This window comes from Trachypithecus francoisi, unplaced genomic scaffold (genome assembly GCF_009764315.1).
Source record: "Trachypithecus francoisi isolate TF-2019V2 unplaced genomic scaffold, Tfra_2.0 Lachesis_group19, whole genome shotgun sequence".
NCBI classification, from domain to species: domain Eukaryota; kingdom Metazoa; phylum Chordata; class Mammalia; order Primates; family Cercopithecidae; genus Trachypithecus; species Trachypithecus francoisi.
In genome coordinates, this window is record NW_022681464.1 from 9569876 (window position 1) to 9687726 (window position 117851).

Consider the following 117851-nt stretch of genomic DNA (forward strand, 5'->3'; position numbering starts at 1 on the left):
CAAAGATGAATAAGAGACAAAGGACTCCATCAGCAACTTACCTAACCTAGGAGTAAGGAGGAGGAGGGAGAACGAAAGACCATTTCATCGTGACTTGTAAATACTGTATAATTGCTACATAGAAATGCAAATAAGATGGAGTAACCACTACAAAGTGCCATTTGGATTAAAAGATCTATGTTTAATGATAGAACTAGGAAGGGATTTATGGAGGAGTTGACTTTTGGCAAGAGTTAAAAGGCTGCCGGACTTTTGACTGACTTTATGAAAATACTCAGACCTAAAGAAAAATTGAAAGAATAGTACAATTAATATCCATTTACCCTTCATCAATATACACCACTTGTTAATATTTTGGTGCATTTTCTTTTATTATTTTTCTTGTGAATCATTTGAGAGTAAGTTACAGACATCTTGACACTTCATCTCAAAAATTTCAGTCTTGGCTGGGTGTAGTGGCTCATGCCTGTAATCTTAGCACTTTGGGAGATCGAGGCATATGGATCACATCAGGTCAGGAATTTGAGACCAGCCTGACCTACATGGCAAAACCCCATCTCTACTAAAAATACAAAAATTAGCCGGGTGTGATGGCGGGTGCCTATAATCCCAGCTACTTGGGAGGCTGAGGCAGGAGAATTGCTTGAACCCAGCGAGGAGGTTGCAGTGAGCATACCACTGCCTGAGGGAAAGAGCGAAACTCTGTCTTAAAAAAAAAAAAAAAAAATTCATTCTCTTGTACTCTAGCCTGGGTGACAAAATGAGACCCCCTCCCCAACCTTTTTTTTTTCTTTATCTTTTTATCTTCTTTTTTTTTGAGACTATAGTCTCGCTCTGTCTTTTTTTTTGAGACGGAGTCTCGCTCTGTCACCCAGGCTGGAGTGCAGTGGCATGATCTCTGCTCACTGCAAGTTCTGCCTCAGCCTCCCGAGTAGCTGGGACTGCAGGCACCCGCCACCTCGCCCGGCTAATTTTTTTGTATTTTTATTTTTATTTTTATTTTTATTTTTTATTTATTTATTTTTTTTGAGACGGAGTCTCGCTCTGTCGCCCAGACTGGAGTGCAGTGACCGGATCTCAGCTCACTGCAAGCTCCGCCTCCCGGGTTTACGCCATTCTCCTGCCTCAGCCTCCAAGTAGCTGGGACTACAGGCGCCCGCCACCTCGCCCGGCTAGTTTTTTTATATTTTTAGTAGAGACGGGGTTTCACCGTGTTAGCCAGGATGGTCTCGAACTCCTGACCTCGTGATCCGCCCGTCTCGGCCTCCCAAAGTGCTGGGATTACAGGCTTGAGCCACCGCGCCCGGCCTTGTATTTTTATTAGAGATAGGGTTTCACTGTGTTAGCCAGGATGGTCTCGATTTCCTGACCTCGTGAGATCTGCCTGCCTCGGCCTCCCGAGGGGCTGGAATTACAAGCGTGAGCCACTGTGCCCGGCCAAGACCCCCCATCTTAAAAAAAAAATTCAGTCTTTGTTTACCAAGAGTAAAAACATTCTTCTAAATAACCACAATACCATTATTATACCTAAGCAAATTAATTCAGCAATATGCACTTCATATTAACATTTCCCTAATTGTATCCCAAGCTTTTTTTTTTTTTATTTTTTATTTTTTATTTTTGGAGATCGTGTCTTGCTAAGTCTCAAACTCCTGGATAAAGCAATTCATCTACCTCCCTCTGAGTAGTTGGGACTACAGGCATGTGCTACTGCCCCTGGCACCACTGCACCCGGCTTCCTAGAATCTTATAATGGTTGTCTTTTTAAAACCAGAGTTGGCCGGGCGCAGTGGCTCAAGCCTGTAATCCCAGCACTTTGGGAGGCCGAGACGGGCGGATCACGAGGTCAGGAGATCGAGACCATCCTGGCTAACACAGTGAAACCCCGTCTCTACTAAAAATACAAAAACTAGCCGGCGAGGTGGCGGGCGCCTGTAGTCCCAGCTACTCGGGAGGCTGAGGCAGGAGAATGGAGAATGGCGTAAACCCGGGAGGCGGAGCTTGCAGTGAGCTGAGATCCGGCCACTGCACTCCAGTCCGGGCGACAGAGCGAGACTCCGCCTCAAAAAAAAAAAAAAAAAAAAAAAAAAAAAAAAACCAGAGTTAAAGCCACATTTACCTGTGACATTTACTTTCTGTGTTTTAGTCTCTTTAAGTACAGATCTTTGAATACCCCATTCGTCGTCGTCTGTTTTCCGTGACTGAATTTTTTGTAGAGTCGACTAGTTGTCCTACACAATATCACATTTTGAATTTGATTAGAGATTCAGATTCAAGATAAAACATTTTTGGTAGGGACACGTGACAAGATGCATTTTTTTCTTTTGTAATAAGTATTCTTCGGGGTAATACTTTGGGATTTGTGAATATCTTGTTCCCCAAACACATTTCACTGAATGGTATAGGATATATTCGATCTTTCCTGAAGTAGTTTTAACATTGGGAGTTATAAAATGGTGATTTTATACTTAATTTCTCCATTTAATGGCTGCATTCTTCTCTCAAAGGAAAGCTTTCTTGTATCAGTGTAGACTCACAGGTTTTTTTTTTTTTTGAGACAGAGTCTCGCTCTGTCACCCAGGCTGGAGTGCAGTGGTGCCATCTCAGCTCACTGCAAGCTCCGCCTCCCGGGTTCACGCCATTCTCTTGCCTCAGCCTCCCGAATAGCTGGGACTACAGACACCCGCCACCTCGCCCGGCTAGTTTTTTGTATTTTTTTAGTAGAGACGGGGTTTCACCGGGTTAGCCAGGATGGTCTCGATCTCCTGACCTCGTGATCCGCCCATCTCGGCCTCCCAAAGTGCTGGAATTACAGGCTTGAGCCACCGCGCCCGGCCAGGTTTTTTTTTTTTTAATTTTTAATTTTTTTTTTTTTTGAGATGGAGTCTTGCTGTGTCGCCCAGACTGGAGTGCAGTGGCGCCATCTCGGCTCACTACAAGCTCCGCCTCCCGGGTTCACGCCATTCTCCTGCCTCAGCCTCCCCAGTAGCTGGGACTACAGGCGCCCGCCACCACGCCCGGCTAATTTTTTGTATTTTTTTTTTCAGTAGAGACGGGGTTTCACTATGTTAGCCAGGATGGTCTCAATCTCCTGACCTCCTGATCCGCCCGCCTCGGCCTCCCAAAGTGCTGGGATTACAGGCGTGAGCCACCGCGCCCGGCCAGACTCACAGGTTTTTAAAAAATTCAGTGTATTGCTGGGCGCGGTGGCTTACGCCTATAATCCGAGCACATTGGGAGGCCAAGGCGGATGGATCACCTGAGGTCAGGAGTTTGAGACCAGCCTGCGCAACTGGTGAAACCCCGTCTCTACTAAAAATACAAAAATTAGCTGGGCATGGTGGCAGGTGCCTGTAATCCCAACTATTCAGGAGGCTGAGGCAGGAGAATCACTTGAACCCAGGAGACAGAGGTTGCAGTGAGCCGAGATCGCACCACCGCACTCCAGTCTGGATGACAGAGACTCCATCTCAAAAAAAAAAAAAAAATTCAATGTATTATAACATCAGTTAGATTTTGACAGCAGAGAATGAAGGTCAAGAGCATTCTTGACCTAGGTAGACCTAGCTGCATACACAAAGGAATGAAAGTAGGAACACAGTTTATTTTGGGAACAGTGACTTAACCTGCTTGCAGTATATGGATTATATGTGTTAAAAGAAAAACTTTTTAGACAAACTTAACAGAGTTTAATCGAGCAAAGAACAATTCTTGAAGTGGGCAGTCCCACCAGGTCCAGAATAGGTTCAGAGCAACTCCAGTGCTGCTGAATGGTCAGAGACAATTTATGGGCAGAAAAAGGAAAAGGATGTAACAAAATGGAAGTGAGGTACAGAAACAGCTAGATTGGTTGCAGCTGACATTTGCCTATTTGAAACGATTTGAACAGTTGGCTGCCTGTAACTGCTTGATGCATGGCTGCTGTGATTGAAACTCACGTACTTGTTGCAAGAGTAGGTTATAGTCTGTTTACACATCCAGTTAGGTTACAACTCATTATGTATGGAGAAACTTAGGTCAAACTTAAGTATGGAGGCAGCGTTAGCCTAAACAATTTCCAATTACCCTGTTGTGGTCAACCTCTTAAAACTGACATTTCTCAAAATTGAGATGTTGACCAAAACTTTAGGCATTGGTGTCACTCTGTCAGCATTGTAAATGTATTTATTTGGTCTCAAATCCCACTGGGAAATAGCAAAAACAGTGGGCTTTATAAGGTGGATACAAGGATTACTGTTCCCACCTTACAAAGTGGTTTACTGTTTTGTAAAGGTTAGAGAGCAGATGAGACTTCTTATGTTGGAATCTCCTGTTTTCAGGAGCCAAAACAACAACAACAAAACCCCCTGATCTGTTGTGGGATATATCTGCCTCCTTTAAAGTTTCAGTTGTATTATGTCGCATTTAGCATGAGTTACTTCATTTTGGTTTGGTCTGGTTTCTTAGGACATAGTGCACGAGCTCAGTCCAAAACAATGGCCTCCTATAATTTTGTTTACAATTCCCCCCTTTTGGTCAGGTTCTCACTTAGGTGACAGTGTGACTAAAACATAGGGCGTTTAGTGCCACTCCCAGTTACGTTTTGGGTTTCCAATCTCAGCATATCATTTATAGGTTACAGTGTTCTGATGGTCACATTTATTTTTTTGAATATTTTCTCATTCCAGTCAAAGGCCATTTGACATTCTATGAATGGCTACATGCAAACATTGAAAACTTTTGAGAGAATACAGCACAGCAGAGAGACTACTATTATGACTATCAGGAGAATAATACCAATAATTTGGGGTAAGCTCCTTAACCAGGGGCCCCATGAACCAAACCAAGTAAAATCAAATAGATCAAAGAATGAGCCAAATGAAGAGTCCACTCATTTTAACCAAGCAACCTGTTTGTTAATCCTCTGCAACTGAGCCTCTATAATGCCCGATGTATTCATCCATGTGCAACAAGAAGTGTTATCAACTGCACAGATTCTTCCCTGTTCAGCCAGTAGGTAGTCTAGAGCAATTGTGTCATCTAGTACAACTTAGTTTTTTTCCTAACCACTAGACTACTAGAGATCTAGTACAACTTACTTTATTTTTGAGACAGGATCTTGCTCTGTAGCCCAAGCTGGAGGGTAGTGGCACAGTCATAAGTTTATTGCAGCCTCAATCTCCTGGGCTCAAGACATCCTCCTGCCTCAGCCTACCAAAGTGTTGGGAATACAGGCATGTGCCCCCATGTCAGGCTAAGTTGTTTTTTTTTAAATTATTTTTAGTAGAGATGAGGTCTTGCTATGTTGTCTGGGCTGGTCTGGTACTCCTGGGTTCAAGGGATCTTCCCACCTCAGCCTCCCAAAGTGTTTGGATTACAGGCGTGAGCCACTGCTTCTGGCCTAGTACAACTTTAGAGAGATAACTTAAAGAAGTCTTTTGTGTAAACATAGCCTTTTCAGTAGCATTTGCTATAGAGCCTATTATAAATGATACATTTTAAATCATGGCCTCATTTACATTTACTCCAAGCCATGGAAAAAGGGACCTAGTGAATAATGCCCATACAGAATGGTGAAGGCCTCCTGACAATGTCCTCTTTAACCTATGATGTAAGTTAAGAGAGTGGACCAATGTTGTATTTCTGATGATGATGGGACAACAAATATACCATTAACATTCCTAGTTCACATTGGCTCTTTGTCTTCTATCCTTCAAGGCATAAAGTTGCCCATGTATAAAGTTGGCTGCAAATTCTTCCACAAAAGTATACCTCATGGGGTGCACAAGACCCTTTTTCCATCATAGAGGCATAAGCAAGAAAAAAGTTAATAGCTAAGAGTCATGATGACAGAGAAGTCTTGATCTGTGATCTTGGGAAGGCTATCCACATCTAGGATGCCATCTGTCTCTGGGGAGAAATTTACCTAGTTAGCTTTACCTTAAGATTTTCATTGGGTGTACAGTTGTAAGAGTCTGAAGTCCCTTCTACGTTGTGAGATTACAGATCTAAGGTTTGAGGTCCTGAAGTTTGGCTGCAGTGTGTTTGGAAAGGGAAGTCTTTCTCTGATGGTTTCCAGAAGACCCAGTGTCCAGGTTCTAGCTCATAAAGGGTTTGATTGTCCTCAGTTGACGGATCATGAAAAGGTTCCTTTACATGAAAAGCTTCCTTTACATAGTAAAAATACATTTTGGCAAAATGCATTAAAGCCTCACAGCATCTAGTTTTATCAGAGTTTAGGAGCTGAAGATACACAAGTTTCTATTATTAGGAGCATAGGCCTTCCAGTGATTATTTCATAAAGGGTCAACTTCTGTTTTCCACTGGAAATGGATCTGACTGTAATCAATCTGCAATATCTTTGACCAGTTGATTCAGTCAGCTTTGTATACTGCTTTTATTTTATTCATTTATTTATTTATTTTTGGAGATAGAATCTCTCTGTCACTCTGGTTGGAGTGTGGTGGTACAATCTTGGCTCACTGCAACCGCCACCTCCCAGGTTCAAGCAATTCTCCTGCCTTGGCCTCCCAAGTAGCTGGGATTACAGTTGTACACCACCATGCCCAGCTAATTTTTGTATTTTAGTAGAGAGGGAGTTTCACTATGTTGGCCAGGCTGGTCTCAAACACCTGACCTCAAGTGATCCGCCCGTGTCGGCCTCCCAAAGTGCTGGGATTTACAGGCGTGAGCCACCATGCCTGGCCTGTATCGTGCTTTGATATCTGTAATACTTCATCTAGCTGTTTTGCAGCTTGTCCAGTGAAACAAGTACCTTTGTCACTGGTGATTTCTCTGGACATGCCCCATGAGGGAGAGCTATTTCCTAATAACCCTTTAGCTACTGTTATAGCATCAGCCTTCTTGCATGGGAAGCAGAAAAGAACCAGAAAACGTGCGAAAATGGCAATTCAATGAAATCCCTCTGTAAATGTTTAGCCCCTCAGGTAGCAGAAATGTACCTGAAGTTTTGATTGTCTTCCCAGGATTATGGGATGGATGTAACAAACCAAATATTGGTCATAAACCATTTTAGCGATTTAGGACAGTCACCACACACACACACACACACGCATACTTGTTATCTGGATTATTTTCGCCCTTCCATAATGATCTGTAGATTGCAGAGCTTTTAATAATGGAAGCTTTAAGGACTCAGGGAAGACCAGGTGGCCATCTAGGCTCTCCATGAGTCCATGCTTAACACTGAATTTATATCCTCTTTTTAAAAATTTAAAAATGTTTTGTGTAGCTGAGGTCTCACTATGTTGCTCTGCCTGGCCTTCAGTGATCCTCCCACCTTGACCTCCCAAAGCAGTAGGATTACAGGCATGAGCCATCATACCTGGCCTGTATCCTCCTAAATACCAATTTTGTTTCTCTAATTCAGGTGCATAGCACTATTTATTAAATGGGCTATCATAGGTAATATGATTTGGACTGTAAGTGTTCATTCAAATTGCATATATAAACAATTTCAGTTCTGGCTAATTTGGCATGAAAATATGCCAAGTTATTTTCTTGGTATTCAATTAGTTTTTATCCTGCTTGTATTACCAGTTTCATAAACCAGGCAGTCTCTTCATTAGAGTTCTGAGACTTCTTATCCAGTCCAAATAATATGATCCTAAGTTACCGGAAACCTGTATTCAAGAGTGCTTGTCAAGGTCAATTCCATCCTTTCCATGAATTCTTTGAAGACACACTTTAGGATTTTACTTGCTTGCAAAGAGCTTTTAGAAAATGCATTGGATCTAAGCACTTAACTGTGGAAATGACTTGAAATGGTCACAGTTAAACACACAGTTCACAAATAAATTTGGTTATTTCTGTGCCTATAATAATTTAAAACAATTACCATAATTACATGATAACATACCAAGGCATATGAGAATTTTAGGGATCTAAAATAATTTTGGAATATGTATAACAACATATCCATAAAAACGTAACTCAAGGAGACCAGCCTGACCAACATGGTGAAACCTGTCTCTACTAAAAATACAAAAATTAGCTGGGTGTAGTGGCGTGCACCTGTAGTCCCAGGCTGAGGCAGGAGAATTGCTTGAATCCGGGACGTGGAGATTACAGTGAGCCGAGATCACTGCCACTGCACTCCATGGCACTCCACTGCATTCCTGCCATGGAATTTCTAAGTGGCATGGCTAGTTCACTGTACCAGGGCATTCTGACAAGAGTATGGGTTCCTCCCCAAAGCAAAACCTGGACTTCAGCTAGCAGTGTTAATGCTGTGCGTGGGTGACCACTGATGGGCAGAGAGGAGACACAGCAGTGCCTCACAGATCTGAGTTGCATGGGAATCTCCATTCAGACCCAGGGTTGGGGTCTGGGTTAGGTAGGAACTCCTGCCACTTGTTGGTGACGTGGCCTGAAATAGGGCTCCGAGATTAGTTTATAAAAATAACATGGCCTCTGCCTGAGCTTCTTTCTCTCTCAGATCCCTTGCTCTGGGGAAGGCAGGTTGCCATGTTGTGAGCAGCTTTATGACAAAGCCCATGCCACTATAACGTTTACCTCAGGCAAACAGCCAGCAAGCAGCTGCAGACAACCACAGGAATTAGCTCGAAGCGGATTCTCCAGTTCCTGGTGGGGCTCGGGCCTACTGCAGCCCCACTGACAGCCTGCCTACCACTTCATGAGTTACACTGAGCCAGACTCACACAGTTCTAAAATCCCTAGCCCTGAGAAACTGTGGGCGATAATAAATGTTTCTTGTTGTAAGCTGCAATTTTTGAAGTAATGTATTTTGCAGCGGTAGGTAATGAGTACAGGTTGGGTGGGATGATTTCTTACTTTTTGAAGTCATCAAGTCCTTGTAACTAACGAGATAGGTTGGACTGCTCCGAGGTTCTTCCAAGTCACATCTGTGTTGCACTGATCCTCGATGGGGAAGGGATTTTAAGCAAAAGAAGCAATGGAAAAAATGACAGAGGACGTCAATACATAGGGTTGTATAAACATGAAAACTGGGCCCTGCAAAATCTAATTAAATACAAATTAATTTAATTCAGTTAAATCAATGTTTATTGAGCACCTATGATGTGCCAGATAGCGTGCTAGGCCGTGAAATACAGAGCAAGACATGTTTGCAACAAAAATGGCAAATTGGTTAAAAAAAAAAAAGCAACAAGACTTTTGACTGGTCCGATGGTAGTGGATTATCAGAACTTATTAACATTATTATCGCTAAAGTTGATGTACAGTTCCTCACTACTAAATTTGATTGGCTTTAAAAAAGAAAAAAAAAACTAACAAAACTTCTAGAGATAAATGGACAAAGGACAAGGACAATTCCTAAAAGATGGCATAGCCTGAAAAAACATGCGTATAAAAAACCTGATCAAGTAGTGATAACAACCATGCAAATTTAAAGCACTGGAGCATTTCCATGATCATATAACAAGGATTATGAATGATGTTATCCAATGTTTCTGAAAAGGCAGGGGCACAATTGTACACTACTGAGAGTACAGACTGAAACAACTTTTGTGGAAAACGATTTGGTAATATATTTCAAGAACCTTAAAAATATTTATATTCTTTAACCTGTAATTCCACTATGAGTAATTTCTTTTTTTTTTTTTTTTGAGATGTAGTCTCACTCTGTCACCCAGGCTGCAGTGCAGTGGCATGATCTCAGCTCGCTGCAACCTCTGCCTCCCAGGTTCAAGCGATTCTCCTGCCTCAGACTCCCAAGTAGCTGGGATTACAGGCGCCCACCACCACACCTAGCTAATTTTTGTATTTTTAGGAGAGGCAGAGTTTCACCTTGTTGGCCAGGCTGGTCTCGAACTCCTGACCTCAAATGATCCACCCACCTCAGCCTCCCAAAATGCTGGGATTATAGGCATGAGCCACTGCACCTGGCCTCCACTGTGAGTAATTTTAACAATGATTTATATAAAAGATATTTATCACAGTAATTTTTTCCAAAAGCATTAGGGAAATGCTAAGTACATATTGGTATATCCGCTTGATGGGAAGTTATGCAAAAATTAAAAATGATATTGATGAGTTTTCTTTGGGTTTATAATAAACTCACAGAGTATAAATTCTAAGGTCCAGAAGGGCACGGGATGAAAAGTAGGGCTCTCTTCTGCTCTCTTTCTCCTATCTCTCAGGCCCCAGACCCCCACTTCAGAGGGGACCATTGAAAGTGTGTGTGTGTTCTTTTTTCTTCTCACTCTAGTGATAGCTTGTTTTGCCTTTTGTTTTTTACTTATTAATATATCTGATGATTGTTCCACATCAATACGCAAAGAGCTTCCTCATTTTTTATGCTTGAATATGACTTCGTTGGATCGATATATGACAATATATTGAGCTAGTAATCCATGGATGGACATTAATTATTTCAAGTATATGTTTCCAAAAAAACCACACTGCTATGAATAACTGTATCATATTTTACTTTGCATATGTAAGAATATACTTGAAGGGTATGTTTTTTGACATGGACTTATTGGGTCAAAAGGTAGGGGCAGTTTACATTTTGATCATATGGCCAAATTTCTCTTCACCAAGATTTTTATTTTATTTTATTTTGAGATGGAGTCTCACTCTGTCACCCGGGCTGGAGTGCAGTGGTGCAAACTTGGCTCACTGCAACCTCTACCTCCCAGGCTCCAGCGATTCTCCTGGCTCAGCCTCCCGAGTAGGGGGGATTACAGGCGCTGTGCCACCTCTGCCCGGCTAAGTTTTGTATTTTTTGTAGAGATGGGGTTTCACCATGTTGGCCAGGCTGGTCTTGAACTCCTGACCTCAAGTGATCTGCCCGCCTCGGCCTCCCAAAGTGCTGGGATTACATGTGTGAGCCACCCCACCCAGCTCTTCACAGAGATTTTCAATTTTTACATGCAAGATTGTCTGCTTATAAAGTGGCCAGCCCTATGTTCTATCAAACTTTTTGTTAGAAAAAATATATTTAGTGATTTTAGAAAATACTTATGAAATATTAAGTTAAAAAAGCAAGACTCAACATTTTATATACAATAAGAACTTACTCATGCAAATATATATTGTTGAAAGAGATTATGCCAAAATATTCACAGTGACTATCTTAAATGTATGATTTGTCTTTTTTTTTTTTTTTTTTTTTTTTTTTTGAGACGGGGTCTCGCTCTGTGGCCCAGGCTGGAGTGCAGTGGCCGGATCTCAGCTCACTGCAAGCTCCGCCTCCCGGGTTCACGCCATTCTCCTGCCTCAGCCTCCCGAGCAGCTGGGACTACAGGCGCCGCCACCTCGCCCGGCTAGTTTTTTGTATTTTTTAGTAGAGACAGGGTTTCACTGTGTTAGCCAGGATGGTCTCGATCTCCTGACCTCGTGATCCGCCCGTCTCGGCCTCCCAAAGTGCTGGGATTACAGGCTTGAGCCACCGCGCCCGGCCGATTTGTCTTAAATGTATTAAATAATTTCATTATTTCATAATTGCTATAATAATATTATTTAACTTTGTTAATGTCCTAGTATGTTTTCTATTGCTTATAACAGAGTATCTGACATTGGGTAGTTTATAAAGGAAAATAATTTGTTTCTTACAGTTATGAAGGCTGAAAAGTCCAAGGTTGAGGAGCTGCATTTGTGTGGGCCTTCTTGCTGGTGGGGACTCTGTGGCACAGGGCATAACATGGCAAGGGGGTTGATCATGCTAGCTCAGGCCTCTCTTCCTCTTCTTTTTCTTCTTCTTCTTCTTTTTTTTTTTTTTTTTTTGAGATGGTATCTCACTCTGTCTTGCCCAGGCTGGAGTGCAGTAGCATGGTTTTGGCTCACTGCAGCCTACACCTCCTGGGTTCAAGTGATTCTACTGTCTCAGCCTCCCAAGTAGCTGGGACTACAGGCCTGTGCCACCACACCCAGCTAATTTTGTATTTTTAATAGAGATGGGGTTACATCATGTTGGCCTGCCTGGTCTTGAACTCCTGACCTCAGGCAATCCACCTGCCTCAGCCTCCCAAAGTGCGGGGATTACTTTGGGAGGCATGAGCCACTGCACCCAACCATCTATTCCTCTTCTTGTAAAGTATAAAGCCACTGGTTTCATCCCCTGATAATCCATTAATCTACTAACCCATTAATCCATGAATGGTACTAGTGGTCCTTGTGACCCAATCGCCTCTTAAAGACCCTACCTCTTTCAAAATTGTCTCATTTCAGATTAAGTTTCAACAAGAATTCTTGGAGTGGGCAACATTCAAACCATAGAAGTTAGTAAAATATCCTAAATATACCCCTTGGATATAGCACACACTTTGTCTTTTTACTCACAATACCTGCCCCAGAGATGAACTTAAATGTTTGAGGAATGAAGAATATTTTCCAGCAGCGAGGATGACCATTTACAATTACAAACTTTGTCACCAGATGGCGGAAGCGAGTTAAAATTCAGGGAGCTTAGGGTCTGAGTCGCGAAAATCAAGCACAATGTACTGTGAGCGCTTGTGAAACGTTCTAATAACTTAACAATTATACATGTATTAAACATGAAAATGTGACAATTAGAATTGCATCTAAACTATTTTCCAGAATATTTAAAACTTCTAGGAAAAACCTTAGTGGTGTCTCCAACTCTCCCGCTTCTGTGTCTCCAGTTAGTGCCATTTCTTACCCCTGCAGTTAAGCCAAGATTCCTGCTGCCTACCATGTCCTCTGCTGCCCCTTGATGGTTCTGCCAGGCTTCTCTGCCTTCCTTCTAACCTCACTGCTTTCAAAGGATATGAGCAAGTAGGTAAATGAATGCATCCCTTGGAGATGCTTGGTGGCTGGAAGCCACCTCTCCGTTTTTGCAGTTGTGGATGACTTTATTGGGAGTTCATCTGAGTGGCGCTGGCGGCAGTATTATGTAGCAGAACTTTTTCGAGGTGCTTCACATCACTCTAGCAATTGCCCTTTCACTGTATCTGGTTGTAACTAGAACCTGCTCCAGGAGTGAATGCTTGCTTCTCCAGGCTGGGCTGGTGCCAGTCTTGGCAACCTTGACCTTTATCCTCCCCTCCTTGAGCACGTATTCCTCTGTCCAGGATGGATCTGCCCCAGGAAGGATGTCTGTCTTTGCCTCTGTTTAGAAGGGCAGAGCTCTAACCTTGAGCTCTTCATCCCTTAAATAAACTGTGATCTTGGGCAAGTCATTCAACCCCTCTGGGCCTCAGGTTGGGCTTGGGGCCTGTCATACCAGGGAGTACTTTGTCATAAGGCCTGCATTACTATTAAAAGTAATGGCAAAAACCACAATTACTTTTGTACCAATCTAATACAATGCAGAGAGGGGTTTTATTTGTGAGGGTGGAAGAGTGGAGGGAGAAGAAGGAATCTTGGGCCCCTCTTGCTGGAGTGGAATGGGCAGGGAAGGGTCTTGCCTCCTGAGAATGGAAAGGGAGTCAGGGAGAGGCTAAGCTCCTGGAGGTCCTGTTAGGACACCACAAAGTGACTAAAGTCAAGGGGAAACAGCAGCGATGACCTCTCCGTGACAGTTTAGACTAAAACGTGACCCCATTCATTAAAAACAACTGCAACATCAAAAAGTAAAATAAAAAATGAAACGTGCCCCAGGGCCAGATCTGTAGCAGGTGCCGGCGGGGCCCACTGTGACCCGCCGTGACGCCAAGGCGTCTACACCTTTAGCAACTGCGGGCTTGTGGGCTCCCAGGCCTTCTAGAGCTTACACCGGGTCCTCGCGACCACCATCTGATCAGATCCCTTCTATCACCCCGCAGAGCCTGGATTTCATTTGGTCCAGGGGGTCTTGTGGGCAGGAGCCCAAGCCAGGACCAGTTATTTCCAGTCCTCAAAGGCTTCCAGGAGGAGGCAGCTAGCTTCGGGCTGATATATCGATCGTGGCTGACGCTGTGGGGCTTTAAATGGGCCTGGGTCCCGGCGCTGGCTGCAGCCCCTCGCCGGATGAGCGCCACGGGTCCCGCCCAGGTCCCGCGCGGGGAGCGCAGAGCGCAGACGGCGGCTATCGCAATCGGGAGTGGTTTAGGACCCGGGGGCGGCTTCCCTGCGCGAGTGTGGAACGCCAAAGTTGAGCCTGCGGGGCCACGGGCAGTGGCAGTCAGGCCTCCCCACGCGGTGCCACCTGCGGCCCGGCTGTCCTCTGCGCCCCCACTGTCGCCGCGATGACGCGCTCACTGTTCAAGGGAAACTTTTGGGTAAGTTGCGGGGCCGACAGCGGATCGCGGGGCTCGCGACCCGGCCCGGGCGGGAGGCCAGCGCGCGTGCCCGCGAGTCTCGGGGGCTCGGACTCCAGGGCCCACCCTCTGCCGCCCGCGCCCCCAGCAGCACGTGCTCCTGAGAACGCAGAGAGCCGCCGAGACACCTTAGAGTCAGGACATTAACCTCTCCTCTCACAAGCGAAGCAGAGACCCTTAGGGAGGCGAGACCGGTCCAGGGAAGAGTCTCTGCCGGCCCCTGGAGCTGAGCCATGAGAGGATTTGGGGATCTGGTGTGGGGGCTTGTGAGCTTTGCCGGGTTGACAGCAGCAGCTGCACCCCGGGATCTTCTTTTTCAGGAAACATACAGCGTAGAGGGCTTCCCTTTGCTGGAGCTTGCCCTGTCCGACAGCCCTGTTTCCTGAGTCCCCTCCCCAAGCCATTGCCCCAGCCCATCCGTTCCAGGTCCCACAGTGGTCTGATGGTGTGGGAGACCCTATGAGCTGGAGGGGGTACCCCAGCCCGGTAGGGTCAGCCCAGCCTGGAAGAAGCAGGTCTGCCTGTCCCCCTCCTCTGTCCAGTCCTCTTCCCTCTGTCCTCTCACTCCCCAGGTGCCCCTCAAGGTCCATGTCCCCTCATTCAGAGGAGCTGTCCTCATCCCTTTAAGACAAGATCAGGAGGCCGCACAACTCAAAATTGCCCGCAGCTGCCAAGGGGCCCTGACTCCTTACCTAGGCTCCTGCTTGCCTCCCACCCAGGTAGCTTCATAGCTGCCTAGATGGTCCCTCTACCCTACGTGGGCTGCAGGGTAGAGAAACCTGCCTGGGGACCTCAGGGACACAGTTTAGACTCTGCCTGTGAGTCCGTTCACTGGAGTTTGTGAGGTCCTCCTGGGGCACTGCTCACCCCTAGGGTGCAGGGTGGTGGCAGCCTCACAGAGCAACCAAGGGCACCACAGCTGGCTCTCACAGGAGGCTTGCGAGTTTTTCAGGTAGAATGGAGGACGGTGGAGTCCCAGGGCAGGCACTGTGGGAAAAAGGCTCTGTATAATGCAATCTGGAGAATGAGATGTGGGCCCCAGAAATAAGGAAGTCAGCAGAGGAACTGGTTTGTGGAGACAGAAGGAGAAGGAGGCAGACGTGATACTAATAGTATGTAGTTCAGGCACAGTGGCTCATGCCTGTAATCCCAGCACTTTGGGAGGCCGAGGTAGGAGGATTGCTTGAGGCCAGGAGTTTGAGACCACCCTGGACAACATAACCAGACTCCATCTCTACAGAAAAATCTTAAAAATTAGCTGTGCATGGTGGTGCGTGCCTGTAGATACAGCTATTTGGGAGGCTGAGGCAAGAGGATTGCTTGAGGCCAGGAGTTTGAGGTTGCAGTGAGCTATGATCACATCACTGCACTCCAGCCTGGATGACAGAGTGAAACCTTGTCTCAAAAACAAACAAACAAACAAACCCAACCTAACAACACAATCCTCAGTATTTAGCCATAGTTGTAGCACTGGCAAGACCAAGGCCAGGAGGGTGCTAAGCCCCTTCCCACCAGCCTCCACCTCTCAGCCCCATGCCAGGGATGCTGGATATGGGAAGGTCTTAGTGGAGAGGGTGACAGGGTGAAGACAGGGTTCCAGGCTGCAGAGTTTGTAGTATTTTAATATCTTCACAGCCAGTACAAACATGTCAGTGAGGACTCTCTAATGTCTGGTGGGTGACATGCTGGGTTTGAGGGGCCGGTGGAGATGGCCCCGCACCTTGGGAAGGATGTCCAGTTTTGAGAGCTCACCTAACAGCATGAAGCCTCTGAGGTGGGCTGCCCGGGTTTGAATCCAGTTCTGCCCCTTACTAGCTAGGTGACCCTGGGCAGCCTGCTTCCACCCACAAACCTCAGTTTTTCCGTACACAAAAATGGGGATAATAACAGTGTCTACTCCATAGGACTGTTGGGAGGATTAAACTTGAGAGTTTAGTACCATACTTTACACACAGAGAGCACCTATAGTTGCCAGCTGTTATTATCAGCAGCAGAGGTGACAAGTGAAAGAAGTGAGTGATGGTTATTCAAGGAGAAAGAATGAAGAGATCGGAAGTCCACAAAGAAGCTCTCTTAGTGAATGCCTCTATTGATGAAGGAGGAAAAAGGGGACAGAGAAATAGAAAAAGGATGAACGGATACAAACAGGAAAGAGCTATCACAGCCCCAAGAGAGGGACATTCCAAGGAAGGTGAGAGGACCGTGTTCAAACATGTTTGTACATGTTCCTGAAAAGGTATGAGTCAACACACACTTCATAAATGAACGTATTTAAATGCTTCATGAAAATGTTTATTTAAGGAAACCTTCGATGAATCTGCTTCGAAAGAGAATAATCAGTGTTTAAAACTGGGATTGGAGCTGGCATGCACCTGTAGTCCCAGCTACTAAGGAGACAGGGTCTCTAAAAATCATTTTAAAATCAATGAATGAAACTAGGATTGGCCCCAGGTGAATTCGCCTGCTATTGGTGCACACCTGTGTGTTGTTTCTCTCCCACCCTTCCCTGTGTATACCTTCTTTGTGGCACTTTGGTTAAGCAGTGCTGTATAATTTCTCTTGGTTAACTTTGATTGTACCTTGTCAGAATAAGACAGTGACCATGATTTCCAAAGATCCAGGGAAACAGCTAGGCCACAATGAGAGAAATTCCAGTTTTGGGATGATCAGACACCAGTGTCCTTCAGATATGGGTGTGCACGGGTGACAGTAGGACCTGTTCCGGAAGGGGTAGATGAAAGCAGTGTTCTCTCACCCCTGGGGATTTCCAGCCTCCTCACTTGGGTGTGAGGTCCAAATCGTCCCTGAACCTCCTGTAGATACTTATTTTTCCTGGACCTTCCTGATTCCCAAGGTTCTTGGTGTAGACCAGCTTCCTAACTGCTGTTTCAGCAACCGTGTTCCTGTAGTGGGCAGGGCTTCTCTCTGCCTGGGATTGACTAGGGCGAATCTTGGGGCTGTCTGAACTGGCTCATTGCCCTGCTGTCAGCACGGGGCTGTCTCTCTCATCCAAACCTTTGACCAGATTGGAATCTTGTCATTCTGGAGCCTTAGCAGAGTTTGAAGTGATGTTGCATCCGGCTTTGCTCAATGGCTTTTCTCTATACAGTCATCTCTTGGTATCTGCAGGGGATTGGTTCTAGGACTCCCTTGCAGGTACCAAAATTCATGGACATTCAAATCCTTTCTTTTCTTTTTTCTTTTTCAAAATAGAGATTGGGTCTTGCTACATTGGCCAGGCTGGTTTCACACTCCTGGCCTCAAGCTGTCCTCTTGCCTTGGCCTCCCAAAGTGCTGGAATAAGAGGTGTAAGCTGGCCGGGTGCGGTGGCTCACGCCTGTAATCCCAACACTTTGGGAGGCCGAGGCAGGCAGATCACGAGGTCAGGAGATCGAGACCATCCTGGCTAACACGGTGAAACCCTGTCTCTACTAAAAATACAAAAAAATTAGCCAGGCGTGGTGGCGGTCGCCTGTAGTCCCAGCTACTCAGGAGACTGAGGCAGGAGAATGGTATGAACTTGGGAGGCAGAGCTTGCAGTGAGCTGAGATCATGCCACTGCACTCCAGCCTGGGTGACACAGTGAGACTCTATCTCAAAAAAAAAGAGGTGTAAGCCACTATGCCTGGCCTACACACATATAACCTACACACATCTTCCTGTATACTTTAAATATTCTCCAAATTGCTTATAATACCTAATACAATGTTAATGATATGTAAATAGTTGTTTACACTGTATTTTTTTATTCGTATTTTTTAATTGTTATATTTTTATTTTTTAATTTTGGGATTATTTTTCATCTGTGGTTGATTGAATCCATGGATGCAGATATGGAGAGCTGACTGTACAGTGCTCTAGATAAATATAGGAGGCTGCTTTAAAAAATAAATAAATAAAGAATACAGGTTAACACCACAGGCTCTCCATGCTGACCCCATAGTGTATTTTGTACAATGTTTAGGTTGTTGCTGTTATTTTAAATACTCTCTTGGATTTTATGAAAAGAAAAACTTCACACTAGTTAAATTTAGCAGAGTTTATCTGAGCAAAGAAAGTATTCATGAGTCAGGCAGCACCCTGAACCAGTAAAGGTTCTGAGACCTCCACAAGGCAAAAGTGGGCAGGCAATACTTACAGACAGAAAAAGGAGGTGATACAGAAATAGTCTGATTGGTTACAGCTGGGTGGTTGCCTTATTTGGACTTGACTGGGCAGTCTCCAGCCTGGGATTGGCTGAAAGCTCCCCTGTTATGATTGGCAGAGACCCAGCTACTTGTTACAAGAATATACTCTTAGTTAGGTTACGGTTTGTTTACACACTAAGTTAGGCTGTGGCTTGCTATTTATGGAGGTGGCTTTAGGCCAAATTTAATTTGACAATCTGGTCCCTAGAAACATACCAGGAGGGCTATTTATTATTGTCTTTCCTAGTGGCAAAAGGCAAGATAGAAAGATAGAGTAATGAACAATTACCTACTCTCCCATACATTCTTCATAGAGCAGCAGGAGGGAGCTAGCTTTAAAATAATTGTCAAAAAACCTTTTTTTTTTTTTTTTGAGATAGAGTCTCACTCTGTCGCCCAGGCTGGAGTGCAATGGCACAATCTCGGCTCATTGCAACCTCCGCCTCCCGGGTTCAAGCGACTCTCCTACCTCAGCCTCCCAAGTAGCTGGGATTACAGGCATGTGCCACCACACCTGGCTAGTTTTTGTATTTTTAGTAGAGACGGGGTTTCACTATGTTGGCTAAGCTGGTCTCAAACTCCTGACCTCAAGTGATCCACCCACCTCAGCCTCCTAAAGTGCTGGAATTACAGGCGTGAGCCACTGCGCCCGGCCGTCAAAAACCTTTTATCTTGTTTATCTTAAACATTTAATAAGAGAGGCATAGGACCTATTTTTTAAAGAAAATAAAAAAATTCTTATTGTAATACATTAACATGTGACATGAATCCATTGGTCAGATTTTAAAAAAGAAATACATACAAGATGCATGAAACGGCTTGACGCGGTGGCTCACGCCTGTAATCCCAGCACTTTGGGAAGCCGAGGTGAGCGGATCACCTGAGCTCAGGACTTTGAGACCAGCCTGGCCAACATAGTGAAACCCTGTCTCTACTAAAAATACAAAATTAGCTGGGCATGGTGGTGGGTGCCTGTAATCCCAGCTGCTCTGGAGGCTGAGGCAGGAGAATCACTTGAACCTGGGAGGCAGAGGTTGCAGTGAGCTGAGATGGTGCCCCTGCACCCCAACATGGGAGACAGAGTGAGACTTCATTTCAAAAAAAAAAAAAAAAAAAAAGCATAAAAAAATACCTAAAACAAAATCTGGACATAGAGCCTTTTTGGATGAGAAAAGTTAACGTAAAGGTTTGTTTTTGTTTTTGTTTTAAAATCAAAGTAACTAAAGCACATACTTTAAAAATCCAAATATTGGCTGGGCATGGTGGTACCTGTAATCCCAGAACTTTGGGAGGCTGAGGTGGGCAGATTGCTTGAGCCCAGGAGTTCGAGACCAGCCTGGGTAACATGGCGAAACCCTGTCTCTACCAAAAACACAAAAATTAGCCAGGCATGGGTGGGACGCACCTGTAGTCCCAGCTACTCGGGAGCTGAGATGGGAGGATGGTTTGAGCCCAGGTGGTGGATGTTGCAGTGAGCTCAGATTGTGCCATTGCATTTCAGCCTGGGCGATAGAGTGAGACTGTCTCAAAAAAAAAAAAGAAAAAGAAAAAAATCCCAATATTTCTAAAAGCCTTGTGGTGAAAAACAGTATTTTTTCTTCACCTACCCCATTTGCCTCCAGCTTTTCTCAACATCTTTATGTAGAAACTCTTAGCTCTTTCTTCTAGTGGTTACCACCACTTCATAAAATGATATAAAATAATGTGATTATACTTCTCTTTCTTGATAGAGCAATTTTGAACATTATGCACTGATTTACTACTACAATGGAGGATTTAGCTCTTTTATATCACCACTTCTGCTTCCCTATATAATTATATTACTAGTTTTAGTTTTTTATTTAGAATTTAAAAGTTACAGAAATCTCAAGGGTATAAAGAATTCACATACAACCTTCACTTGGATTCCCCAGTGTTAAACACCATTTGTTGTAAGTCTCTCAATAGATAAGTAGATGTGTGTATTTTCCCTGAATAATTAAAAATAAATAGCACTGTTTTGAACCAAATAATCACTGTTTACATTGTCACAGCATATAGATTGTTTTATTCAAAGCTAAGTACATCATAATCACATCTCTATTCTTGCTTTTCCTGAACTTTCTATTTGCCTTTTTTTTTTCTTGGTGGCATTTACTACCTTTATTGTAGGCTATCTTGATTGTAGCCCTCTTCTTTATCTCTCTCATTTTTTTCATGCACCAGCATATCAAGTATTTATAAAAATCATTTCTACCTGCATCCTCCTATGGAGATCCCCTTCCTGGAGCCCTCCATCCTCTGTTCCAATCTGGACTGGTTATTTTCTGGGTCTGCTGCACAGCTGTCATCCTGAGCTTCCCTTTAGTGCTCTCTTAAGTTGGAGCCACTGTTTTCCAGATCTCATGTCCCCTAAAGCCTGCCTTCCTTCCCTTCCTTCCTTCTGTCTCTCTTCTTTCCTTCCTTCCTTTTTTTTTTTTTTTTTTTTTTTAGATAGACTCTTGCTCCGTTGCCCAGGCTGGAGTGCGATGGCACGATCTTGGCTCACTGCAACATCTGCCTCCTGGGTTCAAGTGATTTTCCTGCCTCAGCCTCCCGAACAGCTGGGGTTACAGGCGGCCACCACCACACCCAGCTAAATTTTGTATTTTTAGTAGAGACGAAGTTTCACCATGTTGGCCAGGCTGGTCTTGGACTCCTGACCTCAAGTGATCTATCTGCCTCAGCCTCCCAAAGTGGTGCTAGGATTCTAGGCGTGAGCCACCATGTCCGGCCACTAAAGCGATCTTAAAAACAAATCAGGTCATGTCATTCCTCTGCTTAAATTCCTCCAGTGACTTCCCATTGCATTCGGAGTCCAAAAGTCTGACCATGGCCTACAACCTGCCTGATGCAACCTCACCTGCTATCTCCCCATCACTTACTCTACCACAGCAGCTATGGGTCAATTACCAAATAATGAACTCTCATTCCAACTAACCAATTAACTTGTTGCTGCTGCCTGTTCTCGAGGCATCCTGTGCCCCCAGCATAAGGCACATTCGTGATATTATCATCACCTCTCTCATCTGCTTCCCATCAGACTGTAAGCTCCACGAGGTGTGCTTGACTTGTTCAGCACTGTAATCCCAGCACCCAGCCAGGTATCTGGGCAAAGTCACAGACTCAACAGGTATCAGAAGGAATGAGTGAATAAATGAAGCAACAGTGAGAAAGACATGTGGCAGCAAATGGGGTAAAATCTCTGTCTTTACACTCCCTTTTGTGGGAAGTGTCATTCCACCACCCCCTCCTTTTTTTTTTTGAGATGGAGTTTCACTGTTGTTGCCCACGCTGGAGTGCAGTTGCGAGATCTTGGCTCACTGCAACCTCCACCTCCCAGGTTCAAGTGATTCTCCTGCCTCAGCATCCCAAGTGGCTGGGATTACAGGCACGCGCCACCATGCCCGACTAATTTTTTGTGTTTTTAGTAGAGATGAGGGTTTTGCCATGTTGGGCAGGCTGGTCTGGAACTCCTGACCTCAGGTGATCTGCCCGTCTTGGCCTCCCAAAGTGCTGGGATTACAGGTGTGAGCCACCGCGCCTGGCCTGTTCCACCCTTTCAAAGAACCTGTTCTGCTATGACTGGCTGGTAGTCTTGCATGAGGAGAATAATATCGTCAAGGATGGGCTCTGGCTTCTTCAGAAGCCCTATACTCAAGAAGGGGTGTAGCACAAAGCCCGTACACGTGGGGCTCACCTTCTGGTGAGAGACTTTGTGACCAACAGAGAAAACACAGCAACTTGTTGAAGACAGGAACTTCTTCTCCATTCCCCACATAATCTCAGGCAGTTCAACTCAGCAAATGTCTATGTGAAGTCTGAGTGCCAGCTTTGTGGTAGCTGCTGTGGGCTCACAGAGAGACAGACACACGACATCTCACCTCTAAGAGATTATTAGCTACTCAAGATGAATCTCAACATGAAATTTTAAAACAATAGTTTTTATTTAATTTAAATATTTATTTTTGACACAGAGTCTTGCTCTCTCACTCAGGCTAGAGTGCAGTGGTGTGATCACAGCTCACTGCAGCCTTAAATTCCTGGGCTCAAGCAGTCTTCCCAAGTAGCTGCGATCCCAGGCACATGCCACCACGCCTGGTTACTTTTTGTATTTTTTGTAGAAACGCTATTTCACCATGTTGCCCAGGCTGGTCTCAAACTCCTGAGCTCAAGCAATCTGCCTGCCTTGGCCTCCCAAAGTGTTGGGATTACAGGCATGAGCTACTGTGCTTGGCCAATAGTTTTAAATATTAACATAAAATTAAGGTTATTAAAATATATATTATTAGTGATTTGGTGCTTTCCCAACCTTTTTCCTCCATGCATAATTATAATCCTATAGTATCTGTACTATCTTGTATTCTACTGCTTTAATTAAAATATCGTAACTTTGGCTGGGCACGGTGGCTCACGCCTGTAATCCCAGCACTTTGGGAGGCTGAGTCGGGTGGGTCACTTGAGGTCAGGAGTTTGAGACCAGCCTGGCCAACATGGTGAAATCTCGTCTCTACTAAAAAAAATACAAAAATTGGCCAAGCGCAGTGGCTCACGCCTGTAATCCCAGCATTTTGGTAGGCTGAGGCAGGCGGATCACAAGGTCCGGAGTGCAAGACCAGCCTGGCCAATATGGTGAAACCCTGTCTCTACTGAAAATACAAAAATTAGCTGGGCATGGTGGCGGGCGCCTGTAGTCCCAGCTACTCGAGAGGCTGAGGCAGGAGAATCACTTGAACCTGGGAGGCGGAGGTTGCAGTGAGCCAAGATTCCAGCACTGTACTCTAGCCTGGGCGACAGAGTGAGACTCTGTCTCAAAACAAACAAACACACACACACACACACAAATTAGCCGGGCATGGTGGTAGGCACCTGTACCCAGCTACTTGGGAGGCTGAGACCGGAGAATCGTTTGAACCAAGGAGGCGAAGGTTGCAGTGAGCCAGGATCGCATCATTGCACTCCAGCCTGAGCGACAGAACCAGACTATATCTCAAAAAAAAAAAATTGTAACTTTATTTTATATATTGCTATCTACTTTTCCTAACAATTATTTAGAAAAGTTTTGTAAGTGATACAACTATTCTGTCACTGTTTGGCATTTATGTAATTTCCAGAGTTTTCTTTTCTTTTCTTTTTTTTGAGACAGAGTTTTGCTCTTGTTTCCCAGGCTGGAGTGCAATAGCACGATCTCGGCTCACTGCAGCCTCCGCCTCCTGGGTTCAAGCGATTCTCCTGCCTCAGCTTCGCAAGTCCCTGGGATTACAGGCATGTGCCACCATGCCTGGCTAATTTTGGATTTGTAGTAGAGATGGGGTTTCTCCATGTTGGTTAGGCTGGTCTCGAACTCCCAACCTCAGGTGATCTGCCCGCCTTGGCCTCCCAAAGTGCTGGAATTACAGGCGTGAGCCATCTCATCTGGCCCAGTGTTTTATATAATGAAGAATGTGGTGCATGTCATTCATGTAAAGTATTTAAAATTTGGATTCTTTAAGTATTTATTTCTGGAAACTCAAGACAGAACTCATAATTGCCCAGCCATTTTACTATGTTTCTCTAATAAGATCACTCTTTCCCTTTCTGTAGTGATAATTTCATGCCTTTTCCACTCAAACCTCCACATCCCTCCCACATTCTCACTGTGTTTTGGTAATCTTGCCTCTACTCCATTAAGAAACTAGACAGCAGGGCTGGGTGGGGTGGCTCACACCTGTAATCCCAGCACTTTGGGAGGCCAAGGCGGGCAAATCGCCTGAGGTCAGGAGTTGGAGACCAGCCTGGCCAACATGGTGAAACCCTGTCTTTACTAAAAAAAAAAAAAAAAAAAATACAAAAATTAGCCGGTGTTGTGGTGGGTGCCTGCAGTCCCAGCTACTCAGGAGGCTGAGGCAGGAGAATCGCTTGAACTTGGGAGGGGGCGGTTGCAGTGAGCCGAGGTCGCTCCACTGCACTCCAGCCTGGTCAACAGCGTGAGACTCTGTCTCAAAAAAGAAAAAAAAAAAAAAAGAAAAAAGAAACCAGAGCAGCCGGTGAAAGCTCACTTGCCTTCTATATAAATAGGATGCAGTTTGGCTGCAAGTAATAGAAAACCCCAAAACAACAGTGGCCTAGACAAGGAAGAGGTTTATTACTCTATCGTCTACAAGCCCCTAATTGGTCATTCCAGGGCTGGCATGGCTGCACTTGGAGTGAGGACCCACACTCCTGTCTGCTTACTCCAGTGGTACCTGGTTCAATGCCTGGCACATGACAGATTCTCAGTAATACCTGCTGAATGACTGAAAAAACCATTAACTAACAGGAGGACATTGAAAAACTTTTGATGTGTAAAACCAGGATGATTTCCTAAAGAGTGGGCATATTCTCAGTGTTCCCAATAATATCTGAGGATTCTAGTTTCACTCTGTCAATCATAGCTGTTGTCTTTTTTTCTGCTCATTTAATAAGCAAAACTTGGTGCCTTATTCAACTTTCATTTGCGTTTTTATCACCAGGGAGAGTGCACATTTGGTTATTATCTTGTAATTCCTCTTTTACAAATGGTTTTGTTTTCTTCCTCATGCTTTGCTTGTAAATTTATATGCGTACTTTAAATATATATATTCTTGTATATATACGCGTGCCTGTGTGTGTGTGTGTGTGTAATTCACATGTTCTAACATTCAGTATAGGCATGACACAGTGAGAGGCAGTCCTCAGCCCTCAAGCTTTTGCATTGGACATTCCTGGGTTTGATTCCCAGTTTGGCTCCTTTCAAGCAGAAAAATGTGTGTGCCCCTGTTCAAATCATTCAGCTTTCCTCAGCTTTGCATCCTCATCTGTAAAATGATATATGTATATGGATTTTGAAAACACTTTATACAGTCAAGTTTATTGATCTAATGTTTTGTGATTTCTTCTATTACACATCAAGGTTTTCTATGGTCCAAGTTTTACTCAGTATGTGTCTTTTAATTGGGTGCCGTGACTCATGCCTATAATCCCAACACTTTGGGAGGCCAAGATGGGAGAATTGCTTAAGTCCAGGAGTTCAAGACCAGCCTGGGCAACATAGTGAGACCTGTCCCTACAAAACACTTTTTAAAATTAGCCAGGCGTGGTGGCCAGTACTTGCAGTCCTAGATACTCAGGAGGCTGAGGCAGAAGGATCACTTGAGTCCATGCGGTTGAAGCTGCAGTGAGCCGTTATTGCATCACTGCACTGCAACCTTGATGACAGAGCACGACTCTGTCTCACTAAAAATATTGTCTTTTGAGTATGAGGGCTTATGTATTCTGACATTTGCATAAGTCAGAGACGTGTGTGGACCTGCAAAATGAGGAGAAGGTGGATTCCTGCCCTCGGGGTCCTATATTCTTCTTAAGGAAGCAAACAAAGATGTAGCACACTAATGGGAAACAGACTGACCTACTCTCCTTCAAGCTAAAAAGAGTGGTTTACCCGCCTGGTACAGTGGCTCCTGCCTATAATCCCAGCACTTTGGGAGTCTGAGGCGGGTGGATCACAAGGTCAGGAAATTGAGACCATCCTGGCTAACACGGTGAAACCCCATCTCTACTAAAAGTACAAAAAATTAGCCGGGCGTGTTGGCATGTGCCTGTAGTCCCAGCTACTCGGGAGGAGAACTGCTTGAATCTGGGAGGCAGAGGTTGCAGTGAGCCAAGACTGCGCCACTGCACTCCAGCCTGGGTGACAGAGCGAGAATCCGTCAAAAAAAAAAAAAGAAGAGTGGTTTACCAGGGCAAGAAGATTCTTTTTATTTGTTTCTTCTTCTTCTTATTTTTTATTTTTAGTAGAGATGGGGTTTCACCATGTTGGCCAGGCTGGTCTTGAACCCCTGACCTCACATGATTGGCCCACCTTGGCCTTCCAAAGGGCTGGGATTACAGGCGTGAGCCACTGTGCCCGGCATACCATGGCAAGATTCTGGGACAAGTCTGGCTGGATGGGTGCGATAGGGTACCAGTCATTGAAGAGTGCTAAAGTGGCACCGGGCATGCAACAAGCTGGGGAAATCTTGGTTTTCAGAATACCTCTCAGGGAGGGGATGGTGTGGCACAGGGCTGGAAGGCTGGAAGGAAGACTTGAATAAGCTGCTCAGGGTAGGGAGACTGAGATCCCATCCCTACCTGAAGCGCATGCCCTCTAAGGGGCAGGAGCCTAACTAACTTCTGAGCTTCGTTTTGCTGAGTGAGGCATGCAAGCTGAACTGCCAGAGAAAGCAGTCTCCATGGTGTGTCCTCTTTACACTTGCCCTGTAGTGCTTGGTGTCTGCTTCTATTTGAACGTTACTATTGAAAGAATAGCTGTTGGAAGTGATAATTTCATAAGTGGCCACAAATATTGGAAAATCCTAGAAATATGGGCATCTAAGGCCCTTTACTGCTCCAAACTTTGGTGGCCCCACCTCTTGGAATCTGCTCTGAGCTCTTATCATCAAATACAGAGATTGTTTTCTCTGTCCCAGGAGATCCAGATCCTGCCCTACAAGGTCTGAACTAGGGTTTCAAAAAGACCTAAGCTCTCAGGAATAAAAAGTATTGACTCAGGCCTTTGTCAGTGCTTCCGCTGATGGCCAGATCTGGGCACTGTTGATTTGTCCTGTGGACTGTCTGTCCCAAGCTCAGGTTTCCTCATCTACCTGTCCTGTGTTAGGGCCTAACTATTTAATCAGTGTTCTTGTCTAATTCCTGCCCATAAGAGTGGTTGATCTTGACTGTGACCAGCCACAGCCCAGGGCCACTGTCTTGGCTGGCAGGCGTCTCCCTGGCTGACGCAGACTGCTATTGCCTTTTCCTGGGCAGCAAGGGCAGGAAGTTTGTGGATAAGGGACCTTGATGCTCCTGCCAGGTCCTCTGAATCTCCATCTCATCTGCTTCCTTTGTCTTAGAGCTATTGTTTCTCGGTGCAAAGCAGCCTAATTTTGCTCATGAACTTCATATATGGTTTTTTTTTGTTTGTTTTTTGTTTTTTTGGTGAAATGAGTCTTGCTCCGTTGACCAGGCTGGAGTGCAGTGGTGCGATCTTGGCTCAGTGTAACTTCCACCTCCCAGGTTCAAACAATTCTTCTACCTCAGCCTCCCGAGTAGCTGGGATTACAGGTACACACCACCATGCCTGTCTAATTTTTGTATTTTTTTTTTTTTGAGACGGAGTCTCACTCTGTCACCCAGGTTAGAGTACAGTGGTGTGATCTCAGCTCACTGCAAGCTCCGCCTCCCAGGTTCACGCCGTTCTCCTGCCTCAGCCTCCTGAGTACCTGGGACTACAGGCACCCGCCACCACGCCCGGCTGATTTTTTTGTATTTTTAGTAGAGACAGGGTTTCACCGTGTTAGCCAGGATGGTCTCGACCTCCTGACCTCGTGATCCGCCCGCCCCGGCTTTCCAAAGTGCTGGGATTACAGGCGTAAGCCACCGCGCCCGGCCATTTTTGTATTTTTAATAGAGATGGGATTTCACCATATTGACCAGTTTGGTCTCGAACTCCTGACCTCAAGCGATCTGCCCACCTCGGCCTCCCAAAGTGCCAGGATTATAGGTGTGAACTACCATGCCCAGCCTCATGTGTGATTTTTATTAATGTGCATCTATTGGTGCATTCCCTCTTATCTGCCAACCACTGACCATTTTATCTCTGCTGTTTTATACATGTCATTGTCAATTAGTAACGTAATATTGATATCGAGGATAGAGTACTATAGACTACAAGGCACCTGCCTGTGAGCACATGGCCCTTCCCTGCAGAAACTAAGCAGAAAGGCCCAAGGTCAAAGGGCTCAGCAAGTTATTATAGAAGCCTGTCTGCTCTCAGAGGGCAAAGAAACTAGTCCTCTGGGCGGAGCCTTACATGGGGAAGCTGGAAGCCTGGAAAGACCAGCACCCTCCCCCGCCACGTAAAGTCTGAGTGTACAAAGACTGCAGCCATTTAGAGGGAACTGTGATCGAATCTGAGAGAACAGTCAACCACATCCAGCTAATTTTTGTATTTGTAGTAGAGATGGGGTTTCACCATGTTGGTCAGGCTGGTCTCAAACTCCTGACCTCAGGTGATCCACCCGCCTTGGCCTCCCAAAGTGCTGATATTGCAGGTGTGAGCCACCATGCCCAGCCTAGACCTCATTTTTATTAAAAAAAAAAAATGGAGACAGTCATATGTCACTAGGAAAATATATGAGGATTACATAGCAAATATTAACTATTGTTTTCTGTGGAATTTTAGGCAATTTGAAAATTATTATTTTCTTTTTGCTTATCTATACTTAAATTTTTTCAACAACAAAATAAGCATAACTTTTAAAATAAAGAAGCGGTGGTTCATGCCTGTAATCCCAGCACTTTGGGAAGCTGAGGCAGCTGGCTCACTTGAGGTCGGGAGTTCCAGGCCAGCCTGGCCAACAAGGCGAAACCATGTGTTTACTAAAAATACAAAAATTAGTTGGGCATGGTGGTGGGCACCTGTAATCCCAGCTACTTGGTAGGCTGAGGCAGGAGAATTGCTTGACCCTGGAAGGCAGAGGTTGCAGTGAGCCGAGATTGTGCCACTCCATCCAGCCTGGGTGACAAACTGAGACTCTGTCTTAAATTTTAAAAAAAGACCAGCCTGGCCATCATGTTGAAACCCTGTCTCCATTAAAAATACAAAAATTAGCTGGGCATAGTGGTGTGTGCCTGTAATCCCAGCTACTCAGGAGGCTGAGGCAGGAGAATCACTTGAACCCGGGAGGTGGAGGTTGCAGTGGGCCGAGATCGCCCGACTGTACTCCAGCCTGGGCGACAGAGGAAGACCCTATCTCAAAAAAAAAAAAAAAAAAAAAAAGAATTAAGAGGATTTCCCCCTAATGTATTAAAAGAAGAGCAACTATACTTGTTCAGACCATAGAATAGAATAAAAATACCAAACCTGCAACTAGTACCCAAACCCAGATGGAAGTGGACCAGCCTCCTAGGCAGTGTCCAGGGTCCTGGGTCCTGGGTCCTGGCCACCTGCCTGTGGCAAGGCCACAACCATTCCCTTGAGGACACAGAGGGTCCCACCCCGCTGGTGACAGGACCTGCCTAATGACAATTATCTTGCAGCGAGACCTCTCCTCAGCACCCCTGCCTTTAAGCAGAGAGAATCGCCTATGGATTCCATGAGCCATTTATTTTTCATTTTTATTGGTACCTTAAAAAACTAGGAATGTAGGGCCAGGGCGCGGTGGCTCATGCATGTAATCCCAGTATTTTGGGAGGCCAAGGCGGGTGGATCACGAGGTCAGGAGTTCGAGACCAGCCTGGCCAACATGGTGAGACCCCCGTCTCTACTACAAATACAAAAAAAATTAGCTGAGTGTGGTGGAGCACATCTGTAGTCCCAGCTACTTGGGAGGCTGAGGCAGGAGAGTTGCTTGAACCCGGGAGGTGGAGGTTGCACTGAGCCGAGATCATGCCACTATACTCCAGCCTGGGCAACAGAGTAATACTCCATCTCAAAAAAACAAAAAACAAAACAAAACAAAAGCTAGGAATGTAACACATGCTTATTGTAAAATATCAAAACAATACAGGTGTATATAGAGTAAAAAAACATGAAAATCCCTCCCTTAGCCTTCAAATCCCAACCTCCAGGGGTAAATTACTCATAGAGGATCTTTTCAGAGCCTTTTCCAGGGGTCCCCCATCCTATACAGGTAGGCTAGTGTAATTGTCTACATGAGATGTTGAAGAAGTGTGCTTATTATCATGCTAAGGAATGACAGGATAGCAAGCCATCCTTTCCTCCGACCCAGAGTTTTATATTTTTTTAAAAGCATAAAAATAGAAATTTTACCTGGTTTTAAAAATTATGGGTGACTTTTGATTTTTCTTTTTTGCTAATGTGTTCATTGTAGAACACTGAGATATTCTGTAAATTAAGAAAAAATAGTTTTGGCTGGGCACAGTGGGTCATGCCTGTAATCCCAGTGCTTTGGGAGATGGAGGCGGGTGGATCACCTGAGGTCAGGAGTTTGAGACCAGCCTGGCCAACGTGGGGAAATTCCATGTCTACTAAAAATACAAAACAATTAGACAGGCGTGGTGGTGCTCGCCTGTAATCCTAGCTACTCGGGAGGCTGAGGCAGGAGAATCGCTTGAACCTGGGAGGTGGAGGCTGCAGTGAGCTGAGACTGCACCATTGTACTCCAGCCTGGGTGACAAGAGTGAAACTCTGTCTCAAAAAAAAAAAAAAAAAAAGAAAAAGAAAAAGAAAAAGAAAAACAAAAAATATTTTAAATGTCTCCCAAGAAAGGGGGTGGTGAATTCACGTGCACCTTCATGTGACCGAGCAATCTTTGCTCTGAGGGAGTCCCCTGTGGAGGCAGGGAGGGGTCTCTGCTGAGTGGGAGGGAGGCAGAGCCAGGGCTAGGCTGAGGCACTTACTTTGCATGTAAAATTTAAGGGGGTACCAAAAAAACCATCAGTAGTCAAGATACATTATTCTTTTTTTCCTTTGAGATGGAGTCTTGTTCTGTTGCCCAGGCTAGAGTGCAGTGCCCTGATCTCAGCTCACTGCAACCTCCACCTCCTGGGTTCAAGCAGTTCTCCTGCCTCAGTCGCCCAAGTAGCTAGGATTACAGGTACCGACCACCGCACCCAGCTAATTTTTTTTTGTATTTTTTTTTTTTTTTTTGAGACGGAGTCTTGCTCAGTCACCCAGGCTGGAGTGTAGTGACCGGATCTCAGCTCACTGCAAGCTCCGCCTCCCGGGTTTACGCCATTCTCCTGCCTCAGCCTCCCGGGTAGCTGGGACTACAGGCGCCCACTACCTCGCCTGGCTAATTTTTTGTATTTTTTAGTAGAGACGGGGTTTCACCGTGTTAGCCAGGATGGTCTCGATCTCCTGACCTCATGATCCGCCCGTCTCGGCCTCCCAAAGTGCTGGGATTACAGGCTTGAGCCACCGCGCCCGGCCCTTTTTGTATTTTTAGTAGAGACGGGGTTTCACCATGTTGGCCAGGCTGGTCTAGAACTCCTAACCTCAAGTAATCTACCTACCTCGGCCTCCCAAAGTGCTGCGATTACAGGCGTGAGCCACCACATCTGGCCAAGATAAATTATTCTTTAATGTAATATTAAAAAAATCAAAGTTAATGAGCAAAACCCTGCAAGGAACAAAATATCAAAATTTTATTTCTTTAGAGACAGAGTCTCACTCTTTTGCCCAGGCTGGAGTGCAGTGGTGCAACCATACCTCACTGCAGCTTTGAACTCTTTGGCTCAAGTGAGTCTCCTGCCTCAGCCCCCAGAGTAGCTGGGACCCAGGTGTGCACCACCTTGCTCTGCTATTTTAAAAAATATCTTGTAGAGACAGAGTCTTGCTATGTTGCCCAGACTAGGCTCAAACTCCTGGTCTCAAACACCTGGCCACAAGCGATCCTCCCACCTTGGCCTCCCAAAGCGCTGGGATTACAGGCATGAGCCACCACGCCTGGCCCCTCAAAATTGTAAAGAAAGACAGACTTGAACCCTGCGTTTGCACGACCGTGCCTCACCCTAGTAGGGGCCCTGGAGGAGGGTGACGTTTTGGACCAATGAGCACTTTAAGGAAGCACAGGGCACAACAGAGGGAAGCATGGATTTGGGGGTGGGCAGGGAGACCCTGGAGAGGGGAGTTGGGAGAACATAAGTGATGATCCATTTTGCGAAGGGAATTCCTACAGACCCCCAGAACGGCTAAGGGATCTACGTTGCCGAGGGAGCACCTAAAGATAAGAAGTGGACCCAGCATGAATTCCCCATCATCCTAGCCCCTCCAGGGCTGTGGGAGCTGTGGGGAGCCCACCTCTGCTGTAGAGAGAGAAGGGAAAGGGCAAGTTTGTGCTTGAGGCTCCTATAGAAGCTGTGGTAGTGAGAAAATGCACCTGCAGTTCAGTTAGGCACTTACTAAACAAGAAAGATACAGTCTAAAAATACTCGGTTTTCCCATGGAGTAGAAGCTTGTTTGTCTGCTTTCTTTACCTTTATTTTCCTTATCCTTTTTTAAAAGTGATTTTTCCAGTACACAAATGAGAGTCTAAAAGTAAATTGTAAAAATATGGGGAACTTTTAGACTTTACTACTAATAACAAAATCCACATTATACAGTTTTGCTTATTAAATTTAGCAAGTTTTAAAAAGTATATTAAGGCCGGGCGCGGTGGCTCAAGCCTGTAATCCCAGCACTTTGGGAGGCCGAGACGGGCGGATCACGAGGTCAGGAGATCGAGACCATCCTGGCTAACACGGTGAAACCCCGTCTCTACTAAAAACTACAAAAATCTAGCCGGGCGAGGTGGCAGCACCTGTAGTCCCAGCTACCCGGGAGGCTGAGGCAGGAGAATGGTGTAAACCCGGGAGGCGGAGCTTGCAGTGAGCCGAGATCCGGCCACATCACTCCAGCCTGGGTGACAGAGCGAGACTCCGTCTCAAAAAAAAAAAAAAAAAAAGTATATCAAGTGTCAGTATCTTTCACTGGGGGAAGGTGCAGGAAATGAGCATTTAGTCATTACGAGTGGCAGGGTAAACTGCTAGAGTTATTTTGGAGAGGATTTGTCTGTGTGCATTATTAGCCTTAACAATCACAAATGTTGGCACTGGCTGGGCACAGTGGCTCATGCCTGTAATCCTAGCACTTTGGGAGGCCGAGGCAGGCAGATCGCTTGAGCCTAGGAGTTTGAGACCAACCTGGGCAACATCATGAAACCTCGACCAAAAAAGTACAAAATATTAGCTGGGCATGGTGGCATGTACCTGCAGTCCCAGCTACTTGGGTGGCTGAGGTGGGAGGATCACTTGAGCCCAAGAAGGTCAGGGTTGCAGTGAGCTGTGATGACATCACTGCCCTCCAGCCTGGGTTGCAGAGTGAGGCCATACAAAGTAACAAATTAACTCTTAATAATTCCAGGGATTAGGATTTGGACATCTTTGGGGGAGGGTGTCATTATTTGCCTACCACATTAGGTGATTGGAGGGGGAGGCACTGGATGTGTATGAGGGACAGAGGGACCATAGAGGACTTCACTATGGAGATGACGTTTGAATTGAGGTGTGGTAAGGTCAAGCCAGCCTTGTGGATGACTGGGGAAAGGGGAGAGAGAACGGTACAGCTGGAAAGGATCAGTTGGAGGAACAGAAGACCAGTGTGACTTCAGTAGGAAGCAGGAACGGGCCAAATTGCTGAAAATCAGTTGACAAGAGCCAGTTTCCTGAAACGATCAAGTCAGTAAAAACTTGTTTCTGTTAATTACCGACAAAGCTAAAATATGCTGTTGCCCCATTTTCAACAATTTTGAAAAATTAGTAGGTTTTTGGGAAGTTGAGGCAGGCAGATCATGAGGTCAGGAGTTTGAGACCAGCTTGACCAACAAGTTGAAGCCCCGTCTCTACTAAAAATACAAAAATTAGCCGGGTGTGGTGACACATGCCTGTAATCCCAGCTGCTCAGGAGGCTGAGGCAGGAGAAGCCTTTGAACCCAGGAGGTGGAGGTTGCAGTGAGCCAAGATAGAGCAAGACTCTGTCTCAAAAAAAAAAAAAAATTAGTAGGTTTTATTATTTAGAGCGGTTTTAGGTTTACAGAAAACTTGAACTCAAGCCCAGATTTCCCATCTATTCTCCCTATTTTTCCTACTATTAACATCTTGCATTAATGAGGTATGTTTGTTACAATTATGCACCAATATGGATACATTATTATTCACTGAAGTTCATGGTTTTTTTAGGGGTAGCTCCTTGTGTCCCTTAGGTTTTGACAAATGAATGATGTCATATATCCACCATTATCGTATCATACAGAGTAGTTTCACTGCCCTAAAAATCCCCTGTGCTCCACTTATTCATCCATCACTCTCTTCTCTTAAACCCCTGGCAACCAATGATCTTTTTACAGTCTCTATAGTTTTGCCTTTTCTAGAATGCCATATGTAGACATGGGCCACATAATGACGTTTTGGTCAACAAGAGACTGCATATATGATGGTGGTCCCATAAAATAATAATGCAGCTGCTTTATACAGATGTACCATTTTAAAAAATCCTCTATACAAGTATTTTTACTGTAACATTTCTGTTTAGATATGTTTACATATCTAACACTCACCATTGTTGTTGTGGTATACATAACACTTACCATTGTTGTTATGATATACATAACACTCACCATTGTTGTTATGGTATACATAACACTCACCATTGTGTTACAATTGCCTACAGTATTCAACACAGTGACATGCTGTACAGGTTTATAGCCTAGGAGCAATAGGCCATCCCGTATAGCCTCACTGTGTAGTAGGCTACACCATCTAGGTTTGTGTAACTACACTCTGTGATGTTCAAAAAATGACAAAATCACCTAATGACACATTTCTTACAACATATTCCCATTGTTAAGTGACATATGACTGTAGTTGGAGTCATGCAGTGTGTAGCCTTTTCAGACTGGCTTCTTTTACTTAGCGCTATGAATTTAAGATTCCCTCATGTCTTTTTGTGGCTTGATGGCTCATTTCTTCTTATCATTGATTAATGTTCCATTGTATGGATGTAGCAGTTTATCTCCTCACCTATTGAAGGCTCTTTGTCGCTTCCAATTTTTGGTAATTAGGAATAGAGCTTCTGCAAACATTTGTGTGCAAGTTTGTGTAGGCATAAGTTTTCAACTCAATTTGGTTGAGGTTTAGTTTCAATGAATCAGACTTAATGGTCTGGCTGAGTTGAATGTCATTTTTACATGTGTTTCACATCAAGATGTCTGCATACTCTGCTGTGCTCAAAACTCATGCAAGATGTTCATTAGATCAAGCTGAGTAAAAAATCAGCAAGTTAGAGAAGTAGAAAAGGCATTGGACTTCGATGAACATGTACTGAAAGAAACACTTCCTGTAAGTCGCTTCTAAAATCCTGACATTTAAGACTTGCTTAATTCTGAAATTTGAATATATAAAACACTCTTATTCCCATGAATTATGGACCTGAAGTAAACTGAACTTGGGCTGGCCTCAGTGAAATGGCAGTAGTGAGGTTAAAAATAAGCTTAATCTAAAACTTAATTTAAGTGAAAACTTTGGAAAAAAACCTCAAGGACAACACAAAATGTCAATTTTATAAAGAGTAAGTAGAAACAGGAGTCACATATTTCAAGGATTGGAGAAGGCTGACCCACTGAGACATGGAGAGTGAAAAGTTCTTGGAATAAACAACAGACACTTGGCGTTACTTGTCGGAGGCAAAGTTAATCTGTCTGATGTGTGAACTTGGAGATTACTTTTTTGTATTTATGTATTTTTGTTCATATTAAGAGTCTAAAGATTTTGGTCAACTTGCAATCCATACTTGTTTCTTTCTTCATTTGTAAAAAGATGGAAATTAATGATATGATTGATCTCCAAGATGTACTCTACCTCTGATATCCTAGCACTCTACAACTAGAGCACTGTAGGAAAGTAAGTAGACTCTTTGATTACCTAGAACATTTAGGAAATAGGATAATCTTAGTAATTGAACCTTCTGATTAATCGATAATGAACACTGATTCATTTATGGTTCAAAACGTGTTACAAACTAAAAATCTACTTTTGTCTGGGAAAATCCAAGTGCGGAGAATGGAAGGGAATTTGTTTTAGAGGATTCTTCCAATTATGCTTTGGGGTTTGAAGATAGATAAGACGGAAAACTGAATGGGAATGAATGCACTGAGGTTAGGTTTTACCTTAGAAAAAGTTTATTTAAATTAACATTAAACATTTTCTATTAACTTGCAATTTCTTGGGGTAAAGAGATAAGCCAAGGTTCCCCAGTTAGCAGCTGTGAAATGCATCCCAGCATTTACTTCTGCAGGGATGTGGTTAGGTCTTCACAATTATATGGTGTCATAAGCCTTCAAGATTTGTTACACTTTGCTTGTCTGGCTTGACTAGTGGCTAGCTAATAGAGATCAAAGACCTTCAAAATTGTGTTGTGGTAGGGGTATGACATAGTAGTCAGAAGCTGTTTGGAATTTCTATGGGTTGGGCCCAAACATTGTACTTGTAGTGAGAAGGAACACAAGTCAGCTGGTGAAGCAATGTTGGACATTCCCCTGGATTTGACCTAGTTCAAGTTCCTAACTCCTAGTTCTATATTTGCTTTTGACAGTAGTGGCAGCACATTTGTTGTTTGATCTGGTTTGCTTTTTTGGGCTGCTGAGGTTTGGTGTCTCACTCTGTTCCTCTGGTCCCATATTTGCGGACCTAGTTCCAGTTTTGGGTATAGCCACTTCCTGGCACTTGCCTGCCTCCCCGTTCCTGTCTTGGGCATGCCCGAGGGTTCTCAGGGAATGCCATGGATCAGGAGGAGACCCTTGGGGTCTGCATTTCACACATCTTGGACACATCACTGATTTTACCCGGTAATATGATGCATCACTCATTTTTTTTTTTTTTTTTTGAGGCGGAGTCTCGCTCTGTCGCCCGGACTGGAGTGCAGTGGCCGGATCTCAGCTCACTGCAAGCTCCGCCTCCCGGGTTTACGCCATTCTCCTGCCTCAGCCTCCCGAGTAGCTGGGACTACAGGCGCCCGCCACCTCACCCGGCTAGTTTTTGTATTTTTAGTAGAGACGGGGTTTCACCATGTTAGCCAGGATGGTCTCGATCTCCTGACCTCATGATCCGCCCGTCTGGGCCTCCCAATGTGCTGGGATTGCAGGCTTGAGCCACCGCGCCCGGCCTGCATCACTCATTTGACCCTGTGATACATGTGGTTGTTTACTTCTCAGGGATATCCAACAGAACTTCAACTTGTTTTTTATTAACTGGAAAAGTCTGAACGTTAACTTTAGTAATACACTCAGAGGTGGTTGAATGTTTATGAATTAAAACACCTACTTCAATTCTCAGGTTTTCTCTTTCAATGGAATTGTGAATTGCATTTCTCATGTCCCCGGGGATTTGGAGTTTTTTGGGATTTGGATCATGTTGATGTTTAGATGGGTAATGTCAAACATTAACCAATTTTCTGAACATTGAAATCTACTGACTCTTATGCCTTCTATGTTAAGTTTCCAGGGATAATGGTCTTTCAAAAAGCCATGACCTCAACATACATAGTAGAAAATAATCTGTGTTGTTTTCAGTTTTATGTTCAATTGTTTTTTTTTTTTTCTTTAGACAGGGTCTTGCTCTGTCACCCAGGCTGGAGTGCAGTGGCGTGATCTTGGCTCACTGCAACTTCCACCTCCGGGGCTCAAGCGATTCTCCCACCTCAGCCTCCCGTGTAGCTGGGATTACAGGTGCCTACACTGCACCCAGCTAATTTTTGTATTTTTGGTAGAAACAGCATTTCACCATGTTGCCCAGGCTGGTCTTGAACTCCTATCCTCAAGTGATCCTCCTGCCTTGGCCTCCCAAAGTGCTGGGCTTACAGGTGTGAGCCACTGCACCCGGCCTTATGTTCAATTTTTGTTATAAGAATCCAAACAGGCCAGGCGCGGTGGCTCGCGCCTGTAATTCCAGCTCTTTGGGCTGAGGCAGGTGGATCACCTGAGGTCACGAGTACAAGACCAGCCTGTGCAACATAGTGAAAACCTGTCTCTACCAAAAATACAAAATATTAGCTGGGCGTGGTGGTGGATACCTGTAGTCCCAGCTACTTGGGAGGCTGAGGCAGGAGAATCGCTTGAATCTAGCAGGTGGAGATTGCAATGAGCCGAGATTGCACCACTGCACTCCAGCCTGAGTGACAGAGTGAGACTCTGTCTCAAAGAAAAAAACAAAAAAACAAAAAACCAGAATCTGAACTCTTCAAAGACAGAGGTTGTCACTAGTACATGTTTCTTTTCTTTGCAGTTACATATAATGGACCTGTACATTAACAAGTATGGGCTCATTTATAATGGGCTCATATATGTAACTTTCATTTTTCTCCTAGTATGTTGTATCTTGTTATGTTAATATATACAATTCTGCTTTATTCTAATATCTGTTCAGTTTTCCATCAAGTGATCGTACATAATTTATTTAAATAATCCTTATTGCCAAATATTTAGGTTGCTTCCAATTCTTTGTTGTCATTTTTATTTTTATTTTTTGAGAAAGGGTCTCACTGCATTGCCTAGGTTGGAGTGTGGTTGTGCAGTCATAGCTCACTGCAGCCTTGATCTCTGGCATCCTAGGTAGCTGGGACCACAGGTGCATACCACTATGCCTGGCTAATTTTTAAATTTTTTTGTAGAGATTGGGTTTTGCCATGTTTCCTAGGCTTGTCGCAAACTCCTGGGTTCAAGTGACCTGCCTACCTTGGCCTCCCATAGTGTTGGGATTATGGCTGTGAACCACTGCACTTGGCCAATTTTTTGTCATTGTGATGCTGCACTGAACATCCTCGTGTATGAATCTTTTCATGTTTGTGTAGTTATTTCTGTAGGATAAACTCCTCATCGTCAAAGGCTATGCATATTTAAAATTTTAATGGATATTGCTAATTTCCTCCTCAAAAGGTTATGCCAATGTGCAGTTCTACCAGTAGAATTTGACAGTATTTCCCTATAGTTCCTTGCCAATGTTAGAAATTTTCAACTTTTCCTAATTTGATGGGTGAAAAATTGTATCTTCTCGTTTGCCTTTATTTGATTATTAATATTGATTCTCTTATTTAAAAATTGCTTATCAACCCTTTTTCTTTTTAGAGTGTTGCCTGTTTATATCTCTTACCCACTTGAGAAAATTGGTTGTTCATATTTTTTTGTTTTGTTTTTTGAGATGGAATTTTGCTCTGTCACCAGGCTGGAGTACCGTGGCGTGATCTCAGCTTACTGCAACCTCTGTCTCCCAGGTTCAAGCGATTCTCATGCCTCAGGCTCCCAAGTAGCTGGGATTACAGGCACATGCCACCACGCCTAGATAATTTTTGTATTTTTAGCAGAGACAGGGTTTCGCCATGTTGGCCAGGATAGTCTCAATCTCCTGACCTCTTGATCCACCTGCCTCTCCACTCTCCAAAAGGCCCCAGTGTGTGTTGCTCCCCTCTCTGTGTCCATGTGTTCTCATCATTTCGCTCCCACTTGTAAATGAGAACATGTGGTATTTGGTTTTCTGTTCTTGTATTTACTCTTGTAAATATAGTAGAAAGAATTCCTGGGCTCTTCACTTGGATTCCTCAAAAGTTCTGTCCCTCTCTCTCTCCCTCTCTGTCTCTCTACACACACACACACACACACACACACACACACACATGCTTTTTTCTGAACCATTAGAAAGTAAAGACATAGGCATGATTTCCCTTTATCCACAAACATTTCAATGTGTATTTTCTAAATATAAGGATATTTTCTTATTACACAATCACAACACAATGACAAATCAGGAAATAACATCAATATGAGACTATTAGCTAATATATAGACCTGACTCAAATTTCCCCAGTTGTTCAAATAATGTCCTTTCTAACCAAAGAAGAAAACATTTCCCATTCAGGATTCCATGTGGCATTTAGCTGCCAGGTCTCCTCCGTCTGCTTTAACCTGGAATAGTTCCTCAGTCTCTATGTGTCTTTATGAATTTAGCATTTTTGAAGGGTACAGGAGAGTTATTTTGCAGGATGTGCCCTGATTTGAGTTTGTCCATTTCCTGATGATTAGATTCAGGCCATGTGTTTTGGGAGGACCATAGCAGGAATGATGCTGTGTTAATCTCAGTAACAGGAGACACGTGATGTTTATTTGCCCTGTTACTTGGTGGTGTTAACTTTGATCCTTTGGTCAAGGTGGTAGTGTTAGCTTTCTGTTACTGCTATAACAAATTACCACAAACTTATGCTTAAAACAAGATAAATTTATTACTTATGGTCCTGGAGGTCGTAAGTCCAAAATGAGTTTCAGTTGGCTGGAATCGAGTTGTCAGCAAGGCTGGCTCCTTCTGGAGGTGGAAGGTCAGAATCTCTTTTCTTGACTTTTCCAGATTCTAGAGATTGCCTGTACTCACTGCCTTATGGCCCCTTCCTCCATCTTCAAGCCAGCTGTGTAGCATCTTCAAATCTCTTTCTCTGGCCTCTGTATTTGTCATTGACATCTCCTACCCTGACTGTATGACCCTCCTGGCTCTTTCTTAGGACCCTTGTAAACAGGTTGGATCCACTTGAATAATCCAGGGAAATTTTCCCATCCCAAGACATTAATGACATCTGCAATGTCCTTTTTGCTATGTGTGGAAGCATATTCACGGGTCCTAGGGACCAGGATGTAGACATCTTTAGGGGCTCTTCTTTAGCCTAGCATAGTGTTATTTTCTAGGTTTCTCAATTGTGAAATTACTGATTTCCCCTTTATTATTAATAAATATCTTCAGGGGAAATATTTTGAAACCACATAAATATCCAGTTTCTTCTCAAATGAATACTAAATCCATTAGTCTTAACATCCATGAAAAATTCTTGCCTTAATCAATGATTGCTAAGACAGTTGCCAAGTGGTGATTAAAATTTTTTCCCAACTTTGTTGAAGAACACTTGATATATAGTTACATACCTATGTTTTAAGTGTATGATTTGATAGGTTTGTTGTTGTTGTTGTTGTTGTTGTTTGAGGCGGAATTTCGCTCTTGTTGTCCAGGCTAGAGCACAATGGCGTAATCTCGGCTCACTGCAACCTCTGCTTCCCAGGTTCAAGCGATTCTCCTGCCTCAGCCTCCTGAGTAGCTGGGATTACAGGTGTGTGCCACCATGCCTGGCTAATTTTGTATTTTTAGTAGAGTTGGGGTTTCTCCGTGTTGGTCAGGCTGGTCTTGAACTCCCAAACTCAGGTGATCAGCCTGCCTCGGCCTCCCAAAGTGCTGGAATTACAGGTGTGAGCCACTGTGCCCGGCCAGTTTGGTAGGTTTTGACATGTGTATTACCTTCATGAAATCGCCATGATGAAGATAGTGAACCTGTTCATTACTCCCCGCTAGTTTCCTCATGGCCCTTTGACATCTCTCCCTCCACATCATACCCTTCCCAGGCAGCCACTGATCTGCTGTCATGATAGATTAGTTGCATTTTCTAGAATTTGTAAAATTGGAGCACAGTAAGTACTTTTGTTCACTTGGCTTCTTTCACTTATACTTATTTTGAGATTTATCCATGTTGTTGTATGTATTAATAGTTTATTCTTTTCTATTAGTGAATAGTATTCTATTTTTATGGACATATCACTGTTTATTCATAGACTTGTTTTTTTTGAGACAGGGTATTACTCTGTCACCTAGGCTTGAGTGCAGTGGCGCAGTCATGGCTCATTGCAACCTCCACCTCCTGGCTCAAGCCATCCTCCTATCTCAGCCTCCTGAGTAGCTGGGACTATAAGCCTGTGCCATCATGCCTGGCTAATTTTTTTTTTTTTTTTTTGAGACAGAGTCTTGCTCTGTTGCCCAGGCTAAGTGCAGTGGCGAGATCTTGGCTCACTGCAAGCTCCGCCTCCCGGGTTCACGCCGTTCTCCTGCCTCAGCCTCCTGAGTAGCTGGGACTACAGGCGCCCACCACCACACCCAGCTAATTTTTTGTGTTTTTAGTACAGACGGGGTTTCACCGTGTTAGCCAGGATGGTTTCGATCTCCTGACCTCGTGATCTGCCCATCTTGGCCTCCCAAAGTGCTGGGATTACAGGTGTGAGCCACTGTGCCCGGCCGACTAATTTTTTTTTTTTTTTTTTTTTGAGACGGAGTCTCGCTCTGTCACCCAGGCTGGAGTGCAGTGGCCAGATCTCAGCTCACTGCAAGCTCCGCCTCCTGGATTCACGCCATTCTCCTGCCTCAGCCTCCCAAGTAGCTGGGACTACAGGCGCCGCCACCTCGCCCGGCTAGTTTTTTTTTTTTTGTATTTTTAGTAGAGACGGGGTTTCACTGTGTTAGCCAGGATGGTCTCGATCTCCTGACCTCGTGATCCGCCCGTCTCGGCCTCCCAAAGTGCTGGGATTACAGGCTTGAGCCACCGCGCCCGGCCTAATTTTTATATTTTTTGTAGAGACGGGGTTTAGTCACGTTGCCCAGGCTGGTCTTGAACTCCTGGACTCAAGAGATCCACCTACCCTGGCCGCCCAAAGTGCTGGGATTACAGGCATGAGCCACTGCACTCAGCCTGGACTTATTAATGAACATTTGGGTTGTTTCAAGTATTTGGCTATTACAAATCGAGCTGCTGTGAAGATTCACGTATAAATCTTTGTATGGTGGTTTTCTAATTCTATCTACATAATAAAACTGGCATTCTACTGTAAGGAAGTCTCCCCTCCCCACCATGTTAGTGTGGATTCATGGATTCTTATTTTATTTAATGCATTATAATATGTTACCATCTTTTATTTTTCTTTTTTTTGGAGATGTAGTCTCACTCTGTCGCCCAGGCTGGAGTGCAGTGGCATGATCTCGGCTCACTGCAACCTCCGCCTCCCAGGTTCAAGCGATTCTTCTGCCTCAGCCTACTGAGTAGCTGGGATTACAGGCATGCGCCACCATGCCCAGCTAATTTTTGTATTTTTAATAGAGAAGAGGTTTTGCCATGTTGATCAGGCAGGTCTCGAACTCCTGATCTCAAGTGATCTGCCCGCCTCGGCCTCTCAAAGTGCTGGGATTACAGGCATGAGCCACCATGCTCGACCATTACCATCATTATTAATCTTGATGTCCAAATTGTCCTAGATTTGGATAGTGGGAAGCTCCTTTAAACTGGATCCTATTTCCCTTTGATATATCCTCATCATTCTTTGAGCGCTTCCATGTTAACTGGAACAAAATGTTACAGGCTTAATAGGTAATTTCCCTGCCCCAGTTCTGGAATCTGCCATTTCTCCAAAGAGTCCTGGTTCCATTAAGCAGAGAATAATATTTAGAAACTAAGATTTGTGGCTCGGCGCGGTGGCTCAAGCCTGTAATCCCAGCACTTTGGGAGGCCGAGACGGGCGGATCACGAGGTCAGGAGATCGAGACCATCCTGGCTAACACGGTGAAATCCCATCTCTACTAAAAAATACAAAAAAAAAAAAAAAAAAAAAAAAGACTAGCCGGTGAGGTGGTGGGCGCCTGTATGTAGTCCCAGCTACTCGGGAGGCTGAGGCAGGAGAATGGTGTAAACTCGGGAGGTGGAGCTTGCAGTGAGCTGAGATCCAGCCACTGCACTCCAGCCTGGGCAACAGAGCGAGACTCCGTCTCAAAAAAAAAAAAAAAAAAGAAACTAAGATTTGTGCTCTAGGGAAGCTCATTGCAATTTGTATGTTTCCCGGATTTCCCAACAGACAGAGCTAGGAAATACATTTATGTATGATGACACCTCTAATTCCATTTCAACATCATAGCGTTTATTCTAGCCTTCCTTCACTTGTAGTTTCCATTCCCTTCTAGTGGTGTGCTGGCAGATGTTTAACAACTGGTTCTCCAGTAGATAAAAAGCCTGATAGGCAATGTTTGCCAGCATTCATGGTATAAAAGCTCCCTTCCATGGCCAGTTTCAAGCTAGCAACATGACATTACTGAATGGAGAATTAGAAAGAGATGTGTACGATTGATTCTTACTAAGTAAGCCAGCTCCAGCATGCCACTGTTCCTTTTTCTATGACAAACCTGGCTCCCATTATCCACAATAAGCAGTTTCAGAATTGCTAACCATACCGTTGTGAAAACAAGCTAGAGTTTCATATTTGTACTTTTTAAAAAAATCTTTGGCTAGGAGTACGTAGTCAAAATATTGTGTCCAAAATCACTTAAGTTGGCTTGGTGTGGTGGCAGATCATTTAAATTTAAAAAGAAATCCCAGAATTTTGATTTTAATTGGAATTGTTTTAACTTTCTAGATTTATTTGGGTAGAACTGACTCTTTCCGGTATTGGATTTTCCCATCTTCATCTAGGACTTATTTCTAGGCTGTATTGAGGTCTTTCTTTGTGTTCTTTGGCAATGTTTGGTAGTATTGCTTCAAAAAGATTTATTTCTAGGCTGCTCTGCCTATGGAGTAACTATTCTTTTATTCCTTTACTTTTCTAATAAACTTGTTTTCACTTAAAAAAAAGACTTATTTCTAGGCATTTTAAAGATTTTGTTGGCATTTTGAATAGGATCTTTGTATTTTAAATTACCTTTTTTTTTGAGATGGAGTCTGGCTCTGTTGCCCAAGCTGGAGTGCAGTGGTACAATCTCGGCTCACTGCAAGCTCCGCCTCCTGGGTTCACGCCATTTTCCTGCCTCAGCCTCCCAAGTAGCTGGGACTACAGGCACCTGCCACCACGCCCGGCTAATTTTTTGTATTTTTAGTAGCGCCAGAGTTTCACTGTGTTAGCCAGGATGGTCTCGATCTCCTGACCTTGTGATCCACTCATCTCGGCCTCCCTTAAATTACATTTTAAAAGGTTATTGTTAACATATAAGAAGGCTGTTGCTTTTTTGTATATTTATATTTTGTTCCCAGTTTTTCACTTTAATCTCTGGTTTTCTAAGTAGATACTTGTATTAACAATTTCTGATATTTTTATCTCTGTCTGTCGTGAGAAGTTGGGAAAGGCATTGCCCAGGAAGTGGAGGGCATTTAGAGGGCCTCAGAGCTGTGCTTATCCTTTTTTTCTGTAACATTTTACTGTGGAAGCTTTGAAGACTGCTGGGGCCAGCGCCTTTGCTGTTCTAGTTTTCATGCCCATGTTAGGCGCCTGTTGCGGGGTGGAGTCCTCGGACCAACTGCAACCTTGGCACAAATGTCAGAACCAGCTGCTCTGCTTCCTCCTGGAGTGGGGCAGATCACTGGCTGGGTTCCCAGTGACCTCCAAACACCCTGCCGATTTCTCTGAGGCAGCTCCAATTTCAGCCCCTGCTGATGGAGAGCTTGGGGCTTCAGTTCTAGGATTGTGTTGGAAAAGTTTGCGTACTTCCTTCTCTGTCTTGTCTGGGTTGGAATACTGTCTTCCGACCTCTGTCTATCTAGTCCCATCTGCTTTTTCTGTTACAGAAATTCTTACAAATCTCCAGTTTCTTCATTGGGCCCCTGCCTGTTTTCTGTTGTTGCTGTGGATCATGTGTTTTTTCAGTGTGGCTTGGTAACAGATGTGCGACAAACAAAAAAGTTCAATTCGCCATTAAGGGATGGAGGTAGGGAGAAAGACTTCAGGTTATAAACACAGTGTAAGTCTATTGTAGAAAGTTTAGAAAATGTAGAAAAGTGCTAAGAAGAAAATTACTTTCAGTGTTTGGGTTGTACATATTCTTCCATTTTTTTTTTTTTCTTCTAATGTGTTCTTGGGTTGCACGTTTTCTGAGGTTCTACTTTCACTTAACTTATTTTGAATCGAGTGAAGTTGCCTTTTTAAATTACCTGCTGACTTGAGGGTACGGACATTTAGACATATGAAAATGTCAAGTGTGAATCTAGCCTAGATGACGCCGAGGATTTTTGAGGGTTGTAGGAGGCGAGGTGGGCAGATTGTAGGTTTGTGGAATAACACTGAAGCAGGAACTGGGGTGGAATTTCATGCTTGTCTGCACTGTCCACTACCGTTATTTAAGAAGGCGGAGGGACACAACCATTATAGTGACTTTGACCTTAGGCTTGGGAGAACATGGCTGAACATACCGACGTGCTAACAGTCGTTTTCATATCCTTTGCTAAGGTATATATATCTGACACGTCTCCAACTCCTTCCCAGATGACAATACACACATTTTTGAATGTCTAACAGACTACGTTTATTTCACCATTGTTTGCTTTCAATGAAAAAATTCACAGGGTCCAAACACATCCTTTTTTGCTAACGTGCCTGGTCTTGAAAAATCCAAATTTATCTTCTTCATTCTTTTAATTCTTGAAGCAGTTGACAAACTCAAAGCATGTGACCTCCTTTAATCCTTCCAATATTCCCCATTTTACCGTCTAGTAAATTAACAGTGAGAGAGATTGAGTCTTTAGCTCAAAGTCACATAGTATGTGAATGGTAGAACTGCCACTCAAACCGAAGTGTAGCATGAAAGCCTGGGTGTGTTGCATCTAGAATTGCAAGGAAATGGACCAATGGACAAAGAGTTAGATATGGTCCTTGTTCCTCAAATAAGGGAAGCTATGTAGTTGAATGGTTTAAAAATTCAGACTATAGTCTGTTTCAAAATATAGATTTTGAGCCTCAATGGTCTGTCCTTTATAGGAAGATATTTAATAATGATACCTATGTCATAGCATTGTGGTAAGGATTCAACAAGATATTCCATGCAAAATACTTGATATGCTATTTGGCACACAGCAAGTACTCAATGTATATTAGACGTATTTTTGTTTTTTATTTTAAGGCAGAGTCTCACTCTATTGTCCAGGCTGGAGTGCAGTGGCATGATCTTGGCTCATCACAACCTCCACCTTCCGAGTTTAAGCGATTCTCCTGCCTCAGCCTCCTGAGTATGTGGGACTACAGGTACGCGCCACCATGCCTGGCTAATTTTTGTATTTGTAGTAAAGACAAGGTTTCACTATGTTGGCCAGGCTGGTCTCGAACTCCTGACCTCATGATCTGCCCACCTTGGCCTCCCAAAGTGCTGAGATTATAGGCATGAGCCACCGTGCCTGGCCCTAAATATAATTATTAATATTAATTAATAATAATCCATATATGCAGAATTTGATCCATTTGGTTTTACCTCATAGAGTGGTAAGTAAACAGGAAAGAAAGATCAAGGTTGACAGCATAGGGAGGTAAAATGAACTTTGTGGTTTATCCCAAGTCCAATGTTTTATAGCTCTTAATAAATAACTGAGAGATTTGGATAATATTGTTAGTTAAGAATTAAAATTTTTCATAGTGGTTGGAAGCAGTGATAACGAAAGCAAATAAGGAAAACTTCTAGAGCTTTGTTTCCTCCACCTGTAAAACATAGAAAGGCCTCCTGTCTCACTGTGCTTGTGGAACATGTAGTTCTTTAATGCAAAGTGCAGCGCACTTATGCACCCTATGCCCAGGCACCAAATAAACTGCAGCCTTTGTATGAGATGCAAAGTAACTGGCCTCCTCCCTGTTCTAATGGGGCTCTCTGGGCTTCCAAAAGCCATCATTGCCAACTTGCATGTTTTACTCAAGATTGGAGGTTTTTTAAAAAATGAAATGCAAACCACGGAGGGTCTTCTCTGGCCTTTTCTTTGTATTTCTGACATTCTCTCACCTCCCCATTCTGTAGTCTTCTTTATTTTCACAGGCTTGCATCCTGCTTTCTTCCTCTTATAAGCTCCTCTCAGCAGGAACCATGATGGTTCTTTTAGTCTTTTATATTTTGAATGGCCACAATTGTCAAACTGCATTCCAAGTCACTTGGAAGGTGTATAGAAAGGTAGAGACTGCCGTGCCCCGCCCCAGGTTCAGAATTAGCAGGGCTGGGGTGGGACTGAGGGGTCTGCGTGTTTAACAAGCCGCCTGAGTGATTCTAGCCTGCTAATCCCTGGAGCCCACGTCTATAGAGGTTGTATAACAGACATCATAAGAGGAGCGGGCTGGAGAAGCAGCACAGAACTAGATGTGTGGATGCTCAGCAGCAGGACCTATAACCCTGACGGTGGCTTTGGAGACTGCAGGTGCTGTTTGCTTCCCCTCTACTCCTTACCCTTCTGCCCAGAGGCCATGGGAGGATAGAAGAGGTGAAAAGGAGCATAGAAATAAGTTATCAGAGGCCCTGCAGCATGGAATGAGTAGAGGCTTTCCCCCCAGCAAGTTTACGCAGTTTTTCCAGAGCCTGCTATTCCCGAGCCTGCGTATTCCAGAGCCTTTGTTGGAAAGACTACCATTTTCCCATTCAATAGCTTTGGCAACTTTGTTGAAAGTCAGTTGACCATATATAAGGAAATACACAGGTTAAACTTTTTTTTTTTTTTTTTTTTTTGAGGCGGAGTCTCGCTCTGTCGCCCGGACTGGAGTGCAGTGGCCGGATCTCAGCTCACTGCAAGCTCCACCTCCCGGGTTTACGCCATTCTCCTGCCTCAGCCTCCCGAGTAGCTGGGACTACAGGCGCCCGCCACCTCGCCCGGCTAGTTTTTGTATTTTTAGTAGAGACGGGGTTTCACCGTGTTAGCCAGGATGGTCTCGATCTCCTGACCTCGTGATCCGCCCGTCTCGGCCTCCCAAAGTGCTGGGATTACAGGCTTGAGCCACCGCGCCCGGCCTAAACTTTTTTTTAAAAAACTGTTTCTGCATTCTATTCTGTTCCATTGGTCTATTTGTCTGTCCTCTGAAAGGTACATACTGTTTCTATTACCACAGCTTCAAAAAAAGTTGGTTTTCGGTTGTTGTTGAGGCAGGCTCTTGCTCTGTCATCCACGTTGGAGTGCAGTGGTGCAAAGCTCACTGCAGACTCAACCTCCTGGGCTCAAGCAAGTCTCCTCCTTCAGCCTCCTGAGGAGCTGGGACTACAGGTGGGGGTGTGCACCACCACACCCGGATCAAAAAAAGTTTCAAAGTCAGGTGGTATCAGTCCTCCAACTTTGTTCTTCTTAAAAATTGTTTTTTTCTTTTGCCTATTCTAGGTCCTTGGTAATTCTTTATAAATTTTAGGCTTGACTTGCAAATTTCTACAGAAAAGACTTTCGGGATTTTGTTGGGATCGTGTTGGATCTATAGATCAATTTGGGGAAATTGGTATTTTAACAATATTCACTCCTTCAATCCACAAACATGGTATATATCTACCTTTATTTAGGTCTTCTTCCATTTCTTTTAGCTGTACCTTTTGTAATTTTCAGTGAAGAAATCTTGCAAAACTTCTTGTGTTATTCCTGTATACTTTATCTTTATTATGCCATTATAAATAAATGTTTACACTTTTTTCTTTCCTTTTTTGCCACTGGTATATAGAAACACAATAGATTTTTGTGTATTGACCTTGTGTCCTGCAACATTGTTAAACTTACTAGTTTTAGTAACTTTTTTGTAAACTTCTTAGAATTTTCTGTCCATAATCATGTTGTCTAAAAATAAGGAAGTTTTACTTTTTCCTTTCCAGTATGTATGTTCTTTATTTCTTTTACTTGCCTAGCACTGGCTGGGACTTTCAGTGTGTTGAATAGAAGTAGTGAGAGCAGACATCCTTGCCTTGTTCCTGATCTTAGGAAGAAAGTATTCCATCTTTCACCTTAAGTAGGCTGTTAGCTATAGGCTTTTTGTAGATACTATATGTCAGATTGAGGACATTCCGTTCTCTTAATGATTTGTTGATTTTCTATTGTGAGGTGGTATTGAAGTTTTTCAAATCCTTTTTCTGCATCTTGTAAAATGATTATATGACTTTTCTTATATTTTTCTGTTAATATGGTGAGTTATATTAATTGACGTTCAAAAGTTAAACTAGGCCAGGCATGGTGGCTCATGCCTGTAATCCCAGAACTTTGGGAGGCCGAGGTAGGTGGGTCACTTGAGGTCAGGAGTTTGAGACCAGCCTGGCCAACATGGTGAAACCTTGTCTCTACTAAAAAAAAATACAAAAATTAGCTGGGTGTGGTGGCATGTGACTGTAACCCCAGCTACTTGGGAGGCTGAGGATGGAGAATGGCTTGAACCCAGGAGGGAGAAGTTGTAGTGAGTGAGATCGTGCCACTGCATTCTAGCCTGGGCGACAGATGGAGACTCTGTCTCAAAAAAAAAAAAAAAAAGTTTAACTTGTGTTATTGAGCTACCACTTGATCATAATGTGTTATACTTTTTGGCAAAGGTTTTTACATCTCTGTTTATGAGAGATATTTTTCTGTAATATTCTTTATTATTTTTTTAAAATAATGCCCTTGTCTTTTTTGGTAACGGGATTTTGCAAGTCTCATAAAACAAGTTGAGAAGTATTTTTCTATTTGCTGAAAGAGTTTGAATGCAATTAGTGTTACTTTTTTCCTTAAATGTTTGATAGAATTCAACAGTGAATTCATCTGGGTCTAATGTTTTCTTTGTGGGAAAATGTCAAATTACGTATTCGATTTCCTTAAACATATAGGGCTTTTCAGATATCTGTTTCTTTTCTTTTCTTTTTTTTGGAGATGGAGTCTCTCTCTGTCACCCAGGCTGGAGTGCAGTGGCACAATTTCGGCTCACTGCAACCTTCGCCTCCCGGGTTCAAGAGATTTTCCTGCCTCAGCCTCTTGAGTAGCTGGGACTACAGGCATGCGCCACCACACCCAGCTGATTTTTGTATTTTAGCAGAGATGGGGTTTCACCATATTGACCAGGCTGGTCTTGAATTCCTGGCCTCAAGTGATCCGCCTGCCTTGGCCTCCTAAAGTACTGGGATTATAGGCATAAGCCACTGTGCCTGGCCGGTGCTAGCAGTTTTAAAAAACTCAATTTAAATTTTATTTATTCTCTTCTCTGATGACCCTATCCTGTCCTTTCCTGTCTACTGCATCCACTATGTATTTTCTTTGTATAGTCTTATATACTAGTCTCTAATTTTCCTTGTGCACACATGTTTATTTTATGTACATGTCTTTTACTAACTCTCTGAATGAATGGTAGGAACTGATTGCAGGAACTCTATCTTATGCTGGCTTTGTAAACTTTTTAGTACTTCATATTAGTTGATATATAATTAACAGACATTTCTCAAATAGTATTAATATGGAAACTACTGTGGATGATGGTTTTGGCATAATCCAGATGCCCTTTAAGGAGTTAAATGATTTTTAAAAAAGATGTTAACTCATGATACCAAATAGTATATGCTAGAGGATGTCTTGCCCTTTTTCTTGGCCCTTCTATGCTTATTTTTGTCAGTCAACTTACCACCTGTGTTCTCTGAGTAACATAGGCAGGAGTTTCCAGACCAAGTCCTCCACCACTTTAACTTGACCTTCAGCACTCTTTCTTTTCTCCTGGGGATTTCCTTTCTTGGCTGCCTCTGTAGTCCAGCCACTCCTCTGAAGCAGCAATTATGGTTTTTTTTAAAGGCTGGCAGCTGGGAGGTCTGTGGTTTTGGTTTGTGTTTTCAGGAAACTCTGGCCTAGTTCCACCCGTGCAATCTCACTCAAAGAGTTTCCACATCCTTAATTAAGAAAAAGGGGCCAAGTTTGGTGGCTCATTCCTGTAATTCCAGCACTTTGGGAGGCCGAGGCGGGAGGATCGCTTGAGCTCAGAAGTTCAAGATCAGCCTGGGTAACATAGTGAGACCTCACCTCTACTAAAAAAAAAAAAAAATTAGCCAAGTATGGTAGTGTGCTTGTAGTCCCAGCTACTTGGGAGGCTAAGGTGGAAGGATTGCTCGAGCCTGGGAGATCGAGGCTGCAGTGAGTCATGTTCATGCCGGCGCACTCCAGCCTGGGTGACAGAGTGAGACCCGGTCTCAAAATGAAAAAAAAAAGTAAAGAAAAGAGGAAGCTCAGTGTCTTTCTCTTGTCTTTCTCTGGGAAGAGCAAAGACTCCTGTCTACAAACCAGTTTTGACACTGACCATTTGGTACCCATTCATTCATCACTCAGGAATCTATTTTCATTGTTCTCTTCTAATGCATCTGGCAGCAAGCACAACAGGCCTTTTCATTCTCCAGAATTTTACTGTAGGCCTTTGATGTGAATAATATTAAGATAGATTTTTTGGGAGGGGTGCAGGGGTAGTTCAAAACTGGAAAGAAGCTACAAGCACTTGCAGTAGAGTTGGGACAGAAAGGTATTCACAGGCATGATAGCAAATAACAAATTCAGATGCTAGGGACTCTGAGAACCTAGAGAAGGGAGTAATGGGGCTACTCAGAGAAGTCTTCGGGAAAACCTGGGAACTGAGGGGCTATATCTGAATTCAGGAGAGGATAATGTTAGCATCATCTTAGAGCTGCTGCTGAGTGCTGTATTTCAGGGGCCGTTAGATGCCTTCCTGGCTAAGACAGAGGGGCATGTATGGAGGAGGCCAGTGGACAAATGAGGCTTTGGTGGAAGTTGTTTTTTGGGCTTTCTAAGGTCTAAATTTGTGCTCAAACAGCAGTTACAAAGCATAGAATTAAACATTTCTAACCTAGATTCATAATCTATAAAAGTTTTTATGATTTTATACATCCATTTAAAAAGTGCAAGGAAAAATGGCTTGTTAGGGTGCCAAGTTGAAATCAGCCCCAGGCCTGGGTCCACTGGGTCTTTCTGGGACTGCTGTCTGCTCAACGAGGCCATCATAAGTGACAGCAAATGGAAGAGACAAATTCTGCTTCTCTAGTGTCCAGGGCTGGGTAGAGAGGTATCTTTAGAAACCCCTTATCCTTAGTTCTAGATCCTTGAGGAATCGCCACACTGTCTTCCACAATGGTTGAACTAGTTTACAGTCCCACCAACAGTATAAAAGTACTCCTATTTCTCCACATCCTCTGCAGCACCTATTGTTTCCTGACTTTTTAATGATCGCCATTCTAACTGGTGTGAGGTGGTATCTCATTGTGGTTTTGATTTGCATTTCTCTGATGGCCAGTGATGATGAGCATTTTTTCATGTGTTTGTTGGCTGCATAAATGTCTTCTTTTGAGAAGTGTCTGTGGGTATATATCCAAAGGATTATAAATCATGCTGCTATAAAGACACATGCACACGTATGTTTATTGCAGCACTAGTCACAATAGCAAAGACTTGGAACCAACCCAAATGTTTATCAATGATAGATTAGATTAAGAAAATGTGGCACATGTACACCATGGAATACTATGCAGCCATAAGAAAGGATGAGTTCATGACCTTTGTAGGAACATGGATGAAGCTGGAAACCATCATTCTGAGCAAACTATCGCAAGGAAAGAAAACCAAACACCGCATGTTCTCACTCATAGGTGAGTGAACAATGAGAACACTTGAACAATGAGAACACTTGGACACAGGGTGGGGAACATCACACACCAGGGCCTGTCATGGGGTGGGGTGAGTGGGGAGGGATAGCATTAGGAGATATACCTAATGTAAATGATGAGTTAACGGGTGCAGCACACCAACATGGCACATGTATACATATGTAACAAACCTGCATGTTGTGCACATGTACCCTAGAACTTAAAGTGTGTGTATATATATATATATAAACCCTTATCCCATACGGAACCACACTTCCTTCTGCAAACTGGGGCTGGGAAGGGTTGGCTTGCCTTGGCTGGGATGGGGTGGATGAGTTCAAAACTCCCCAGGGCACATTCAGAGGCCAGCTAACTAACCTCTTAGGGACTGTGATCTGAATCAGACAACCCATTGTATGCATTCGGGGGTGGAAACTAGGGAACCAGCCTCCTTAGGGAACACTTTGGAGTGTTATTTAATGTACTGATTTGTTGGTTTGGGGACTTGTTGGCTTGATTTTTAAAATGTGCTGCATCTGAGGCTGCTGGTTGGGGGACTTAGCCTGGTCCCTCCAACCTTGGAGAGCACAGTAGAATAAAATATAAATAAGTTGCTAATTTAAAAATTTGACCAGGCATGGTGGCTCACGCTCAGCACTTTGGGAGGCCAAGACAGGCAGATTGCTTGAGATCAAGAGTTCGAGACCGGTCTGGGCAACATGGCGAGACCTTTGTCTTTACTAAAACTACAAAAAATAGCTGGATGTGGTGGCACATCCCTGTAGTCTCCGCTACTCAGGAGGCTGAGGCAGGAAAATTACTTGAGCCCAGGAAGCGGGGCTTGCAGTGAGCCAAGATCGTGCCACTGCACTCCAGCCTGGGCAATAGAGTGAGACTCTATATTTAAAAAAAAATATATATATATATACACACACACACACACACACACACACACACACACACACACACACATATATAGTCCTTCTCCCCTAATTGGGGCCAATGACAACGGAGAGCATGCTTCATGCTTCCCAGTGGACAGACAGCCCTATTCTCCCACTCCTGAGTCCTGGTTCCTGGCTCCTGGCTCAGAGCTGCTTGTCTTTTGCGGAGATACCCTTGACCCTCAATAGTGCTAACTGGTGGTAGGAAGAGCTATCAGGGTGAAGTTCAGTGGCAAGTTTTAGGATAGAGAAAAATTGTATAGCACCAGGTTACATGGTCCTGTAGCGTCAGTCAGTTTCCATCCGGCAGTGCAAGGAAGCACATAACAGAAGGCTGGACTGGGTGCCCAGCTCCTTCTCCCTCTCCTTGCCTGACTTTGGGCTTGAGTAGAGGATCCACAGAGGGACCTCAGCCTAGCCAGTTCCCTCATCCCTGTGCCTGTGATTCGTCTGTCACTTCCTGTTTTGTGGCCCTTCAGTCTCATCAGTTAAAAAACTGTTTCACACAACATGTGTTCTTACTTCTTGCATTGTTCTTCTCGGCTTGGAGGTGTCTTGGAGGTAAAGTGTTACCGAACTGAACTTGAATCTGCTCACTGGGCACGGCAAAGCCCAACACTGACACAAAGGTTTGCAGTTACAGGAAGAAAGGCATTTATTGCAGGGCACCAAGCAAGGAAGAGGGGCATGATGGCTTACAAGCAAGGGCCTTTAAAGGCAGGAATGAGGGGGTTTCCAAAGTGAGTTAGGGGCTTAGGAATTTCTGGAACTTCTTTATCAGTTTCCTGGTTCCAGTATGTCGAAGGTCAACATGACTGTGATCAGCATTTGTCATCGGGTGAGAGTCCTGGTTTCTGAAAAACAACTCAAGGATGTATGTAAAGATGTTATCTTTGTTTCTATAGGGAACCAAATATCTTGTGACCCTGACTTACTTGGGTGGCTTGTTTGGTGGATTATTCATTCACTTCCCTAATTTCTAGTTGCAGGGCTAGCTAGATACCTGGAATTTTCCTTGAAGGAACTGAAACATGTTCCTCCATCTCCAGGGTGAGGGTGGAGAAGCCTGACAGGCTCCTAAGGGGGTCCCTGTACCATCTCAAAGTGAGTCAGCAACGTTCTATGGCCAGCTTCTCACCTCTTTTGCCCCATCTTCTCTCCAGCCTCGGGGCTGCCTTCTGTTCCTGGTCTGATGCTATGTTTTCTTTCCCCCAGAGCACAGACATCCTCAGCACCGTCGGCTACGACAGCATTATCCAGCATCTGAACAACGGCCGCAAGAACTGCAAAGAGTTTGAAGAGTTTCTAAAAGAAAGGTATGATGCCCTGTCCTCTCTGAAGACGGTGGGCCAAGATGTCTCCACACAGACAAGGAACAATTTCCTATTTTTCATTTGTGTTTAATGGTTCTGAAGACCCTCTGCTCTAGGTTATGGGATGATACCCGAGAAGTACATGATACTTCTGTCCTAAAGTTCTTAGAAACAAGTTTGACACATAAGATTTATGATGAAACTGTGAACAAATTATAATAAGAAACAAAATATACTTAGTACTGTGTTACAAATAACACGGAAAGACCCCATGATGTAGCTTTTAGACTGCTGAGGAGGAGACCGCTGAGGATTGGCAAAGAAGGAAAGGAGAGGAAGGGAAAAAGGAAGGAGAGAGGGAGGGAGGTAAAGAAAGGAGGAAATAAAATAGAGGATGGGGTGGCTTCATGGAGGAGGAGGTCCTTGTGGTGGCCCTCAGAGGGTGAGGTGGATTTGACAGGTGAAGAAGTACCTGAATATCTGGGAGAACAGCAGGCTTGAGGTGGGAATCAGATGGCTCACATGGTTAGAGGGAGGCAGAGCGCAGCTCAGAGACCAGGAGGATGAGGAGCTGTGGGAAAGCGGTGAAGCTGATCACGACGCTCCTGGGGGTGGCAGGGCATGGTGGTCCATGGGGAACTGCCATGGTTTAGAGGGTTTTCTTATCTTCTTCTTTTTAAAAATGGATAAGATAAAAAACAAAACAAAACAAAAAAAACTTAGTTTTGTGGAAACTTACTCATCTAGAATATTCCATTTTACAGAGGTTCTGGATGAAAGAATATGTTAAGAGGATTTGGGGCCAAAGATCAGGATCTTTGCCAAAATTCAAATCAATGAACAAGTTCTATTTGTAAGGCAGTAAGCGAAAGGCTCAGAACCCAGAGATACAGACATCAAAGTGTTTTTGGTCAACTCTCTCACTTTCTACTCAAGAGAAAATTAGGTAACGATCAAACTTACTCACACTGGTTGCCCAGCCCTTGGGTGGTGAGGCCTGTCTCCTTGAGCCATCCCAAAGGTCTGGAGGACCTGGAGGCCTGAGGAGGGGTGAACCGAGAGAGGCTAAGCTACTGTCAGCACTGTGGAGCTGGCCGCTGCTCCTCCCTCTTTAAGGGAGCAGTTCCCTTCTTTTCTACCCAAGATGGTTGACAGCATTGACATCCAGTTAAAAAGTGTGTCTTTCTTTTTACAAACACTGGCGGTGGGCTTCCTCCTTCCTTCAACAGTGCTAGGACAGAGTTTCATGAGCATGAAGGATCTAGAGATTGCAGGGGACTCTGCTTTTTTCTGTTCCTCCTCCGTTTATGACTTCCATAAATGTCCTCCTGGGAATGAAATGGCCTTGGAATACATCTGCAGAGGAAGGAAGTATCTGTTGGCTCAGGACCCCAGGTACTGACTGCCTGGCAAGACCATCCAAGGGTCCCCTGATACAGTGGGGTTTGTCTAAATCAGTGGCTTCCATACTTTTTGGAATGTGACCCTCAAAAAATATATTTTACACAGCCACCCAGTACACACATGCATAAACAAAACAATGAAACAGGACTACCCTGTCAATTTATCCAATTGTATTTAATTTTAAAATGCTAGTCTTCCAGCTATTCAGGAGGCTGAGGTCGTGGGATCACTTAGCCCAGGAGTTCAAGGTTGCAGTGAGCTCTGATTGCACCACTGCACTCTAGCCTGGGTGACAGAGTGAGATCCTGTCTTTCAAAAAAAAATTGCTGGTCATAATCCATTGAATTGATTTATGGCTCACAAATGGGTCATGACCCACAGTTGAAAAACACTAGTCCAAATAGGACCCCAAAGCTAAGTTCTCACTTTTAAAAACAATTCACAAAAATACATAAGAGTAGGAAATGTATGGAGAATAAAAATTATTATTTGTATTGTATTTCTAGTATATGTTCTCTTTCCTCCCATGGGTTTTATAGCAAAAAGAAGTCAGTCTTGTGCTTTCCAGTTTTGGGGAAGAATCTGCAGACATTAGATCAGTGTGTATGCCCTGGGCGTGGAGATGCAGTCCCTGAGTGTGTGGCCTGCTTGGCGTTGGGCCTCTGTTCCTGTGGCACGCTTGCAGGAAGGAAGCTGCTGTCATTGAGCCTGTGTGTTTGTTCCTCCACTGTGTCCTGTTCAAGGGTAATTCATGTGCAGAAGGACAGTCCTCCAGGCATGGGGGTCCAGCTTTCCTCTTGTTCAGGTGGGTGCAGGATGCTTGTGGGAACTGAGACTCAGTCGGCTGCATTTGTGCCATAATCTAATATGACTGAAACATCCTCCTTGAGTCTTAAACGTTGTATGACTGAGCTGTCATAAATTACATGTAGAGGCCGGGCGTGGTAGCTCGCGCCTGTAATCCCAGCACTTTGGGAGGCCGAGGCAGGTGGATCACCTGAGGTTGAGAGTTCGAGACCAGCCTGACCAACATGGAGAAACCCCATCTCTACTAAAAATACAAAATTAGCTGGGCGTGGTGGCACATGCCTGTAATCCCAGCTACTTGGGAGGCTGAGGCAGGAGAATGACTTGAACCCAGGAGGTGGAGGTTGCAGTAAGCTGAGATCTCGCTATTGCACTACAGCCTGGGCAACAAGAGTGAAACTCCGTCTCAAAACAAAAACAAAAAACAAACAAACAAAAATTACATGTAGAACCCTGGGATATTTGTGGTTCTTAGAGACAAGAGGCAAACACACACCAATACAGGGGCAAAGATAACAGGCTGTTATATGTAATAATTATTTTTGAACAACCACCTCTTGTCCAATGTCATATGTTATTTATTATTTTGAGTTCATCAAATTTAATACACATACATTTATAAGACTTTTATATGGTACATGGCTAAACATGCCCTATATCTAATGGGGTACTTTTAAGACTTTCCAAAAGTGTCAAAGTCCTACCATGGGCCTCTCGAATTTCTGGCAGTTTAGTGGCAAGGGGAAGGGGGAGATACTATACTTCCTGGTGAGCTCCCACACCCTTCTCTTCCCTGGATGGAACCCAGCACTGCATCCCTCCGTGCCACATTTTACCTCCATTACGGGAACTAGGAAATACCCTTTTCGTTGGTTGTACCCAGACAGATTGCAGTAAATTCATCTGCACTCTGTGGGGTTGGACAGAACAATCACCCCAGTGCAAGGAGCCGCTCATGTGCTGCTCTGGAGGGACAGGGAGGCTGCCTTTCTTGCCACCCATAGGGCAGATTCTTGCATCCAGGGTAGATATATAAAAATAAAGTTAGCTCAGAGGGTAGATACAAGTGATTAAATGAGATTATATAATAACTGCTGTTTATTGAAGGCTTGCTGGATACATAGGGCAGATTCCAAAGCCCAACTTTCCTAGGTTTGAAACCATATTACCCCTTATTAGCTGTCTGACCTTAGGCAAATGCCATAATCTCTCTGAACCTCAGTTTCTTCAATTGTAACATAAGGATGAGAACAGTTAACATACAGGGTTATTGTAATAACTGTTACAATAATTGTTATAATTAATATTGTTAACAATTATAACAATAATTGTTTATAACTACTGCATTGTTATAATAATTGTTAATAACTACTATAATTAATTGTTACAATTAATATTGTAACATATTAACAATTAATATTGTCATAATATTAAATCAAAATTGATATTAATTAAATCAATTAATACATAATTAAATAATACTGTAAGTAACAAAACATAGTAACAAACACTCTGTCAGTGAATTGTAAATTTATCTGGTTTACCCTTCTCTCAGCTGGAAGAGCACAACAATAATAGAGGTGAGGCTGGCAACCACAGCCAACATCTGAATAGTTACGTAATATAACCATAACATTGAGGCTTACACATCCCTTTGGTATTTGTATTGGCTGCGTAAGGTTTCTTGGAACAGAAGTGTAGCTTTGTAGATGAGGTTTAAGTAATTTACCAGGGGAATCTAGAAAATGACAGAACCCAGAATGGTCCAGAGGGGCGGTGAGGATGGGGGTCTCATACAACCCCTGTGTTCATGATTCATCAACACTGGCAAAAGGGCTGGTGGCGATCCGGGGAGATGGGCCAGTTCCCAGCACAGACACACTCTCCTTCTCTTTTCTGTTTATACAGTCTCACTCATTATACCCATTCGCTGTATTTCAGCCAGATGGGTTTATTGGTGAGCATGCTTTGGATGTCTCTGCCTGTACCTCTTTACTTCAGTATTTCCCCACCTGGAAAGTCCTCCTTTTTCCTTGATGCCTAAGTAAATTCTCCCCATCCTTCCACGTCCAGGTCAAATTTTCCTCTTCTTTCATTTCTCTCCATTTTTTTTTTTTTTAAAGACAGAGTCTCGCTCTGTCATCCAGGCTAGGGTACAGTGGTGCAATCTCGGCTCACTTCAACCTCTGCCTCTCCGGTTCAGACAGTTCTTGCACCTCAGCCTCCCGAGTAGCTGGGATTACAGGTGTGCACCGCCACACCCAGCTAATTTTTGTATTTTTAGTAGAGATGGGGTTTCTTCCTATTGGCCAGGCTGGTCTTGAACTTTTGGTCTCAAGTGATCTGGCCTGCCTCAGCCTCCCAAAGTGCTGGGATTATAGGCGTGAGCAACCCGACCTTATTTCTCTTTAAAGGACCTTATTTCTCTTTAAAGGAAACATTCTGCATAGGACTTTAGTCTGAAGTCTTTCAGCCAGTTAACAATTAAAATGAAGCCATCTCGTCACTGGTAGCCCAAGCCCATGGACTCTCCCACCCTCAGATGCCCAGATGTGGCGAAATATTATATAATGAGCTCCTGATATGAGCAGAAAATGAGAACTATAAAAATAAGGTTAATCATACCTTAGAGGGTAGCTAGAGATGATTAAATGAGATTATATTAATAGCTTCTGTTTATTGAAAGCTTACTCTATGGAAGCTACAATGTGTTTTGTATATATTATTTAATTCTCATAAAAACTCTGTATGGTAAGTTTTCTCATCTTTATGTTATAATTGAAGAAATTGAGGTTCAGAGAGGCTATGGAACTTGCCTTAGGTCAGACAGCTAATTAGCTGTAGATACGGTTTCAAACCTAGAAAATTTGGGCCCTGGAATCTGCTATTAACCAGTACACTGTGCCCAGTACAGTAGCTGGTACACAATACGTAGTGGGTAAATGGTACCCACTGATCTTAGGCAAGTTCCATAACCTTTACTAATATTGTTATATTAAGTGTAGAAGCCAAGTAGGGAATATATCATTAGCTTCCTTTTACAGACAAGAACACTGAAGTTTAGCGGGTTTAAATGACTTGCCCAAGATTACAATATCAGTAAGTAGTAAAGCTGGGATTCCTATTGACTTCATGTCTGGTGGTTTTTCCGCTTTAGTTAATGGTCTCTTGAGAAAGTTGGGTGTATTCTCTGAAGGAGAACAGGAACTTGGCAGCCAAGTCAGTTCTCTTAATTGTGTGCTGCAATAGGATTCTGAGTAGGGAGGAGGGAAGCATGCTTGTGGAACGCCTTTATGTCCAGAATTCTTTACCATTTGTAGATTAGCAGCTATACCTATGCTTTTGGGGATCCACAGCCCCGGTGCCTTGGGACTCTGTACTCTTCCCCATAAGCTCCTGGACATCCCATGGTCCACCTGCCCTGGCTACAGCTCTGTTTCCGAGACCCTCACTGTGGTCGGCTATGTCTCAGGACAGCCTTAAGAAGGACAGATTGCCAGGATGGGAATGACAGATTCCTTCATGCATTAGCTGGTAAAGTTGTGAAGCCATTATGTACCATATTAGTTTTTTAGGGCTGTTGGGACAAATTGCCTCTAACTGAATGGCTTTAAATAACAGCATTTATTCTCTCACAAGTCCATAGGCCAGTAGTCCCAAATCAAGATGTTGGCAGAATCATGCTGTCTTGAAGTCTTTATTGGAGAAGGTGTTCCATTCCTTTCTCTTGGTTTTTGGTGTCATCAGTAATCCTTGGCATATCCTGGCTTGCAGCTGCATAACTCCCATCTCTTCCTCCATCATCCTGTGGTGTTCTTCCCCTGTGTCTTCACATTGTCCTTTTTTTTTTTTTTGAGATGGAGTCTCACTCTGTCCCCCAGGGTAGAGTTCAGTGGCATGATCTCAGCTGACTGCAACCTCCGCTTCCCAGGTTCAAGCGGTTCCCCTGCCTTCGCCTCCTGAGTAGCTGCGACTACAGATGTGCGCCACTACACCCTGCTAATTTTTGTATTTAGTAGAGATGGGGTTTCACCATGTTGGCCAGGCTATTCTTGAACTCCTGACCTCAGGTGATCCACCTGCCTTGGCTTCCCAAAGTGCTGGGATTATAGATGTGAGCCACCACGCCCAGCCCACATTGTCTTCTTGTGAGGACACTAGTCATACTGGATTAAGAGGCCACCCTACTCCAGTATGACCTTATCTCAATGATTACGTCTGCAAGGACCCTATTTCCAAATAAGGTCATAGTCTAAGATGCTGGGGGTTGAGACTGCAACCTGTTTTGTGGGAGGAACACCTGTGCCCAAAAGAATGTACTGGAAGCTGAGAGCAACATGGGAAATAGAGTATTGGGATGGGAGTTTAGACACCTGGGCGGACTTCTAATCCTGGCTTCCTCACTAGCCAGCGCTGATATTATTCAAGGCCCTAGACCTTTCTAGGTTCCAGTTCCCTTAGTTGTAAAATTTGGATTGTACGAGATGTTCTGTGAGAGCCCCTTGGATCTAATTCTTCCCAAGGAACTTATTCAGTTGAGGTGCTGTGAATGGCATATACAGTAAAATTGAGAAAAATATTTAAGTGTCAGGTTTTATGGCAAAAGGATTTCATCTTATCTGTTCACTCTGATTTTGGGGCAACCTGGAGCACTAGATTGAGGATCATCCTGAGGCTGCTTTCAGACCTGATGGAAAAGGCGATATCTGATGATGTTTGTCATGGGTTGTTTTTCCTTTCTTTCTTTCCTTTTTTCTTTTTCTTTTCTTTTTTTTTTTGAGATGGAGTTTCGCTCTTATTGCCTAAGCTGGAGTGCAATGGCATGATCTCGGCTCACTGCAACCTCTGCCTCCTGGGTTCAAGCGATTCTCCTGCTTCAGCCTCCTGAGTAGCTGGGATTACAGGTGCACACCACCACACCCAGCTAATTTTTTTGTATTTTTAGAAGAAATGGGGTTTCACCATGTTAGCCAGGGTAGTCTCGAACTCCTGACCTCAGGTGATCTGCCCGCCTCAGCCTCCCAAAGTGCTGGGATTACAGGTATGAAGCACAGCACCCAGCCTGTCATGGGTTGCTGAAGGGAAAATGGCACATGGATTATTCCTGTTCTGGGAATTTGGATAGAAGCGAGGTCAAAGGGAGTTGGGGTTTTTAAGGAGAGCTTTGTGAAGTGTAGCCAGCTAAGTGCTAAGAGGTATGGTATTGCCTCTTCTATTTCCTGTACTATTTTGTACATTTTCATCTGGCCCTTGTTACATGATAGTAAACTAAAATATTGGTTTACATCTCTCTCTTCTGCTAGATTATGAGCTCCGCTAGGCAGGTCTCATCTTTCAGTCACCTCTGTGTTCTTAGCACCTGGTATGATGCCTGGCACATTGTGGATGTTCAATAAATGACAAATTGATGATCAGATGAGACAGAAAAAATCGGATAGGTGGTAGGAGGGTGATCTAGATAAAGGCCTACTTATTCAAGCGTGATTTCTGTGATGTTCTAGTAATTCCTTCATTGCCTGCCTGGACCCATTGCTTCCCATTTACTGGGGAAATACCCTCTCAACCTCAGTGGTTGTTCCCTGGTTTTATGAGGCTGAGATTCTAGTTTCACTTCTATTAAAGCTCCTTCTTTTCTCCAAAAAGCACACCATGATGCTTGCTGGAACTCATTACTTCCCAGGTTCTAGGAGAACATCTTGTTTCATGGGGAACAAGATGTTGCCTATGGTATGTTTAGATTTATGATGCCTTCCTCTTACAAGAAAGAGACTGAGTGAGTGGTTTCTCATCCTGGAAACAACAAAAGATTCTGAAGAAATCTTAACGGATGTAATTCTGAGGATAAAAGGATAAAATGCCTGTATATTATGTATTTTTAAAAATGAAAATGGCCTGAATGTCTTTTTACCTGTAAAAATATTAAATGTCATTGTAGCATGTTAATAAATTTTTATATAGATATAGTGAACAGAGATTCAGAAAGTTAGAAATGGTTACTAGGGAGTTAAGATGCATATTTTTCTATAATTAGAGTCAGCTTCAGGTGTACTTTACATTGTCAGGAGCTGGAAAAACTTTAGAAGTAAAGTCGAAGAATGGAGGCCTGAGAAGAAACAGGGTTATTGCTGAAACTGTAGTACTGAGTACTGTCTAAGACAAGAAAGGCATGAAGGAGAGATCACTTGCATAGTCTCAGACAAGTAGATAGGGCTGCCCACAGTACCAGGAGCAAGATGAAACCAGATCCCAAAACAGCCATGCAAATGCACCTCCACCAAAGAAGGAGGGAAGGAAGGAAGAAAGATATCAAGGCAAAAGCAACCAAAGAACCAGAGCCCATAACTCAAGAACAGACAAAGCCAATCCAACATCTGGATAACTGACCCAAGTAGAAAATTTACCCAAAGGAATAGTGGAAGTATTCCGAGATATAATACAGGAAAAATGTCATGAAAGGAAGGACTAAATAGATCTGAAGGGCACACTATGAACCAGGAAACTCTGATACACAGTAATCAATACTGATTATGATTACATAAAGATCAATGTTAACACACATCCTGGCTAAGTTATTGAACTAAATAAAGAATTCTTCAAGTATGCAGGAAGGAAAAAACAAGTTGTCTATACAGAAATAATCAGGGGAAATTTGGGATGGCCCCAGGCTTCTGTACAATGACGGAAGCCAGTGGAACAAGTTCAGCCAAGTTCTGAGGGAACACTTAAGAACAGTCATTACACCAGTGAGGTTGTCAGTCCAATATAAAGGCCACAGGTAAATAGTCTCAAATATGAAAGAACTCAGGGAATACTGACCCCTTTCCTACCTTGAGCTATTTTGACAAAAGATTATGTAGTGATAAAATTTAGTCAAGCAAGAAATGAATCCAAATTAAAATCTTTGAGATGAATAATTATGATAACAGGACAATTATTGAGCCTCAAATTCATTTTAATAAATAGTTCAGACTAAACAACTGGGGGAAATATGATTGGAGAACAGAATATGTTATACACAAATGAAACAAAATGTAAACAATATTGAGGAGGTGGAAGTACAACAGTGCTTATTATCTAACACTTCCAGCATGCTGTCAAACATCTAAAATGGTCAAAAACAGAAATAAATTGTTAAAATGTTTGAATATCTCCATCCTCTTACTTTTTTTTTTCCAAACAAAAGCTGCCACATGTTTATTAAGACATTACTGGCTCTTAAGCATAGCTGGCTCTATAAATCATTTTCCACATATTATCACACATTTGGGAAATTTTCTGAGATGATATATCAAGACAGGCTTCTCTTGTGACTCAACTGGACTTCAAATGGTCTGTTCAGAAGTCTGAGTAATGGTGCAACCTATACCTCAGGGCCTTGCCCTTTTCTTTCTTTCTTTTCTTTTCTTTTTTTTTTGAGTCGGAGTCTTGCTCTTGTTGCCGAGGCTGGAGTGCAATGGTGCGATCTCAGCTCACCACACCCTCCGCCTCCTGGGTTCAGGTGATTCTCCTGCCTCAGCCTCCCAAGTAGCTGGGATTACAGGCACCTGCCACCACACCTGGCTAATTTTGTATTTTTAGTAGAGACGGGGTTTCTCCATGTTGGTCAGGCTGGTCTTGAACTCAGGTGATCCGCCCGCCTTGGTCTCCCAAAGTGCTGGGATTACAGATGTGAGCCACCGCGCCGGCCGGCATTGCCCTTTTCATTCCCCAAGGCAAAGTATCCACCTCTGAGAGAAAATTCCATGGTATAAACATGAGAAATATTCTTCTTTTTAATGACTGGGAAGTTTGAAATACTGTACAGGAAGGAAGATGAACCAATCTGAATGCTTCTTTCATTTTTTCTGAAGCAACTGCCAATATTTCTGTAGCAGGATTGAATGTCAGAGAAGTAACTGAGTTCATTATAGCTTTTATTGGCTTTGGGTTTGTTTCTCGGAGACAAGAATCTTGACTGTTTATATTTACTACTCCACAATTAGAACCACAAGCAACATACTGTCCATTCCTAGATGTGGCAATGCTTCATCCATATAAACTGCCTTAATCAACAAATCTGTTAAGGCACCTCCTTGAGTTCACATCCCAAACATAAACTTCTCCATCCTCCAAAGAGGCATATACTTTCTTACTATCTGAAGAGAACGTGGATACTGCAAGCCTTCCATTAATTTTCATGCTTCCAATCAGTTCTTTGGTCTTCATTGATAGCAAATGCAAATACTTGGCAGTGCCATTTATGAGTAAGAAGGACCCATCTGGGTCCTCTTACTTCAGAGCTCCTCACTATCTTCTTTCAAACCTCTCACTGGATGCACAGGAATTAATTTTCCAGCTAGCATGTCATAGACATAAAAAACCTTGCTGTGGGTACTCGTGGCTAAAACTTCTTCCCCATTAGCACTAAGACAAGCCTTAAAGATTGGAAACCTTTCCAAATAGGTGCTTTGGATTTTAGGATTTGTTCTTCCATCAACCTGAAATAGTGATACAGGTTATCTAATCCAGCGACAATCACAATCTGTGCACAAGGATGGAACTGCACAGATAAGATCTGAGCAGCAGTAGGACGTTCAGCATTAGCATGCTGGCAGTTCCTCATCTTCAGGATTCCTCTTGGAAGAGAAGTTATTGTGGATATGAAATTCCCAGTCCTTTGCAACAAAGCATCTTCATCCTCTTCACTTTCATCATCTGAAGATGTTTTCCACCTATTAGTCTCTGCCCAGGCAGGTAGGTACTCCTCCCACGGCATGCTTGAATTCTTAAAGTCTCTTCTTAAGGTTGTCTTTCTAAAGTTTACTTTCACTAGCATTTCTCATCATTATCTTTCCGAAACCGATTGTTCATCATGTCAACCATTTCCTCATCTTCATGTTCTTCATCCACCCAAACTGGCTTCTTTTGAGGTGCAAAATTACCTTTTGCTTCATTCTCCGCTTCTGAGTTACCCGAGTCTTCATATCCTTGAACCCGCGGGCCCCCGCAGAGGCCGCAGCCGCCCGATCTCGTCGTCTTCGATGTCGCCGGAGACCAGCGCCTCCAGGCACCGCTCCATGCCGTTAGCCCTCCTCCAGCGTGAGGCGGTGCCGCTGGCGGAGCGGGAGCCATCTCTCCTCTTCCGCGGCGGTTACCGCTGGGATGAAGGGGCAGCCTTTTCGGGCGGCCCGCCCGGCCCCGCTCCGGCTTTCCAGTCCGCCCTCGTTCTGGGCTAACGCTTCGGCTTCGCTTCGGTTCTCCCGTCCAGTTTCATTTGGCTCCTCAGTTCCCGCGGCATCGTTAGGTTTGAGGAGAGACGCAAGTGCTCACGTGGAACATCGCAGCGCCTGGGCGCCTCTTTTCTTTTTGAGGCAGTGTCTCGCTCTGTCGCCCAGGCTGGAGTGCAATGGCGCGATCTCGGCTCACTGCAACCTCCGCCTCCCGGGTTCAACCGATTCTCCTGCCTCAGCCTCCCAAGTAGCTGGGATTACAGGCATGGGCCACCATGCCTGGCTAATGTTTTGTATTTTTGGTAGAGGCGGGGTTTCACCATGTTGGCCAGCCTGGTCTCGAACTCCTGATCTCAGGTGATCCACCCGCCTTGGCCTCCCAAAGTACTGGGATTACAGGTGTGAGCCATTGCACCCGGTCATGTGGTCTTATTCTTTTAAAAGGTTTGTTGAGGGCGGAGCAAGATGGCCGATAGGAACAGCTCCAGTCTCCAACTCCCAGCGCGAGTAACACAGAAGACCGGTGATTTCTGCATTTTCAACTGAGGTACTGGGGTCATCTCTCTAGGGAGTGCCGGACAAGGGTGCTGGTCAGCTGCTGCAGCCTGACCAGCGTGAGCTGAAGCAGGGCGAGGCATCGCCTCACCTGGAAGCGCAAGGGGAAGGAAATCCGTTTTCCTAGCCAGGGAACTGAGACACATAACACCTGGAAAATCGCGTAACTCCCACCCCAATACTGCGCTTTAAGGAAACAGGCACACCAGGAGAATATATCCCACACCTGGCCGGGAGGGTCCCACGCCCACGGAGCCTCCCTCACTGCTAACACAGCCCTCTGCAGCGATCTATACGCAAGGCAGGCAGCGAGGCTGGGGGAGGGGCGCCCGCCATTGCTGAGGCTTAAGTAGGTAAACAAAGCCGCTGGGAAGCTCGAACTGGGTGGAGCTCACAGCAGCTCAAGGAAACCTGCCTGTCTCTGTAGACTCCACTCTGGGGACAGCCACAGCTGAGGTCCAATAGGGAAAGCAGCGGGGGCGGTGCAGAGGCGAACGACTCTGTCTGACAGCTTTGGGGAGAGCCGTGGATCTCCCAACGCGGAGGTTGAGATCCGAGAACGGACAGACTGCCTGCTCAGGTGGGTCCCTGACCCCTGAGTAGCCTAACTGGGAGACATCCCCCACTAGGGGCAGTCTGACACCCCACACCTCACAGGGTGGAGTCATCCCTGAGAGGAAACTTCCAAAGAAGAATCAGACAGGTACACTCGCTGCTCAGCAATATTCTATCTTTGGCAACCTCTGCTGCTGATACCCAGGCAAACAGGGTCTGGAGTGGACCTCAAGCAATCTCCAACAGACCAACAGACAGTCCTTCTGACTGTCAGACGGAAAACTATCAAACAGGAAGGACACCTATACCAAAACCCCATCAGTACGTCACCATCATCAAAGACCAGAGACAGATAAAACCACAAAGATGGGGAAAAAGCAGGGCAGAAAAGCTGGAAATTCAAAAAATAAGAGCGCATCTCCCCCTGCAAAGGAGCGCAGCCCATCGCCAGCAACGGATCAAAGCTGGTCAGAGAATGACTTTGACGAGATGAGAGAAGAAGGCTTCAGTCCATCAAACTCTCAGAGCTAAAGGAGGAATTACGTACCCAGCGCAAAGAAACTAAAAATCTTGAAAAAAAAGTGGAAGAATTGACAGCTAGACTAATTAATGCAGAGAAGATCATAAACGAAATGACAGAGATGAAAACCATGACACGAGAAATACGTGACAAATGCACAAGCTTCAGTAACCGACTCGATCAACTGGAAGAAAGAGTATCAGCGATTGAGGATCAAATGAATGAAATGAAGCGAGAAGAGAAACCAAAAGAAAAAAGAAGAAAAAGAAATGAACAAAGCCTGCAAGAAGTATGGGATTATGTAAAAAGACCAAATCTACGTCTGATTGGGGTGCCTGAAAGTGAGGGGGAAAATGGAACCAACTTGGAAAACACTCTTCAGGATATCATCCAGGAGAACTTCCCCAACCTAGTAGGGCAGGCCAACATTCAAATTCAGGAAATACAGAGAATGCCACAAAGATACTCCTCCAGAAGAGCAACTCCAAGACACATAATTGCCAGATTCACCAAAGTTGAAATGAAAGAAAAAATCTTAAGGGCAGCCAGAGAGAAAGGTCGGGTTACCCACAAAGGGAAGCCCATCAGACTAACAGCAGATCTCTCGGCAGAAACTCTACAAGCCAGAAGAGAGTGGGGGCCAATATTCAACGTTCTTAAAGAAAAGAATTTTCAACCCAGAATTTCATATCCAGCCAAACTAAGTTTCATCAGTGAAGGAGAAATAAAATCCTTTACAGATAAGCAAATGCTTAGAGATTTTGTCACCACCAGGCCTGCCTTACAAGAGACCCTGAAGGAAGCCCTAAACATGGAAAGGAACAAGCGGTACCAGCCATTGCAAAAACATGCCAAAATGTAAAGACCATCGAGGCTAGGAAGAAACTGCATCAACTAATGAGCAAAATAACCAGTTAATATCATAATGACAGGATCAAGTTCACACATAACAATATTAACCTTAAATGTAAATGGACTAAATGCTCCAATTAAAAGACACAGACTGGCAAACTGGATAAAGAGTCAAGACCCATCAGTCTGCTGTATTCAGGAGACCCATCTCACATGCAGAGACATACATAGGCTCAAAATAAAGGGATGGAGAAAGATCTACCAAGCAAATGGAGAACAAAAAAAAGCAGGGTTGCAATCCTAGTCTCTGATAAAACAGACTTTAAACCATCAAAGATCAAAAGAGACAAAGAAGGCCATTACATAATGGTAAAGGGATCAATTCAACAGGAAGAGCTAACTCTCCTAAATATATATGCACCCAATACAGGAGCACCCAGATTCATAAAGCAAGTCCTTAGAGACCTACAAAGAGACTTAGACTCCCATACAATAATAATGGGAGATTTCAACACTCCACTGTCAACATTAGACAGATCAACAGACAGAAAGTTAACAAGGATATCCAGGAATTGAACTCATCTCTGCACCAAGCGGACCTAATAGACATCTATAGAACTCTCCACCCCAAATCAACAGAATATACATTCTTCTCAGCACCACATCGCACTTATTCCAAAATTGACCACATAATTGGAAGTAAAGCACTCCTCAGCAAATGTACAAGAACAGAAATTATAACAAACTGTCTCTCAGACCACAGTGCAATCAAACTAGAACTCAGGACTAAGAAACTCAATCAAAACCGCTCAACTACATGGAAACTGAATAACCTGCTCCTGAATGACTACTGGGTACATAACGAAATGAAAGCAGAAATAAAGATGTTCTTTGAAACCAATGAGAACAAAGATACAACATACCAGAATCTCTGGGACACATTTAAAGCAGGTGTAGAGGGAAATTTATAGCACTAAATGCCCACAAGAGAAAGCAGGAAAGATCTAAAATTGACACTTAACATCACAATTAAAAGAACTAGAGAGGCAAGAGCAAACACATTCAAAAGCTAGCAGAAGGCAAGAAATAACTAAGATCAGAGCAGAACTGAAGGAGATAGAGTCACAAAAAACCCTCCAAAAAATCAATGAATCCAGGAGTTGGTTTTTTGAAAAGATCAACAAAATTGACAGACCGCTAGCAAGACTAATAAAGAAGAAAGAGAGAGGAATCAAATAGACGCAATAAAAAATGATAAAGGGGATATCACACACCACCCCACAGAAATACAAACAACCATCAGAGAATACTATAAATGCCTCTACGCAAATCGACTAGAAAATCTAGAAGAAATGGATAATTTCCTGGACACTTACACTCTCCCAAGACTGAACCAGGAAGAAGTTGAATCCCTGAATAGACCAATAACAGGCTCTGAAATTGAGGCAACAATTAATAGCCTACCCACGAAAAAAAGTCCAGGACCAGATGGATTCACAGCTGAATTCTACCAGAGGTACAAGGAGGAGCTGGTACCATTCCTTCTGAAACTATTCCAATCAATAGAAAAAGAGGGAATCCTCCCTAACTCATTTTATGAGGCCAACATCATCCTGATACCAAAGCCTGGCAGAGACACAACAAAAAAAGAGAATTTTAGACCAATATCCCTGATGAACATCGATGCAAAAATTCTCAATAAAATACTGGCAAACCGGATTCAGCAGCACATCAAAAGCTTATCCACCATGATCAAGTGGGCTTCATCCCTGGGATGCAAGGCTGGTTCAACATTCGCAAATCAATAAACGTAATCCAGCATATAAACAGAACCAAAGACAAGAACCACATGATTATCTCAATAGATGCAGAAAAGGCTTTTGACAAAATTCAACAGCCCTTTATGCTAAAAACGCTCAATACATTCGGTATTGATGGAACGTACCTCAAAATAATAAGAGCTATTTACGACAAACCCACAGCTAATATCATACTGAATGGGCAAAAACTGGAAAAATTCCCTTTGAAAACTGGCACAAGACAGGGATGCCCTCTCTCACCACTCCTATTCAACATAGTGTTGGAGTTCTGGCTAGGGCAATCAGGCAAGAGAAAGAAATCAAGGGTATCCAGTTAGGAAAAGAAGAAGTCAAATTGCCCCTGTTTGCAGATGACATGATTGTATATTTAGAAAACCCCATCTCAGCCCAAAATCTCCTTAAGCTGATAAGCAACTTCAGCAAAGTCTCAGGATACAAAATAATGTGCAAAAATCCCAAGCATTCTTATACACCAGTAACAGACAAGCAGAGAGCCAAATCAGGAATGAACTTCCATTCACAATTGCTTCAAAGAGAATAAAATACCTAGGAATCCAGCTTACAAGGGATGTAAAGGACCTCTTCAAGGAGAACTACAAACCACTGCTCAGTGAAATCAAGAGGACACAAACAAATGGAAGAACATACCATGCTCATGGATAGGAAGAATCAATATCGTGAAAATGGCCATACTGCCCAAGGTTATTTATAGATTCAATGCCATCCCCATCAAGCTACCAATGAGTTTCTTCACAGAATTGGAAAAAACTGCTTTAAAGTTCATATGGAACCAAAAAAGAGCCCGCATTGCCAAGACAATCCTAGGTCAAAAGGACAAAGCTGGAGGCGTCACGCTACCTGACTTCAAACTATACTACAAGGCTACAGTAACCAAAACAGCATGGTACTGGTACCACAACAGAGAAATAGACCAGTGGAACATAACAGAGTCCTCAGAAATAATACCACACATCTACAGCCATCTGATCTTTGACAAACCTGACAAAAACAAGAAATGGGGAAAGGATTCCCTATTTAATAAATGGTGCTGGGAAAATTGGCTAGCCACAAGTAGAAAGCTGAAACTGGATCCTTTCCTTACTCCTTATACGAAAATTAATTCAAGATGGATTAGAGACTTAAATGTTAGACCTAATACCATAAAAACCCTAGAAGAAAATCTAGGTAGTACCATTCAGGACATAGGCATGGGCAAGGACTTCATGTCTAAAACACCAAAAGCAACGGCAGCAAAAGCCAAAATTGACAAATGGGATCTCATTAAACTAAAGAGCTTTTGCACAGCAAAAGAAACTACCATCAGAGTGAACAGGCAACCTACAGAATGGGAGAAAATTTTTGCAACCTACTCATCTGACAAAGGGCTAATATCCAGAATCTACAAAGAACTCAAACAAATATACAAGAAAAAAAAAACAACCCCATCAAAAAGTGGGGAAAGGATATGAACAGACATTTCTCAAAAGAAGACATCCATACAGCCAACAGACACATGAAAAAATGCTCGTCATCACTCGCCATCAGAGAAATGCAAATCAAAACCACAATGAGATACCATCTCACACCAGTTAGAATGGCAATCATTAAGAAGTCAGGAAACAATAGATGTTGGAGAGGATGTGGAGAAATAGGAACACTTTTACACTGTTGGTGGGATTGTAAACTAGTTCAACCATTATGGAAAACAGTATGGCGATTCCTCAAGGATCTAGAACTAGATGTACCATATGACCCAGCCATCCCACTACTGGGTATATACCCAAAGGATTATAAATTACTCTACTACAAAGACACATGCACACGTATGTTTATTGCGGCACTATTCACAATAGCAAAGACTTGGAATCAACCCAAATGTCCATCTGTGACAGACTGGATTAAGAAAATGTGGCACATATACACCATGGAATACTATGCAGCCATCAAAAAGGATGAGTTTGCGTCCTTTGTAGGGACATGGATGCAGCTGGAAACCATCATTCTTAGCAAACTATCACAAGAAGAGAAAACCAAACACCGCATGTTCTCACTCATAGGTGGGAACTGAACAATGAGATCACTTGGACTCGGGAAGGGGAACATCACACACTGGGGCCTATCATGGGAGGGGGGAGGAGGGAGGGATTGCTTTGGGGAGTTATACATGATATAAACGTTATGCACATGTACCCTAGAACTTAAAGTATAATAAAAATAAAAAATAAAAAATAAAAAAAAATAAAAATAAAATTGTTTGTTACATGCATCTGTTCATCCTTCCTATTTGTATACCTGCAGAAAGAAATCCCTGTTACAATCATCATCAAATATGATTACTAATTAGTTTTAGTAATAGAATGGTCTCAATTATGTAAACATGAAAGTTACATATATGTGTATATGTGAGATACGGGCATGTAAATGCAGAGAAAAGGGACTAGAAAGCTAACTACCAACCTTGGCAGTGGATGCCCCTGGGGAGAGCAGTGGAGCTGGAAGAGAGTGGGAAGGTGCTGGCGTGTTTTAGACTGTCTACCTTTGTGATGTTGCAGTCTTTTACCGCGAGGATATATTCATTTATTACTTTCATTTTTTTTTAAATCTGAAGAAAAAAGTAGGGTAGATGAGCCTAAATCACTCTGTCCTAACCGTATGGTTTAGATAAGGCTGGGCTGGGACAAGAAGTGGAGATGGTGACAAAAAGCAGCGGGGAGAGGGGAAGGGGAAGGAGGATGTTTAGTGCTGGGAGTGACCCTGCAATGCCGAGTAACAATCAGTGTTTTTATAGGGCACGCTGACTACAGAGTTTCTTTCCTGAAATTCCCCTTCCTTTGGTACAGTTTAGTTGCGTATTTGAATTGCTTGTGAATGAAGGGCTCTATAGCATGGTAAAGGGCACTCTTAGAAAAGATGGAGGAAGGTTGAGCATTTCTTATTCCACTTAAACAAATGTTCAGTTTTACTGTAATGTTCACATAATGTTCATGTTAGGGACTTCCAACTGGAGAAGACCACCAGAGAGATGAGGGCCATTGATCTTTTCACAGTTGTTTCCCATCATATAGAGGGAGTCTTGCATTTTAGAGAATGGTGTTGTATCTGAGCTTCTACGGTCACAAGTGCAGTTTTGCTTTCCAGGGAAGGGTCATTGTGTCTTAACAACGAGTCAACTCTGAGAAGGACCCATAACCCTCTCTTCTGTTCCCCTAGGGCAGCAGTTGAAGAGAGATATGGCAAAGATCTGCTCAGCCTCTCTAGGAAGAAGCCGTGTGGACAGTCTGAAACCAAGTATGTACCAAGTTTTTTTTCTGGTTTCCAGGTTGGTTAATAATGCCCGGGAGCCCCTTCGCTTCAGCAGACAGAGTTAACCAGGAGGTTGAAAAAGAATTTTTGTTTTTTTGGAGATGAGGTCTCACTATTTTGTCCAGGCTGGGCTCAAACTCAAGATCCTCAGTCAGGCACAGTTGCTTTGCCTGTAGCCCCAGCACTTTGGGAGGCCAAGGTGGGTGGATAGCTTGGGCCCAGGAGTTCAAGACCAGTCTAGGCAATTTGGCAAAACCCCATCCCTACTAAAAATAGAAAAATTAGCCAGGCGTGGTAGCCCATGCCTGTTGTCCTAGCTACTTGGGAGACTGAGGTGGGAGGATGGTTTGAGCCCAGAAGGTAGAGGTTGCAGTGAGCCGAGATCGCGCCACTGCATTACAGCCTGGGTGTCAGAGCAAGACTCTGTCTCAAAAGATTTTTTAAAAAACGATCCTTACCCGTCAGCTGTCTAAGTCGCTGGGACTATAGGCATGTGTCTCTGTACTTGGCCTGAAAAAAATTGCAATTTTTTTTTTCTTATTTTCAATTGTGAAAAATCAAGACAAGCAGAAAAATGGCTAAAGTGGACTATGAAACCACAACCTGTTATTAATACCGTCTAAGTTTTTCTTGAAGTCTTTTTATATGTATACTTTTTCAATGATAGAGTTATATTACATATATTTATACTAGAAATTTAATAGAAGGGCTTCTTGTGTGTGTGTATGTGTGTGTGTGTGTGTGTGTACCGTATGTGTGTGTGTTTTAGAAGCAAAAGAAGAAAAGAGGAAGGGCAATGTCCTATTTGTCCCCATTAGGACCTCTGAGGGGACACAGACTTCTGGGCATCTGTGCAAGTGTTGATAGCAGAGATGCCCAGAGGGCTGTGTTGCTATTATTTTATAATGTCTATCCTAAGTAAAAAACCTGTAAAATTATATATAAAATATAAAATTATACATGTATTTTTTGGTTTGTGATAGCTATAGGAGATTTTGCACCATTTTAAAAAAACTTTTTTTTTTTTTTTTTTTTTTTGAGGTGGAGTTTTGCTCTTGTTGCCCAGGCTGGAGTGCAGTGGTGCGATCTCGGCTCACCACAACCTCCGCCTCCCGGGTTCAAGCAATTCTCCTGCCTCAGACTCCCGAGTAGCTGGGATTACAGGCATGCGCCTCCACGCCTGACTAGTTTTGTATTTTTAGTAGAGATGGGGTTTCTCCATGTTGGTCAGGCTGGTCTCGAACTCCTAACCTCAGGTGATCCACCTGTCTTGGCCTCCCAAAGTGCTGGGATTGTAGGCGTGAGCCACTGCGCCTGGCAAAAAATCTTTTATTTTACGTTTAGGGGCACATGTGCAGGTTTGTTATATAGGTAAACATGTGTTATGGGGGTTTGTTGTACATATTATTTCATCGCCCAGGTATTAAGCCCAGTACCCAATAGTTATTTTTCCTGATCCTCTTCCTCTTCCCACCCTCCACTGTCTGATAGGCACCAGTGTGTGTCGTTCCCTTCCACGTGTCCATGTGTTCTCATCATTTAGCTCCCAATTATAAGTGAGAACATGTGGTATTTGGTTTTCTGTTCTATTTTAGTTTGCTAAGGATAATGGTCTCCAGCTCCATCCATGTCCCTGCAAAGGACATGATCTCATTCTTTTTTATGGCTTCCTAGTATTCTGTGGTGTATATGTACCACATTTTCTTTATTTAGTCTATCATTGATGGGCATTTAGGTCAATCTCATGTCTTCCTTGCATCATTTTATAGTTGTCACCACCCATGTGAGATTTCTGTGCCATAATTTTTATTTTTCAGTCATTCATTTAATACTTGAGGATACAGCAATGACCAGGACATGGTGCCTATGTTAGGAATACACTCCTTCTTATACAAGGCTTTCCTTGGTGTCCTATGGCAACTCACACTTAGAAGGGTTTCATAATTGGTTTAATGCCCTGCTATCACCATTCTGAAATTTTTAATAATTTATAAACAAGGGGTCTCACGTTTTCATTTTGCAGTAAAACTCACAAATTATGTAGCCAGTCTGACTCATTTGAAAAGTTCTAGATTCCTTCCCCAATATGCTGAGGGAGGGTTTGGAGAAGGAAGTCAGGCTTTCTCTCTGCAGACCTAACCACATAACATACTTTCCTGTATCCTGCCCTGGCTGTGCTATCAACAGAGATGCCCAGAGGTCTGTGTCCCCTCAGAGGCCCTAATAGGGACAAATAGGACATTGCCCTTGCTCTTGTCTTCTCTTGCTTCTAAAACAAATACACATACAACACAGACACACACACACACAGACACACACACACATACACACGCACACACACACAGACTCATCCTAGACCACAAAGAAAGGTATTGAATTACTGAGGAGGAAAACATTGGGAGATATTGAAAATATTAATAGTTACATAAACCTAAAAATCTTGACACTCTCAGACATAGGAAATTAGCACAAAGAAGGTTTATTTTTTCATTGGTTAATTATACATCATTGCCACAGAGGCATCATTGTATGTAGGCCCTGTTAGGGAACGGATTTTAAAAGTATGAGTTCATACTGATATTTCCAATTCTAATTTAACTTTATAGGGCTTTACGTAATGTTTAAAATTTTATGTTTGTATTTCTTTCCTCTTATATTGAAGACCTGACAATATTAGTATAATTATTTGCTTTATTTTGTTATATATATAAAATTATTTTAAGATAATTTGCTACTAACAATAAAACTTCTGAATAAAGCTTAACATTTCTTTGCAGTTCCTTTTGATCTTAGACCATGTAGGTCACTTAAACATTTACTTTCTCTGTGTGATTATGTAACCAATTTTACTTATAGTTAAGTTTATTTGTTTCAGTTTGTTTTAAATTATAGGGAATTGTTTTCTTTTTCCTGTTTGATTTAGTCTTATTTTTTGAATGTGTAAAACATTTGCATGTCCAAGGGTCCAAACTACATCAACTTAGACAAGTTTCACTGTAATTAAAGAATGGTTTAGAACATTTTATGGAAGATAAGTGGGTCAGTTGACCAAAAAAACTTTTTTGTTTATAACGAAGGTATAAGCTGTTGGCAATATACCCAGAAACTTTTGAGATGATGTGATGGAAAATGGCCATATTCTCTCTACTACTTCCTGCAGAAGATACTTAGCAGAATGAATCTGACCCGAAATGATATTTCTTATATCCTTACATATTTGACATTTGCCTTGTTATTTGGTAAATTCAGAGAGACTGTAACACAATTCTTTTCTGTTGCTTGATGAAAGCCAGTCAGTTTTCCTTCTAAGAGTATACCTCAGAGAGGAATTAGTAATAAGATAGGAGAACTGGGATCGTTTCCAAGGCTGAAGTGAAATGCTGTTTAGGTGACTTGTTTTTGTCACCCCATGACATGATCTTTAGGAAGATGTTCTAGATGACAGTAGATGATTTTTTTTTTTTTTTTTTTTTGAGATGGAGTCTCACTCTGTCACCCAGGCTGGAGTGCAGTGGCATGATCTTAGCTCACTGCAACCTCTGCCTCTGGGGTTCAAGCAATTCTCTGCCTCAGTCTCCTGAGTAGCTGGGATTACAGGTGCTCACCACCACGCCTGGCTAATTTTTGTGTTTTTAGTAGAGACGGAGTTTCACCATCTTAGCCAGGCTGATCTTGAACTCCTGACCTCGTGATCCACCCGCCTCGGCCTCCCAAAGTGCTGGGATTACAGGCGTGAGTCATCGTGCCCAGCTGGATGATTTTGCTTATCCAGGGCCTAGCTAGGATTTTCCACCTCATTGGCTACCCTGAGAGACTCAAGCCTATGACCGGACCTGTTAGGGCTTAAGGCCAACGTCCTTTTTAAAAGAGTTGTAGAATAGTTTCCTTTTCCACAGTCAGGGAGAACACTGTGGAGAAGAGAGGGTGAATGTTACTAGGCCACCATTCCCGTGGTTCAGATTCCATTCCTGGAATGTCATTTTGTCCTGAACATGAGGAATGACAATGAAGTGATGATGGGAGACAACAAAGCTGATGACAAAGGAAATGAAAATGGTGCTGCTCTTTAGGGGCCCTTCAGTCAGTCACTGTGGTGGGAGAAAAGTTTTAAACTTGGCACAGATAATTTTGCTGGAAGGCTGGCCTTTCAACCCTATGACTCACTGTAGGGAAATAATTCCAGTTGTATCTCCTATCATACCTGTCTCTTTTTTTTTTTCCCATACTTTGAAGACAAATGAGCATCACTGAAGAGTGGGTTTATTAATTCCAGTTGACCATTGGTGCATTTGTTTGGATATGGACACTTTTATTTTTATTTTTGTTTTTGAACGGGAGTCTCACTCTGTCGCCCAGGCTGGAGTGCAGTGGTATAATCTTGGCTCACTGCAACCTCCGCTTCCAGGGTTCAAATGATTCTTGTGCTTCAGCTTCCCAAGTAGCTGGGATTACAAGCATGTGCCACCACACCTGGGTAATTTTTGTATTTTTAGTGGAGAAGGGGTTAAACCATGTTGGCCTGGCTGGTCTCGAACTCCTGACCTCAAGTGATCCTCCCGCCTTGGCCTTCCAGCGTGCTGGGATTACAGGGGTGAGCCACTGCACCCGGCCTCGATATGGACACTATTATAATGCATTGTACACCTTGAAAAATTGTATCATAAGATGGGTAAAGTGAATGGAGAATGTGCGCTTAGACTGTCCTGCTTAGTGTATTTGTAATAGCTGGTGCAAGTGTTCACGTGAGAAAAGGCAGAGAGAAAGAAGAACCTTTGTTTTGAGATAGAGGGGGGAAAATGAGGTAGTTGAAAGAAGGGGCCAGTTGGAAAATACAGGGCCTTTAATTTCTAAAATAATAGAATTTGCCATATATATATATATACATATCTAAAATGATGCATGATCTTATGCTGCTGTGGTAGGGGACTATGAGTTAACAAAATCCCAATCCTGTTTGGGTAGGTTGAGCGAGCACAGTCCACAGTTCCCTGAGATCAGCCTCCGTGAGAGTAGCAGTGAGCAAGAAAATTATCAGGGCCAAGGCACCTCCGAGGGGGTTCACTTAAGGAAGTGTAGGTTGGGGAAGAACTGAAATAATGGGCAAAGGGAAGTTGATTATGAGAGAGAGGATGGGGGAGATTGAGAGAAGGTATGAAAAATGAATCACGGTCTTCCATATCCACAACATGGTAGACTAGATACTGGGAAAGCCCTCCCATCGTAAAACACTTAAAATGCTAGTTTAAAATGTATTTTAATGACTTAAGATAAATATAAGGCTATGCTGTCAAGAAAGTAAGGAAAATCCTTCCAGGCCAAAGATGAATCAAAGGTGTCTTTCAGTGCTCACTTAGCTCTCTAGATCCAAGCTTTTCTTCATCTCCTAAATCCCAGAGAAAGCCTAGAAACCAGAAGAGAAATAATGTCTTAATGAAAGGCTAAACTAGAGAAAAAAATCTCAATAAAAGATATCAAGTCATGCCTGTAATCCCAGCACTTCGGGAGGCTGAGGAGGGCAGGTCACTTGACGTCAGAAGTTTGATACCAGCCTGGTCAACATGGTAAAACCCTGTCTCTCCTAAAAATACAAAAATTAGCTGGGCGTGCTGGTGGGCATCTGTAATCCCAGCTACTTAGGAGGCTGAGGCAGGAGAATTGCTCGAATGCAGGAGGCAGAGGCTGGGTGCCTGTGTGACCGAGTGAGACTCTGTTGCAGAAAAAAAAAAGATAACAAGGAAAGATACCTCTCTAAGCCTTGATTATGAATGATGGAAGAGGTTGTATCTCCTGAGAATCTGTAATTACAAGCCAGTTATCTTGCAGATTTGGAGCTCCAAATTACCAAATTTCATCAGAGTGGTCTGAAGAATCCTAAGCTAAAAATTTAGTTTAGAGTGGTCCTGGGTGTCAACAGAGGCAATAAATAGCAGAATTAGACATGCAAAGATTGTAGATACTAGAACTAACAGATCTAAAAAACAAGTATATATGGTATGTTTAAAGAAAATAAAAGAGTGAATTAACAGCATGAGTAGGGTGACTTTCAGAGGTATCCAAGAAATTTTGAAAGGGATTCAGATAGAACTTATATAAAGAAAATAGAAAATACTTAAAATAAAAATTCAGTATATGAGATGCATTAAGTAACACATTAACTATAATTGAAGAGGGAATTCAAAAACTAGAAACGAAAAAATCAGGGGAGACTGGGGACAAGGTTTGGGGAAATGTTGATCAAAGGATACAAAATTTCAATTAGGAGGAATAAGTTCAGGAGATCTATTGTACAACACAATGACTATAATAATAACAATGTATTATATTCTTTTTTTTATTATTATACTTTAAGTTCTAGGGTACATGTGCATAACGTGCAGGTTTGTTACATATGTATACTTATGCCATGTTGGTGTGCTGCACCCGTCAACTCGTCAGCACCCATCAATTCATCATTTATATCATGTATAACTCCCCAGTGCAATCCCTCCCTCCTCCCCCCTCCCCATGATAGGCCCCAGTGTGTGACGTTCCCCTTCCCGAGTCCAAGTGATCTCAACACAATGTATTATATTCTTGAAAACCACTAAGAGAGTAGATTTTAAGTGTTCTCACCACAAAAAGTGTAAGTACATGAGGTAATACATACGTAACTTAGCTCTATTGAACCATTCTACAATGTACATATTTCAAAACATTGTTTTGTACATGATAAACACATATAATTTTTATGTGTCAAGTAAGTAAATACATTTCAAAAAAGAAAAGAAATTATCTGGAATTAATCACAGAAAAAAATCAGAGGTTAAAAGTAAAGAAAAATTAAGAGATGTGGAGAATAGGATGAGAAGTTCAATGCAAACCTAACTAGAGTTCCAGAAGAGAGAACAGAAACAATGAGAAAAAATTTTTAAAGCAACAGAGCTTAACAATTTTCTATAATTGATGGGAGCCATAAATCTTCAAATTCAGGAAGCAAAATAAATCCCAAGAATGATAAATTAAAAGGAAATTCACAAGTACACAAGAATTGTCAAACTGAGTAAGATCCAAGTTAATGAAAAAGTCCTAAAGCATTCAGAAAGAATGATTACCTACTAAGGAACATTTATTAGAGCAACAGCTGATTTTTTCAACAGCAATGATGAATCGAGAGACTGCAGAATTGTGTCTTTAAAGTACTGAGGGGAAATAACTATCAACCTGGAAAAATTATTTTTCTTGGATAAATTATTTTTCAAGAAAGAAGGAAAAATAAAGATGTTATCCAACAAAAAATTAGAGTTAACTATGAGCAGATCTTCAATAAAGGAATTTCTAAAAAAATATACTTTAGGAAGAAGGAAAAGAATCCGGGACAAAAGGTCTGGAGTGCAAGAAGGAATAGCGAGCAAAGAATATGGCACATATGGATAAATCTAAACAGTTTATAAATAAATGGTATTAATGCCAACTTGGGTGATTTAAAAAACAAGATGGAGCCAAAATATTGGACATTAAAAGCTTATAACTTGTTAGGAAGGATCAGAGTTAAAACATTCTTAGGTATTTTATTGCTGAGGGTAAGTAAAATATTAACCTTGAGTAAGCAGATTCTTCCCCTATCAAGCCACCAGATGAGAATGCAGCCTGGCCAATACCTTGATTGCTGCCTGTGATACTCTAAGCACAGGATCCAGCTAAACCATATTCAGACTGGCAATCCACAGAACTGTGAGATAATAAATGTGTGTTGTTTTATGCTGCTAAGTTTGTCATGCAGCAATAGAAAAATGGATACAATTTGTTTAATGTCTGTCTCCTCCATTAGACTCTGAGGTCTGGGATGAGGTCTGTCTTGTACGATTGATTTACTAACATCTGACACAATGCCTGGCCCCTGGTTTATGGTCAATAAATATATGATGATTGACTAAATGAATGTAAATTAATGAAAAAGGAGGCAATCAGGACTAGGTTTGAACCTTTCCTTTGTTGCTTTGTATTCATATTTTGAATTGCTGTACTATTTATTTATTTATTTATTTTGAGATGGAGTCTTGCTGTGTTGCCCAGGCTGGAGTGCAGTGGTGCGATCTTGGCTCGCTGCAACCTCTACCTCACGGGTTCAAGTGATTCTCCTGCCTCAGCCTCCTTGTCATACTTTAAAGAATCACAGGTATTCTTATGAGAAAGTGTCATAACTCCTATACTATCATTGGAGACAATGAAACACAAAGAGTTTTGGCATATTGCTCTCCCCAAGTGAACAGTTGAAGAATTTCTTGTGCCTGGGATTGAGGAAACTGGACTTAAGAAGTCTTGGTCTTTTGCTGTCACTCTAGCTCATGGGCAAAAATTGGTCTGTAGGTTCTAAGTTAAGATACAGGCAGAGAGAAGCATGCAAAGGCATTATAAGATTGTGCAGAGAATTTCCAGAACTGAAATTATATATGTACTTGTCTTTTTAGCACCCTGAAGCGGGCCCTTGAAGTCTTCAAACAGCGTAAGTGATTTTTAAAAAAATATGTATTCACTGCCCTTGACAACCCCTTTTTAAAAAATATATGTTCACTGCCCTTGACAAACCCTGTGTCTGTTGTCAAAGATGTGTTCTAATTTGAACAGCAGTTTCATAGTGGGTGAAAAAAAATTAGAGCAACTCCTAAGGTGAGACAAAGTGCTGCAGGCTCGAAATGAACTGGAGAACCTGCACACCTGCACATCTTGATGTGTGTTTTCTTTACTCAGAGCTGTGCTTCTCACACTTGCATTAGCATCAGAATCACCTGGAGGGCTTGTTACTGACACAGATTCCTGAGACCCAGGGTTTCTGATTCAGGAAGTCTGGAGTGGGGCCTGGGAGTCTGCGTGTCTCTCGTCTTCCCAAGTGTTGCTGAGGCCGCTGGTCCAGGGATCATGCTGGGAGAATGGTTGCCTCAGAGAATTGTCTATACTTCTTGGTTCTAAGACGGAGACACTCATCCAAGTGCTCCTCCACACCCACAGCTGCCTCAGCCAGACTGTCTACCAACCTAACCCCTGGTATGTTCTTATGCTCAGTCTGGCTTCCTTCTCCCAGAGCCACCTCTGCAGGGCTTCAGACTTTGGGACTGTGTTGTGAGTGTCTTGCCATTTCTCCCAGATCACCAGACATTTGTATCTGGAATAAAGTTAACTACAGTAAGCATTGAAGGAAATCTTGTCACTATTCCCTCACCTCTTACTCTAATCTGCCTGTGACCCCACCACTCACCTGGAACTGCCTTCTCCAAGGACACCAGCAAGCTTTGGGTCACTAAGTTTAGGGGACAATTTTGGGCCTCTTCTAGCTTGACTCTTCAACAGCATTCAGCACTGTTGTGCATTTCTTTCTTCTGGAAACCAGCATCCCTCTGACCCCCTTGGATTTTTTCCTGCTTCTCTGGCTACTTCTCTATCCCTTTCTATATTGCAGGTCCTCAGAGCTTGGTCCTAGCCCTTCTCTTCTCAGTCTGCCTAGAAAAACATCCTCATCCCTGACACCAGCTATCATCTTTTCATAAAGAATGTACAGTTTTATATTTTCAGTCCCGAACTCTCTAAGGACCAGAACTTACATCCTGTTGCCTACTTAATGTTTCTTCTTGGGTGTTTCAAAGGCACCTTAAATTCAAAATATTTGCCGCTGAACTCATGATCTTACAGGCTGATTGCCTAAGGAAGTTTGAGATCTGTTTATTTTTATTTTTTTAAAGTCAGGGCATCACTCTATCATCCAGGCTGGAGTGCTGCACAGTCACAGCTCACTGTAGCCTCACACTCCCAGGGTTAAGCGATCCTCCAGCCTCAGCCTCATGAGTAGCTGGGACCACAGGCATGCACCATTACATCTGGCTAATTTTTTACTTTTCATAAAGATGGGGTCTCACTATGTTGCCCAAACTGGTCTTGAACTCCTGGGCTCAAGTGATCCTCCCACCTTGGCCTCCCAAAGTGCTGAGATTACAGGTGTGAGACACTGTACTCAGCCATTGAGATCTGTTTTTTTAGAACCACAACCTGTTGTTTCCTTAAGAATTCTTATTTATTTATTGTTACCTTCCCAGGGTCAGGATGCTATGTCCTAAAAATGATCTGTTTTGGCCCAGTGCGGTGGCTCACACATGTAATCTTAGCGCTTTGGGAGGCCAAAGCGGGCAGATCACCTGAGGTCAGGAGTTCAAGACTAGCCTGGCCAACATGGCAAAACCCCATCTCTACTAAAAATACAAAAGTTAGCCAGGCATGTTGGCATGTGCCTGTAGTCCCAGCTACTCCAGAGGCTGAGGCACGAGAATCACTTGAACCTGGGAGGCAGAGGTTGTAGTGAGCAGAGATCTTGCCACTGTACCCCAGCATGGGCGACAGAGTGAGACTGTTTAAAAAAAAAAAAATCCCTTCTTCAGCCTCTCCTTCAGCGTCTTAAGAGGAGAACCCAGTGGGAGGTAGTTCCCTCATGTTTGGATTTATTTTCTTGTTTGGAATGGAGCATTCTAATTTTATCATACTTCTTGAGAGTGGTAAAAGCTAATTTAGAAAGGAAATAGAAAGTCTTTGGAAACACCAATGTCACAATTGTCAGAGTTCATCTCTGTTGGGGTGAAGTTCTATTTCCCTTCATCTTTTTGAGGCTAAGGAGTCATTTTCTTCCTGTGTTGATCGTCTTTGCTTTTCTTGGTATGAGAAATTATTATTTATTGGTATGAGTCTGGAGGGGAAATGGAAGACATAAGTCATAGTGTCCTCAGCATCCTTTCTTAATTTCTCAGTTCTCATTTCCACTTGGTGGCCTTTGGTTATAACTGCAACTTGGGATTCAGCCAACAGATTTTTGTTTAGTTCCTATTATCCTAATGTGATGACAAGCAGAAGTTGGGCGATCCAGGGTGAGACCCTGGCACTGTGGTTTTCTTTTCTTTTTTTTTTTTTTGAGGCAGAGTCTCGCTCTGTCGCCCGGACTGGAGTGCAGTGGCCGGATCTCAGCTCACTGCAAGCTCCACCTCCCAGGTTTACGCCATTCTCCTGCCTCAGCCTCCCGAGTAGCTGGGACTACAGGCGCCCGCCACCTCGCCCGGCTAGTTTTTGTATTTTTTAGTAGAGACGGGGTTTCACCGTGTTAGCCAGGATGGTCTCGATCTCCTGACCTCGTGATCCGCCCGTCTTGGCCTCCCAAAGTGCTGGGATTACAGGCTTGAGCCACCGCGCCCGGCCGGCACTGTGGTTTTCAAGGGGTCCTATCCAGTTCTAATATTCTTCAGGCCTGTTACTCAGAACCTGCCTCTAAAGCTTTCTGTTTTTCAGAATACCTGGCCCTTCCAAGCTAAGGATTTTAACACAGCATAGTATGTTTAATGCATGCCTAAAGTGTTTCTGTAGCTCACTGAGGAGTTCTAGACGTTCGTAAATGTTAGCTCAATATTCATTTTAACTTTTTCATAGAAGATGTCTTCTTCCCTCTGTAACTTGTCAGTGAATACATTTCTCAAGGTAGAGACAATATCTTTTCAGGTCCCTTATATGCACTGTAAGGCCAAGTATTGTGTGGCCCAAGGTCAAACCTCAGCATAGGCTGGGTCTCCTAAAAATTTTTTTTGCCTTTACTTTACTTGTTTTCTTTTTCTAAAAAAAAAAGTTTTATTTTCTTATTAAAATAATATATATATTTATCTTAGAAATTCAAATGAGACAACTAGCTGCAAAGAAGATAGTAAGCACTGGAATTTTCACTTCTCAGTGATTGTCTCCAGACAGTTTAATGTGATTAAACATATATATGTATAGTATATATGTATTTATTCATATACATAAATAGTATTATGCCATGGCAGTGATCCACAATTTCTGGGATGGGGCCAGATATGTTTTTATATTGTTTTTAAAATGAAAACGATCATTTTAAAATCATGCTAGTGGTTTGGTATATATCTTTCCAGACCTTTCTCTGTGCATTTACAACTCTCTCTCTCTCTTTTTTTTTTTTTTTTTTTGGAGACGGAGTCTCGCTCTGTCACCAGGCTGGAGTGCAGTGGCGCGATCTCAGCTAACTGCAACCTCTGCCTTCCAGGTTCATGCCATTCTCCTGCATCAGCCTCCTGAGTACCTGGGACTACAGGCGCCCGTCACCATGCCTGGCTGATTTTTTGTATTTTTAGTAGAGACGGGGTCTCACCATGTTGGCCAGGATGGTCTCAATCATTTGACCTCGTGATCTGCCCATATTGGCCTCCCAAAAGTGCTGGGATTACAGATGTGAGCCACCGTGCCCGGCCAACTCTCTCTCCTTTAATTGTAGATGCACATGTATATATAGACATGAATGAGTTTTTATGCTGTTATACTATACATATCTCTCTATAGTTTGCTTTTTTACTTAACAATGTATCATAGACAACTTTTCATTTCAATTCATATAGATCTGCCCCATTCTTTTACGTTTAAAAAATTTTATTTCTAAAAAATGCCAAATTTCCTCCAGAAAGGTTGTGCTGGTTTTTTTTCCCAACAATGATGTTTTGTTCCATGCTTGCCAATATCAAGAATTTTTGTGCTTTAAAAATTTTGCCCAATTGAAAGGTTTGCATTTTAAAGTTCTGCATTTTTTTAAATAGTTTTAAGGCTGGGTATATTTCCAAATGTTTATTGGCCATTTAGCCACTCTTTTTTGAATTTCATGTTCTTTAACTGGTTTTTAAATACTGGAATATGTATTTTTCTTTTGATTTGTGGAAGCTCTTTGGATATAACTATTTGCTCTTTGTTATGTAAATTGCAAATATGTTTCCAGTTTGTCGTATATCTTTTAACCTTCTTCAAGTTTGTTTTGATACCCACAAGTTTAAATTTTTTTCTTATCTCAATCTGACCATCTTTCAGTCTTTCTAGCTTTATCTGTCAGTCTTTTTAGCTTTAACGCCATGCTTTGATTTGTTTTCTTAGAACAAGAATTTATTCTTTTCTATTACAAAGGCAGGCCATGTTCCTTGTAAAGATCTTAAAAAATTAGGGGAAAAATCACAAATAATCTTTCTACCCAGAGATAACTATTGGTAATCAAAATTTTGGCATATGACCTTTCTTATAAATGTTCAGGCTCATGAGACATTAGAGATAGAAGGAACCTTAGAGGTCATCTACAGAGAATGAAGAATCAAATTTGAAATTGTGGTGGCTTTGGTAATGTCTCCTAGGATGTAACCTTCATGAAATGGGATTTTGGCTGCTTTTCTCCCTAGTCCTGGGCACCCTAGGTTAGTAACAGTTAGTGGTAGGAGGCAAAGCCAAAGATTTTCTAGCTTTGACCTTGGTGGCCAGGGCAATGCTGAAAGTATGGAGAGTTCAATAAATGTTGGTGACCAAATGAAGTGATGTTGATTTTACCACTTACTCCAGTATTTTGTATATACATATTTATTTTGTATGATTTTATATATTTTAATTCAGACATATGTAGACCTTGATTTTTTAAAATTCTTTTTTGCAGAAGTAGACAGTGTGGCACAATGTCACATTCAGCTTGCACAGAGTTTAAGAGAAGAGGCCAGGAAGATGGAAGAATTCAGGGAAAAGCAAAAACTACAACGGAAAAAGGTTGGATTTGCATATGTGTTAAGGTGTTTCCTTTCCTCCTGTAGAAAACTACAGGCTTGTTTGTTTGTTATACTCCTCAGCTCAGCTCCTACCATCATACAATCATGACCTGAGACATTACTTATTGGAGTCCCCACCTGGGGACTCAATCCAGATGGGTATATGCATTTCTACACCCCAGGCCAGTTGTCCTTTTTTAAAGTTCATGTAGGATTCAGGGGTCCAGCTTGCATTCCTCTTCTTTTCAGGTCTGCTGCCACTATTCAGACTATGAATGGAAAGGGGAAACCCTCTGACTTCAAAAGAATCTAGTACATCCCAGCTGGAGGGCTCCCAAACCACACTCCTCATCCTGGACAAGACAATAGGGGAAGGGAGAAGTAGTGGAAGAGTCCCGCTCCCCCTGAAGACCATAGTGTAGTCCAACTATTCTATTGTACAAATGGGAAAACTGAAGGCCTGGGAACTCCAAGTCCTTTTGTCTTCAAAGCAGCTATACATAGGCTCTTTTTCATTCATGAGATTTACTCTGACCAACTACATGGAAGAAGACAAGGGTGAACAAGAGTTAATAAAACTGACAAATGTTTGGGATCAAGAGAAGAAGTCCAGGTTTATATCAAAGTGTTAGTTAGACTAGACCAGCCACAACTCTATTCTTTTCTATTTTGCTCCTGAAAGACTGGATATACAGGCTGATCTTGCAGCCATGTAGGGTCCTTATAGAATTTTTTTATGTGTCTGGTTTTCAAGACTGGAACCTGGGCCTCACACGGGAGACAAGCTCTTCTCTATCTGGCACCCAAAAATTTCTACCCAGGTCTCCCGGCACAGCTCTGCGTGACTTTTGGTGACCTCTTTCACCCTTCCTGGGGGTCCCTTTGAAAACCTTTCCTTATCCTGGGCCTGAGCTTGCTGTCTACAATGAGCATGTCCGATAAATAGCCAGCTGTTAAGGCTGATTCTACCCTGACCTCAGTCTCAGCAACTTTGCCTGTGGCTCTAAGTTGGTGTCTAGGTCCAGCTTCCGCCACTGGCCTCTATTGTGGGAGGCAGCATCCTAAGAACCTGCCTGCCTTACCCCATTGCTGTTTCACCAGCTGCCTTTAGCATACTACTGCCTCTTCCATCTCACACCTGTACTTGTACTGTGCCTTTTACCAGGAAGGAAGGATAGAAATGAACATGGGAACACCCTGTCAGGTGCTTTGACGTATTCTCTCAAGCTTGATGTATCAGGTTTGAGGAGTGCCTCTGAAAAAAAGGCTCTGAAGCCCTTTTCAGAGCAGAAATAGCATGTCTATTAAACCCATTGGATGGTCAGACCCTTTTGGCTGACATAGCCAGGACTGCTCACCCCTCTAGGGGAATTACAATTTTTCAGAATCAAAAATGCCTTAGACAACCAGAGTCTATGCACACTTGATTTCCCCTCAGAGGAGAGGAGAATCATTTCCTTGCATGTTTTCAGTGCCCTTGGTAGCCCTAGTCCTTTCAGGGAGAGTTTTGTTAATTTTGCAAGGTTTCTGAAACTTCCTCATCCTAATAAGCTACACAGACCAAATTATTTTAAGCTAGACCTGAACTCTGCTCTGAACTGTGTTAAGCAATTGTGTAAGTCACCTGTGCTCAGTCCCCTGCCACCCTCTAAGTTCCCTTTATTCTGCGTGCTCTCTACAGTGGGAAAATGCCTTCAAAGCTAGCTTTCTTTGAGAAGTCCAAATTTTATTAATAAAATTGTAATTACTTCTGTCAAAATGAACTCTGGGTTTTACCACTTCCGTATTTAGCTAGTTTTTTTTTTTTTTTTTAACATAAAACTTCGGGAGAAAATGTGCCAACGCTAACTTCTCATTTTTCACTGGTCGGACGCACGCTTTGGTCTTTCACTTCTTGGAAATTAAGCCATTTCCACTTAAGGAAAGCCATCAGTTGGTTTCTTTCAGTAAATGGGGGCGCAGGAGGTGCAGGTCCTGGCAGGGCTGGCCAGAACTTCATGGTGTGCTCCCTTGCAGCTAATGTTTTATGAAGGTGGTGACCAAGACGTACACGGTCATCCTTCTCTCACTAAGCATGAGAGCAGGGCCAGACAGATGGATGTGACCCAGGAATCATGGTAAAGCGTGATGTGCCTTACATGATGCAGGGGAGGAGGAAGGCGCCATCTGAACACACAGTGGAAACACGTAATGTCATCTGGAGGCTTGGGAAGGCCTCCTGGAAGAAGGACATTGATGCTAAAACCACTGGGGTGAAAGGCTATATAGAGGAGTTAGACACTCACCCCAGGGGGTTGGCAGGGTAGGAGCCATTCTCAGCGGTCTTGACACTTGAGGATCATGAGGTTTCTTCCCCAGTCCATAACTGTCTGTAGCATGACAATAGCAACACATGATCAGACACTCTGTCCTCTGGTGTCCACATAGTTTTATCACCTCAGTTGAGATTGGGATGGTCATGGGAGAGTTTCGTGCTGCCTGTGTGGAGAGCCATCTCCAAAGAAAGGAACCTCTGTGGTTACAGAGGCGATGCTTCCAGTTTCTAGAATACAGCTTAAGGCTGGGCACGGTGGCTCATGACTGTAATCCCAGCACTTTGCCAAGGTGGGCGGATCACTTGAGGTCAGAAGTTTGAAACCAGACTGGCCAACATGGCAAAACCCCGTCTCTACTAAAAATATGAAAATTAGCCAGGTGTGGTGGCTCATGCCTGTAATCCCAGCTACTCGGGAAGCTGAGGCAGGAGAATCGCTTGAAACTGGGGTGGGGGGTGGGCAGAGATCATGCCACTGCACTCCAGCCTGGGCAACAGAGTGACACTCTGTCTCAAAAAAACAAAAAATAAAAATGAAAAATAGAATACAGCTTGAGTGTGAGTAGAGAGAAAAATGGGCCATGAAGCAGCTATTCCAATAGTTTCTCCTAGGGTTGTAGGGCCACTTGCAAATCTCTTCTTCCTTTCCCCGTCTTGCTTTTCCCCATCCTATGACAGAGTTGGTTGTGTTTTTGCATTACTTTGTGTTATCAGTAATAAAACCCAATCATATTTCCATTGGATTTGGTCTGAGCAGAAAGTCTGAGTCTCAGAAGAGACACTGCCCTGAGGAACTCTGAAAGGGCACCTTTGGCTTACTGGGGTCACCACAAATAAGTCACCCTATAAGTGAATATGGACATAAGGACACGTAAAACCAGGTAGTGTAGCAGACAGAGCTGGACCTGATGTCTCTGACACTAACTCACGAGTGACCTTGAGCAAAGCATCTCACCTCTTGGGCTCCAGGGTCCACGCCTGTTAGGCTAGGGAGGTGGAGGGATGCTTTCTAGATTCCTGCCAAGTTTCAAAGGCCAGGAATCCATGAAGGCAGAGAGAGGAGTGATAGGAGGTGAACAGGCTTGGCTGGTGGTGGAATGTTGCAGCCACCTGAGAGGTGTTTGAAGCAAGTGTTATGGAGAACTTACAGGTAAGGTGGCCTAGCTGGGGCCACAAAATATAATATAGTAGCAGCTCCCAACTGTAAGAGTGGCTGTATGTGTATTCAGACTAGAAAAAACCTTGGAACAGACCAGCGTTACTAACTGATCTGCTCTGTGTAGCCTGGGAAAATTGGTAAAGATTATTAAATAAATAAACCCAGCTTCTCCTCCTGGCAGAGGGACACAGTCGTGCATGAGGACTGCAGGTTCCTGACTGCAGTGGCAGGGATCTGCCATGTGACTTTTCATGCTGGGCTCCTCTTGGAACCTTGTCTATTCTCGATGTCTCTGCTGTCTTTGCCATTAGCAGGTGAATGGCCAGCACCTGGCAGCTGACATTCACGTGGGCTGGAAGATGACTGCTGGATTCTCTGAGGGCTCATTTGAAGCTCCTCCAAGGGAATTTCATGTACTCCACAAAGCTCATATTTAAAGTGAGACCATTCCCAATATTCCATTCAGATATCTTCAAAATTCTTCGAACAATGTTTGTGTGTTATAGTAGCAGACAAAAACTTAAGTTTTGTGTGTCTGGAAGGAACTACATTTGAATTGTATTTTCAATATTATTTTGGCACAGTGTTAGTGTCATTGCTCATTTTGAATTATTGCATCTTTTCGTTGCTTACAGCTTGGTTTTATAGAGCTATCTTAAGGATAATGATAGTCTAGAGTAACAGTGAGAAACAAGGGCACTGGGGTCAGGGCTCCTGGGTTCAAATTTCAATTCTATTACTTGCTGACTGTGTTACTTTGGGGTATGTTAATTAACTTCAGTACCATCAGGAAAATGGGAGTGATAGTACTCACATAGCTGTGATGCATGAAAACTGCTTAGCATGTAAGTGCTTGATAAATGGAAGCTACTACAATTATGTCTGGGAGGTACATCTTTATTATTAACACCATTATTTTCGGTAACAAGTATTAACAGCACAGCCACAATAAAGGATTTACTCCCAGCGAGGCATTTACCTCACTTGGATGGGGTATAAAAAGTAGCAGGGCTGGGCGCGATGGCTCACACCTGTAATCCCAGCACTTTGGGAGGCCGAGCCGGGTGGATCACCTGAGGTCAGGAATTCGAGACCAGCCTGGGCAACATGGTGAAATCCCATCTCTACTAAAAGTACAAAAATTAGCTGGGTGTGGTGGTGCAGGCCTGTAATCTGAGCTACTCTGGAAGCTGAGGCAGGAGAATTGCTTGAACCCAGGAGGCAGAGGTTGCAGTCAGATGAAATCATGCCACTGCACTCCAGCCTGGGCGACAGAGCGAGACTCTGTCTTAAAAATAAAATAAAATAAAATAAAATAAAAATAAAAGAGTAACAGAACAGTTTCTTTTAGTTGTCTTACAAACTCTTTTTTCCTTCATACTTACCGGGCGCCCTGATGGTCATGGATGTGTCACTGACGGGCTGCAGAGGCGATACAAGTGCCGAATTTAACTGTGCTGATGTATACTTCAACAATAAAGACCTCCTTTAAAATATAAATGGCACTTTAAGAAAAGTTTTTAAATTCCTTTTTGAAACCAAAGTTCCTTGATTCCGGATTTTACCAAAGAGACTGCTCTGAGTTGATCAGTGACTCTCCACGGTGTCTGAGAGTTCAGGCTTTGGTGTTTGCCTGTACAAGTTCAAAGATGGGCCCCGTTATTAGCTGGGAATAAGACCTTGGGCAAAATGTTTGGTCTCTCTTTTCTGAAGATTGTGAGATGTGGGTAATCATTTTGAACACTTAACCCTCAAGATAAACTGCTATTGATAATGATTTCTGTTTTTATTAATAGTGCTTATGATCTCTTTACAGACAGAGCTTGTAATGGATGCCATCCATAAACAAAAGAGCTTACAATTCAAGAAAACCATGGATGTGAGTCACATTTTATTGTCTTTTTTGGGATAATGGTGACATTTTCTGAAATCCTGTGCTGTGTATGAACATATTCCTACTCAAATAATGTTTCAAAAATGTTATTATTTATTAGTGCAGTGTTTTAGGGAAAACAACCTTAAATGCTTTGGGTTTTCTTTTTTGTTGTTGTTGTACATGTTATTACATTACCCAGAGATTAAGCTCAGTACCCAGTAGTTATCTTTTTTGCTCCTCTCCCTCCTCTCACTCTCCCTCTCAAGTAGACCCCAGTGTGTGTTATTTCCTTCTTTATATTCAAAGTTCTTATCATTTAGCTCCCACTTATAAGTGAGAACATGTGGTATTTGGTTTTCTGTTCCTGCATTAGTTTGCTAAGGACGATAGCATCCAGTTCTATCCATGTTTCCTCAAAACACATGATTTCATTCTTTTTTATGGTTGCATAGTATTACATGGTGTGTATGTACCACATAATCTTTATCCAGTCTGTCATTGATGGGCATTTAGGTTGATTCCATGTCTTTGCTATTATGAATCTTGCTGCAGTGAACATTCACGTGCGTGTGTCTTTAGGGTAGAATGCTTTATGTTCCTCTGGGTATATACCCAGTAATGGGATTGCTGGGTCAAATGGTAGTTCTGCTTTTAGTTCTTTGAGGAATCTCCATACTGCTTTCCATAATGGTTGAACTAATTTATACTCCCACCAACAGTGTATAAGGTTTTTGTTTTTTTAAGGCCTTGGAAAGATTGAAAGTGACACTGATAGTGGAAATGCAACGGGGTTATCTTTCTCGTAACCCGAGAAAATATAGCAAGTCAGTTAAAATATTTTAGGCAAATATATAAAAACATATATGGTGTACAATACCCTTTATCTTGTTGAATTTGCAATTTACCCTGTTACTATTTTGAATCTTGATTGCTTACCTATTTTATTGAGTGATCCCTTTCTGTTTTAAGATATCTGAAGATTATAAAAACCTTTCCTTGAAGTAATTTGTTTAAAAACTGCTTGGTAAGATAGAGATTGGACAAGTTGCTAGAAATCTCTCTCTAGCTTTTATGAATCTGTTGACTCTGGATACAACAAACTCTGTTATTAGAACATGTATGACTCCATCTTTATACAGAAATATCATCATGATACTCTATGAGTAGGACATAACAGGGAAGTGTTACCAGGTTGATAACATATGCAATCTGTTCTGCTGCATTCTTTTTCTCTTTGATGCAGAAATCCCTCAAAAATAATTGATAAATAGGAATGATATCAGTGTAATACAGAAATAGTGTTGGTTGATAGATGATTTTTCCCAGACCTTTATGTTTTAAGGAATCTGGGGCAAGCTTTTTTATAATTAAAGAGAAAGGCTTATCCAAATATAACTTTCTGGTTAGGTACAGTGGCTCACGCCTGTAATCCCAGCACTTTGGGAGGCCGAGGTAGGTGGATCACCTGAGGTCAGGAGTTCAAGACCAGCCTGGCCAACATGGCAAAACCCCGACTCTACTAAAAATACCAAAAAAAAAAAAATTAGCCAGGCGTGGTGGTGTGTGCCTGTAATCCCAGCTACTTGGGAGGTTGAGGCAGGAGAATTGCTTGAACCCAGGAGGCAGAGGCTGCGGTGAGCCGAGATCACACCATTGCACACTCCAGCCTGTGCAACAAGAGTGAAACTCTGTTTCAAAAAAACAAAACAAAACAAAACAAAAACAACTTTGAAAGGTGGAGAGAAGAAGGCACACTGGCTAGTGACCTTGGACTCAAAGAGCAACCTGACAAGGAGTTCCCTGGGCTTTCTTTTTGCCTCATTTGTCGCAGGCTGAGTGCCAAAGAAGCAGGCATCCCAGAAATGCCAACGATCATACACCAAAATAATAATAATAATAATAATAATAATAATAATTTTTTTAAAAAGCTCCAAGAAAAGCCTGTTCTCTCCAGCCAAAAGACCAGAAAAGGGGCAGCCTAGCAGGACAGAAACTTTAGAAAATAACCATTGTACTGCAGCCAAACACCACATTAAAAAAACTGGGGCCCCACCTCCACACATCAGCAAAGGCCAAGTAGAGAGTCTAAACTTCCACCACACCAGGCTGTAGAGAGCACCCAACTCCCCAGCCAAGGTGGCATCAGAGAACAAATAGGGAACCAGGACTTTCACTCCCACCAGGAGGTAAGAGAGCCTCCTCTACACAGTATCAGTGGGAACCATGTGAGGAACCCTGATTCCACCTGCACCAGGAAATAATGACACCCTCTCCCTGCTGCGATGTTGTCCAAGGAGGTCTCGTGGAGGGTGAGAACTTTAACCACTTTCCAGCAGTAACTAGGTCACATACACTCTGTGGTGTCAGTGGAGACCAAGGAGGGGAAACCTGGACTTTCACACTCACATGGCAGTAATGAGATGATGCCTCACCTTCCGCTGCTGGAGTGGTGTCCAGAGGAAGCTAGCTAAAATAGAAGCCTTAAATAAAATCCACAGTCTTGTAACATAATACCAAAAATTCCCCCAAATCAATCAAATATCACTCTTCAAACCAGAAAGATACGAAACTGCTGAAAAAAAAAGACCATCAATAGACGCCAAGATCTAGATAACAGAGATGTTGGAATTATGCGGTGAAGATTTTACAGCATTCATTATAAAAATATTCAGCAAGCAATTACAAAGACACTTTTTTTTGAGATGGGGAGTCTCACAATGTTGCCCAGGCTGGCCTTGAATTTCTGGACTCAAATGATTCTCCCACCTCAGCCTCCTGAGTAGCTGAAATTACAGGCATGTGCCACTACACCTGGTTCACACTTGAAACAAATGAAAGAAACAAAGAAAGGATTGGCAAATAAATAGAAAAGCTCAGCAAAGAAATGGAAGATATAAAGAAGAACCAAATGGAAATTTTAGAACTGAAAAACATAATAATCAAAATTTTAGAAAACCCATTATATGGGCTTAAGAAGAGAATGGAAGAGACAGAAGAAAGAATTGGTTAACTGGAAGACAGAATAATAGAAATGACCAGACATGAACAACAGAGAGAAAATAAGCTGAAAAAAATTAACAGCGCCTCAGGGACTTTTTGCACTATAAGAAAAGGTCTAACACTAATGTGTCTGTGATACGAGAAGGCGAGGAGAAGGAAAGTGGGCTGAAAAAGCCCAGCTTTAAGTCATTATTTGAAGAAATAATGACTGAAAAATATCTAAATTTAGCAAAAGACATAAACCTACATATCCAAGAGGCTGATTAAACTGTAAACAAGATAAACCCAAAGAAATCCATACCAAGACATATAGTTGAACTTCTGAAAACTAAATGAGAGAGAAATGACACCTTAACTAAAAGGGAAAACCAATGACAGCAGATTTCCTATTAGAAACCATGGAGACCATGAAGAAGTAGCCCAACATATCGCATATGCTGAAAGAAAAGAACTGTTAAGACATAACCCTATATCCAGTGAAAATATCTTCTAAAATGAAGGGGATGATAGCATGATATGGTGATTATAGTCAATAATCACTTAATTGCATATTTTTAAATAACTTAAAGAATGTAATTGGATTGTTTGTAACTAAAAGGATAAATGCTTGAGGGGATAGATGCCCCATTCTCCATGATGTGCTTATTTCACATTGCATGCCTGTATCAAAACATTTCATATACCCCATAAGTATATAAACCTGCTATGTACCCACAAAAGCGTTTTTAAATTAAAAAAATAATGAAAGGGAGACAGAAAATAGAATGGGGAAAGGGCTGCTAAGGGCTGGGGAAAGAAGAAGTTGAGATGTTATTGCTTAATGGGCATAGAATTTCAGTTTTATAAGATAAAGAAAATTTTAAAGATGGATGGTGGTGATGGTTACATAACTTTATAAATGTATCTAATACCACTGAATTGAACACTTACAGTGGTTACAATGGGAGAAAATATGCAAATTATTCATCTGACAAGAGACTAATATCCAGAATATACACAAAGAACTCAAACAACTCAGCAGCAAAGAAAAAAACAAACAATTGGATTAAAAAATGGGCAACAGATCTGAGTAGACATTTCTCAAAAGAAGACATACAAATGGCAAGCAAATATATTTTGTAATGCTCAACATCACTAATCATCAGAGAACTATAACTCAAGACCACAATGAGGTACCATCTCACCCCAGTTAGGATGGCTGTTATCAAAAAGACAAAAAATAACAAATGCTGACAAGGATTTAGAGAAAAAGGAACTCTTACACACTGTTGGTGGGAATGTAAACTAGTACAGCCATTATGGAGAACAGTATGGAGATTTCTCAAAAAAACTACAAATAGAATTACTATATGATCTAGCAGTCCCACTATCAGGTGGGACTGATCCAAAGGAAAAAAAATCAGTATATCAAAGGGTTTATTTCGCTTAACATAATGTCCTCCAGGCTTACCCATGTTGCCACTGATGACAGGATTTCATTCTTTTTATAGTGGAATAGTGTTCCATTGTGTATATGTGCCTTATTTTCTTTATTTATCTTAGTCAACCATTCTTTCTCATCATTTTTATTTATTAGCTAACTGTTTGATTCACAGTTTTGTTGGTTTTCTTCCTACTTCCTGGAATTAAGATAAAGCAGCTTTGGTGTTTAAAAAAGTCTTTGCTTTCATAGTTGAAACAGAAAATTATTTTTATGATTCACTAATGAATATAGTTTGTGAACTGTTTCCATAATACCAGTGGTAATGGTAGCACATGATAGACCATGGCCTACGTTTAAACTACATAAAACAGAATTCTTTAAATAAAAAAGGAACACTGGCTGGGCACAGTGGCTCACGCCTGTAATCCAGCACTTTGGGAGGCTGAGGCAGGTGGATCACCTGAGGTCAGGAGTTTGAGACCAGCCTGGCCAAGATAGTGAAATCCTGTCTCTACTAAAAACACAAAAATTAGAGGGGCATGATGGTGCTTGCCTGTAGTCCCAGCTACTAGGGAGACTGAGGCAGGAGAATCACTTGAACCTGGGAGTCAGAGGCTATAGGAGCCGAGATTGCACCACTGCACTCCCGCTTGTGTGACAAAGCTAGACTCTGTCTAAATAAATAAGGAAAACGACTATCTTTAAGCAAAATAAATGATGGCGTTGGTACCCTGCCCACTGTTCACATGCTGTGGTGAATATAGAGGCTTCATTAGAATTAGAGTGAGTTGGTACCAAATAACCAAGGGATTGTACATGCATTCTGAGGATTATGAATGTTTTATAAATTTTAGACCACACGTTTTAGAGTTACGTAAATATTTTAATTGTTGTTGTTATTGTTATTTTGAGATACAGTCTCACCCTTTTGCCCAGGCTGAAGTGCAGTGGCATGATCATAGCTCACTGCAGCCTTGAACTCCTAGGCACAAGCAACCCTCCCAGCTCAGCCTCTCAAGTAGCTGGGACCCCAGGTGTGTGCCACCATGCCTAGCTAAGTTTTGTGTTTTTTGTAGAGATGGGGTTTCACCCACTTTTCCCAGGTTTGTCTTGAACTTCTGTGCTCAAGCAATCCACCCACTTAAGCCTGTCAAAGTGTTGGGATTATACGCGTGAGCCGTGGTGCCTGGCCTTAATTTTGTCTATTTCAAATTCCATCTTTCATTTCAGTCCATTTTTTTTTTTTTTTTTTTTTTTGAGACAGAGTCTCACTCTGTTGCCCAGGCTGGAGTGCAGTGGCGTGATCTCTGATCACTGCAAGCTCCGCCTCCCGGGTTCACGCCATTCTCCCGCCTCAGCCTCCTGAGTAGCTGGGACTACGGGCGCCCGCCACCAAGCCTGGCTAATTTTTTTTGTATTTTTAGTGGAGACAGGGTTTCACCGTGTTAGCCAGGATGGTCTTGATCTCCTGACCTTGTGATCCACCCGCCTCGGCCTCCCAAAGTGCTGGGATTACAGACATGAGCCACTGCGCCTGATGTCATTTCAGTCAATTTTGAAAGCTCATGTACTTTATGTTGCCAAATAGGAGTTATTACTTCCTTGATCAGGTTGCCGCTATTACATAATTTGAAAAAGGGCTAGAGAGAGAGAGTGGGCTTTCAAAGACTTAGAAAAAAAAAGCATCTGCCCTCTGGGAGCCCATGGCTTAGAGACAATCAGAGGGCCCTGTCCATGCTGGCCTTCCTGGGCCAAGGGGGCTGCATTTCAGGGTTACACTCTGTTTATTTGTTTTGCTTCTCTTTGTTCATAATGATAAAGGCAAAGAAGAACTATGAGCAGAAATGCCGGGACAAAGATGAGGCGGAACAGGCCGTCAGCCGGAGTGCCAACCTGGTGAACCCGAAGCAACAAGAAAAGGTACCCGGGAGGGCTGACAACCCAAAAAATCCGAGATTGACCAATATCAGGCTAAAGCCAGTTATGAATATTCATAAGAAATGAACCTGTACCCTAAACCCCTGGCAATATCTTCCTTCACGTATTGGGGTCTTCTGAACCTGAAAAACCACTGGCACATTTTTGGGGGTTGGGGGAAGAGTGATAGAAGCACGGTTATGAGGGAGGGAGTTGGGGTGATAAGAGGTTGGAGGGGTTTCCCAGTTGTTTTCATTTTTCTTAAATACTCAGCTTATGTATTCTTTGTAGTCAGGTTGCCTTTTGCTTGGGTGGACTACAAATTTAATTTTGTAAAGTCTAGATAGAAGATTTCTGCAACGAGAGGACTGGGTGTGTCTTTAGAAAGACACTGGGTAAGATGCTTTATGGATATTTTTCAAGACTGATAAGATTGCAGGGCACGTTGAATTATTTGCTCACGAGGGAAATGTACATAGGACTTGCACTAGACCTGGTCTCTTCATAGTTACTGCTTTTCAATCTGTTTTGCCTATGGAAGCCTTGTCCAGCATTCCCAATGCTTGCTAATTTTTTTTCTGTTTGTTTTCACAGCTTTTTGTGAAACTGGCAACTTCAAAGACTGCAGTAGAGGACTCCGGTGAGGGGCAGTTCCTAAGAATGGGGGAGAGTTGCTGGTGGGGTCTATGTTATCCTAAATGTGTCCCTGAGAAAGGGAGTTTTATATACCTTAAAGAGAGAATATAAGGATATTCAGCAGGATTAGTGAGATATTAGAAGGGAAAAAGGGAGGAAGGAAGGGAGAAAGTAAGGAAGGGAGAGAAGAAAGAAGGGAGGAAAGGAAAGAAGAGGAGAGACGAAGGGAGGGTGTATTAGAATCCCGGAAGGTGGGAGGAGGCTATGAGGCAGCCGTTTCTGGCTGCTGTCTGCTTAGATCTTGCTGCCTTACATGGGAGTAAGTGGTGATGGTGCAGTCATGTGGTAGCGGCTTTGCAATAAGGTGCTTCCTCTGATGTATTGGTAGCCCTTATCTGCTGTGAAACAGCCAAGCTGCAAGGCCTTGTTATCACTGAAATATAAGACCCAAACCAGGCATTTGCAAAAGCTCCTAATTCCCAGAATATCTTGCCGGAAATATCCCTCGTAACTGTGGTCATGTAAGATCTTAATCTTTACATTCGAAACTAAAGTAACTTGGTGCCCCTTTAGGGCTCAAGGTAGTTCTCTTCTCTGCACCCTTCATCAGACAATTCTGAAAATGGAAAGTGATGGGAAGTATTGAGGTGGAATTAGACAAAGAAAACTTTGCTGAGGTTTCTTATCAGCTTTCACTTCTCCTTCCTTAGAACGTTTCTTTCTCAATGTTTGGTCCAATGTGTAAAAAGACAGTGACACTCTGCTTCACCTGCTTCACCAAATATGATGAGGGTGAGAGATGCAATAACTCCCAGTGCTCAGAGTCCTGGGGGCCTCGTGAGCTGAGCACAACTCGGATGAGTTTCTTTTGCCATCTGAGATGAGCCTGTGGGGGTATCTGCGAGCCATCTTCCTGTCTAGTTTCTGACCCAGGTCTCTCCCTTCTGTTGCAGACAAAGCATACATGCTGCACATCAGCACCCTGGATAAGGTCCGAGAAGAGTGGCAGAGTGAGCACATCAAGGCCTGTGAGGTATCCGTAACGGGAAGCTGCTCAGGACTGTGGGGGCGGGGGTGCGGGGGGTGTAACAGGAAGCTGCTCAGGACGGGGTGGGGGGAACTGGGCGGGGAATGGAGGGGGGAGCGGGGAGGTGGAGATGGGGGGGCAGGGGCCGGGTCTTCTGCCCAGAACCTGGAGAGTCTACTTTTGTAGAAATGATCTGCCCCGATTCTCATAGAGTTACAGAGCTTGAGGGCAAATTAGAAATCAGACATTTGGTAGGGCACAGTGGCCCATGCCTGTAATCCCAGCACTTTGGGAGGCTGAGGCAGGTGGATCACCTGAGGTCAGGAGTTCAAGACCACCTGGTCAACACGGTGAAACCCCATCTCTACTAAAAATACAAAAATTAGCCGGGTGTGGTGGCACACGCCTGTAATCCCAGCTACTGGAGGCTGAGGCACGAGAATAACTTGAACTTGGGAGGCGGAGGTTGCAGTGAGCCAAGATCGCACCATTGCACTCCAGCCTGGGCGACAGAACAAGACTCCTTTCCAAAAAAACAAACAAACAATAAAAGAAATCAGAAATTTAAGTGAAGAATGGAAGGAACTGGAATAGTTTTCCCCAAACCTTGTCTGCCTCGTTTCCATCCTGACCATGCTGTCCAACTATTCAAAGCTTTGGTCTCATGTTGGGTTAGCACAGGCATAGAATAGCTGCATCAGTTAATGGTCGATTACGTAATTACCTTTGGAGAGCCTGGCCTGTACTCAATACGCTCTAAAGGGAATGCTGACAGCAAGTGAGCAGGCTTTGGAGGTTGGTTTGTTTGCTTTTTGTTTGTTTTGAGTTGGGCTCTCACTCTGTCACCCAGGCTGGAGTGCAGTGGCACGATCAGAGCTCACTGCAGTCTCAAACTCCTGAGCTCAAGTGAAGTAGGTGGGACTACAGGCATGCACCACCATGCCTTGTTAATTATTTATTGTTTATTTTATTTTTAAAGAGACAGGGTCTTGCTGTGTTGCCCAGGCTGGTCTTGAGCTCCTGAGTCTCAAGCAATCCTTCCACCTTGGCCTCCTGAGTTGTCGGGGTTATAGGCGTGAGCCACCATGCAAGGCTGGAGGGTTTTTTTTTCTTTTTTTTACTCTCCTCATACCTTCAGTTTCATCACTGCTCCCCTTCTTTTGCTGCAAATGACCTCACAATTTCCAAGAGAAAATAAAAAATGTAACTTGGAAGCTTCCTTAATTTTCTGTCACCCTGCCTACACATTTTCTTCCAGTGGTTCTCAAAGTGAGGTCCTAGGACCGGTAGCATCAGCATCACCTGGGAACTTGTTAGAAATGCAGGTTCTCTTGGGAGGCCAAGATGGGCGGATCACGAGGTCAGGAGATCGAGACCATCCTGGCTAACACTGTGAAACCCCGTCTCTACTAAAAAAATACAAAAAACTAGCTGGGCGAGGTGGCGGGCGCCTGTAGTCCCAGCTACTCAGGAGGCTGAGGCAGGAGAATGGCGTAAACCCAGGAGGCAGAGCTTGCAGTGAGCTGAGATCTGGCCACTGCACTCCAGCCCGGGCGACAGAGCGAGACTCCGTCTCAAAAAAAAAAAAAAAAAAAAAAAAAAAAAAGAAATGCAGGTTCTCAGACCCACCTCAGACCTACAGAATCAGAAACTCTGGGGGTAGAGCCCAGCAATCTCTGTGCTAATAAGCCTTCCAAGTGATTCTGATGTGAATTCAAGTACAAGAATTGTTGGCAGACATGCCTGCCCCACTCCTTTTTTCTTCTTAGCATGGAAAAGGGGCTATTCCTTCCTTGTTCAAGATCTTTTTTCATCCATCTTGCCTTTCCCCACCTTCTTGGACATAGAGAACTTGTCAACTTCTGTTATCTTGCACACAGACTCAGCTCTTTCCTAGCTTTAAGACCCACCAGTTCGGCCAGGCATGGTGGCTCATGCCTATAATCCCAGCACTTTGAGAGGCCAAGGCAGGCAGATCACCTGAGGTCAAGAGTTCAAGACCAGCCTGGCCAACATAGTGAAACCAGTCTCTACTGAAAATACAAAAATTAACTGGGTGTGGTGGTAAGCACCTGTAATCCCAGCTACTTGGGAGGCTGAGGTGGGAAAATCACTCGAGCCTGGGAGGTGGAGGTTGCAGTGAGCTGAGATCATGCCACTACACTCTAGCCTGGGCAGCAGAGTTAGACTCCATCTCAAAAAAACCCTAAAAATAATAATAATAAAAAAAAACCCAGTAGTTCTTGCTTTCTATCTACGACCCCTACTACCCCCACCCTTCTTCACAGCCATGCTTTTTGAAGGAGCTGTCTCCAAGTCCTTGTCGTCCTGTCTGTCCCAGCCTACAGCATCTGGGATTTGCTTCCTTGCAGCTGTTGTCTTGGAGGGCACCAGCAATCCCTTGGCATGAGGGCCAGTGGGCCTTTGCAGTTTCTAATCTTATTTGACCTCTCTCTGCCATCTGATACTGTGGGTCATTATGCTTCTCCTAAAACACTGTTTTCTGCTTTACTTTAGTAACTCCACACTCTTAAGGAAAAGCCTAGAATGAGGCCATTTTAAAATAAGGTTTAAAAACATGTAAAGCAGTATCATATACATTTTATGGATACATATATAATGTAAAAACCTGCATAAAGGCCAGGCACAGTGGCTCACGCCTGTAATCCCAGCACTTTCAGAGGATGACATGGGTGGATTGTTTGAGCCCAGGAGTTCAAGACCAGCCTGGGCAACACAGTGAAATTTTGTCTCTACAAAGAAATATAAAAGTTAGTCAGGCATGGTGGCAGAGGCTACTTGGGAACCTGAGGCGGGAGAATTAGTTGAGCCCGCAAGTTTGAAGGTGCAGTGAGCCATGAGCGCACCACTGCTCTCCAGCCTGGGTGACAAAGTGAGACCCTATCTCAAAACAAAACAAAATAAACCCCCCCAAAACCAAACAACAAAACAACCCCTCCCCATAAAACAAAACAAAACAAAACACCTATGTAAGAATGATACAATTCAGGATAATGGCTATCTGGGGAAGGAGGAAGATGATAGAAACTGGGTAAATCACACAGGGGCTTTTACAGAATCGGAAACAAATATGGCTAAAGTTTTTGACAAAGCTGGGTAGTTGGTATATAGGTATTTATGATACTGCTATCTGATTCTATGTGAAATATCCCATAACAAAACTAATGTAATATTAATAAATTATTATACTATGTTATATAGACATAAAAATATTTAGAGGTGAAATAGTGCATTTGTTTCAAAATACTCCAGACAGTAGGGTAATTGGTAGAGATATAGATAAAACAGAATTGGTTGTGAGTTGATAAATGTTTAAGCTGGTGATGAGTATGTAGGGATTCATCATACTATCTGTACCTCTCTACTCTTGTATATGTTTGAAGTTTTGTTTTAGTTTATAATAAGTTTTAAAATGTAGCAAATTTTAAAAGGCATTCAAAATTTTATGGTTTTGAATAAAACCTATAGTATGAGATATGAAATTGAATCAGAAACTATGGAGGTAGAGCCCAGCAATCTCTATGCTAATAAACCTTGCAAGTGATTCTGATGTGAATTCAAGTATGAGAACCACTTATAGCCATGCCTGTCCCCATCCTTTTCTCCTCATAGAGTGGCAAAGGGGCTGTGGTGTATAAAAGCTATGGTATATAAAATTCATTCATGTTAAAAATAGCTGTGGTATTCAATATTTTAAAAACACACTGATATATCACATCCACTGTTGAATAGAATGCCATCTGCTTCATAGAATAGCTTGATTTTTCTAAAGGTGATATTTGTTTATATCCAAAAAACTATCTCAGGCAGACTTTTATTTTAACCCTTTTATTAAGGAAAAACAATTAAACATACACAAAGGTAGAAGACAAGTACATGGCCTCCCATGTACTCATCAACCAACGTCAACAGTTATGACCATCTTGCCAGTTAAACTCATTCATTCCAGGGTGGGAGGGGCAGCATGTTGAATCTGAGGCTCTGGCAGGCTGCTCAGGTGGAGATGTTGTTAGATATTTGGAAATGTCAGTAGGAACTCAGTTAGAACATTGGTATCTGGGATCATCATTCCTTTTTATCCTCAGAACTATTTCGAAGCCTGTTTGTGTTACTATATTAGGATTTGTTTGCATTCTTTGTGGTATGAGTTTATGAGCATCCTCAGTGGTGGGGGAGGAGTATTCTAAATTGTACAATAAGTTTACAGATAACTAAAGGTTGACACTGTTTCTTAAGTCGCAGCCAGCCGAAATGAATGGCCCTTTTCCTTGCCTATTTATGTACATGTAGCTATTGTTCTGTAGGCATTTGAGGCTCAAGAATGTGAACGAATAAACTTCTTCCGGAATGCATTGTGGTTACATGTGAATCAGCTGTCACAACAATGTGTCACCAGTGATGAAGTAAGTCAGAGGCATCCACTGAGGATTGTCCTGTGCATGTTGGATACATTAGAGTAGAAGGAACTATAGATACTGATTGGTTCACTTCGCCCCTGGTGAGGTAAGGTTACTTGCCTAAGGCCATACAGTGAGTTGCTAGAAGGATCCAGATAACATGTAACCTGACTCCTGGCTCTTTTGCCACCATGATTTTCTCATTAAGAGATTCATGGCTGGGAGCAGTGGTTCACACCTGTGATCCCAGAACTTTGGGAGGCTGAGGCGAGTGGATCACCCAAGGTCAGGAGTTTGAGACCAGCCTGGCCAACATGGTGAAACCCTGTCTCTACTAAAAATGCAAAAATTAGCTGGGCATGGTGGTTATTTATATATATATAAATAATAATATATATATCTTATTTATATATATATCTTATTTATATATATATAAATAAGAAATTCATAGTTAGGGCACAAAAGAAAAATTCAGAGTTAGGGCAGGAGAACAGATAGAATCCAAATATAGTTTCATGTACGGAAGACAGATGTCACAGCATGTATGTGCATCCCAGACACGGCTCCATTCTGGAATGGGGTCACTCCAGGACAGCACTAAATACTAGGACACTGACCCTTTCCCAGGCTAATGGTTGCTCCAGGGCTCAGACTTACCTCAACAGTATTCACTGGTCCATTGTCCAGGCTTAAGCCATTGTCCAGGCTTAACCTGTACACAGCAATAGTAATGGGCTCCCCACATCTCAGAGGCGTCAAATCAAGTTATCACAACCTTCTTTGCTAAGGAGTAGCCACTCTCACTTAGAGGAGACATTCACCTTAGAAGAACAACTAAACACCCAGAAAACCAATAGGATTGAATGGAAAACTCTTCTTTAAGTAATTGTCTTTGCATTTGTGTGTGGCATTGGTTTTGTGCCATAGGATTTGATATCTACTCTTTGGTTCCATCAGTATTTTTAAGTTTTATCCAAGGCTGGGTGCGGTGGCTCACGCTTGTAATCCCAGCACTTTAGGAGGCCAAGGTGGGTGGATCACCTGAGGTCAGGAGTTTGAGCCAGCCTAGCCAACATGGTGAAACCCCGTCTCTACTAAAAATACAAAAATTAGCAGGCATGGTGGTGCATAGTGCCAGCTACTAGGGGGGCTGAGACAGGAGAATCGCTTGAACCCAGGAGGCAGAGGTTGCAGTGAGCCAAGATCATGCCACTGCACTCCAGCCTGGATGACACAGTGAGACTCCGTCTCAAAAAAAAAAAAAAAAAAAATTCAGCCAAGACTTTTGTCCTGCCACAAAGATACATTTTCTGTCATCTTTAAAAAATTAATAGCAGATGTAGGTGAGGCACGGTGGCTCACACCTGTAATCCCAGCACTTTGGGAGGCCAAGGCAGGCAGATTGCCTGTGGTCAGGAGCTCGAGACCAGTCTGACCAACATGGTGAAACCCATTTCTAGTAAAAATACAAAAAAAATTAGCTGGACATGGTGGCATGCGTCTGTAATCCCAGCTACTCGGGAGGCTGAGGTAGGGGAATTGCTTCAACCAGGGAGGTGGAGGTTGCAGTGAGCCGAGATCGTGTCACTGTACTCCAGCCTGGGTGACAGAGCGAGACTCTGTCTTAAAAAAAAAAGAAATAATAAAATAAAAAAAATTAATAGCAGATGTGCATCAGAGAAAAGCTCTAATATGAATCTGGGACTTTGGAATGTGTTCTTTTTTTTTTCAAAACAAGAAAATTTGGAAGAGTCAGCTCTCTATCAAACCCATGTTTTTTTGTTGTTGTTGATGTTGTTTTTTTTTTTTTTTGAAATGGAGTCTCGCACTATCACCTGGGGTTGGAGTGCAGTGGCACGATCTTGGCTCACTGCAACCTCCGCCTCCTGGGTTCAAGCAATTCTCCTGCCTCAGCCTCCCAAGTAACTAGGATTACAGGCGCCCACCACCACACCTGGCTAATTTTTTGTATTTTAAACAGAGATGGGGTTTCACTATGTTGGCCGGGCTGGTCTCGAACTCCTGACCTTGTGATCCACCCACCTCAGCCTCCCAAAATGCTGGGATTACAGGCATGAGCCACCGCGCCCTGCCTCAGACCCATGTTTTTAAGGAGCTGTGTCACAATTATCTCAACATACTTCTACCTATTAATTGACCTTCTTTTTTATTAGATGTACGAACAAGTCCGAAAGAGTTTAGAAATGTGCAGCATTCAGAAGGACATTGAATACTTTGTGAATCAACGCAAAACTGGACAGATTCCACCAGGTGAATGGGGTGGTGGGGTGGGGCGTGTTATTTACACAATTCTATTAGCCTTTCTTGTTAGATGTCATTAAGGATGAAAGACACCTGCCTCTTCATGTTCTGTTTCTTGGTGACTCTCCTAGCACCCATCATGTATGAGAATTTCTACTCCCCCCAGAAGAATGCAGTCCCACCGGGAAAGGCTACAGGGCCTAACTTGGCAAGGTAATAATAATAACCAGCTGCCTTTCACATGAAGAAAATTACTTTTAGCAAACATTGTTATCATGAATGTTCTAAGACTTGTTGGAATTGGAATATATCTACTACTGCATCTGCTTAATAAGGCTGCTTGCTTTTTGGAAATGGTATTTTTAGGACAAATATTAAGTGGATTTTAATAGTCATAGTTTAGGGAGGAGTATATCATGCATGAACTTGATCATTACTGTTCATGTATGAATCCTATACTTTTCTTACAGCCTGTAGAAAGCAGGGGTCAGCAAACTATGGCCCCTGAGAGTTAAATTCATTTTTGTAGGGCCTGTGAGTTAAGAATAGTCTTTACATTTTTAAATGGCTGGAAAAAAGTCAAGACGATACTATTTTGTGACATGTGAGAATTATTTTAATTTCAAATTTCAGTGTTCCTCTATCAAGTTTTATGGGCACACAAGCACCCTCACTCACTGAGGTTTTGTCTATGGCTGCTTTGCCACTAGAGATGAGTAGAGTTGCAAGAGAGACAGTATGTGGCTAGCAAAGTCTAAATCATTTACTACTTGGCCCTTTACTCAAAAAGTTCACTGCCATTCATGTAAAGGATCCTGCGGGAAGAGAAACTTCTGTTTGACATAGTCAGCTTGCAGTCTAAGCTTTTGAATTTTCACTCCAGTTTTGTTAAAGATGAGGAGTGCCTGGGAAGGATTGCACGATCATTATCAATATTTAAGCCTGTCAGGCACTGTTTAAAACCGTTAGTGTGAATTAGCTGATTTAATCCCCACAGTGAGGTAGGAGCTGTTTATACTTCCTATTTTACGTATGAGGATGTGGATGTTCAAGGCACTCAGGGAGTCTTTCCCACACAGCTAAGATTTTAATCCTGGCAGTCTAGGCTGTGGGGATAAGGCTCTGTGCTACTAATCACTGTGCATGCTGCCTCTTGCCATAATAGAACGTCTGCAACGTAGATTTCCGTAGGTCAGTGCTACAGATCATTTGCTTTAGGTGAGCTTTCTTGACCCTCCAGTGCAGAAACCAGATCTGATTAGAGTACAATAGGCTTGTAGCAAGAAGTAAAAAAATTATAAAAATAACAAGAACTTATCTAAAATACTTTGGTTTTCATTTCTTACAGGAGAGGACCCCTCCCAATTCCTAAAACCTCACCAGGTATGCCTCTAAAAAAGGTCTTTTGAAATTCTTATATTGCAAGGCAGGCGGATCACTTGAGGTCAGGAGTTCGAGACCAACCTGAACAACATAGTGAAACCCTATCTCCCTAAAAATACAAAAATTAGCTGGGTGTGGTGGCGCGTGCCTGTAATCCCAGCTACTCGGGAGACTGAGGCACGAGTTTTGTTTGAACCTGGGAGGTGGAGAATGCAGTGAGCCGAGATTGCACCACTGCGCTCCAGCCTGGGTGACACAGTCAAACTGTGTCAAAAACAAAACAAAACAAAACAAACAAACAGAAAACAACAACAAAATTCTTATATTGGGTTTTCTTTAAAATTAAATAGCTAGAACTTTGAAATAAAGGGAATGAAAGGATTAAATAGAATCAAATTCCCAAGGGAATGAGCCTCTATTAGAATCTTACTATAATACTACTTGTCACAGAGTGGAATATGGTAACTGGTGGTCTATTTTATAGCTTATCCAAGATAATTGTGTTACTGACATACCAAAATAAACTTATTGCAAGCAAATTTTACCTAAAAGATTATTTCAACTTGGACTGTGAGAACAGCAGAACTGAGATATAGTTCCCCTTGGGTTACACAGAAATACAATTTACAGAAGGCATGGACGTCAGGAAACATGTCACTTAATGTTATCTTTAATGAGAACTTTCACTAATCACAGTAGTCTCTCTCTTTCTTTGAACTCCTATGACACCTCTGGGAGAAGTACACATCTTAGCACTTCTTATTAGTTGTGTGGGATGTGAGGGCAGTCTGGCTGCAACATCTGTCAGCCTATTGTTTCCTAGGGTTGATTTGGCACATCTGGCTGGCTAGGCGGGTGTCCACTTCCTCCCTCACCAGTCCATGTGCGTCCCTGCCGAAGCTATGTGCTCAAAGAGCATGACCATTCCTGATAGAGGAGGGTCAGTCTTTGGTCAAGAGTATACAAATAGCTGCATTCCCCTGCAGCTACTCCAACTCTCATTAGTTGTATGCCTTGAATATTAATAAGATCCTGAGGTCAGGTACAACTTTGTCTTCTGTATTACTCACAACACTTGACACAGTTCTGAGTAGATAGTAGGTGTTCAACATATATTTATTATTTGAGTAAAGAAAAGATATACCTATCCATGTTCAAGAGAATGAGTGTATTAATCTATTTACATGCTGTTAATAAAGACATACCTGAGACTGGGAAGAAAAAGAGGCTTAATTGGACTTACAGCTCCACATGGCTGGGGGAGCCTCAGAATCATGGTGGGAGGTGAAAGGCACTTCTTACATGGTGGTGGCAAGAGAAAATGAAGAAGATGCAAAAGCAGAAACCATTGATAAAACTGTCAGATCTGGTGAGACTTATTCACTACCACTTCAATATTGTGGGGGAAACTGCCCCCGTGACTCAAATTATCTCCCACTGGGTCCTTCTCACAACAGGTGGAAACTATGGGAGGTACAATTCAAGATGAGATTTGGGTGGGGACACAGAGCCAAAACCTATCAATAAGGGAGGAGTTCAGCTTATGCTATACTTAACAGTTTACTAAAAATTTAGTGATGGAAAAAAAAAATGTAGTGGCTGAAATTCTATCTTTGAACAATATGAAGAGTTAAGGTATTTTATTTCTCGTTGCTTTAGAATTACCACTTGGTAATGTAGGATGCTATTTCTGTCCATTTTTAAATATGATTTTACTGTGGGTACTGTACCTGAGCATTGCTGAAGAGGGCAAAGAAGTCAGAATAGTGATTTCCAGAATGTCCTCTGGTTTGGAGTAGTGACTACCATTTATAGTTTTTGTTGGCAGATCTATTTTCTCCTTACAAAATGGTAGTCACCAGAATATCTAAGTGAGATGCCCTGGCTTGAAAAGGGCTGAGATCTTATTACGAAAAATTGATGTTACTGTTGTTTTCTGTGTTCTGCCTTTTGCAGATGATCCTGATTACTCTTTGGTTGATGACTACAGTTTGCTCTATCAGTAACATCAATGGTAAGAACCTTTATTTTTCACGTAATTGAGTCACGTGTAGACTGGTAATTGTGCTGTTGAGGCCTTTGAAGTTTCTTTATAACATCACCACAAACTAGCAAGGCCTTGCATCAGGCAGGCACACTGGCCAGCATGCTGTCCCTTCAGGATGCCTCTCTGGATCCCACCGCTGGAAGCAGACTGGAGACCCCTCCATACCTATTTAAATGAGGCTATTTTTCCTTCATTGATTATTCTGTAGTAACTCTTTATCTGCTTTTTGTTTGTTTGTTTGTTTGTTTCAAGGCAGAGTCTCGCTCTGTCACCCAGGCTGGAGTGCAGTGGTGCGATCTCAGCTCACTGCGATCTCCACCTCCTGGGTTCAAGTGATCCTCCCACCTCAGCCTCTTGAGTAGCTAGGATTACAGGTGCGCACCACCACATCCAGCTAATTTTTTTTGTATTTTTAGTAGAGACAGGGCTTCACCATGTTGGCCAGGCTGGTCTTGAACTCCTGACCTCAAGTGATCTACCTGCCTCAGCCTCCCAAAGTGCTGGGATTACAGGCATGAGCCACCATCGCCGGCCCTCTTTATCTACTCTTATTAAGCTCTTTTGTAGTTATTACACACCTGGATTTAAGGCAGTTCTCATCAACAAAACACACATCATCCTCACTGTTAAAGTAATTTAGATTTTAGTTTACTCGTCCACCATCTAAAAGAGGAAAAGTCAAATAAAAAGAAGTGCACATGATATCACACTGTACACACAAGGTCATCACAGAGGTCATCCTGCAGATTATTAATGCTCTGAACAAGCAAACCACGAGGATTCTTAGAAAAGGACTGAACACTGCTAAGCCAACTGCAGCTGCGAAGATATACTGCATGGTGACTCTTTTTCTTAGGCACTCAGGTGCTTGGAACATTCTCCAAGTCAAAATCATTCTTCACAGATGTGAAGAAATGCCTCAGAAGCCAAAGTAGCGATACTAAAAGAAACTCTTCATAAAGTATCATTCTTTTACCCCAATGGGCTTATCTTGGGGTAAAAGAATTATATAGGTACACACGAGCAAAGAAAAAGTCTGAAAAGATATATTCCTAAACAGGTAATATTTTTCCTTTCTGTTTTTGAATTTGTCTGCAATGAAAATGTGTTACTACTTTGACTAAAAACTGTTTTAAAGAGTTGGTCCACTTACATATTCCTGATCTCAGTGTGGACTGAGCTACACATCTGAACTACACGTCTTCGCATTTCTTGTTACTTTATGCCCTAGATAACGGTGTCAGAAGACAAAGTGACAGGCAGTGGGTGGGTGGGATGCCAGAAGTCAACCGAGAAAGGCAACAGCCCCTCTCTCATGCTTCCTGATTTGGTGTTGGTTACATATACTGTCCTTTATGAACCTAAACAGATTTTAACAGTGCTCCAGGGTGATTTTCTATAGTGTTCTATACCACCAAAGTGAGCATATCAAACATTGTTTGTCTCCAGTCCTCTAAAAACACCTACTTTGTGACTTATAGCTAACTGGCTATCTAGGACAGATGCCAACTTGTCCTAATTACATAAGAATAATCAGCTAATGACCGGGCACAGTGGCTCACATCTGTAATCCCAGCACTTTGGGAGGCCGAGGCAGATGGATCACTTGAGACCAGCCTAGTCAACATGGTGAAACTCCATCTCTACTAAAACAAAAAACTACAAAAAATTAGCCAGGCATGGTGGTGGGCACCTGTAGCCCCAGCTACTCAGGACCCTGAGGCAGGAGAATCACTTGAACCCGGGAGGTGGAGGTGGTAGTGAGCTGAGAACGCGCCACTGCACTCCAGCCTGGGCAACAGAGAGAGACTCAGTCTAAAAAAAAAGAAATCAGCTAGTTTCTATTATATTTAAACATAAGTCCTTAAATTGCTTAATATATTTAATATTTAAGCAACTTTGCTATAAAATATATGGAACTTGAAGACATAAAGTACCCTGTTCTCTAACTGTATATAACTTCGGACCTACAAATCTACAAATAAATTCTAGTCTTTACAGTCATCATTTCTTCTTCGTTTCATAAGCCTCCCTCTTTCTCATGGAAAGGGGCAAGGCCCTAGTTAAGGTAGAGTGGAAACCTGGTAAATCAATGACTTGGAATTCAGAGGTGGCACCTGCTCTCTGGAGCACTGTGTAGATAATGGGCAGGCCATTGGCAGTCCTAAGTGTTTCTTTTTATTTTTTACCTCTTTCTTTTCTGTCCTTACTTGTTTGGGTAAAGAATATATTCTAGTAGCTTAATAGTACCACTTGACCCAACAACTGTAGTTCCTCAGAGTCGAAGAATGTGATGTTTGAATGCAAGATGCTAGTGCCAACACATTTACTTGAGTTATATCATTTCACTGGAGTTCACTGGAATCTGTGCCCATTCAATGAGTTGGGGTTCAACATATACATCAATTTCAGAAAATTTTAGAAAAGGGAGTATATAACACATTCATATTCAATATACAACATATACTGAATTTCAGAAAATTTTAAAGAAGGGAGTCTAATTTAGTGAGTAACTTACTAAGCAACTTATCGTAACAATTAAAATAGTTTGAGTGAAGTTTTGGAAAATAAATTTAAACAGGGTCCCAGCACGGTAGCTCATGCCTGTAATTCTAGCACTTTGGGAGGCCAAGATGGGCGGATCACCTGAGGTCAGGAGTTTGAGACCAGCCTGGTCAACACGGTGAAACCCTATCTCTACTAAAAATACAAAAACTAGCCAGGCGCAGTGGCGGGTGCCTGTAATCCCAGCTATTTGGGAGGCTGAGGCAGGAGAATCATTTGAAGTCGGGAGGTGGAGGTTGCAGTGAGCTGAGGTTGCACACTGTACTCCAGCCTGGATAACACAGCAAGACTCTCTCTCAAAAAAAAAAAAAAAAAAAAAATTGAAACAGGAAGAGTTAGGAATTTATGATTTGTTTTGTAGTTGCTGATTTTAGCTGCTATTCCTGTTGTTAATTCTAACATGTTTAGGTAAAGATAGATTGAAAATTTCAAATTTAAAATATGTATAAAAATGTAAATGTATGTATTATTTACCACAAAGCAATGCCTTTATCATCACATTCCATTTCTCATTGCTTGGAATACCCATTCCTCACCATTTGTTTTCCTTGGCCTGCACCCTTATTCTTGTTGAATATACTCTCAAGGTAGGAGAGAGTATTGACAAGCACTGTTCATTCATATGAAATTTCTTTGTGATTTTCTTTCAGAAACCAGAACTTTTTCCGGCAAGTGCTTCTATGACATGGAACGGGCACCCAGAGCAGCAGGACCTATAGCCACGTTATGTCAGTCATGAAGACTTTGAAGTGAACCCTTGCTATAATTTTTTAGAGATTTAAAATTTATGGTAGACATTTAGGACAACATAAGCAAGTGGAGTTCTGCAGTTTGTTGAAGTTTACAAATTGCCCCATTCTGAAGAATTATTCTTTCCCAGTTACTCAGGTTGTGAATGAATTAGGTTTTCAACATGGGAAGCATGAAATCCACTTCTGGATTTGGAGTGTCCACTTGAGGAGCAGAGGTGGCAGCAGAGGATTCCGAGCCACCAGCTGCAGTAGTAGCGCCTTTGGCTTTGGGCAGCCTGGCTGTGGAGTTTCCACGGCGACACACAGCCTCAGTGGTGCAAGATTTAAAATTAACTTCCTTTTTGGCTGGAAGACTTAGAAGCCAGCTGATCACACTTTCTCATTTTACAGATGAGGAAACAAAGCCTACAAGTGTGAAATTAATTTCCTTACAGTTTTCCTAGCTGATTAGGGACAGAACCAGAACTAGAGCCCAAGCCCAACCCACATCACCATTCTTCTAACCCTTCCTGAAGTTGTGATACTTATGCTGAAATTTAAGATGCCAAATATTTTTGCCAGCACTTTTTCAATTGGGAAAATCACCAGGGTTTAAATGTCAGATTTATTTTTATGTGGATCACTGTGTGTACTGAACTATAGCGCATGATATTTAATCTAATCTAAGGAGCCACTGATTGTAAAACATGCCATTATTTTATGTTGCACTAAGAAGGTGGGGTCGAGGAGTTGCCAATAAAGTTGTGACAGACCATTGATGGCCAAGCCCATTTGAATTTAAGATGCTAAAATATGAAAAAAAAATACATCCTAGAATCAATGAAATACCATATTTTGACTCCATTCCTCAAGATCATTTTAGAGTTACAAAACCAGTCCTCAGTTTTGGGTCTTCACAGAGAATCTTTCCCTTGCTAGACCCCAGAATTTTAAATGCATCCGTCTTACACTTTCACAAATATTTGGGTTTTCCTTTTTCACTCACAAACAGCAGGGAAGTCATGTACTTTTTGTACAACATCTGTGCACTGTGAGAAAATGGTACCTTTTGGTTATTGACAAGTTAAAATAGCTCTCTCAGTTTTTCAGTATTACAGAGAGCAAATAGTTTCCTCTCCAGCTCTGTGCAGTAGCTTTTCCAGAACTATGGACAAATTGATCGAAAGAAGGTTGATTATTTCCCCATCTTTTCTTCCCTTTCCCTCCCTCCCTCCCTCCCTCCCTCCCTCCCTCTCTCTCTCTCTCTCTCTCTCTCTCTCTCTCTCTTTCTTTCTTTCTTCTTTTTTTTTTTTTTGAGACAGAGTCTTGCTCTGTTCCCCAGGCTGGAGTGCAGTGGCATGATCTTGGCTCACTGCAACCTCTGCCTCCCGGGTTCAAGTGATTCTCCTGCCTCAGCCTCCTGAGTAGGTGGGATTACAGGCACCTGCCACCACACCTGGCTAATTTTTTTGTATTTGTAGTAGAGATGGGATTTCACCATATTGGCCAGGTTGGTCTCGAACTCCTGACCTCAGGTGATCCACCTGCCTCAGCCTCCCAAAGTGCTGGGATTACAGGCGTGAGCCACTGCATCCGGCCTATTTCCCCACCTTTCATGTAAGGTGCTACTGAACATGACAGCTTCTTGTCATGGCAGGAAACTTGCATCAGTTGGATATCCTTTTGAGAAACTGAATTTTGCAAAGGGCCAAACTTCTCCAAACTGAACGGGCTCAGGAAATGTTCCTTCACACTCAGAACATTCTATTTTTAAGTACATTATTTATTGTTGGCAGTTCCTCAGGGATTTCCCTTTTCTCTGTATTGGTCAGTGTAGTTGATGTAAAACTGTTTTGTGGATGGAAAATATTTTTGTTTTATTGCTCTTTTAGTTTGGTAGGTTAAATAAAGTTTCTTGGTAATTTGGGATTTGTTTCGTATTTTTGTGTTGACCATATCGCTCTTCCAAGCTTTATTTGACCCCTTGCCACATTTGTGATTGTTAGGCTTCAAAAAGACAAACTCCTGGTCAGGGAAGCCAAATGGAGATGGTGCCGAACTACTTTGCACTAATCCTTCAGAGGTCAGTTGCAGTGTTATTTCCTCTGGGAGACACCGTTTCTGCCTTCAGACTAGGTTGGATCCAACTACTATATCTCTCCTCCCCCTCCATTTTCCTTGTTATGATATGATTCACCTTTGAAATTAATTGTTCAAAGTCTGTCTTCCTTTTTAGACTGGAACCCCAATGGTAGCAGGGCCGCTGTCTATTCTTTTTCCTGCTGTATCTCCAGCACCTGGCACGTAGTAGTGACAATGAAAGAATTAGTGGCCTATAAGAAAACATAGCTAGAGAAACAACCACTTGAAAGAGAAATAAGAAGTGCAAAGTGAGCGAAGCCAGTCAAATGAGTACATGTGTTAAATTTAGTAAATGTGAGCTATTCTATAGACTGTTGGTATATTAATTTGGGTTCCATCAGAAGCAGACCCTGAGATAAGGATTTGTGTGCAAGTACTTTTTCCAAAAAGTACCAGTATGGAAGTGGGGACATGAGATAGGGAAAAGAAGAAAGGCAAAAAAAGCATGCTTTATGAAGTAAGCTACATGGCAGACAGCTGGAGCTTACTCTTGTTGAAGACTCCCGGGAAACAGTGCAGAACACAAAATTGGGGCCAGGCACGGTGGCTCATGCCTGTAATCCCAGCACTTTGGGAGGCCGAGGTGGGCAGATCACCTGAAGTCAAGAGTTCCAGACTGGCATGGCCAACATGGTGAAATCCTGTCTCTACTAAAAATAAAAAAATTAGCCGGGCATGGTGGCATGTGCCTGTAATCCTAGCTACTCAAGAGACTGAGGCAGAAGAATCACTTGAACCCGGGAGGTGGGGGTTGCAGTAAGCCAAGATCACACCACTGCACTCCAGCATGGGCAACAGAAAAGCTAAAACAAAACCAAAAAACCCCAAAAGAACACACACACACTTAGGAGATATTGACCTAAGCCGCAAGGGAGCTGGAGTATTTATTCACCAACTCTTGTCAGTCACTGGTTGCGAATACTCCCAGGAGGCATTAATTTCCTGGCACTTCTGGGCTGTCTCCAATGCTAGAGAA

General features: G+C 42.9%; 1 protein-coding gene and 1 pseudogene across 2 annotated transcripts; one reads left to right on the top strand and one right to left on the bottom strand.

The window, feature by feature from the left end:
• The first annotated feature begins 13952 nt into the window (after window positions 1–13952).
• Window positions 13953–115512, top strand: PSTPIP2 (proline-serine-threonine phosphatase interacting protein 2). Of its 2 annotated transcripts, XM_033177851.1 has the most exons (15): window positions 13960–14144; window positions 55270–55370; window positions 74300–74377; window positions 82840–82874; window positions 87870–87976; window positions 93265–93327; window positions 99569–99667; window positions 100259–100304; window positions 101254–101333; window positions 105653–105751; window positions 107920–108016; window positions 108139–108220; window positions 109356–109390; window positions 111347–111404; window positions 114653–115512. In XM_033177851.1, the coding sequence occupies exons 1-14, from the start codon at window positions 14112–14114 to the stop codon at window positions 111394–111396; spliced, it is 1005 nt and encodes a 334-aa protein (XP_033033742.1). In that variant the 5' UTR covers window positions 13960–14111; the 3' UTR covers window positions 111397–111404; window positions 114653–115512. The 2 variants fall into 2 exon arrangements, with proteins under 2 accessions (XP_033033743.1, XP_033033742.1); XM_033177852.1 differs by lacking the exon at window positions 105653–105751 and having other exon boundaries at window positions 13953–14144.
• Window positions 65200–66855, bottom strand: LOC117063945 (annotated as a pseudogene).
• Window positions 115513–117851: the final 2339 nt, after the last annotated feature.

Excerpts from the sequence above, each read along its gene's own strand:
- PSTPIP2 (XM_033177851.1), top strand. The coding sequence starts at position 14,112 with ATGACGCGCTCACTGTTCAAGGGAAACTTTTGG. Across the intron at positions 100,305-101,253 it reads GACTGCAGTAGAGGACTCCG|ACAAAGCATACATGCTGCAC; the intron begins GTGAGGGGCAGT and ends CTTCTGTTGCAG. Across the intron at positions 108,017-108,138 it reads AACTGGACAGATTCCACCAG|CACCCATCATGTATGAGAAT; the intron begins GTGAATGGGGTG and ends TGACTCTCCTAG.